This window comes from Seriola dumerili, unplaced genomic scaffold, assembly GCF_002260705.1.
Source record: "Seriola dumerili isolate Sdu_G_001 unplaced genomic scaffold, Sdu_1.0 BDQW01000052.1, whole genome shotgun sequence".
In the NCBI taxonomy this organism is placed as follows: domain Eukaryota; kingdom Metazoa; phylum Chordata; class Actinopteri; order Carangiformes; family Carangidae; genus Seriola; species Seriola dumerili.
In genome coordinates this window covers 20,328,821-20,450,859 of record NW_019174307.1, presented here as the reverse complement: position 1 = coordinate 20,450,859, position 122,039 = coordinate 20,328,821, and the positions used below count along the sequence as shown (strand labels likewise).

At 39.8% G+C, this 122,039-nt stretch overlaps 8 protein-coding genes across 13 annotated transcripts; 6 read left to right on the top strand and 2 right to left on the bottom strand.

The window, feature by feature from the left end:
* Positions 1–28,420: 28,420 nt before the first annotated feature.
* Positions 28,421–39,474, top strand: hao2 (hydroxyacid oxidase 2). 2 transcript variants are annotated; one of them, XM_022740661.1, is made up of 9 exons: positions 28,421–28,492; positions 30,222–30,278; positions 34,355–34,507; positions 36,338–36,489; positions 37,106–37,389; positions 37,828–38,049; positions 38,320–38,478; positions 38,818–38,887; positions 38,983–39,474. In XM_022740661.1, exons 2-9 carry the CDS (start codon positions 30,262–30,264, stop codon positions 39,036–39,038), a joined length of 1,113 nt encoding a protein of 370 aa, XP_022596382.1. In that variant the 5' UTR covers positions 28,421–28,492; positions 30,222–30,261; the 3' UTR covers positions 39,039–39,474. The 2 variants fall into 2 exon arrangements, with proteins under 2 accessions (XP_022596382.1, XP_022596381.1); XM_022740660.1 differs by having other exon boundaries at positions 37,810–38,049.
* Positions 39,475–40,062: 588 nt separating this feature from the next.
* On the top strand, positions 40,063–50,844 carry LOC111218632 (kelch-like protein 9). Its single transcript, XM_022741022.1, has 11 exons — positions 40,063–40,204; positions 41,609–41,662; positions 42,586–42,728; positions 42,895–43,088; positions 43,179–43,311; positions 44,357–44,553; positions 44,774–44,849; positions 45,147–45,704; positions 45,843–46,022; positions 46,414–46,527; positions 48,539–50,844. The coding sequence occupies exons 2-11, from the start codon at positions 41,658–41,660 to the stop codon at positions 49,033–49,035; spliced, it is 2,097 nt and encodes a 698-aa protein (XP_022596743.1). The 5' UTR covers positions 40,063–40,204; positions 41,609–41,657; the 3' UTR covers positions 49,036–50,844.
* Positions 50,845–53,021: 2,177 nt separating this feature from the next.
* On the top strand, positions 53,022–56,675 carry LOC111218347 (3 beta-hydroxysteroid dehydrogenase/Delta 5-->4-isomerase-like). The gene is made up of 3 exons (XM_022740608.1): positions 53,022–53,448; positions 54,003–54,167; positions 55,157–56,675. The coding sequence occupies exons 1-3, from the start codon at positions 53,298–53,300 to the stop codon at positions 55,963–55,965; spliced, it is 1,125 nt and encodes a 374-aa protein (XP_022596329.1). The 5' UTR covers positions 53,022–53,297; the 3' UTR covers positions 55,966–56,675.
* Positions 56,676–58,075: 1,400 nt separating this feature from the next.
* Positions 58,076–71,564, top strand: pla1a (phospholipase A1 member A). Of its 4 annotated transcripts, none has more exons than XM_022740207.1 (11): positions 58,077–58,575; positions 59,758–59,971; positions 61,651–61,828; positions 62,617–62,725; positions 64,107–64,208; positions 65,961–66,053; positions 66,278–66,460; positions 67,583–67,672; positions 68,023–68,128; positions 69,350–69,505; positions 70,989–71,564. In XM_022740207.1, exons 1-11 carry the CDS (start codon positions 58,515–58,517, stop codon positions 71,077–71,079), a joined length of 1,383 nt encoding a protein of 460 aa, XP_022595928.1. In that variant the 5' UTR covers positions 58,077–58,514; the 3' UTR covers positions 71,080–71,564. The 4 variants fall into 4 exon arrangements, with proteins under 4 accessions (XP_022595930.1, XP_022595928.1, XP_022595929.1 ...); XM_022740208.1 differs by having other exon boundaries at positions 58,078–58,575; positions 66,296–66,460; XM_022740209.1 differs by lacking the exon at positions 67,583–67,672 and having other exon boundaries at positions 58,076–58,575.
* popdc2 (popeye domain containing 2) lies at positions 71,445–82,439 on the bottom strand. 2 transcript variants are annotated; one of them, XM_022740213.1, is made up of 4 exons: positions 81,556–82,439; positions 78,685–78,793; positions 77,390–77,843; positions 71,445–73,387 (listed from the first exon to the last, which is right to left on the bottom strand). In XM_022740213.1, the coding sequence occupies exons 1-4, from the start codon at positions 82,047–82,049 to the stop codon at positions 73,305–73,307; spliced, it is 1,140 nt and encodes a 379-aa protein (XP_022595934.1). In that variant the 5' UTR covers positions 82,050–82,439; the 3' UTR covers positions 71,445–73,304. The 2 variants fall into 2 exon arrangements, with proteins under 2 accessions (XP_022595934.1, XP_022595933.1); XM_022740212.1 differs by having other exon boundaries at positions 73,306–73,387; positions 77,249–77,843.
* A 1,933-nt stretch (positions 82,440–84,372) lies between these two features.
* LOC111218542 (cytochrome c oxidase copper chaperone) lies at positions 84,373–87,638 on the bottom strand. The gene is made up of 4 exons (XM_022740894.1): positions 87,570–87,638; positions 86,151–86,276; positions 85,951–86,058; positions 84,373–84,579 (listed from the first exon to the last, which is right to left on the bottom strand). The coding sequence occupies exons 2-3, from the start codon at positions 86,267–86,269 to the stop codon at positions 85,974–85,976; spliced, it is 204 nt and encodes a 67-aa protein (XP_022596615.1). The 5' UTR covers positions 86,270–86,276; positions 87,570–87,638; the 3' UTR covers positions 84,373–84,579; positions 85,951–85,973.
* A 3,830-nt stretch (positions 87,639–91,468) lies between these two features.
* On the top strand, positions 91,469–102,965 carry LOC111218654 (potassium/sodium hyperpolarization-activated cyclic nucleotide-gated channel 2-like). The gene is made up of 10 exons (XM_022741058.1): positions 91,469–91,771; positions 92,828–93,014; positions 93,650–93,754; positions 94,012–94,149; positions 95,993–96,154; positions 97,373–97,466; positions 97,585–97,712; positions 98,558–98,704; positions 99,406–99,643; positions 101,629–102,965. The coding sequence occupies exons 1-10, from the start codon at positions 91,587–91,589 to the stop codon at positions 101,799–101,801; spliced, it is 1,557 nt and encodes a 518-aa protein (XP_022596779.1). The 5' UTR covers positions 91,469–91,586; the 3' UTR covers positions 101,802–102,965.
* A 7,541-nt stretch (positions 102,966–110,506) lies between these two features.
* Positions 110,507–116,894, top strand: ska3 (spindle and kinetochore associated complex subunit 3). The gene is made up of 11 exons (XM_022741101.1): positions 110,507–110,624; positions 110,733–110,794; positions 111,834–112,005; positions 112,848–113,298; positions 113,436–113,500; positions 113,816–113,967; positions 114,071–114,277; positions 114,691–114,882; positions 115,115–115,194; positions 115,506–115,633; positions 116,257–116,894. The coding sequence occupies exons 1-11, from the start codon at positions 110,507–110,509 to the stop codon at positions 116,412–116,414; spliced, it is 1,785 nt and encodes a 594-aa protein (XP_022596822.1). The 3' UTR covers positions 116,415–116,894.
* Positions 116,895–122,039: the final 5,145 nt, after the last annotated feature.

The window sequence follows — 122,039 nt, the reverse complement described above, 5'->3', positions numbered from 1 at the left end:
CCACTGTTGGACTCCAGAATAAATTTATATTATTACATCATTGATAGTTAGTTTCTGATCAACACAGATTCTTTCTTTCTTTCTTTCCTTCCTTTTTACAAACTTGATCTTTATTCAACACATGTACAACATAACAGAGGGATTTTTTTCATCACAATACACTGATTGTAACTTTGAAACATATGCAGCGTAGTAAATCATTTTAGGTTTAATATTAATGTCTGAATGGAGAACAGAACTGCCGTTCATCTGGCTAGTTGAAATTATATACAGTAAGTCTCAGGCCAGTGCCTTGTTAAGCCTGTTAAAAGATGTAAAATGGAGTTTTGAGGCTAATTTATACTTTGAATGTGCCAATTTAACATCTGTCCATTGAAATTAGTGCAAAACTGACACAAATCATTTCCCTGAATCACCAAAAGTTTGATAAACTGTGAAATATTACAGTTTTTCTCTTCAAAATACACCTTAATGTTGCAGTATCTTCCTGCTGCTTCTTGTCACGTTGCATCATACCGTTAAAAGCCTCCATATTTCTTGCAGTGTGTGTTACATGTGTGCACGGCTCAGTGTTCAGTGAAACTGATCCTGACTGTCTTCTTCATGCTTGTTAGTGTGTTTGCTGCTCCAGCAGGACTTGACCCAACATCCATCAGGCCGAATCCCCTCGGCCTGGGCTGCAGCTGGGGAGCACACGCAGCGCGACACAACACACACACCACACACACACACACACAAGCAACACGACATATAATGCAGACAGGGGTGTTCTAAGGTTTCTGTAACCACTGGACTCTAGCATTAATGATCATCGATTGAGATATAAATAAAGGCTTCAAAGAAGTTTGAAGTTATTTTATTAGTATTATTTAGCTATTTAATTTTTAAGTAGGCTGGTAGTAGTAGTAGAAATAATAATGAAGGTTGATGCGCTATAGTCGGTGACACTTTATTATAATGAACAAAAGAATAAAATGTCCATAAAATGTATTGTAAAAATAACTAAATGCTGCAAACAATTGGCCTCTTTAAAATAGTAACATACAACCAACCAGAGTGTTCCCCAATAAATTTTACACTTTTTTTTCCTGCATTTCATAATGATGATGATGGAGACCCAACACGTACAAAAGTGGCTGTAGTTTGATGATGATGACAGGAAAATCATATTGAAATTAAGAGAATAAACAGTTTATTGAATGTGTGATGTGATTTAACAAAATGATCTGTATGTGTTCCTTTCTGTATTAATGGAATACATTAAATATCTGTTTTTAGCAGCTTTTAATAAACAATTTTACCAAAACGAACTGTAAACAACAAAGTATTCTTTATTGGCATAAGTAGCAGCATTTTCTGTCCTTTTACAAAATTATTTTTTAATTATGACACTATATTGCTGTGAAATACATAGAAATTGTTGTTAATAAACATGTTCAGAAATTTATAATTGCGGGAAATATATGACTAAAGGAAGAAAAACTTTATCATTTTCCATAACTTTGCACATATAAACGAAAAAACTAAATCACAGTTAAACACAATTTGACTTTTACTTAATGTGCATTTTGTGTTATAAAATCTGGAATTTTGTAAATTACACCTAACCCCTAACCCTAATACTGTTGCTATTGAGTAGAAGAGTCTAGTCTAGCTAAAGCTAACTGTGTAATAAAAGAGGCAAAGAAAAACATTTGGATAGACTTCTGTAGTAAATTAGGACCTGAGACAACCATAAAATTAGGATCTGGAATTTAGTTCACAGAATGACAGGAGCGTTTCAGCAGTCTGCAATCCCTCTCCCTCACCTTAATGCTGTTGAGGCTGTAAATAATAAAGGAAAAGTAAATATGCCAGTAAAAGAATTCCAAAACAGTTCACAGCTCAAACAATGCAAGTGAAGGAAATAGGAGAAGGAGAGGGGAGATATTACATTACCAAGAGAATAAATTACAGATGAATGGGATAATTCTGGTGCTGTAAATGTGTTTTTCACATTGGAGGAATTAAAAAGAACTATAATTAGGACAAAGACACCACTCCAGAATTGGTGCAGATGCTGGAAAAAAAGGGGGTTACTTTGTGCCATATCAGAGCGGTTTTAGGCCGATGTCTCAACAACAGACACTGTCCTTAATCTAGACATTAAATATATATATATATATAATATATATCAAGAAAACTGTAGCACATGCCACATGGAGAGAAAAACAAAGCATGTTTGTTTTCTCAAAGGACTTTCATAGAGGTTTACTTCATATACCGGTTATATACCAGTGTTAACTCTCATTCTTCCTCTCATCCATCATATATATTAATGTCTAGATTAAGGACAGTGTCTGTTGTTGAGACATCGGCCTAAAACCGCTCTGATATGGCACAAAGTAACCCCCTTTTTTTCCAGCATCTGCACCAATCTGGAGTGGTGTCTTTGTCCTAATTTATAGTTCTTTTTAATTCCTCCAATGTGAAAAACACATTTACAGCACCAGAATTATCCCAATTCATCTGTAATTTATTCTCTTGGTAATGTAATATCTCCCCTCTCCTTCTCCTATTTCCTTCACTTGCATTGTTTGAGCTGTGAACTGTTTTGGAATTCTTTTACTGGCATATTTACTTTTCCTTTATTATTTACAGCCTCAACAGCATTAAGGTGAGGGAGAGGGATTGCAGACTGCTGAAACGCTCCTGTCATTCTGTGAACTAAATTCCAGATCCTAATTTTTATGGTTGTCTCAGGTCCTAATTTACTACAGAAGTCTATCCAAATGTTTTTCTTTGCCTCTTTTATTACACAGTTAGCTTTAGCTAGACTAGACTCTTCTACTCAATAGCAACAGTATTAGGGTTAGGGGTTAGGCGTAATTTACAAAATTCCAGATTTTATAACACAAAATGCACATTAAGTAAAAGTCAAATTGTGTTTAACTGTGATTTAGTTTTTTCCGTTTATATGTGCAAAGTTATGGAAAATGATAAAGTTTTTCTTCCTTTAGTCATATATTTCCCGCAATTATAAATTTCTGAACATGTTATTAACACAATTTCTATGTATTTCACAGCAATATAGTGTCATAATTAAAAAATAATTTTTGTAAAAGGACAGAAAATGCTGCTACTTATGCCAATAAAGAATACTTTGTTGTTACAGTTCGTTTTGGTAAAATTGTTATTAAAAGCTGCTAAAAAACAGATATTTAATGTATTCCATTAATACAGAAAGGAACACATACAGATCATTTTGTTAAATCACATCACACATTCAATAAACTGTTTATTCTCTTAATTTCAATATGATTTTCCTGTCATCATCATCAAACTACAGCCACTTTTGTACGTGTTGGGTCTCCATCATCATCATTATGAAATGCAGGAAAAAAAGTGTAAAATTTATTGGGGAACACTACTGGTTGGTTGTATGTTACTATTTTAAAGAGGCCAATTGTTTGCAGCATTTAGTTATTTTTACAATACATTTTATGAGCATTTTATTCTTTGTTCATTATATAAAGTGTCACCGACTATAGCGCATCAACCTTCATTTATATTTCTACTACTACTACCAGCCTACTTAAAAATTAAATAGCTAAATAATACTAATAAAATAACTTCAAACTTCTTTGAAGCCTTTATTTATATCTCAATCATGATCATTAATGCTAGAGTCCAGTGGTTACAGAACCTTAGAACAACCCTGTCTGCATTATATGTCGTGTGCTTGTGTGTGTGTGTGTGTGTGTGTGTGTGTGTCGCGCTGCGTGTGCTCCCCAGCTGCAGCCCAGGCCGAGGGGATCTGGCCCTGATGGATGTTGGGTCAAGTCCTGCTGGAGCAGCAAACACACTAACAAGCATGAAGAAGACAGTCAGGATCAGTTTCACTGAACACTGAGCCGTGCACACATGTAACACACACTGCAAGAAATATGGAGGCTTTTAACGGTATGATGCAACGTGACAAGAAGCAGCAGGAAAGATACTGCAACATTAAGGTGTATTTGAAGAGAAAAACTGTAATATTTCACAGTTTATCAAACTTTTGGTGATTCAGGGAAATGATTTGTGTCAGTTTTGCACTAATTTCAATGGACAGATGTTCAAATTGGCACATTCAAAGTATAAATTAGCCTCAAAACTCCATTTTACATCTTTTAACAGGCTTAACAAGGCACTGGCCTGAGACTTACTGTATATAATTTCAACTAGCCAGATGACAGGCAGTTCTGTTCTCCATTCAGACATTAATATTAAACCTAAAATGATTTACTACGCTGCATATGTTTCAAAGTACAATCAGTGTATTGTGATGAAAAAATCCCTCTGTTATGTTGTACATGTTTTTGAATAAAGATCAAGTTTGTAAAAAGAAAGAAAGAAAGAAAGAAAGAATCTGTGTTGATCAGAAACTAACTATCAATGATGTAATAATATAAATTTATTCTGGAGTCCAACAGTGTGGCATTTTCCCCCCATGGTTCCATCTGGAAACATCCAAAGACATGAAAAGACCTGAGTAATGTCTCTGTGCCATGAGAGGAGACACAAGTGTTTCCCAGCAGACATGTTTATGAGCAGATACATGATTAAGAAGAGATGGTGTGACACAAAGATGCTCCTCATCTGTGAAATTATAAGGTCATGGACCGGGCACTTCTTCTCATTTGTGTCTCTCTTCTCTCCCGAGCGATATTCCCACTACAGACCTTCATGCACAACTCCGGCCTAGTGTCGTACTCTGCTTCGTAACTTTATGCTAACTTCTGCTGAGACATCACCTTTTTCAGGTGATGAAGAATTTCCTGAGTAACAATCCACTCGGCTTCACCTCATTTGGATAAACAGTTTTTAACCTCACACCAACCTAAAGAAAGCAGATGATGATTTGTGCATGTTAGTGTTTTGGTGGCCAGTAACATTTCAAACTACAGCCACTTTTGTACGTGTTGGGTCTCCACTTAATATTATTGATTTTTGGGTAGATTAAGGATTCTCACTTTAAATCCTTAAAATAAAATTTGAACTGTATTTGTATTTTATAATGTATTGATAGCATAGTGTATTATTTTAAAATGATTCCATATTTATTATAAAATGTGCAACAAAACACATAGAAATTAAACAAAAATCTTATTTTTTATTTAATTGCTAGAAAATAATCTCGTTATTATTATTATGTAAGTGTTTATTAATAGTATACTGATATACAATTTAATATATAATGAAAGCCCAGAGGAATTGAATTGTTTGTTGTTACTAAAATAACACACTGGCGTCTTACAGCAACTGTAAATTTAAATAATTTTATATGGATGTTCAGATAGATCTTTCCAGCCTTACGAAGGGTAATCAGTCACCCTGCTGCCTGTTCTCAGCCTCTGCTGGGTTTATTCAGCTGCCTTCACCGGCCTCAGCAACAAGGGACTCGCACCCGCAACCATCCGGGGGCAGACTGACGAGCCTCTGCTTACTGTCCGAACTCACCGGCCTCCCACCCGCCCACATTAATTATAATTACATTTCCAGCTTCCTCCTCCTCCTCCTCTTCTTCTTCTTCAGTTTACATCTGTTCAAAACGGTGCACTGTCACTTCATATATTTGCCTGAATAACGCACCGATCTGTCACTAAAGACGGTGATTTATTCTTGTCAGGGAGCTCCAGGATGAATAATGCGCAGTAACTGCTCATTGTTTTGTTTTAATTGAGTTTTTTGGAAGGGGGGACGGTGGGCAGCCAATTCTCTGCAATGTTTTATTAGTTTTTATCGCCACAAAGACAGGAACGTGTGGAGTGAGAGAAATATGACAGCACAGGTCGAGCCAGGACTCGAACACACGCAGTCAGAGTACATTTTTCCAGGCGAGAGCGGGGGAATGAGACTTGTGCGGTCGAGTTTGGACTGAGTGACTGACCGGGGAGTTCATCACTGGCTCATCAGTGTGTTTTTTGTCAAAGGTTGGCCGATTCCAGCTGCACGGTCGCCAACGATGTGCATTTACTCGTGCACTGGACTGTAAATTTGTATATCTGAAAACTGCAAACACATGTTCATCTTTAAATCTGTCAATGGTCAACATGGTGAGACTGTTCTAAACCCACAGGAGCTTTAGATTTGAATGATGAGGACAAATTATCCTTCATTTTCACTCAACTAATGCTGATTATAGTCATGTCCCTCTATTAGCCTTTTATTATATATTGAATGTTGTCATTGTTGTCTACACCTCATTAAATCACATTAAAGCACATAATCCTAACTCTTTTACCACAATGTTTTAATTGACTCAAAGCTGAAATATTTTTTCACGCATTCATTTAATTATTCATCTTTTAAAACCTGCAAAAACGAATGTTTCCACTACTGTGGGTCAGTGGGAACAAGCTGTGAACGCAACACTGATATATTATCACCTTTTAGGCTGATACTGTGAACTTGTATTTACACACCCAACAGTAATGGGGCAACAGACAAAGAAACCTGAATAAAAAATAATATTTATCTGTTCAAAGCTTGTAGGGGAAAATCTGCATTACAGGACAATTCTGGCTCATATCTGACAAGAAATAAAAAAAAAAAAAAAAATTGAATGATCTGCTTTAGTCAGAAAAAGCTCATTCAGCAATCTCACTGGGACATGTTGGTATAAATTTCACAGGATCATACAGCACATGAACCCTGATTAGAAGACAATTCTGACGGAGCACTTTACAGTTTATATGGTTTTTCTCAAGAGTCGTCAAATTCCAATATATTGTGGACTGCTGCAAAAAACGGCTGTTGGCAAATAAGTTGACACACGATGGAATGATGGCTTTCATAAACCCGTATCAGGCAAATACTGCTTCATAAAATGTTTATGCCCACAGACACACACACACACACACACACACACACACACATGCACGCAGTGTACCTGGCAGCAACACAGCAACAAACCAAACTCAGAAAACACAGACTTTCTGGAAAACGACCAGGTCTTCACATCATCCGACCTCTGTGTGTGTGTGTGTGTGTGTGTGTGTGTGTTTTTTCTTCCCTCCTCCATCTCCCTCACTGCTAGAAATGGAAAGACGCATGAGGCGTGCGGCCTGGAGGGTTGACTCCCGGCCAGAAAGAAGAAGAGGAAGAGGAAGACAGTGAGATTTGGCAGACGCATCCAGATCTCCACAACTGTTGCAACCGGCATCGGCTACTACGGTACTGTACCTTTCCAGTTCAGATGGCAGGGGAAAACATGACAGCTTTGAACCGTTCTCGTGAGGCTGAATGACCTTCAAGCTGTTTTTTTTTTTGTTTTTTTTTTTAAGGGGTTTCAGAGATGCTGTGTCCAGACTCCACAGCTGACTAACCTTTGATAAACAAGCAAGAGATACTTCTGGCAGCTGAAATCCTCACGGGGATCCTCTCCCTGCTACCAGCAATGAAAACTTATCTGTCTGTCGTACATCCTTTGACCTCTTTTGCTCAGTGTGAGATCCTGCTGTCCCTGCAGCATGTATCACCACAGGTTGGCAGTATGTCCATGATCTCTTGAAACAGACTGTTACTGTGATTAAAATGGCTACGCAAGGCAGGCAGAGAGGATGTTCACTTACAAACACCAACTGGTGAACAAGCGGCAGTCGCCCCCCCCATGTAGAGGTCTCCGCCCGCCAGAGAGATCTTGCAGCAAACATCCTCGTCCACCCAGCTGTTCATCTCTGAGCAGAAAAGACAAGGAGAAACAATTAAGGGTCATGAACGAAGCTAACTATCCATAACCGCACTGAGAGAGCTGAGGAGTAATGAGTCCCAAATACTGTACCGCAGTTCACGGGTGAACGAAGGGGAGCGAGCTACGCTAATGGAAACGATGCGCGCTGATCAGTGCATAATGCGCACCCAGCTCGAGGATTGAATATCATAAGGAAACCCATATGGGGTGAGGTGGGAGATGGGAGGTTTATCCTCTCGAGAAGGTGCGTTGGAGTGACACCACATCTGTGCATCAGTAGCGTAACTCTTCCACGAAAGAGATCCAACTTCTTTGGATTCTGCGCTAATCAAGACCCGGGAAAGAAGAAAAAAAAAAAAAAAAAAAAGACGGAGAGGATTCGGATCATTGAAGCAACGATTGTAAAAAAAAAAAAAAACAGAGCAGCGTTGCCTTGGGAACCCGAACACAGCCGATGTAAATAATGTGATCTATTGATGCCATCTGGAAAAGATTGGGTCGAAGTGTGCCTCATTCTTTGCCTCTTCTATTTGCTATATGTGAGGGGATCCATTACCATGTTTATTTGTGCAGCTAAGCCTTGGTCGGCGAATAGGATTATGTAGTGGGGGATTGAGAGTAGATCCTACACAAACAGTACTATTAAAGCTGGCTTTCTGATATATCCTGAACAATAATGGATTTACAAGGCAGGAGTTTTTTCCTCTCTCCTTCTCACAACCTCTTCATTTTCCAGAAATTGAAACCAGACCCGCAGAGAGGAGCGCGGCTCTTCTGCTATGTGTGCAGTGAGAGAGAGAGAGAGAGGGAGAGAGAGGAAGCAGGCCAGATCAGTATTTATTATAGCTTTTAAAACACATATATATTGCAGCGAGTGAAGAAGAGGGAGAGCCTGCACTGTTCACTGTGTGATCGCTCTTAAAAAGCTCCGTGTCACAGCAAGAGAGGGTGAAAGGAAGACATGGGCGCGTCTTTATCAAAGCTTAAAGCTGGTGATTACGTTAGTCTGTTTCTAAATACTTTGACTTTCCGAAACTGTCGGTGGCTCTGAGCCTTAAGCCCATTGATTCCTACTGAAGGCAAAAATCTTTAAAATCTGGTTAGAAATAGTTTCATTTAGAAAAAGAGGCTCAGTGTTAATCAAACTCACCGTCTCTGGTTTGATTCTGCTTCAGCTAACCACTACTCCTATACCGGATTATTACCGGCTCCAGGTTTTCTGCTGTCTGTTTGTTATTATTTTACATTATAAAAACCACTTTAGGTCTAAATATTGACTATATAATAACTCAGGATCAGCTGATATTGTATTTTCTACACACTGCCATACAAAACCTACCTACACACAGCGAGGCTTTTGGGGCCCCTGGAGGTCTGGGGCCAAAGTGGTTGCCTGGTTTGCTCACTTAATAATCCAGCCTGACTGCATATCAGACCTGCTCTCTCTCTTACCGCTTATTTCCTTCCATCTCGCTTCTGTCTACTTTTAAAAGGCAGAAAGACCACAATACTAAATTATTATACTCTCTCTACCGTCTATGAATATGTTCATGTGTGTGTCAGAGAGTGAAAGAGATATACTAGAAGTGTATGGTTTCTCCATTTCAGGCATGACCAAAGTCCTGCTGTAAACTGCACTGTCCAGTCCAGACTCTCTCTCTCTCTCTCTCTCTCTCTGTCTGTCTCAAATCCCCTCATCTCTGTCATCGCCATGTTTACCTTTCTATATCATGTACAGCTGAAGCCAATGTAAGAGACTCCCTTGTGTATAACTCCACTGTTTAGCAGAAAAACAAGGTCAGTGCCCTGCTCGTGTCTGCTCTACAGTACTCTGGGCCAAGTTTATGTTATTGTTAGTTTTAGTTTTAAAACTGGATTTTTTTTAAGAATATCAAACTGAGGATTTATCAAAATTAGTCAAACTACCAGGTGAAAATCAGATATGAAAAATAAAATGCAAGAATCTTGGTATAATATTTGTAGCACAGGCAATCTGTTTTTTCACTTCCATTTAGCAACTCTTTGTGTATTTGTGTTTGTTTAGGCATAATACACACACACACACACACACACACACACACACACACACACACACACACACACACACACACACACGCTAAATAGTTTTCTCAGTTTGATGCTCAGTCAGGATATTTGATTCATTTTCTGAGCCCTAGAGTTTATTTATGTTGAATTGTAAGACTGGACCCACTGTGTGTGTGTGTGTGTGTGTGTGTGTGTGTGTGTGTGTGTGTGTGTGTGTGTGTGTCCATCTATGTGCTTATTTAGGAATCAAGTCTCCAAATCTATCAGTACAGATGGAGGGAGGTATGGAGGCGCTCACTCACCACAGGAAGTTGAATGACAAGGTTGCTGTTGTCGTGATCACAAGTGCCTTTGTATCTGAACGCTGTCATGAGAGTTTCACTGAGCCCCTGAAATGACAGAAATATTTAGTATTGGTTATTGGTATTGGTTATTCCAGATAATAACACCACTATTGGCTGTTACAAAATCTAGATGAAAATCAAGATATAAAAAGAAACAAATCAAAACATTAGGTGCTGTGAGGGGTAAGACACAGCGCTCATTCAACAAACAGAAACTTTGGTAGCATGACCGGTTTTTCTAGTTCCACTACTTAAGTTTAATTTAATTATTCCAACATTGCATTTTATTTTCAGAATAATTTTCAGTTTATGTCCGTTTTTTCTGACTGATTTCGTTCAACTTCCTATTTTACAAATCTATTTCACTTTAACTTCAACAAGGAAAAAAAATACTGGGCATTTTGGGTGAAGAGGTTATTTTACATAAAACCTGGCAGACATTCCCTGTTGAACAAAGCCTATCAGCAGTCGAGCCTCTGCTGAGTGACCACAGCGGCTTTATTAAAGCGAGACACTTCATTCTGATGGCTCACCACTTTTTTCCCCAATTATGCTAGCTGTGGTATTGTTAGCTATCCATGTGGCATCCCCGTCTTTCCCATCTTTAAAAACATGTTAATAATGGCAATTTAGGCTTTTGATTTTCGTACTCTGTGTACTCTTTAATAAATTCAAAATGCTGCCAAATCATAAATTTGGTGGCTTGAGCACTCGATCAAAACGGTGCCCTGTAGCATGTGCTAGATTGCACAGGCTGGGGATATATTGCCATCTAGTGCATTTAATAGCTGCTGTTTGACAAAGAAAGAAAGAATAAAAAAACTTTGTTGTATTTATACTCGTTTTTGATTTCAGTTTAGATTCTGTTTCGAAAACATTTTCCAACCTTGCCTCCAATTTATTTGTGATCTCTATATATCTAACGTCCTGTTTTCTATTTTGTAAAATGTTGCTTCATAGATATGAATATGTCTATTATCAACATGACACCGCTGAGACATGGACGTAAACACCAGTTAATCAGGCCCATGTCTGGCAACACATTTAGCACCATCAGTTAGAAAAGTGAGCGGGTTCTCACCAGGACGTCTTGGATAAAACAGCCTCAAGTATAATGTGACTTGATGGCTTGTGTTGATTTCTGCTCAAGGCTGCAGACCTCAAAGCCGTCATCCCCATGTGTGTGTCAACGCCAGGAAAGACTGGTCATCGAGAGATGGAGACAGGCAAACTGTCAGCATCACACACACACACACACACACACACACACTGAAGACAGGAGATAACAGATAAGAGAAACACAGCACTGTGTGGAGGTGCTGTAGATGTGAGTGAACTGTTGACAGGCAAAGAAAAACTTAACGTTATAATGAGTGTAACGTCCTGATTTGAAGATTACTGTAATACAACTGTGGTTTAAACTTCCGCACTAGAAATGATGTTTATTTTAAATAAATTCAGGAGCTGAAAGTTGATGTGTTTTTTAATCTGGTGTCAGAATGGGGAAACCAGAAGGGAATATCTGATGTATCTGGTGTTTGTTGTGATTTAATGTTGTGGCTGTGCAGTGATGTTTATGCAACTGTGCTGTTACAAACTGTACACAAAAACAAACTGCAGCATCTTAGCTGTGTGGCTATTAAAGTGGATTAAAATGAAAAGAACTGAACTGAGTATGTAGTCACTTACATGGGTAAAAGAACAAAATAAAGTGTGCTTAAAAATGAATTTTAAATTTGTTGAGAACAGGAGTAACTAATAAGATGTTTTCTGTTTACGTGTATAATATCCAAGGCTGGGGGGTCGTGTCTGCTGGCTCACTGGCATGTCCTACAGGAACACCTGACAGGAATGAAGCCACCATGATGTTATTACTAACACCTGTGCTTTCCTGCCAACAAATATAAGAAATGTTAATTGCATTAGGGGTGACACTGTAATATTGATCAGAGGAAGTAGTTTTATGGCACCTTTCAGAGAATTCTTCACAGCAAAATAAATGTCAAATAAGCTTAAAGAAATGCAATTTATAATTTAATGTATAGCCCGAACAAAAATTAGATATGCTGATTTATCTACTGATATTCTGGTATCCACATACTGTATCTGTCAGCCAACAAGTAACTAGAAACTCCAGTGTGGGAATGCCAAAGATACTGCAGACCTCAGAGCCTGATATCACAGCTACCAGTGCAGGTCGGGTTCCAATCACATCAAAATCAATAAAGTAAATAAGAACCATGATATAAAATAATTTAAATCAAGAAAGAAAACTATACTGTTTATCAAAGAGATGAAAACTTGATAAAGGAAAAATGTACTACAATAAAGTTAAAGTTATAAACTCAAGAAATCGAACTGAGCTGAAAGAGCACGATGATTAGAAACGGCTGGGAGACAAGAATAACAAACACTTGAGAAAAGTTTGATTACACCAAAAGAGAAAAAGAAGGAAATGAATGAAAGAAATAACACCAGGGAAAGTGGGAGAGAAAACAAAAACCTGGAAACTGTCTACGACTCCGCAACTCAGTACGGAGGTTCGATCTGTCAGCAGCACCATCAGCCCACGAACCAGAGAGAGCTGCACAAGTCAGAGCTCCTCCATGAACACCAACCCAAACTGTGGAAACCAGCGTAATCAAGACACACACACACACACACACACACACACACACACACACACACACACACACACACACACACACACACACACACACCACACACACACACACACACACACACACACACGCTGATTATCAGGCCTGGTGATTTCTGGTTGGCTCCCCCAGCTCTCCAGTGATCTGTGGTTAGCCATCATCTGGATTATATTTCTGCTCTGTAATCCAGTAGAAGGAGAGCAGGAGCAGGAGGAGGAGGAGGAGGAGGAGGAGGAAGGAGCGGGGCTGAGAAGAGATAGAGAGATAAAGAAGACAAAAAGAGTGAGAGATGAGAGGAGTATGACAGATGAGGCAAGGCTCCGCTCTCTCTTTCTTTCTCCCTAATTTGGCTTCCACTGCCGAGCCAAGAGGAAGTGGAGCTGCCATGTCTCCTTTCCCCCACAATCCCTCACCACGGCTGGCGGCAGACCGCCCGGGGCAGGGCCTCGTCCCCCCGGAGCTCCCTCCGGGTGTGAGGTGCCAGCTTCAATCGCAACGATTTCTCAGGGACCGGGACAAGGGGGCAGATGTTTTTTTCCCTAGCGGGGGAACCAGGATTCTCACAGTGGTTATCCCTCCTTAGCAGTGTAAATGAGTTGGGACCGACCTCCCTCCTGGGTTGCATTATACACCGACTTGTTAATTTGACGCCTCTGTGCTGACAGAGAGAGAGACGATGCGAAAAGACAGTGTTTCTTAACAGTATGTGCAGAAACGAGGGTATTACACTTTCTCTAATGACATACAAATATCAAATGCAGATGTTCTGACCCAGTCGGCCGTTTTTCGGACTCAGACTATCAATAATGCCTTTAATGACTCATTCCCGTCATGATAAAAAAATGAGGCTTTTTAGTTTACAACCCTCACTGAAGTTAGACTATGTATTCAGGAAAAAAATGTTATCCATTACAAAATGCTGGAAGTGATTCTTTGATGTGGCTCACAAGTGAAAACCACATTACACACAGTAAAAGCCACGTTACATAAAACACATAAATATGCTAATTCTGGCTATAGAAATGAGCCAGTGCACAATACATGTACAAATCATTTCCTGTTGAGCATTTAGGAGTTTTTTTTTTAAGTTTGTCGTGTCCAGAAGGGCTTTATATTGATAATCAGGAGGAGACAGAATGATGTGAAGAACGGTCCTGTGTGATTAGGGTGATGTTCTTACTGTAGAGATCTGGTAGTCAGGACTGGTGAATTCTTGACAACTGTTAAAATACTTTTCCTGACTTTAGCACTCATCACCTCTTAACAAAAAGGAGGTGCTGCTGGACTTTCTTGTATTTAGAATCACTAATAGAGTCCATCTATTTTCAGTAGCTTAAACTACCAATCAGAGTGGAAGTGATAACCTCATCCTGTATTTTGAATTCATTTTGAAACGACTCATGCATTAAAAAAACTGTGTGTGAATGATAAAAGATGCAGTTGCACATGAAAAAAGAACTACATTAGCCTCAACTTCTCTAAAGTGATATTCATTTCGATGAGATAAATGTACTCTATGGAGAAAACAGCTGTAATTTTCTGTACATTATGTAAAATTCTATGTTTATGGCAAAAACACTGAAACACAGAATCCAGTCGATAACACATTAACAGGCGCAGGCACTTTTAAGACTAATGATCGTCATTAACACAATCCCTGTTCTCTATTCCTCTCTCTCACACACCAACGCTCACCTAATATCATTCAAACAAATACACACAACACATGCGCACATATTAACACCACCCGATACATCTCACACACATGTGGGGCAGACTTCTAAGGCAGATTGATGTTCCACATGTAGCAGAGTGCCCCGATTCTCAACCTGCTCTACAGATGTATGGATGCTGGGGTGTCTGTGCAGCTAAAATACTGGGTGAGTGAGAAACAGAGAAAAGGAATATTTCAGGACAACAGACTATAGTACAAAAAAAAAAAACAAAAAAAAAACACTAAGATTTCTTTGGCTGTGTTGCAGCATCTGACACTTTTGTGAGGTTTGCTATAAAAACCTCAAACTGAGATACAAAAAACGGATAAAGAGAAGATGTGAGAAAAGATCTGGGCTAACATCAGAAGGCTCACTCATAAACTCGGCTGTGAGCCTGTACAGCAGCGTTATCCCACACAAATTACAGTGATATATGCAACTATGTCGCATTATTTTGAAGTCCATAGCACCACCTGGTTTTCTTTTGTTTCACTTGCCAGACAGAAGATTCTGTAAAGTATTTAAAGGTTTTTTTGTTTTTTTTCAAATCGGACATTCCTTCAGTATCCACGGCTGACAGTTTAAGATCAACATTTTGTGATATACTGTGATGTTTGATGTCTTTCTGATGGTGATATAAGGAGATTGATATCAATATCTCATATCTGTGTGTTGAGTATGGAGCTGTCGTCGGGTTGTGTTTAGCCTAGCCGATCATACAGGAGAGAAACAGGGAGAAATGCTGCAGGTAGCTTGGCTCTGTCCAAAATGTAAAACTATGTCTAAAGTTCACTAATTCACTAATTCACTAATTCACATGCTATAATGTTGTTCGTTTAATCTGCACATGAACAGAGATGTAAAGATGATGATGATTTGTGGTGTCATGGGGAGATACGTGAAGGAACTATTTCTTGGCAAACAACAACTAGATTCTTGAAGTCTTTTCTCATTAAGGTTGCACAGTCTGTGCAATGGTGCCTCTAGAGGAACCAAAATCTGGCAACCTGCTCTACAGCCCGCCCCATCTCCAACCTGCTCTACAGGTAAAATACATCTAATTTCAAGGTTTATTCTTTTTGTTTTTTTACTTTGATCAGAGCTGTTTCTGACCAGTCTGTTTTTTCCCTGCTCCAGTTGTTATGCTAAGCTACGCTAACCACTTCCATCAATCCTCTCATCTCTATTTAGTATACTGCTGTGCTTATGACAAGAGAGTGATGGTCAGCTAATTAAATACACAGCTGGCTAGAAAGCTGACTTCATTTTCAAATTAAATCCACTATAGTTTGATAAAGTATTCTTAACTCAAGGTCAACTTACTACCTTACTTACCAGCTTTTCCAGGCTTTCAAATGCATCTCTTGTCAATGGATGGAGTTTGCTTGGTTGTTAGTTACACTTTTTCAGTGCAATGATCAGTTACCAGTCAGGACACATGGAAACTATGTCTATTAAACCTTCTTCATAGCAGACATTGTGCTCGTCACAGCAGGAAAAGCACAGGTGTGTGTGTTATGAGTCCGTTGGTTTTCAGGGCCCTGATACTTGCTGGTTTACTATCATGGCTTACAGAGATACTTAGTAGAACTGAGCCAGTGTTTCTTAATTTGTTTCTCCTATCAAATCTTCTGCTATGAAAAAGGTCTATTAAATGCTGATGAGACCTTCAAATGAAAAAAAAAAACCCATGTTGGCCGACATCTGTCGTCTGTACTGGTTCTTCTAATGACTGTGAAGACACCAGAACTTCCAAACATTTCCTCTTAGAGGCAGTGCAATAGTTCGGTGGTGATTTCTAGCTCCTTGCTGCTGGAGCAGTAAAATGTGGAACTTGTATGATGGCTACATCTGTAGTTAAAACAGCGTGAAAGCCTCAGTACTTCCCCCCGAAGCCTCCAAGGCTGGACCGGCTCCCAGCGAGGAGGAACCCTGTAGAGTCAGCTCCGTAACTCAGACAACAACTGGCACACAGGCAGCGTTGGTCCTTTGTCTGGTTTCTTTGTGGCATACATATGCAAGATGGATTTCAGCGGTTACAACAATAACAACAACAGCAGCAACACATGGCTGAATCCTTTTCAAAGCTCTGACTCCACATCAAAACACTGTCCGACAGAACGTGACAGTAATGTGAAATACAGGAAGCACATATGACAGACAATTGAAACTGAAATGGCAAAAGGCTACTCCGCTGATCCTTCTGAATAAACATCCACGTCACACCTCTTGCATGTCTGATTATTGGATGAAGTCCTGAGTTTTACAATTTTACAAGGCAGTTCAATGAGAATTTTTAGCCTCTTAATGTTTTAATACAGCCGAGCTTCTTTAGCTCGTTCTCTCTCTCCTCACACACATATGCACATACGTATTGCTTCAGAGGGTTTCCGTATTGTTTGATGGGAAATAAACATAGATAGACATAGATGAGGAGAGGAAGAGGCAAGAGGTCAAGGACATGAGTACATCTCATCTTGGAGAATGCTCTAGAGACGCTCTATCAAAGCCGCTTTTCTTCCGCCCATAAATAGCAGCTCAATGAATAATATAGCCTCCTGCCACCCGGCGGGCATCAAGTCAAAATCACAGATCTGGTCAACACATGAGAGACATAATCACTAAAGAAAAGCTCAACGGCCCCAAACAATATGTATCATACAAACTGTAGTTACAGAGCCTTGTGTTTTACTGCGACAAAGTCGTCTGACAGTTAAGATGACACTGATATTCGACTAGTTCAATTAAAAACCTGCATTAACTGATCTTTTGACCACTTGGGGGCAGTGGAACAATCTGTAAATCAGCCACAACATTAAAACTAGTTACCTGTTTTAATGCTGTGGCTGGTCAGTGTATTATTATTACACCTTTACAAAGTTATTGTGGGCATATTAGGAAACAGTAAAACCAAAGAAAGAGCTGAAAGACACTAAAACAGGCTGTAGAGAGGAACTGCAGAGCTGGTAATATCCTGTTGCTTCACCTTATGACTTCCACATTACAAACTCAAATCATTTCATCGATTGGTAATATAAAAATATTGATTAATGCAGCTTTACAAGGCTTTTCCCTCGATATGTAAATTTAAGTTGTAGCACCACAGCTGTCTTTACAATCATTTGCACACTGTCAGGTCACGGCTGCTGGACCAGGTCAGGGGTCAAGTGCTGTGCTCAGAGGCAGACTGCAGCCAAATTAGTGCGAGAGATTCTTCTTCTTCTGTTTGGGGCAAAATAAAAGGTTTTAAACAATGTGGATCAGGTTGGGATAATGTGCTTGTTGACAAGTGCATTGATTGGAGCTTTTACTGCGGTGAAGTTGTGATGATTTGTGATTTTTTTTTTTTTAAATGGAGAATAAGGAGCTTTTGTGGGTGAGGAGTGGCGACTGGCTGATTTCCAGCAAACTGTTGATTTGGAAGAAAAAAAGTGTAAGAATTACAAAATCTGAATGGAGAGTGCCCAAATGATTCTGCTCCTAGGATTATACTTCGTAGTATTTTGTCCAAAGCGATTTATATAAATCTGTACCGCAGGGCTGCCGACAGATCTGTCATTTCTTTTTATCATTACTGATGTTTGTATGTGGTGTTTCTTTAAAAATCATATATTTCTGTGAGAGTCTTCTCCTAAGCAGTTCCACAAGATCCACCTTGCTCATGGACATCTCCAGTAACTGCTGGCAGCGAAAGGAGGATGAGAAACTCTGCAGTTTTCCTCTCTGTGGGCAGGGAGAAGGGGATTCCTGAAGAGATTTTTACCAGGAAGCCACAAGTCTTAAATAGCCTGTCGGAGGATTACTGCAGGAACTCCTCAGAGCCGGGCTGACAGAGAAATATGGCTTCCAACACATCCATGCTTCTTTTATCAGCCATGGCAAGTAAGAGGGGCATTTTTTCTTTTTATTTTTTCTATCTTCTCTCTCGCTCTTTTTTTTTTTTTTCTTTTTTTGGAAGAAGGGAAGGGAGATGAGGAGAGGCGAAGGGCAATGTTCCTTCTTTCCATCAGAGATGCGGAGCTGAGGACTTCTGCCAGCGAGCAGAGCTTTGAAAGTGAAACGTAAGAATGGCAGATCACAGAGGCCAAAGAAAAATGATATTCTCCTCGTTACGACTCCCCCGGCCAGAACCTTTGTTGTGGGGGCTTCTGCTTTTAACTGGAAACAGGTCCAGGCGCCTCCTGTGTTTCTGCAGTGTCCCACACACACACACACACACACGTATGCACACACGTGTGCAGTACATTCATGTGCTCATACACGCATTCAGACTCTCCATCATTCCCCCATCCCCTAAAGCCTGGTGACAGCTTGTTAAACCCGATGCCACATGCAAAGCCACGCTCTCTGCAGGGTCTTTGTCCTCACCTGTCAGCAGAGACACCAGGTGTCCAGGTGGGGGCGTCCTACCGTAGATGGCAGGTGGAAACAAAGGGCCACGTTGCAGGTAAGATAAGAGAGCGCAGAAGGAGAGGGCTCTACAACATCCCTCCTGCGCATGTACTGTAAATCTGTCAACACCAGCCTGTTCTCACTTTCTATCTCCTGAAAAGTATTTCACAACCTGAAAGCTGAGCGCATCTGATCTGGTCATTGAGGTTTTACTTTTCCAGATTTGTTCAGATATCAGATATTCATCTTATTTAGAAGAGAAGCGTGACAGAAAATGCAAAAGAAGGAGGGTAAAAATTAAAATGACCATCAGCCACCATTATATATCTATAGATTTATATATATCTAACTATTCTATCCTCTGTACCGTTTTGTTTTGAACCCAGTCTGTAATGATAATAAAGATTAGGATCAAAAGATAATTAGACTAAACTTAGAGTAAAATATGGTGCATGTAATGTGTCATGTCTCACTGGAAACAAAGTCTTCTGGAGATGACGTGGCAGCGTGGCCCCTTCCTTCTCCTCTCTGTCTCATTTTGGTCCTTTGAGCTGCTGGTTCCCACAGAGTCGTAGCACTGGCGCTGGAGGAGACTTTTATAGCTGAGACGTGAACCTAAATTCCTGGTTTGGATGTTTCCCCACACTGCAAAAGATGAAAATCATATTAACAAGAGATTTAGTGTTATATTGCAACCATACATTTTATTTTTTATCTCATTATGCCAATGAGGTGAAATAATGCCACTTTTATTTCATCACAGTTAACAGAGAGATTTGATCAGATCCCTCCAGGAGATAATATCTGCAGAAAGGTGCTTTGCATTAGAAATACAATTTGTCTTCAATAAAGTTAAAGTCCAGCTCTCTGTTTTGGATTAAATGACTTCTTCAAATGGATACTGTATGATTTTTTCTGCAGTGTAGACACTGTGTTTAAATGAAACACCCCAGAGCCGACACAAGTACAATACAGCATCTCACTTCATCCTTCAAGGGGTACCACACACACACACACACACACACACACACACACACACACAAGCACCACACACCACACCACCACAACACCACACACACACACACACACACACACACACACACACACACACACAATACACCAACACTCATGCTTTCCATTTGCTATCTGATACGGCTTATTTTTGTGGATTTAATGCTTTGTTGAATCAAACAGAAAATGTGTAAAACTAATGTGGCGCCACTTTTCATTTGGTAAATAAGCCTTTTGTGCCCGTCACCCTGGTTCCTTATTGTGGGCGAATTGGGGGGGCAACAGGCCTCAGAGGCGGTGCCAAGGCCTGTGGCAAGGGGGGCGTAGCTTTAGCATGTGAGCGCTCATCTTTTTGGAATTAAAAGAGGAGGTGATTGACAACTTTTCGTGATGGCCGGAGGGGAGATTCAGAGACCTTATTTTGACACACACACACACACACACACGCACACACACACACACACACACACACACACGTGCACATGCATACCCTTTCCGAGCCAATTGGTCCTGAGAGAAGCCCACAATTTGTCAAGTTTTTCATCAGAGTAGGAAAATGAGAGTTTAGCATACTGTCTGTAATGCATAACAAATCCTTAGTTCCCTCTGCCAAACCATACAATCAAAGGCCCAGATTTGACAAAAACAACTGTAGACTTTTTGTTGTAAAACCCAGTCATTTGTGGATGAAGGATCTTGGGTTCGTACATACAAGAGGCCCAGTAAAACACATTTAACCTTTGACCTCTTTAATGCTAACTTGAAAGTCTGCTCGTCTCTCACAGCTTTCATATTGGCGGTGACACAGTCAGTCAGTAAAGTGATTCCCATGCCTCTCGCCTCTTGCCTCGTTCCACATCTGCTGCATATCATTAAATGGAAAAATCCAGTAAAAATATTTACTTCCCGCTCGGCTCTTTGAGCTAAATATACTTTTCCAGTTGTCTTTGGATTGATTGGGCTCTGAGAAATCGTGATGGCCTTTCTTTATGTGCAGCTGTCACAAATCAGGTGTCTGATTTTCATCAGTTTTGTCCATCCTGTGACAGATTAGTGCTGCACAGCAGTCATTGTGACACATTACATGCCCTTTCAACTCTGTCCTATTCTCAGTGCCTGAAATGTAGGTGTTCATATAACAATCTCACTTTCGGCAGAGAGTAATGCATTGTTTTGTGGCTTTCACTACCTCAAACGATTCTCCTAAATGAGGCATGTCACTCCTCCATCACTTCAGTAATGGAGAGGAAACAAAATGTTTTCTTCTTTCCCCTTAATTAACTTAGCATAATGTGTTTCCAAAGTAGCCTAATGTTGTGTGCCATTCCACAAGGAACAGATTATGCTGAGCGTATCCACAGCTGTAATATTTATTTGGTTTTTGCTTTTACATCAACAGATAATTAGTTACAGCGTTAAAGCGCTCAAGTGTGGGTTTTTAATAGATGTGCATTGCAGTCTGCTGGAACTAACACTCCCCAAAGTGATGGTGGTTGGGAAGGAAAGCGTATTGCTAATAATATAAACATTATTAAAATTAAAATACTAATAATCTACTAAAACTCAAACCGCATACTTTGGTTGAAACAATATCTCGACTTGCCAAAAGCTTTCAGTTAATATTGGCTTTTAAATTAACTAAAGTATCAGATTTTGACAAGCATAATGGAGACTCTTCACTCACTGCCCAAATTACCATTTTACTGATTTGTTGCAATGTTTCCAAGAGTTTTAGTGTCCCACCAGGGTTTATAAAACAGTTTTCCCCCCTTTCAAGAACAAAACTAGGGCAAAACACTTACTTAAGCATCTTTTTTTTAAATTACAAGTACAACATCAGCAAAATATTGGATATTTAGTTTGGTATTATAGTGGAGACCAACTCCATGCTGCTGAATGTGCTTTAGGTTGAAGGTTCAAACTTATTTATAAAGACGTCAACTAGGTGCTGTACGTAATGTTTAGTTATTTATCACCACAATGTATTTGTGATCTAATACTATGTTTTCCAAAGCATCATAGGTCCAATTTTCTATCTAGTACGTTTGAACCTTGGCTTTGAACCACAAAGCCAAACCCAGTGCAGTAACACTTCTGAAACAAACCAGACCTTATATGATAGACAGTTCTGTGACCTTTGCTTTAAGATTACGAAATAAAAATGAAATGGAGGTTTCGCCCGTTAAATCCCAGTCGACTTTGTTCTCCAAGGTGGACAGTAAAAATCCTTTGTATGCTTTTGTATCAAAAGCTAAATCGCTGGCAGCTGCACATTTCAAAATGAAAAACAATGAGTTCAGCCAGAACAACCCACTTATCCAGCCAAGCTCAAGTGTGTAGGTATTATTTGTATGTGTGTACATGTTGCCATGGGTATATGCATGTGCGTGTCCACCCACAAAATGAGCATACCTGCCTGTCCCTATTCAGCATCATCCAGTTTCAGCCAAGAGACGTAGTGAAGGTCAGAGACTCCACACAACGAGCAGATGTAGACAACCAATTTAAATATTGGCAATGCAGACTCTCGCTACATCCCTCAGACATGTACGTCGTACTGACTGTGTCCTCTTCAGCCGCTAAAGCAGGAAACAAAAAAAAAAAAAAAAAAAGCAGAAGGACCGAGTAAGGAGTTTGGTTTGATTCTAATTGGCCAGATTATTGCGTTGTGATTTGCATAATTTGTAAGGAGGGGATGGGGAGGCTCGGAGAGAGCTGATTAGAGAAAATGTCACAGTGGATTCACATTTCAGCAGCAACTGATTGGACATGAAGCTTTCCGAATGAGCCTCGAGGACACATGAAAAGTCTTCAGATGATGAGCTGGAATCAAGAGAAAACGTGGAAGAAATACAAGAAAGCGGTGAAGGGGGCAGACTGGAGAGCATTGTTATCCCGTTCTTATTTCATAGAGAGTTTAAATCAAAGCTTGCTGGATTTTCAATGTTCAGAAAGAATCATTCCAGAGTATTTATTACATATTATTAAGTAGAAGAGCTGCACACCATGAGTTTTATGTGATTTTTATGTGTCTTTTTATTTCCATAAAGTCTTTGTGTCCCCAAAGCAAGTTCAAGTATTCACCCCAGTAAAAGGGTTCACAGAGCCAGGCATGAGGACACAAAGTTTCATTTCAGTTATTAGACACAAGTCGAGCTTGTGCCCCCCAAACTTCAAAGGCTTTCATTTTTTATTATGGAACATTATTTCCTCTTGGAGAAAATAAGTGATTATTTTGCAGAGTGTTTTGCTGAAAGACAAAGAGAAACAGAATCACAACAGCACACATGCAAACAGTCTCTGAAGCTGACAGCTTCGGGGGACATTCAGAGAACATAAGGGGGCGCTGGAAGAAATATTTTTGAGATATTTTGGGCGTTAAGATGTTCCTGGGGGGCGCTTCTTTAAAGGTGAGTTTACTCAAAGATTCACGACAAGTTGAAACTACTTGGATAAGAATGTGATCTGCGGCATGAAAGTTTACACCAATGTGGCTAGACGAGACAGTGTGTTGTTTCCATAGCAATGACTCTTTACTTCAGTTTTTCTGTCAGCTTTCTGTAGGACGTAGAAAGGTACGTACATCAGGGTGTAAAATTTCACAAACACGGTGTTGACTGTGTCTACACGGGAAAATGGACCCTCTCTTCCACGGTATTCCTCATGGAGTTTCTTCCTCTTTAAAAGCATTCATTCACCCCGAGGATAGTTACGTTAACACTGTGTTGTTACCATGGTTACAAAGTTACAGGAGGGATATTCCGCTGTCAGACTTCCGATGAAAGCAACTTAGCGTCTAGCATCCAGACACACAGTATAACACTGTTCAAGTGACTTTGCTGGTATGACTGTATTCATCGTTGCCAAAGATTGTTAATTCAAACTATAATATCATAATAAACATAAACAAACAGTTTTCTCAATATTCTGACACCTGCCACCTGACAACGTCGTCAGCTGGCTTGACAGGGGGGGTTTACTCTGCTGCAGCTTTTCTCTGCAGCATTATAAAATGTTTTTGTCTAGTCGTGAACTTTAAAGTTTATGAATAAAAGGAAATGTGAAATTGTGAAAACAATGCAAAAAAATGCACAGTGAGTGTGTACATTAGACAAAATAGATAATAAATTAACAAAGTAACAAGATTATTTATTCAAGATTTGGTTCAATACAGGTAAAAACTAAATTATAATAATTACCAACCAGGTATTCTTTGAAGAGGATGTTCAGCTCTCCGTGCCCTCAGGACCCAGTTCCTCCTCTCTTCAACAGTTTCACTCTAAAGAGAGAAAAAAAAATACAGAAATACTTCAGGACTGCATTTACACAAATACTACACCTCACATTTCTATAAGCCTATGAAATGAATGACATCTCAACTGCAGATAAACATGTACACAATGATCAATTAGTCATCACATGGACATTTATGGTTACCTTGTCAAACAAGGTTACCACCACTTTATAAATGAAGCAGGGAAGGGAAAGAAAAAACAGTAAAGTATCTTCCTTCTTTGTTAGAGCATTTCTTTCACATCCGAAAACTGAACCTTTCAACCCTAACCTCTGAAAACACTCACTTATGGATAAATCTGAAAACAGAGGCCTGAAGTTTTAGTGTGGATCGGGGGAAACGTTGTTGTGCTGCATCTTGAGAAGCAAACTTTCTGTTGCTCATTCTTTATGAGCAAAAATCAAACCACAATTTTATCTTCAACAGGGTGCATTCTCAGACGTGATTGGTTTCTGACTGTTTACGAATCCCTATACCTGCAAACCAGAGTCAGAAAGGTCATTGAGGTAAGGTAGGTATGTATCTTTACATGAAAATACATTATTAAATACATTATAAATAATGCTAACCTACAAATTCAAAGTCAAACCCAGTTCAGGTATTGTATAAATAAACATATCAACACTGGATGCCAATTTCATCTGTTCATGTTCAAAGATTGGGAGAAAAAAAATTCACATTTGAGCAACTAAAATAAACAAAGTCCAGTTGAGTTAGGTTGAGTTTCCAGTCATGCTTAAACACTTAAAAATAACTTCGAAAAACCTGTCGTTGAGAGATGAAAATGACATAAAAGTTGATTGAAGAAAGTTAAATGTCTCCTCTCATCACACTGATTCCTTCACTCTTAGTTTTCAACAAGTCATTTTACTTCCTGTCTCATGTCATGTCCAACTAACCCTTTCCTTCGAAAACACTGACTTGTAGTCTTGAGTTAGGCATGAAGCAATGCATTTGCATCTGAAGACATGAGGTTCCTTTCACATAATTTCATTGGACAGGACTCCAAACAATCTCTGTACATAGGAATAAAGACAACACTCTGACATTTACCACAAAAAAGCAAGACTTAAACCAACTACAAAAAGAAACAGCAGAGAGGAAATGGTGTTTATGTGCAGTGAAAGTTAACGTCTTAATGCACCCACAGAGGAGTTCAGAGTCGTCACAGTCCAGTTTTCATGGCTTCAAGCACACTTCAGGGAGGAATGAATCCTTCACTTAAATGATGACATGCCCCTCCCCTCTTTTTGGGGGGAAAAAACTGAGCACAAATAATACTTTCATAATACTTTCACACAACTCCACCGCCCCTTGGTAGATGTGAGCAAATCGTCCGCTGCCTGTGTGTATGGATTGAATCATAAGAGTCTGATATGGCGTGACTGCGGACTGTGAGTTATGCTCAGATCTCTCCCAGACATCAAATGCTCTGGACATCCATCACTTAGCCGCTACATGACATTTACAGCCACTGATGTGTTGACTCCTTTGCTTTTGTTTTGGCACTCTGAACAATGCTTTCCACAGACGCACAAGACATACAGCAACTACACACTCCTGAAAATAGAAAGAGCGTTTTATAAGGCCAGCTCCTGTATAAAAAAAGAACTGAAATACTGCGGGATATTTTTTCTGTATGAAACTGAAAACAACTTCCAGAGTTTGAGAGAGAGTCTAACATCCATCTTGTGCTGAGGTCTGTAATTTCACAAAAAATCTAAATAAGAGAAATTTTCAAGAACTCTTTCCTTTATTTATTCTGACTTTAGAATAAAACAAAACCAATAAAACCAGAGGTCTGGAAAAACTTCGCACTGATGCCAACACTAATTAGCTTGTTTTAAGAACATTTTACAAGAAATCTATTTTATACTCATGTTGCATGATATGGACAATAACTTCACAAAGCAAGGAAATCGATAACTAATCCAAATTGTTGAGTAACCTTCTTGTCTAAGTTCAAATGTTTGAGATGTTTTTCTTTGAATATTCTTTAAGTCCCCACACAGACATGTTGAATGTAAGCCCTGATATAATGGATTTATGTGACTCACTCAGTTATTGTAGTGTTGTAGCCACCAACAATTCATTTTGCCTGTCATTATCTGAGGGCTTAAAGGTTTGCATTTTTATAATGAAAATTGTAATCTTTAACAGTTTTTTACCAACCATATCACAGTTCTTGAAAACCTGTGTTTTCACTTTGCCCGTTTTGTTAAACATTGTGTTTTTATTTGTTAACACTGATCAATTTTTATCAAATCAAGTTAGGTCAATTTTATTTATATAGCTCACTTTATCACAAATTTGTCTTAGACAGCTTTACAAAAAGACATTATGACACCATCTATCCTGAGACACTGAAGTCAGATAATTGACAGTCTGAGAACAAAGAGGTCTCATCTTTAGCCCTTTCAAACTGTTACCGCTTGCTGTTCGTCTTAAATCATTTTGCCATTCATTTCTCCTTTTATTGCTGTGCAGCAAAACAACAAAACAAATTCCTCGTATGTGAAAACCTACTTGGCAATAAACCTGATTCTGATTCTGGTAACGTCTTTTTTTTCAACATTCCTTTGCTGTTTTCTCCTGCACCTCCCGCTCTGGCCTGTGTGCAAAAAGTTAAAACCATGATGGACAGCCATCAGGTTAGGCCTTGCTGCATGGATTTGCGGCCCATGTCTGTAAACTTGGCTGTATTTAGTCTGATAATAAACCTGAGAGAGACAGAGGTGGAGGAGCACAGAGCCTCGCCAGGGCACGATAACACCTTGACAATTCAACACACATGTGCTGCGGCGTGCTAGGCCGCAGCCTCGGGGCAGAGCCTCAACCAGCATGTGGAAAAGGTTTTCCACTCAGCTGAACGTCCAGTACCTCCAAAACTACAGCCCCAGAGCCAGATCTAACTCCGTGGTATTAGGCATCGAGGCCAGCTGTGGATTAACACAATTTGCACCTCCTCTCGGTGCAGATAACACCCACACCTCCCCGTGGAGGTCCAGCCCGTCAGATTTAGCCCTTGGCTCCACCTTCACAGCCTTTAGTGTAAAAGTCAAAATAAAACACATAAATTCAGAGACACACACAGAATGACAGACGTGTCTTAAGAAGCCAGGTTTTGTTACCAAAGATATTACATTTACAAAGAGTGAATTCAATTCAAAAGCTGTAATGAAATAAGAGCGAGAGAATCTAATTTAGTATCACTGCACCCCACTGCTGTTTTAAAATGCTTGAACAACTTCTCGGGGCGTTTTGTTTCGTCCGCGGTGAGCTGAGACACTGTGACATTACCATCAATCCATCACTTATGTGTGGGGATCCTAACATAACAAGCTCATGATATCAAAGGTTGGGACATCTGTGTTATATATGTAAAGAGCCTGAAAACACCTGTCAAAGTTCCAGTCTGTTCGACAAGTTTGACATTTTCAGAGAGAGTCGTGGCGCATCGCAAAGTTTTTTTTGCTTTGTTTTTCTAACTTTTGACTCTTATGCATATTTGATCAGAGTTGGATAAAGTCTAGTAATTTCCTTTATATAGTGATCCGTGTGTGACACTTAAAAACAACTAACACCAACTAGTGCTAAAATGCAAGTGCTGGTTTATGCATCAAAAGCTTGAAGGAAAAACAGGTAAACAGTAGCAAAAGTAAAAGCTTGACTTGGCTGTTTTTGTTTCCCTGTGCAGTGAAGATTAAGTATTAACTAGGAAGATTACTTCATTTGCTTTGGACACTGATTCACTCACTTAGACAAACACATAAAGGCCTTCATGAACATTCAAAACACAGGGAAAAAAAGGATTGCAGGAAAGAAAGAAAACAAGGGAGGAAAGAGGAAGGAGGGAAGGAGAGAGTGGCAGGAAGGAACAGGGAAAGAATTTACAGAGGAAAGAGTAAAGGAACAAAAGGAAAGAAGGAGGAAGGATGAGGAGAAGGAGGAAAGGACAGATGAAATAAGGGAGGGAAAGAAGGAGGATGGATCAAGATGGAAGGATGAAAGTTAGGAGGGAAAGAAGGAAGAAAGGACAGAAGGAGAACGGGAGGTGTTTGTTGCTCCGATAAACAATTGACCTGAACAAGCTTTTGGTGGGTTTTGGCACAAAGAGAGGCCGCGGCCCAGAGTGCTGACGAGAGGCTTAGCTGGTGTTGAGCCACTGTGGGAGGAGCATGACACTGTGAGGGGGGAGAGAGGTGGGGGAAGGCAGAATTGGGGGGGCAAGGGTGGGGTGGGGGCTTTGACACGACCCTGTCACATGAAAGGGGAACTAACACGTAGCGTACGCCGGCCAAGCAGCGCAGGTGAAGGTAAGACACTGATTTTATCCACTCCAGTAGCTGTATTTATTCACACTGTGTGAATACTGTGTTGGATTCTGCTTTTCAGTTGTTTACCTTTGACCTAAATGTAAACACCTAGAGTTTTTCCACCAGATACATGAATGATAGCAACAAGGTGTCAGGATGTGTTTATGTGCTGGTGATGTGCAGCACTCCTAGCCACTGAAACATAAGCAAGGCCTGTGTGACATATACAAATAATCTATAACAGAAGCAGGCTAGATCTTAACCTTGTTTAGTATTGCACACTAAATACCAAACACCAGGTATTCTAGAAACTCACCTGGACAATGTGCTATCAGCAGCCATTCAATGGGTCTAAATGACCGACACCTTTCAGAGCCTACACAGGACAGAGGCTCACATTCATCAAACACATCCAGCCACAGGGAAAATAATAAACCTACAGTAGAAACAATTCAATAATATTCATATACTTTTTTTTATAATTACAACTATTTTGTAGAGATTATGAAAGCGTTATTTCTTCAGTAAAACAAAAACAGAGAAGAAAACACAGTAAAACTAAGATGTTCAATATCAACATAAACACATTCTAGTTAAAACTGACAAAGCCTGCAGAGATCAGGAAGTGAGTTTGTGCAGTGTTGTAGAGTGTGTGGTTTAACATCGTGTTTACAAAAGTAACAGGTGTGACATCAGAGGTCAGTTACAGTTTTTTATAGAGGCACTGAGTGTGTAGCGTGCAGTACTGACACAAATGCATTAAATTAAAGTCTCCTTATGTTTACCTGCTTTACAGATGTTGAATGGAGCTTTAAGAATGGACTTTCACTCATTCAGTATTGCACTGCCCTCAAGTGTTCATAGTTGAAAGCTTAGACAACAGGATTTGTGGTGGAAAGATTTTAGTAACAGTAAAACTGTAACCATATATAGTACAGAATCAATTGTTTAATTAAATTAAGAGAAAAAAAAGCACTTCCAGTACAATTTAAATACAGGCATTAAATTAGATCTACAGGCTAAAACTTTGTCTGTCTGTACTAGCTTTGCAACCACAAATAATTCATCCTTTAAAAGACTCTGGATCCTATAACTATTAGTGGTAGTTGTAACTGTAATACTACTAGTAGTAGTTATAGGGCTAATTATAGCAGTACTGTTTGTTTTTTCTATTTAGTCTATCTGACATAATAGACAATCAATAACACAAATATGTCACACAAAATCATACATTTATATCAATAGTGGTTCTTTATATAAAGAGAATAAAGGTGGCAGTAGTAGTAGTAGTAGTAGTAGTAGTAGAGGTTGCAGCAGTGATGGTCATTTTATATTCATGAACTGAAAGTAACAACACAGTAGCAGCAGCTACTGGCAGTACCACTACAAATATTTTTGTAGTAGTATTATCAATATTTTTAACATTAGTAGCAAGTGTTGTAGTAATAGCACAGTATCTGTGGCAATAGTGGCATTGCCATTTGTAATATAGTACTATAATGGTGAGTATTTTTGGTGGTCGAAGTGTAATATTTGAAGCAGAAGTAGTAGTATGGAGCACCATCAGCACTGGTGGTAGTAGCACTATTGGCAGTAGAAGGAGTAGCTGTGGTAGTTGTAGCAACTGTAGTCAAAGTAATAGCAGTAATGGTGGTAGTAGTATTAGTATAAGTAGCAGCAGCAGCGGTAGTCAGCAGCAGTGATGGTAACTCCTCTGCTTCCTTCACAGGGTATGAGTCTTTTGGGAAAAAGGAAGCTCAGCAGAGAGAATGAACATGTGCAATCGGTGAGTAAACTGTGCGCAGGTAAATACAAGAGAAGAAACTGCTCTCTGTCTATTCATCCACTGTCTGTCTGCTCAGAGAGAAAATACTGAAAAACACATGTAAACTGTTAATTTCATTATCTAGAAAAAAATCACTCAACAAAATGTTTAATCATTAATTACAAAAAACAGCTATACTGTCAATTTTAAGATACTATTCTTTAGTTTTCTTTTAATTATTATACACCCTTGTTGCTATGTTTTGATCAATCTCAATTTAGATTTTTTTTATTGCTTAAGTGTTTATTAATTTATCTAAATTTTTTCCAGTGAAAAATCTCTATCAACTAATTTGTTGTCTATTAATTTGTAAAATGAATTCTATCAGTTAAGTGGTGATACGTACAAATGGGCCAGGGCAGTTTTGCTTGAGTTATGAAGAGCATGATTATCATCATCATTTTTGTAATCAATATTAGTTGTAGTAAACACAGAATAACAATTATTACTGGCATGTTAAAGCATTAATACTTAAAAAAAAGAAATAGATCTTAGGCCCTTATTGAACACTAGGCGCATGTGTTATGGGTCTTTATCACTTGATATCTCAATGTTCAACAAACTACTAATTCAGGTTTTACTTACTTATTTCCCTTAAGACCCCTTCAATTCACGAAACAGAAACAAAAGAAGAAAACTTGTACTGTATCTCACTGTCGTGATCCAAATTCCAGGGCCTCACTGCACCATGAACAAGAATGAGGTGCTTCCTCAGCAAATCCTCTGTAGAGTTTACACAAAAACCTCCAGCTGTTTTTATTCTTTAAGGCAGGAATTTAGGTGCAGGTAGGAATAGAGCTATACTTTCCATCCTAAACGTGCTACGCCTGAGCCTGATACCATGCATAGATGCCTCCAGTTTAAATTAGAACAGCAACAAATGATCACTGTTATTATGCAATAATTTGATAATATTACTTTCAATAAATCATTTAAGGTATAACATGTAAAACGAAAATGTCCAGCGGAAGCATAAGGTACATAAAAAGGTAAAATGATAATGAGCAAATCCCACACTTGAGAAGCCAGAGCCAGCATTTTTTTAACTGATAAATAATAACTATTATTTTTTTGACAACTGATTAAATATTACTCCACTGTAGTACATAACTCTATATTCAGGTATATCCAGTTAGTTTGTACTTTTGATATAAACATGGCAAGTACTTTTTGTCTACTTTAAAGACTTGTTTAGAAGGGTCCATCCAAGCTATAACAACACTTGCTGAGTCCCAAACACAACAAAAACAGCCCCAGGAACATTTGAGAAAACAAATACATAAGTTATCTGATCTTAGGACATACATTTTACTTAGTCTTTAATATTTCCACCACTATAGTTTAGCAGTAGCTTTCTGAAATCGCAGGTGCATTGATGTTGGGTGGGCTAAGGCATGTACTGTACCATTTCCTGTTAGTATTAAATAGTAAAGTTCTATAAACCAACATCTTGTGTTCTTCTAACTGTAAGAATAGGGTAGTGGTATATATATTACGTGGATTTGGGCCACAGGCTGCCTTTGAACTGAATTTGTGAAATTTTCTTATGTATACATTTGAGTAACTACACATAACTTATGCTCAGTATTCAAGGCCTGACGTCATGTAACCGTGGTTGTTGGGCTACTGACAATAAAACTGGACGTTACCTACACCGTTAGCTTAAACGTGATTGATTTTGCGTTTCAACATAATTTACAAACTAAAACAGTAGACTAGATTTAAAAAGAAAAAAAAGAAAAAAAAAAGGAACTGATAGTGGGCTCAGACTTCATTATTCTCCCCAAATGTGAAGCTGTAGGCTACATAAAACTGATACCTTACGAACCTAGCTTGATAATTGTGTTGTGATTATGTGTGTATTTTACAGTAAGTAAACAAAACTGAGAAAAATAACTGACAAGAGACGAATTTAAATCAAAATGCTAAACAACTACTAACACTAACAGGCACTAAAAGCTGTGTAACTTACCTAAACTGCAGCAGTTGGCCTCTCAAAAGTCGGTTGGTAGCACGAATCAGGAGTAACATCCACAAGCTAACAGGCTAACTAGCCCTGAATCTACGGTCTGACTGTGTTAAATGAACGAAACGGGCAAGCGGCGAAGCACCTAGCTCAGTCCCTTCGGCATTCTTCGGTGTATTGGCTGCAGTTCGGTTCGATTCGTACCCAACTTAAAAAAATACCACTAGAAAACTACTCGGTCGGCCATTTTGGCCTAGCAGTCGTACCTGTTGCGCAGCTGTATGAAGCCTAGCTAATTAGGTGATGAGGTCAACAAAACCCAAGTCAGTTTACGGTGCGTTTCACGTGCACTCTTCTCTGTAATTACTTCTCACCCTGCGGTTCCCGCCTGCCAGGACGTGGCTTGAATCAGCCCATTGAGAAAACCAGTCACCTGTAACAGGTATGTCTCAAACTTAAGTCAGACTTCCGGTCTGATAAAACCCTAACCCCCACCACTCCTAAAATGTAATAAATCCGGATAAAAGTCTATAAAGTTATATATTAATTCTATATTTTCAACCAGTTAAGTTAATTTAAGAATTTTGTAGGCTCATGCACAATTTCCACTACATGATAGTCTAAAAGCTGAGATTAACTATTGGAATTGTTATATTTGTTTACTTATCGTCTAAATTTTTCTTGCATCTGCTTCCACTAACTAAATTATAAATTATAAAATGTAAAGTGCACCCCAGGTTCCCAAATATTCTCTGTCCTCGATGTCCTCATAGCTTCAGTTGTGGATAGTAATTTAAGGAAATTTGATGATGATGATTTCATTTTATTTTTATATAATTTATAGGAATTTTGTACTTCACTGACTCCAAACCTGTTTTTGACAGATGTAGTAGCTACTTAACTTATAAAATCTGCATATAAAATATGATGCAATTATTCTATTATTTGTAATGTATTTTTACAGTGTGGTATTGCACCATTTACTTTAATAAGGATCTGAATTCTTCCAGGTCTGGGTGTACCACACTATATATCCAGCAATTTCACCATCTGTATAAAACCATCTGTGGTTAATGAGAATTTTTTTTACTATCCCTCAATTAAGACATTACTCCTTATGAAGTCAGCGTTTTCTGAGGGCTTATAAAAAATATACCATTTTAAACAGTTGACAACATGAAGACAACAACAGTGTCCCCTGTGTTAGCATGTAGGATTGTGTGTACACAGCCTGTAAACGTGTATGCCCACATGTACTACTGTATGTACCATCTGGACCGCAGAGCACTGTGTCAGACGCCTCTTGTCCTCACTATAGTTGCAGTCACCATCAGCACATTTCCAGCTTGTGTAAACACAATAAGAGCAGGGGTCGCTCTCAGGTCACATACACTGTCAGTGGCTTTTATAGTGGCTCTATGAAAGTTTGATTCTGACTGATACAAAGGCAACACAGTGGACACAAGGACTGACACAGACACAAGGATTTAAACCTGTTCTAAAAAAGTAAAACAGTCATTTTAGTTGCTCAGATGTTAAGACGCAAAAGCTTGACTGTTCAGTCGCGGACTTTGTGATTACACTACATTTGCTGATAGAGGGGAGTTTCAGTTTGAGCAGTGATGTTGCAACTTCAGTCGTCCATGGAGGCTGTGTCATGTGAGAGTGAGGGACCTTGTTTATGACAGATCAATCATTTGCGGTAAGTCTTGAAGCTGTAACGTCGTGCCTGTACACTGGTTTTTCATTCTGTGCCTCAAGTGCCTGTTTGCTGTCTGTGCCTGCAGCGGTCTGTCTCACATGCAAAGCAACAAATCCTGTTTCCAGATGACACTGAATGAGAGCTGACTGGTTGTAAAGACAGAGAAGAAATAAGGAAATAAAGGGATATTATAGATATCATAAAGAGATATTTTGGACCGTGAAAGTCTATGTTTTCAGCCAGTTATTATGCATATGGTGAAATCCTTCATCTTGAAATATGTTATATTGTTCATTTCATTCCTGTTCTGCGACAAACTAATATTAATAAGCATCAAACTGAGAATTTACGATCTCTGTTTCCCCACAGAGAGGGAGGTCGCTGTGCAGAGATGGCTATGGTATGCCTGACGGATTTTGAGGAGTATGCTAAAGAGCATCTCTCAAAGGCCACCTGGGATTATTATGCAGCTGGAGCGGACGAGTGCTGCACCCGGGACGACAATCTGCTGGCTTACAAAAGGTACAGTGGGGAAAAATAAAGTTTAACCCGGACGTTCAAGGTCATCACAAATACACAATTTCAGTGCAGCAATAGTGCTCTAATACTTGACAATTACATCTTTTTTATTTTTATTTATTGTAACACACATGCCGGTCCATCTACAGACAGCACAGAGAGAGAAAACAGCATTTTTATTGACATACTGACTACAGATGTGCAGTCATTGTTGAGCTTGTGCAGTGTCACAAAACCACCTAAACTAATTTCCACTTTCTGACAAGCCCTTGAGAACTGATTAAATTTTATTTAAACTGTTTTAATATTAAACTGCAGGTCATCCGAGGACACAGCCTGTAAAAAAAGGCAATAAATTATTGTTTTTGTGAACTTTAAACTGCTGTGACTGATTTTTGTATATACATTACATGTGTGGTTGTGATTCCTTATAATGACAAACAGGCAGTTACATTTTAGCCAGTGCTCATGCTGCACTGTTGCTCCGGCCCCTTGTAGTGACTAAGGAATTGTGTTGAAAGTTGCACGAGCAATGGGACAAAGATAAATGATAGAGATAAAGATTTTTTTCATATTGTCATAACTTTTCCTTTGTGTGTCCTCTTGTGCATTCCTCTCAGCTTTGCTAATGTCTTCAGAAAGACTTATAGGCTGTTTTCCTCACTGCAGTGATGTGTACATACATGTTTTTGCTACAACAAGCCTGTTACTAGGGATTTGTTTGCCAGTGCATTTGGTTAGAAATTTGCCCCAGTAGGATTAAAGGTTGGGTTGTGTCCGGAATAGATAATGTTAGGTCGGAGCTTTGGGAAAAGAAAATCACGGTGTCCTGTCTCTGCTTATTCAAAGAAATATGACTTGTCTAGCAAAAACAACATGTTATCGTCTCAAGGCGGCTTTCTCCTGAAACAATGGCTCTATGTGACAATAATGGATACTAAGATTTCACAATGCTTCGTCAGCAGGTTGGATTGGTTCCATAGTTAGCTCAAGATGTTTTTCCCTCCAGAGGAGGAAAATGAAGCAGAATGACAAAAAATTTTAAGAGAATTACATATTTTGATTTAGTGAAATGTTTCTTTGAATTAAATTTAAAGCTCCTGCGTTGGTTGAGACAATATAAACCATTAGAGATGTTGTTATATAATTCTTACCAGGCTAGCTGTCACTTTGATATCTGTATTATACGGTGTATCAGGCCACCAATGTTTCAAAACAAGGAGCCTGACTGGATTTTTATTAAGATATTTTGGATCAGTATGAGAAAGTTGTCTGTTCCAAAGCTTCTCAGTTGATTATATAAATTAATACAGTACATACTGATACTGTGACATAAAAATACATATATCGCAGTAGAGGATTTTAGGCCCATTAGAGCTGCAGTGATTATTCCATAAATCGAATAGTAAATGGACAGAAATTAATCAGCAGCTATTTTGTTAATCCAAGTATCATTTCAGTCATTTTTCTAAAAAAAAAAAGAAAAAAAAAAGACAAAGATTTAGTGGTTTCAGCTGCTCAAATGTGAAAATGTACAGTAAAGTGAATATCTTTGGTTTATGGACGGTTCGTCAAACAAAAACAACACCATCAAGCATTTGACAACATTACCTTGGTCCTAAGGAAACTGTCATGAGAAATTTTTACTGCGTTTGATAAACCTAAAGACTAATCAATCTGGAGATAAATCAATAGCCACAGCAAATCGCCACATCGTCGTTTATTAGCTGTGATTGGACAGATTTATCTGAGTGAACCCCCATCCCCTGCCCCCCTCCCTCCCTGCTACAGTTGATGTTACTGTTTACATGTCGATCTGCACTTCACACTCAGGATCCGTCTGAGGCCTCGCATCCTGCGGGACGTGTCAGTGAGCGACACGCGGACCACGGTGCAGGGCACAGAAATCAGCTTTCCAGTCGGTATCGCACCGACTGCCTTTCACTGCCTGGCCTGGCATGAAGGGGAGATGGCCACTGCTCGGGGTGAGGACTGTGTTTGTGTGGGTCAGTGACACCGTGTCACTTCATTTCAACAGAAATGATACCTGCCTCAAATGCTTTATTACAGAATTGTTCATTTTAATGTTTAAACGTAATTTAAAGGCTCCTGCATTGGTTGAGAAAACAGTGAGCTTTTGGCTTATAAAGCTCATTAAGTCTCATAAACCCTTTATCAAATGGGACTATTCAGAAGAGAAAATTAAGAATATTTCATCACACAAAAAGATGTTTTCAAACTTCCTGAAAATGCTACACAATAATAATGTTAGTATACACAGCCAACACTAGATGGAAGCATACGCCTGAAATAATCTTGTGCTGTCAGAAAGATACTGTGTTGGTCTTTTTTTTCTTTCATCAGCACAAAATTATTCAGTCAATTACTCTTTAAATCTTTCTTAAAGCTAGTTTAATCCTAAACTAATAAACTGGACAACTGAGTTTTCAATAATAAATGAATTATTTGAGTTGATTAATTAAAACACTGGCAGTGCACTTTGGTGGAGCCAGTCTGAAGCACATGGGCACCCAGCTTACTGTGATGTAAATTTGATCTTGAGTGACCAAAGTAATACTTTTTCAACTTCCCGCCACACAGCAACAGAGGCTCTCAACACCTGCTACATCACCAGCACCTACTCCACCTGCTCAGTGGAGGAGATTGTAGCAGCGGCACCAAACGGTTACCGCTGGTTCCAGCTTTATGTGTACCGGGACCGGAAGCTGTCGGAACAGATCGTGCACCGGGTAGAGGCGCTCGGCTACAAGGCCCTGGTCCTCACCGTCGACGTCCCCTACACGGGGAAGCGCCGCAACGACATCCGCAACCAGTTCAAGCTGCCGCCTCACCTCAAGGTCAAGAACTTTGATGGAGTGTTCCAGGTAAGAGCAGATTAAAAAACAAAATAAATCAATAAAAACATGTTTTTGTCTTGTTACATCAAACGTAAAATTCTAGTCTTGTTATTATTTTATCTACATTTCGCCACCATATAATTACATTTCTAATTAAAAAAACTTCACTTCTAAGAACTTTTGCACTAATTTAACTACTTTTTTTTTTTTTTTTACCGCATATTAGCATGTAGCTTGAGACAGTTTAATCATATTTTGTGCATCAGAAATTACTTGTGTGATCTGTGAAATATGGCCAGAAGTCATATATACAAAATATTCAAACTCCATGTACCAGCAGTGTCAGATCTGCCCGGTAACAATAGGAACTATCAGTACCAGTACAAGAAAAAGCAGTAGTCCAGAATACATTTTTATAGAAAGTGGAAACTTAAAGAAGTTGTATTGGTGCCACTACACTGTCAGCAAGAGACGGCGGGCCCAGAAGAGTACGGGATCCCGGCCAACACCTTGGACCCCTCCATCAGCTGGAAAGACGTGTACTGGCTGCAGTCCATCACCCGCCTGCCTATCATCATCAAGGGCATCCTGACCAAGGAGGACGCCGAGCTGGCCGTTGAGCACGGCGTCCAAGGCATCATTGTGTCAAACCATGGGGGGAGACAGCTGGACGGTGGCCCAGCTTCGGTACCACATCACCTCTTACATTATATTTAAGATCTTCTTGTTTATGAAGTCATGTCTGTAGAAGGGATCCAAGTCTTACTTTAATGTCTGATAGCAACAGTAATCATGCAGCTTAGTGATGGTAGTGGTAATGCTAGTAGTTGCAGAAATAGAGTAAGTAGTAGTAGTTGCTCAGCCTGTGTAACATACAGGGTTCTCCACACATACCAGACTGTGCACTGTTTCTATAGTATGACGGCCTTGTTATATCTTCACCTCTGCTGCTGCCAGATCGACGCGCTGTCTGAGATCGTGGACACGGTGCAGGGCAGGATCGAGGTCTATCTGGACGGAGGCATCAGGACAGGAAGTGATGTATTGAAAGCCCTGGCCTTGGGAGCCAAGTGCGTTTTCATTGGCCGTCCAGCAGTGTGGGGCCTTGCATACAAGGTAGGACGGCAGCACTGATATGACTGTATGTGATACTCTGTGTGTGTCTTTTCAGATTGATTACAGCCACATTAGGGTTTTTCTTCTCATTGAAATATTATTACTGACAATTATCTGGTTATATTGACACATTTCCTCTCCTGTTTAGATTCTAATCCACATCTACAAGCTCTACTAACCACTGTCTAAAGTTTATCCTTGAAAGTCACTGACACTGTTGGAGCAAAGGCCTTGGTCTAAGATTTATGTGGTTTAAATTGTTCTTGACTTTGATTTTATAGACATTTACAGATTGTTTTTTGTCTTTTATAGTAATTTGGTTCCTGTGTGATGTTTCAGGGTGAGGAAGGAGTGAGGGAAGTACTGCAAATCTTAAATGACGAGTTCCGTCTATCCATGGCTCTATCAGGTGGGTGATCAGTGTCGCCTTTTGTGCCGAAACAAATACAGCAGTATTCTGCCTCAACTAAAAGAACAATTACTTTTTGTATGCATCTAATTCAGGTTGCAGGAACGTGGCTGAAATCAACAGGAACTTGATCCAGTTCTCCAAACTCTAACTACTCCAGCAGAGGGCAGCACTGAGGAGGACCCACTGAACAGGACTCACTACTGACTCAAACCAAAAGTGTTGAACAAGAGCCTGCATCAGACTGCATCAAGTCAAAGTGAAAGATGTTCACCTCAGAACGCATGTCTTAATCACGTCAAAGGAAACACGATACGTGCAAGCAGCTTCCATGATTTGGAAATGACATCCACTGTGTATTCATGCCAGAGTGTATGGGTGCGAGATTGTCCTGGGGAAGCTGAGGGTCGGCAGCAGATTTAGCAAGTGAATAATGAAAGTGTTTATGCTTTTGGATTAGAGGGGGATGGAGGCACTTAATGATCATGACACCAACAAACCTCCTTTGGTTTTACTGTAACGAATGCAACAGATGATGACATACCAGTGCTTGTGCTTTAATAAACACCTGCTGAGGGTGATGAAGACTTGTTGCACCTTTCTGTATCTGTTAAATAGCATGTGAAAACAGGATGTAGATGTAGCAGAAGTCTGTCTTTTGGTTTTGTTTCATAAATTTATACATACATTTAATCCAGGGAAGAAACATAACACAACATCTTTACAATACACAGGTGTAAGGGGATTATCTGAATGAACAGAACAGGAAAACTAACCTGGTCAGTGCTTGAACCTCGCTACAGCTGGAGGCCAGATTCCCACCAGTTTCTAAAGAACAAGAAGAACTATCAAAAGGTCAAAAGATCATTTTGTCTATTGTTTTTGCATTGGATTTTCAATCAGGAAAAGACATGAAAATACTATAAAACATGTAAGACTGAATGATAAACAGTTTTTGACAAAACATTAATGCATTTGAGATATCATGCTTGTTTTATCTGGACAATCAAAAGGCCTGTTAGTGAGTCCACAAATCTTAAAAACAGCTTGTGAAACTTTCTGCTTATTTCACTAACAGTGACACACGCAGATGCGGAAAAGACACAAGCAATGAGAAAGAGAAGTAACACAGGAAGTGAGTGAGGTCTCGGTTAAGCTAAAGAAACGGCAATACTCACTCAGATGCTTCAGCTCTCCAACCAGCTGGCGCAGCGCAGCAGACACTCTGCTCAGTCTTCCTCTCAGAGTTCTGGTTGGTTAGACGATCAGGCTGGAGGGAGGCCTCAGGTCCAGTCTGCTGAGGAGGATTTCTTCAAGGTAGGTCACCCGAGGATGCGCCTTTTGTACGTGTTTTAGATCTGGCCTCATGTGAGGTAACGGCAGGCACAGTACATGATAATCAAGAACCAAAAATTCATATGTGTGTGTAGAAACATGGTTTGGTTTCAGCTGCACAGGAAGGTAAATTTGGTCTAGAATGCAGCATTTAACTACTCAATTTAAGTTTGCTAAGTGCATTGTATTCATTGCACTGATCCGTTGTGTGTGTTCATTATTACACTTGTCAGTTGAGAAAGATCTTGAGTGGGGCAACTGTATGTCACAATGTTGACAAAATTAACAAACTTCCTTAACCCTAAACTTCTTCTATGTTACGGCACAATGCAAAGACATTGCAGCATTAAATGCTTTTAAATCACATATCATCAAAGTCTTTGATCCATTATGGTGGGACATGAAGATGACTGAGGTCAGAGTTCACTTAAGAGCAGTAAAACAATGGAGAGCTTTCTTTTGTCCATATTCCACTCTTACACATTATCGAAACGACCTCACAATCATCCACACATTTGTCAGTGTATTAATGCGTTGGAGGCGGAACGTGTCACCATTGTTTAAAGGAGACGCCAACATATTCTCTGCTCTCATAGAATACAATACTGAGAATTAAACCTGTCAGATCAGAAGTTCTAATGAATTCAAATGAAGCAGATGGCAAACTGTAATACAACAACAGTAATCACAGGTGGTATCTTTACAGAGTGCACTGCAGACTAACAATAGAAACAGCAAATAAGGATAATAACTAATATAACTAATAACTATCAAATAGATAGTGACATATTGGATTTATTAACAATAAACGTGTGAAGAAAATGTTTAGAATTCATATTAATTCAATATTAAGTACATGTACATGTGGATTACTCCAAGAGATGCCAGATGAGATGCTGGAGCTGAGTACGCTTACAAAATGTCAAACATTAAAAAATAACTACGGAGCCTTTGATGCGGCTCATTTATCGGACGGTAACCTAACTGAAGTTTCAGATTGCAGTACAGAGGACGTGGGAACTGAGTGTTTTAGTGCTCAGCAAACACAGTGCTGTAAATAAAACCACAGATCTGTCACTGACCACGTATTAACATGACGGTTTTACTGGGAAATTTTTTAAAAAGGTTTTGAAAAGTCAAGTTCAGTGAAGCTTCTACTCTCTGTCAACAAATGAGGTCACATGAAACACAGAGTTTATCACGGTAGTTTAATGTGCTGTGAAAAAAAGATAAAATCACCTCACGAAACTTTCTGACTAAACTTTTAAGGTTTCGCATGGATGAGCTGGCTAGACGTTTACTGCTCGCTATATGCTACCAAACAGTCCTGTGTAGCCCCAAAAATATATCTCTGTCCACTAAAACTCTTCTTTTGTCTTCACGTAGGAGGTCTCACCAGCGAAACAACAGTCCTCAGCACCAGGGGGCCAATGATATGGGGTATGGTATTTTTTTGTTTGCTTAGTTTCAACAGTCTTGTATAATGTTATAATAGAAAGTATTTAAAGGTGTCATTGAATTTATTACTTAATGGAGCCGAGTCTTCAGGTTTGAAACAAAATCACAGAAGTGTTTGACTTCCCTGTTTTCAAGTCTGAGCCTTTGCCTACAATCATTTCGTTGCATCTGTTTTGACCCCTCCTGCTGTACAGTTGGCTTAATGCTCTGTGATGTAATGTGATCCTTTTTTTTTCGTTGTTTTTTTGTCAGGTCAGGATGTTTAAATTTTCTGAAAACAGAACACTGAAACATCCTCTTCAGTTTAATGTACTTGTAAAATAATCTTTTAATCTGTTTCTGTCTGAGTATTTTCTTTAACTTTAATTTTACCTACACTAACTTTGTGAGTCAGGAAACAGTTCAAGAGTAGAAGTGGTTTGGCTGAAACCGATTTAGTGGTTCCTCTCTTTCAGATCACAGAGGACGCAGTACAAAACAGATAAGGGACTTTTGTCAGCTTTGTTGAGGAGGCAGGAAACAAGCTCCATTAATTCAATTCCTCACATTAGAATTGGTTAAATCTACGTTATGAGCAATGAGGTCTGCCAGTTCCACTGAAAAAAGTGGTACTTGTACACAACCTAAGAGGAAGTGAAAATAAAAGTCTACCGTTAACATGAAACTGCCAAAACAGTCAACAAGCCTTTCAAAATAAATCTTTGCCCACACTTACTAAGCTTATCGTCCATTATTAAACATAAAAGGTTTATAAACCCAAATCCATGAAGCTGTTTTGGATGCAGACTTGACATTATAATACAAAGCCAGACACCTCTGAACATCATTCATTGTTAATTACTAGGAGAAGCAAAACAACACAGTAACACACAACCTGCTCTTGCACCACGTTTCCTCTTGTGTAGGGGAAGCGGAGACGACAGCGGGCCAGGGAGGCTGAGCCGCAGACTGTCTCGCCTGGGCAGCAGGCATCAGTCCAGGGATCCACCGAGACCTCCGGCTCAGGCAGAGAGACCTGCTGCCCCACCTGACAGACCTGTTCACCAAGGTGTGCAACCGCTGGCTCTCTGTAGCTTTGATTTTATCTTGTAATTATAAATCCCATCTGACACAAGAGATCTGTACCTGAAGTCATTTTGTCTCCAAACCCAGAACAGTGTCATGACATTCTTCATCTTTCAATATCTGTTCTCCTTTTGGGTTTGGTGTTATAGATGACAGTCCTTCTCCATCAGCCCCTGCTTCACTTCCACCTCTTGCTCCAGCTCCAGCACTGGGTCCTGTTCCTCTTTCCCTGCCCAAGGAAACGCCACCGAAACGCCCGGACAAAGCAACAAAGCCCAAACTTCCTCCTCGCCCTCTCTCCAAGGTGTTCAGCAGCACTGATCATGGAGCAGCTGTGTTGCAGGTATATATTTGTGACTTACAAACTAATTTTAAAATATGACACGCCAAGGTATTCATGACAAATATTGTTTTTGGTTTTTCTTCCTCACAGGGCTTTGATACTTTTCGGGCAGATGAGACTCTCTGTGATGTTGTCTTGGTTCCAGGGGACAGCAAGGACACGTTTCCAGTCCACAGAGTCATCATGGCTTCATCCAGTGACTATTTCAAGGCAATGTTCACAGGTGAGCGGTCCTCTCTCACACAGCTGGAGGCAGACAACATAAAAAACTCAAGATATTGTGAAATGCACACAGTGATGAGTGCACTACAAAATAATGCAACCCAACAGAACAGCAACAGACAACAATAGGAACACATTTCAGTATACGCAACTTAATACAGTATCAGTGGAAGTGGTGGCTTTGAGAATGCTACCATCAGCATGCTAATACCCTTACAGTTAAAAAGTATTGGACAAATTTGAATTTTGACCTCATGATAGCACAATATTAAAAGTTAAAGAATCATGAGAGTGATTACAATTCATCTTAAGGAAAACATGAACGTCTCAAACAAATTTCATTGTAATCTATTGTAAAAAAAAAAAAACATTTCTGACATTTGCATCCCTAAGGGCTAAAAACACAAACACAACATCATATTGGAAATGGCAACAAATCTCCAATCAAAAGTCCAAAGAAGTGTCACTGTGAGGCTGCAATACTTTGCAAAACAAAGTGAAAATGAAAAATGTACTGTCAGTCTACTTTTAGATTCTTACCACTAGTGGCCCCAAAATATAGTTTGTCCTGAGGTTGGTGCCAGAGGAAAATAGCCACGTGGAATGGGGTTATTATGTACTGGAAATGTTATTATGTACTGTAATGTTGCCATTTTAGGACATCTCAGACTTAGCTTGTTAGGCTGTTATTAGCATACCACTGTTTTTAATGTACAATATGCCGAGCCACCTTGTTTGTGATTGTACAGCCTATGTAAATGCTAGCTTGTCTTTGCCATCTGATATTGTTTCAATATGTCATTATGGAAGGTGAACATAGAATAGCACGTTGTCAGGGGGGCATTACTCAGAATTTACTTTTAGATAAACTAAAGGAAGAGAAAGTTAGAATTATCTCACTTCTGCATTACTTTCTTTCAGTTCATCATCAGGTTCACTTCATGTGGTTTATGTTTGAGCAGATAGTCTTTACAGCTGTGTCTTTGTATCTTGCTGACTGTGCACTTTGAGTCATTCTTTCACTTTGTCCTTGTCTCTGTGTTCAGGAGGCATGAGGGAGCAGGAGATGAGAGAGATAAAGCTGCATGGGGTCACTAAGTCGGGTTTAAAGAACATCATAGACTTCATTTACACATCCAAAGTCACCCTCGACATGGGTAATCTCCAGGACACGCTGGAGGCTGCTAACTTCTTGCAGGTCATGCCTGTGCTGAGCTTCTGTAATCAGCTTCTGAGCAGTGAGGTGAGAGGTTTTTCTGTTCCTCTAATGTCACACACCGTGCCTCTGCAAAGTTTCATCAATGCATTTATATTACGCCGGCTCATTAAGATGTCCTTCCCATCCACACTTTCTCAGTGTCATATTTGATTGTTAGTTGCAGCTGCAAAATAGTTAATGTGAAACTGTGTATTTTTTATTATATTAATTTAACCCATCTATTTTCTGTATTGTTTGGTGACAGATCACTATTGATAACTGTGTGGAAGTCGAACGCATCGCAACAGACTTGCTCCTGGAGGATGTTCAGCTGAATATAGGTGAGATATGAAACTGACCTGAGAGCACAGTGACAAAAATACAATATTACATCTGTATAAATACATAAACGGGGTGGAAGGTGAGATTAGCATAGAGCTTCTGTATTAGAGTTACAATCTCTTGCAATCTTCAGCAATCCCTAAAACCAATCCGTTATCTTCAGCAATTTGTCCATCACTAAAACATACAGTAAGACCATTAAAGGTTATTGTACCAGGCGTCCTTTTGGTTCAAAAACTAAAATACTGAAAGGTTATCATGATTGTTGTTGATCCTCTCTGTTCTATCAAACCCAGGTGAGTTTGTGGGCCAGAACCTCTCAGCGTTGGTGCAGTGTGGCCGTTACCTCCAGCTCTCTGAGACCAGCATGGCCAACGCTCTGGCCAGCAACTCACTGGAAGGTTTCTCCGAACTGGAGCTCTACCACATCGCCAGAGGATGGCTGGACCACGACCCCTCTACACGTCACTCATCCGTCTACGCCTTAATGCGCCATATTCGCTTCCCACTGATGAGCCCCAATGAGCTGATTCAGATCTCCCAGGATGAAGAAGAAGGAGGCGACTCCCTGATGCGCTCTGACACGGCCTGTGTGAACCTCCTGCTGGAGGCCAGCAACTACCAGATGATGCCTTTCATGCAGCCAGCCCTGCAAACTGAGCGGACGCAAATACGCTCAGACTCCACGCATATTCTGGCACTGGGCGGCGTGATGCGGCAGCAGCTGGTGGTGAGCCGGGAGCTGAGGCTGTATGATGAAAATACCAACCACTGGAGGGCCCTGAAGCCCATGGAGGTACCACGCTATCAGCATGGTGTGGCTCTTCTAGGCGGCTTCCTCTTCATCGTTGGAGGTCAGTGTTTATTTGTATTACTATAACTTACCTCACCTTCAGTTGAAGTCATACATCACATTGTGCATTACCAACATTGACCAAATAATATGAACTTATATTAAAAGATAATATTTCTGGTCCTCATTGACTTCTCAGGCCAGAGCACATACGACACCAAGGGTAAGACGGCCATAGACAGCGCCTACCGCTATGACCCGCGCTTCGACAAGTGGCTTCAGATCGCTTCGCTCAACGAGAAGAGGACCTTCTTCCACCTCAGCGCTCTGAAGGGGAAACTGTTTGCAGTGGGAGGGAGGAATGCCTCTGGGGAGATCGGTGAGCTGCTATTAATTCTTGTTCTACTTCTGCTGTCAGCACTGCTTTTACTACAGTCAGCTGATGAACTGATCATTCATTTTCATCATCAATTAATTTATTAATGCAATCCATAAAGAATTGCAGTTTAAATTAATTAAAGGAGGATTAATTCAGGAGAATATAACTGAAACAAGAAATATAATTGTTCCATTTATAATAATTACTTCTGCTTCTACTCTCACCACTGCTGCTACCATCACTGCTCCTTACTACAGCTGTAGTAGTAAGGAGCTACTAGTGGAGTTTTGTCAATGCACAAAAAACAAACATGTGAATCAGGATGGATTTCATTGCCTTTGGAAAGACAGATTATAAAATTTAACCCAAATGTCTCTGTCACTCCCATCAGAAACGGTGGAGTGCTACAACCTGAAGAAGAATGAGTGGACATTAGTGAGCAGTATGGTGGAGCCTCACTATGGACATGCTGGAACAGTTCATGGGGGCCTCATGTTCATCTCAGGTAAAATAACACTGTTCAACACACTGTCCCCAGGGGTGGAAAGGAACCCTCTTGTGCTCAGAGGGTGTAATATGTCCTCTTGTCTTGTAAACACGATGATGGCTGAAGCTCTTGACAAGCAACCATCACCACCACCTGCTCCCAACAAGAAACCACATTCGGCAGCAGAGAAAACTTACATATAGCCCCTTAATATAATTCTTAATTACAGTATATAAAGCCTTTACAAGTGGTGTTTTTTTAGAATGTGAAAAGCTATGGGATAAAATCCCATAAACAATAAAACATAAAATAGAAAAACATAAAAAGATTTAAAAAGTAAGTTAATTCTGCTTATTTAAAAGACTCAAAACTTTGTACAAGACACAATGGAGGAGGTGTCTTTCTAAACTACCCCTATTACTGTTTAAGAAGTGACTCAAGTAACCGCTCTGTGATGCAAGACCTCTGTGGTTAAGGTCTGGATATGAGAAGTTTACAGAAACTAGGGTAAGAGAAAGATCATGGTCATGTATAGCTTGCATTTGTGGTAAAAAAAGAAACCAAGACTGACTGTACAACGACCCGTGCTTTGTACACCTGATCATCCAACCAGACTTTCTCACCATTTTAGTTTTCTTGCAGCTGCACAACAATGTCTTGCAGTTTTACCATTCCTCCACCAAGAGAGAGCAGTCATTGTTCACCCCATCGGTGGAGGTCAATAAAAAAATCCACACAAAGGTCATTTTAAGTTTCAACAAATGGCCTGTGTACAGTGACTCCTGATGCAAAATACAGTATGATATATGGAGAGCATTTGTGCATTTTGGTGGATACCATCTCTTCTGAAAACACTCCCCAAACTGTCTTAAAACTGTCGATAAAAACAGCAGAAAAGAGCCAAGTGTGGAGGCAGAAAAGCCTCGAGGAGTGCTCTAAGCCTGCAATCCAGAGGGAATTTAAACAGGAATAAAAAGCATAACTCTGGATTTACTTGCTGTGTTAATATCAAGCAGTTGGGTAAAATCCTCCTTTAAATCTCATTAACTCTTAAATGGATGTTGATTTTCTTGACCAATTGTGGTGCTTTTAAAGTGTCCCAAACCCCATGTACCATTATTTACTCTACAGACAGAAGATACAAAATTTGGGCCACCCTGTCATTAATTTTGGGGTCCAACAATCAGAGTCTAGGATGTATTCATTCACATCTAAACCTGTTTAGTTAGATTGTGACAAGCATTGGCTAAAGGTGACAAACGGTTCCACTTTGACAAGATGAATTATCAACAAAGCTTGCTTGGCCCACCTATTTAAAACCACTTCCTTTATAGCTGCAGATTCTCATGAGCTGCTCTTAGCCTGAGCTGTGGCAGGTTTTAAGCAACCTTGGACAGGAAATGGGCTTCTCATGTTGAGAGCAGAACCATAACTTTCACGTGTAGGACTGAGAGGCAGGAAATATAAAAACCTGCGGTTGAAGCAGGCCAAAGTGTTTATCAGCAAAGTTCAACCCCATGACACTATACTGTGGTTGCAACATATACCATCCACCAGAATACAACACATACTTTACTTGGACACAACACTGTTTTAGATCACATACTGTATTCACTGCAATGCTGCTAAGTAAAGGCATTTTCTCACATTTACGTAAGTGTGCATACTGAAAGAAAAACTAAAAAGATTACTTGCAAATGTGCAAAAAGCTATTTTTTTATGTGAAATTACTAGCTGATTAATTGAAGAATAAATTCCTATTTGGATAATTGATCCATTGTGTTAGGAGGTGATCAGACCAAGTAAACAATTTGATGACATTACATTGGTCTTCACATTTATCAACTACATGATTAACTGATTAATTGAAAAAAATCAATAACAACTATAAAACTGATAATTAGCTAGAGCACTAAAATACAGTTATACACTGTGTATTAATAGAACATATTTAGTGTGTCTAAGATCTTCTATGTGGAAATATTTTCAACATGCTGTAATATTTGTTCGATTCTCCTTTGTCACACAGGTGGCATCACACGTGACACATTCCAGAAGGAGCTTTGGTGTTATGATCCTGCTGCCGACACATGGAGTCGGCGTGCCGACATGATTGAGTTGCGTGGCCTGCACTGCATGTGCACCGTCGAAGACAGACTCTATGTCATGGGCGGGAATCACTTCCGAGGCAGCAGCGACTACGATGACGTCCTAGGCTGCGAGTACTACAGCCCCGAGACAGACCAGTGGACGGTGGTGGCTCCCATGCCTCGGGGCCAAAGTGACGTTGGTGTGACTGTGTTTAACGGGCAGATCTATGTGGTGGGAGGGTATTCCTGGAACAGCAGATGCATGGTTGACATTGTGCAGCGGTACGATCCAGAGCAGGACATGTGGGACAGAGTGTTCAACGTGCTGGAGCCTCTGGGGGGGATTCGAGCCTGTACGATGACGGTTCATCTCCCGGAGGGGTCAGTTGACGAGGCTCAGATACAAGAGTGTCCGCTGCCCACAGCAAAGAGTTGAGAGCACACCGCAGACAGGGGATTTCTGATTAACAAAACAAAAATTTACCTACATGCTGTGTCGGAAAGAGGGCAAAACAGGAAATGGTGTGGGTTGCAAACACAAGCTGCAGGTGCTGCAAGTATGGCTAGCTAGCTAACATTAGCATTCTAGAAAAAATTCTACAGCTGTCTATCGAACCCTATCTTTAGCGCTATTTCCCGTCCTTGCATTTACTGCCAGCCATGCAGCGTCTCTCCTGCTCTGCTGCTTGTGTTCTTTCACTCGGCAGCCACAGTATGTAAAAGGAAATCCTCGGTCAAACTTCAGTCAGACTGAACTCTGAAGCAAAATAGGATCAGTTAGGATCAGAGGGCAAATCCAAAGGTATTTTTTGGTGGAAACTCAACTTCATCATGGAAATAATGTGATTGAACAAAAAATCTTACATAATTTTATCTTTTCACTATAATTCTCATAAACTAACCAAAAACATGCCAGATCTTTCATCTATCATGACGCACAAGCTCAGAGGAATACATTGAACTCTGTGTGTCATAATGGAGGATGAAGGAATTTGTTGCACAAAAGCCACAATGTGGTTAATTTGTGAGGGTTTTTAAGTGTCTGGATGATAATGGAGTTCTGTGGCACCGAGTCACAAGATGTAAGCTGGACTGTGGCTACAAAGACAGATTGTCTTTATTATGATTTTGGGAACTTGAATTGGAACTTTTTGTCCCTCTGTGAATGTATCCAGTGACAAACACAGAGGGTTTTCACAATAAAACTTGGGTTTATAGTCCAACAAGAGGCAATCACCTCAACAAAGACTGTGATGTAATTGCCCCAAAGTTTTTCACACCAACAGACACTGTAAAACAATCTATATGAATTCCATAAAACATGAATATAAAGCAAAATAGCCTGTGATTTTTCAGCTCTTTATGCCCCCATAAAGCCTGTGGAGACTGTACTGTAGTTCATTTTCCCATGTCCTCATGTGAAGCTGCCTGAGCCTATATGGTTGAGAAAGAAAGAACCTGAATCATTACCAGCTGTGTCAGCGGGGCTGGTACTGTTTTCACCTTGTGAATCTGTGTGTAAGTGTGTCATCATGGAAAAATATGGTCCTGGAGACAACTACTGTGACCGAAACTAACAGGAAAGCTGTTTTCAGTACTTTGACTTTGGCAACTGTGAAAGATGCAGTCACGAAACTTTACAGGTGTGTAGTTGAGATCAAAATGAAGGTCGTGTAAGATAGGAGTGGTCTGACCCATGAGTACTGACTAGTAGTAATAACTCAGTACTCATGTAATAATGTAGTAATGAATACTGGGTACACATGTAATGTAGTTCATGACTACTGAGCACTCATGTACTATTGAAGTAATAACTCCTGAACACTCATGGAATGTAGTTCATGACTACAGAGTACTCAAGTAATATTGCAGTAATAAGTACTGAGTACTCATGTAATGATGCAGTAATAACTACTTGGTACTCATGTAATGTAGTTCATGACTACTGAGTACTCAAGTAATATTGCAGTAATAACTACTGAGTACTCATGTAATACTGTAGTAATAACTACTGAGTACTCATGTAATGTAGTTCATGACTACTGCGTTCTCATGTAATAATGTAGTAATAACTACTGAGTACTCATGTAATACTGTAGTAATAACTACTGGGTACTCATGTAATAATATAGTAATAACTGCTAAGTACTCATGTAATGTAATTCATTACTACTGAGTACTCATGTAATAATATAGTAATAACTGCTGAGTACTCATGTAATGTAATTCATTACTACTGTGTACTCATGTAATAATATAGTAATAACTGCTGAGTACTCATGTAATGTAGTTCATTACTACTGTGTACTCATGTAATAATATAGTAATAACTGCTGAGTGCTCATGGGTCAGAATGATGATATATAGTTACTGTTTGATAATGATTCATCAAAGTAAATGAGGACAGACGAGAAGCTTCTGGATTTAACTGCTGTATCATGTTGCTATTACACAAGCTCAGTCAATGACTGTCTGTATGTTGTGTTTTGTATATTTATATTAAAATGCAGTGTTTTGAGATTTGTTGATTATGCTCCTCATGTTACACTGAGAATCACATTATTCAATGTGAGCGAAGGCCAAACTCCCATTAGCTATGAAGACAACAAGAAAACGTGAAAGTCCTTCAACAGCTAAAACGATGCACACAAACGCAAGTGCACACAGACACACAGACAGTCACACAGCCACACACACAGACACACACACAGACACACACACAGACACACACACAGACACACACACACACACACAGTGAGTGACGAAGAGACTACCCTTGAAAATTCATCCTTCACCTCCAGATAAGACAACAGACAGTTGTGATATCGACTGCTATGTCAGGGACTACAAATACTGAAAAGCAGACAGTTACTATACTTGAGTATATAATGAACAACATATTGCCAATACAAAATCAGTTATGTTTTTTGGATAAAAAATGCCCAAAGCTATTTTGAATCCACTTTAGCAGATCCACAATAAGACATGAGACATGACCTAATTTGGACTTTTGTGAACTTTATTAAAATAAAGCTAATACCTAAACCTCCATAGAACCTCAAAATAAACTATGTGACTCAGCATCAAGACACTAAATGGCTTCTGCTCCAGAACTGAAGTGTATGGGGGAGGAAAAGGCCAAAGCCAAATATAATTCCAAATATTTATGTACATGTTAATTCTGATTAGAGAGATAAGAGAGAGTGCCTGTAACCAAAAGGTCACACAAGCCCTGCAACAGTCAGAGTTTCCACCACAGCCATTTGACCCAGTGTACCATTTACTGAGCAAACCATGGCCAACTGAAATCCATCACCGTGCACAGGAAAACAAATGTGGCCATCAATGTCAAATCTTGTTTTATTTGTCTGATCCAGCCTTGTAGTTTCCTCAGGGGTGGAAAGTACTAATAGTACAAAGGGTTGTTGTGTGTTGTTGTTGAGCTCTTTGGAGACAAAGGTTTAAAATATACAAAGTGTTGCTAAAAGGGAACCAGTAGTGTTACATAATGCAGAGAAGGAGATTGGTTCATCAGTACTGGTGGAAGAAGTACTCAGATCTTTACTGAAGTTAAACCATTGTGTACCAAAACTGCTACAAGTTAAAGCATTCAAAATGGAGTTAAGTCAAAGTACAGCAGTAATAAAATAAAAGTTGGCTGACTCATAATGCAGAATAGCTCCTTTTAGAGTGTTAAATTATTACATTTTGGATTATTATGTATATGTTGTAGCTTGTCAAGATGGAGTTAATTTCACTACCCAATACACTGTTGGGTAGTTTCATCTTTTAAATGTCTTTTAAATATCTTATTTGTTTATTCTTTTTTTACATGCGAAATCTTAATTAGCAAAATAACTACTCTCAGACAACTGTAGTTGCGTAAAAAGTACAATAGTTACTTGTTACATTTTCAGTCCTACATTTTAAGGTTAAAAATAATCCTCAATTTATAAAATATGTATTGATGTAGATTAAACTACCCAATAGTATATGACGTTAAAACTATCTCTACTTTGGCATTTAAAAAATTACATGTAACAATATAAATATAATACTCTGCACATAGCCATTTCATTGTAGTACTTTTTTACTTTTACTTAAGTAAGATCTTGAATGCATGACTTTAACTTGTAATGGAGTGTTTCTTTTGCAGTATTCTAACTTTTACTTAAGTAAAAAGTAAGATCTCATTACTTTTTCCACCACTGAGTATCAGTTATTGATTTCAAAGGAAGTCATTGACCCTCCACTGAAGTCTTGTTTTTCTGTGTCACATGCCGAGTCTGCCCACCCCATGAAACACAGTGGCATTCTCCCAATTAAACAAAGGGTTATATCTTCCAACCACAACTGTCCTTGGCATATATAAAGTTCCAGCCCGTTTTATCTGGCTCACATTCCTTCATGAATGAGCAGAGCTTATCCCTGTTATTCACACTGTCTTAGGGCAAATAATTTTTTCTCGTAACCTCTTTGGGCTTACAAAAAGAGGAAGGACTGAGGCTGGGAGGGCTAAAGGTGCTGTCACTCTCCCACAGACAGAACCTAAAACATTCACAAACACAAAAGTTGTATCCTTCTTTTTTTCACTTTGAGCTTTTTCTTATGAGAAGGCTCTTCTAGAGGTCTCTGACAGAGGACCATTGGAAAAGAAAGGAGTTTTTTGTCTTCACATTGAGATAGAATTACCTTGCGATGTCTCTGAGGGGTGATGTGTGTGTGGTGACGGGAGCCGGTGGATTCCTGGGAAAGAGACTGGTGAGGCTGCTGCTGGAGGAGGAGAAAGTGGCTGAGATTCGAATGCTGGACAAACATGTGCAGCCACAAATTTTACAGAACCTGGAAGGTAAAACCTGTCTATCCACGCATGACTCTTGAATTTTTCTGATAAGATATAAAACACATTAAAAGTGCAGGAAGAGGTTTGTCTCACATATCTTTTTCATGAAAACATTGATAGTGGAGTATAAATCTGAGTATAGGGGTTTTAAATTTTAGCTTTCACACCTGACAGCATGAGGCTGTGATGATAAGTGGCTATTGTCAAATGCCAAAAAGCTACAGTACATGACAACACTTTGTAATATTTTACTTTTATTTCAACTAATCAGGGATGCCTTAAATCTCTTTTTCAAAATATGTCAAAATATGTAGCAATAACAATTACAGTTACAAACAAATAATGTAAATAAGGATTAATTATTGATTTTCCTGTCTTATCCTCAGTTAAAACAATAGTGATGGGCTGAAATAAATTCTGATACCACCAGGTTTATGTTATTATTTAAAAACCCATTAGATAAACTCAAAAGACACAAGAAAATGCTATAGACATTGTTATTACATAAAATAACCAAGCTGTATGTTGTGTTATTTTATCCTTGATTTACTTTATGTCAGATTGTAGAGGCAACACGAAGCTGAGTGTTTTTGAGGGAGACATCAGGGACAGTGATTACGTGAAGAAAGCCTGTCGAGGTGCATCAATCGTCTTCCACATCGCCTCCATCATTGATATTATTGAAGCAGTGGAGTACAGTGAGATATATGGGGTCAATGTCAAAGGTAAGGCTGTCACTTTAATCCAGTAAAATCTCTACTTGGCAACTTCACACTTTTGTTTCTCTTACAAAATTTAATTTATTAAATTATTTAAATTTCTTTACTTAATTATCAAGATATTATGTACAATATACATATATAGATAAGGTAGATTAAGAGAAAGCAGAACTCTTGATTGCTTGCACTTCAAATAACACTTCAAACTTCACTTCAAGCTGCTTCCACTGCTTACATTTCACCTAATATTTCAATTTAAAACTTCCTTCATGACTTAGTAAGCTCGTTGACACTTCAGTTGCTTTCACTGCAACACTTCTGACAATAATTTCTTCCAGTGCTTACACATCAACTGTCACTAATCCTGCTTTAAACGCACCTTAAATTACATTTCTGTAATTTCTCAACTGTTGTCATGACGTACAATGATCAACACTTCAGTTGCATTTCACTGCTCCCATTTCAGTGTTTACATTTGACCTGACACTTGAACTGACAGTAACATCTGCCTGTGCTTCCACTTTACTTTAACTTTACTGTAACTACCACTTCAACTTCTTGAATTTCAATGCCTCCTTTTGAACTCCCACTATGAATTTTTCATTGCATCCACTTCAGGTACAACATCTAATTATTAAAGGTGTTGTTTTTGTTATCCTCTTGACTTTAAAACAAATTCATTACAATAACCATGGTTTTGAGTTTGCCGAATTATACTGATGAAAGAGAAGACCAGAGGATTGGATTACTTGCATGATGACCAATCTGCCAAGGGTTTTAGATGTTTCCATAGCTTATTTTCTGTCAGTCACTAGCCTGAATGATAAAACGGCCCAATGCAAAGAGTTAGTTTGTCTTATATCTAATCTGTTAACTTTCTTGTTGTTGTGTCACCTCAGGAAAAGGTTTGACCTCCTCTGAGACATGAAAAAGAAAAAATAGTGATGAGGATTTTTTTTTTGGCTTACATGAACTCGAACATTTTTGCTTTGCAGGAACGCAGGTGCTTCTGGAAGCATGTATCCAGGAGAACGTGGTGTCCTTCATCTACACCAGCACCATTGAGGTGATGGGACCAAATTCCAAGGGTGAACCCATAATTAACGGCAATGAAGACACAATTTATGACTGCACTCTAAAGTTTTCCTACAGCAAGACCAAAAAGGAGGCTGAGCAGAGAACCCTGCAGGCCCACGGCGAGGTGCTCCAAAACGGAGGCCGACTGGCTACCTGCGCCCTCAGACCTATGTACATCTTTGGGGAGGGCTGCCGCTTCCTGCTGGGCCACATGGGCGACGGGATACGAAACAAAGATGTTCTGTATCGAATGTCTCTTCCGAAGGCCCTTGTAAATCCTGTCTATGTGGGCAACGTGGCTACGGCTCACCTCCAAGCAGCTCGTAGCCTCAAAGATCCACAAAAAAGAAATGCTATTGGAGGAAAGTTTTACTTCATTTCTGACGACACACCACATGTGAGTTACTCAGACTTCAACCATGTTGTTATGTCGCCTCTTGGCTTCGACATTCAAGAGAAACTCGTGGTGCCGCTAAGCGTCTTCTATGTAGTCTGTTTCATTATGGAGTTCCTGTGCATGATGCTCCGACCTTTCAAACGCATCGTCCCGCCACTGAACCGGCAGCTCCTCACCATGTTGAACACACCGTTCACCTTCTCCTATCAGAGAGCTAAGAGGGACTTGGGATACAGCCCCAGATACAGCTGGGAGGAAGCACGCAAACGCACCATTGAATGGCTCGCCTCAGAGTTGCCAAAAGAGAGGGAACGAATAAGAGCTATATAATCAATGAAAACCTGTTAGCATTATATCAACCCTGTCTCCTAGCATTTATGTTTATAATTAATTTGCAACAGCAAATATGTTTTGAAGGAAACATTATTGTAATCGGATTGCATTTATGTTGTTAACTTACATATTTGGTAAGTCTCAAATATGTTGTAAAATGTTCACAAACAAAGTATTTGTTTCACGCCAAGAGGATTTTTGACCAAAAATAGCAAAATAAAATAAGTATTTTGCTATTATGGTTTATGTCTGTTTGGATAACACCATTTTCCCGCAGTTATAGAAAGCAGTAAAAACATGTTTAGTGAAGGTATATGTGAAGCAATAAACCATCAAAAACATGGAGCTCATCGCCATTAAAAGTTTCTTAAAGGCAATATGTGTGAAACTTTTATGTTGTTATAGCATGTCTCAGATTATTCTAATGAGTTTAGGATATTGTAGGTTTGTTCATACTCCGACAAGGAGTCACCAAAGATTCCTACACGTTTAACTGTAGATCAGCTGCATGTCTTCTTTGTCTCTTCACATCCAGATAATTACTTCAACCTGATTAACTTAACCACATGAGGGAGATGAAAATAGGACTCACAACACACTAAAAGCATAAAAAAAAAATGATGAAAGTTCAGTATCATCTGTTGTACCTGTGCTGTAACGCTTTGTATGTATATGGTATGTATGTACAGTATGCTATTAAAGTTTATGGGGAAAAATAAAATTATTTCTCGTTGTACATTTTTCATCTATATTTTGTTTGGTAAAACTTTATAATAATGGTAGCCTAATATAATTAATGCATGGCTTGTGATGATTTTATGCATAAATAATGCAGGATGTATCCTGAATTTCTGCTGCTCGGGATTAAGAGATTAACAAATCACTATGAGCTTATTGGTTAAAGGGTAACTCAGAGATTTTTTTAACCTCAGTCCTATTATTTGTTTTTGGGTGTAAATGATTGATGTGGACAAAAATCTGTGCAATCAGTCCACAATTGAGAAAGAACGGTAAACCCAGCATCCACTACACGGCTGCTGCAGTGTTAACAACAGGAATATGAAGATGTTTTTATCAGACTAGTAAGGGGAGATGCAAACATGCTGCAGTTTTCTTTCTCAATTCAGTGTACTGTAAACTGTTGACATACAGGCATACTTAGAAATGTCTGTCTCCTGATTTGTCAACTGGCAACTGTATCATTCTCTTCTTAGCTCCATCTCTTTCAGCAACAACAAAAGATATTATATTGAGGGTGCCTCGGTGGCTTACCTGGTAGAGTGCGTACCACACAGGCTTAGTCCTAAGGGCAGCAGCCATGGGTTCAAGTCTGACCCATGGCCCTTTGCTGCATGTCATCTTTCCTGTCTATCTCTCACTTTACTGTCAGAACAGGTAAATATGTCCAAAAATATAGTTTAAAATAACAACATATATCATAATAAAATAGAATTAACCTTATTGCCCCCAAAGAAAAAAATTGCTCCCCTACTTCTTCTTTGAGGTTTGAAGCAAACAAACCTTTGGAATGATAAACTTCCAGTAACTGGCAGTGAGTCCGAATTGGTTTTCCTTTTACTGAGGTTTAAAATATAATTCAGCTCTAAATCTTCATGTAATTAACACTGAGATGAACAAATCACTGCCAACTGTAGAACATATCCATGACTCATTTCCCTTGGGAAGTATTACATTTTTGTGTAATTGCTACCTCACAATGCCTCAACTAGAGACAAGATGTACTCATAACCGTAGCTAACTACACGACTATTTGAAGACCCATACTTATAATTAAGTAAGAGAACAGCAGACAATGATTTAACTACTTAAAGCAATGAAACAAATCAAAAGCTGCACAGACTAATTTCAGCATGTTTACAAAGAGCACTGGTTACGCAAGAGAGCATTGATAGTGGAACAATCAATCAGCTGATTATTGATTTCCATCAGACACAACAGGGTGACCTCTCCTCATTTTCTCTGACTCTGAAACACACACCCACAACAAAACACACACACACACATTCAAACTTACCCACACACAAATCAGTGGGCTGCCAGGCCAGAGTCCAGCCTTTCAAACAAACAGCCATTGAACACCAATGAGGTCATGGATTCATCGCCAGGCAAAGAGCTTGAACCACTTGTCGGCCCAGTACAAACCCAGTCTGGGAAGAAAAAAAAACACCCACTGACAACTGTGATGACTGAGTGAGGACAGGGGAAGGTTTGTTGTGGCTCAAAGTGGAGCTTTACAGGAAAAGACACACAGCAAGTTCTGCCAGGATCACTAGAAACATTTGCTTTTGGACTCCTTTGGACTGTTTTATATGGATTCCTGCTTCGCTTCATGCCTGCTGTTTGCCAGTTAAACACTGAGTGGTCGTTCCAGTGCCACAGCACTGCACAGAGCTGGGATTTTCTCAAGCCAAAGGCTGATCTGCATCCACAAATCTGAAGCTAAGGAGAACAGCTGAGCACCGTTAAGCCCTAACTAAAACTCCCAGGCAGCTCCTCTCCCTATTCACCTCTCTGTTACTACAGAAATGCCTTGGGAACACATAACAATCCTCCTTTTGATGGTCTGCATCACATCCCTGGTGGTGGGTAAGTGGCCTGCTCATGAAGATGGTATTTTCTACTGCATCCCTTTTTTTGGTATTTTTCATGCAATAGTTTCAAACATAAATATGGACATGGTCATCTAGACTAACCAGAATACTGCTGCCAGGGTTTTAAGAGACGACATGTTATTCCCAAACTGACTCCCTGTATCTTAAATGCTTTGCCCCTCTTATATTACAGACTCCATATCTAGGATCTTCCACGAACCCTATGTCCTCCACAGCTGCATTTTTAACTATTCCCAGGGTCGCCACAAAAACCTTGGGGGATGCTACTTTTAACCAGTATGCCTTCAAAAGTAAACTATGCCATTAAATATCAGAGTTGCTGACTTGGTAAACCGTTTCAAATGAAAATTAAAAACATATCTTTTTTAACAGAGCTTATAACAGCTGTCTGTCTTAATTTATCTAAACATTATAATATAAACTGTGTTAATGCTATTTTATATATTCTCTTTTTTAACCTTTGTTTTTATTATTATTTATTGTAATTGTTGTTTTGCATAAAAGGTGATATTGAATTAATGCATGAACTCTATTTATATAGAGTTCATGCATTAATTCAATCATAAATTAAGTCCTTTTTCTTCAATAATGACTCCATAATATTTTACTTGCCGTCTAATTTAGTTTTTTTAATAACAATCAAGTAACTGTATTTGTAGAACTAAATATCAGTACCATAAATTAGAATCAATCTTTCACATCCACCTAATTTCAACTTGAGTATAGTACAGAAGTATTATCAGCTAAATGTACTTGAAGTATCAGCAGTGTAAAAGTAGTGATTCATTTGAGAACTTTCCCCTGTGACTAATATATTTTGTACTGTGCTGGTTGGGATAAATATTAGTCTTTGAGTCATAATTTTTAAAGTAACCAGTAACTCCAGCTGTCAGATAAATGTGGTGGAGTAAAGTGTACAATATTAACTGTATCAATAATTGTAACTTAAATACAGAACTTCATTGCGTTAGTGTAAGTACATTAACTGTTGGAGTGTGTAAATCTGACACAGAGGTTGTTGCAGATTTTTCTTTTAACATAACATTTTGCAATCATCATCATGGTGTCAAATACGCAACACCTGAGCTTTTATTTTATATTTTAACAAAAACAATCAGACCCGGTCGTGGTTATATCTGTCCTTCTATTCAACCAGGTGTAGAGGAAAGGCAGAGAGATGAGTGTGCTGACCTCAACAACACCACATGGATGGAGTACCGGCACCACAGGGTCAAACTGCAGGTGCAGTACCTGCTGCTGACCAGGAGAAACACAGACTGTGCACAAATGTTCAACCAGGAGTCTCTCACCGAGCAGCCCTCCTACTTCAACACCTCCCGCCCGACCAAAGTCATCATCCACGGTTACAGGTGAGTCTTAATATCACCACATCAAACCAGGTCTAAAAATCCACCTACTATTTGTCAAATCCAGTTTCAGATTTGTGAAGCCTTTGTTGTTTGTGAAAACACAAACCAGACCTAAAATGGTCAAATTCAGACTAGATTAATAGGGAGAGAGTAAAGACTGTGCAGTTTCATGTCTATTCTATTAGAGAGAACACACAATTTCATTGCACAAACAAGCAACTGAAGTGAAATCGCCATTGCACCGCCTTTTCACAAACAGAATAAAAGTGTCACAGAAATGAAACTGGATTTAAAAAAAGTTGATGGAGTCTGCTTGTTAATCAAGTCCAGGTTTGACAAGTATAAATATAGGGGTTTCTGATTTAAACTTGGTCTATTGTGCTCTGGTTGGAGAAAATAGCAGTGAAATCGATCTTGATTGTGTGTGTTTTCACATGTAGAATAAGGTCAAGCGATTTTTGATCTAGACCTGGTCTGATGTGGACTAAAATGCAGGAAAAGGAAGTGGAATTGAGTTTCATTAATCAAAAGTGAGGTTTAAACTATATTGATGCCTTAGGTAGGACCTCTACAATTTATGGATAAGTGGTGAAAAAATGGAGTATTGTTCTGTAGGCGATCGTCACTGCCACTAGATGTCGAACTAAACCGCCAGCATCTCGGACCAAAACAAAGGCTTCCTCGCCCCGCCCACACACAACAAGAGGCACAACTGAGTGACGTTCCTGTGAGCACGAGAGCCAACGAAAAACAACCGTTAGAAAAAGGGAGAAAAAAAACAACCGTTAGCCCGTGCTAGCATAGCCGCGATATGCTCCACAGCAACGCTAGCAGTAAGTCAGCTAGCGATAGCAACATTTGACGAGCTAATTCATAATATCCTTAACAAGTATCAAGTTAGCCGAAGTTATCATGCCTACTGTAGCCAGTTACTAATGAAAACGGACATTTAACTTTACACAGAAAGTAACTTACGCATGGAGACGAAAGAAAAGCCAGTTCCGAGTAAAGCTGGAGCCCTTCAGCAGCTAGTAGAGTTCTCGATCTTGGTAAAGCCCGACCAGTATTGGCTCCACGGTCGGACTGGGAAAGACTTATCCTTTGGACCGGGTCGCACATATGGTACTCACGGAGCCAGTAAAGACATTGACCGAGCAGGTAAAAACTCAAAAAAAAAATGTGGATTATTAGATGGTCCACCTGCGGATTTGAGCTGGTACTCCCCATGGCTAGTCCCCTTGAAAAGCTTTGACCTGTACTGTACAGTCTCACCTGTGGGCGGTCCCTGTGCGTGTATAAATGTGGGGAGTCCCAACGGTTTAATAGTAGGGACTCACATGCACCAACGTGTCAATGTACACGCACTAACATGCACGCGCAGTCCTACCAGATACCAATTACACCAACATCCACCAATCAGAATCCCAATCTGGTCGTTTTTTGTTTACTGTATTTGTTGGTTGGTTTAGTTTTTATTGTAGTTTTTCTTTGAGTTACAGTTTATACAGGTAAACAGAAAATGACAGTAGACATGAGTAGAGGAACTCCACAGTCTGAAAAGTGTGAAAGACAAATTAACAGCCAACAAATTCTAACCCTCATTCCTCCCTCTGCTGCCCTTCCTACATCCTACTCTCTCCACTGAACCCACCATCCATGACCCCACCCCACCCACTCAGAGCTCTGGGCAGTAAGCCGTCCTGGGTGAAGGAGCTGGCCCGGGCCTTGCTCAGGGCGCAGGATGTGAACGTGCTGGTGGTGGACTGGGTCTACGGTGCCTCCTTCGCTTACAACCTGGTGGTGGAGAATTACAAGGAGGTGGCTGTGCAAATCTCTGTCCTCATCAACCAGCTGCAGGTGAGAGGAAGGCTAGAGAGGGGTTTAAGGGACTTTGTATTTGCTTTTTCAAATTACTGGAGGATTGAAGAGAAATTTAGCAAACAACCTAATTAGGTCAAGTTGTCTGGAATATTTTCAGGGTAGATTAGAAACTGATTAATGCTATTTTAATGGATTTTTGTTTCATAGCGATATACTAGATATACTGGTATTGCTGTTTCTGCTTCTGTGACTGAATATTTGCAAGCTAGAATTGCAAGTTACTACAGCTACTTCATGCCAAAGTGGGCAATGACTGCAAGGCCCAAGTCAATTTTGTGTCACTTGGTTTGTGATCATTTGATTTATTGCAATTTTTGTGTAAAAAACGTAGTTTGTAAACATCTATGCTGTGTTTAAAAAGATGTATATTCCAAAATAAATGTGTGTGTTTTTTTTGTTTTTTTTTAATTAAAACAAAATAGTTGGGTCCAGAAGGCAATCCAGGGTAGGAGGTCCTGGTGAATCTCTGCCCTATAAACAAAGTATAGTTTTAGATATAATGTATATTTTACTGTTTGACAGATGCATCATTAAAGGCACATTCATACAGTACAGCTCATTTCTTCTTTGCAAGTTAAACAGCCATGCTTTTACTGGTACTGCTGACAGAAATTCTACAGCTATTGCAAACTGTAGAGTCTTAACTTCAATAAAACAAAAGACAAACAAACACAAACCCACATACACAGTAAACTCATAGTTCCACAGAAACAGTTCGAAGTGACTATAAACATGCCTAACATTGTGACTGTCTTGTCCAACAGGAGCATGGATGTAAACTGGAGTCCTTCCACTTCATCGGGGTCAGTCTCGGGGCGCACGTTGCTGGATTTGTGGGGACTCTGTTTGAGGGGAAGATAGGAAGAATCACAGGTGAGTCCAGACCACGTCCATGTGACACACATTAGTACAGTCCTGGTTCACTTGTGCTCCATTACAATTTGAAGAATCGCCTGACTTTAGTAGATAAATAATAAAACCATGAGGGAGAAACTCTAAATTATTGTTGGTGAATCGTACCAGCTGTTGTTATTCTGCTGCTACGTCTAGAGAAAAAAGTGACAACAACATCAGGTCACACCACAAAGGTCTCCACACATCAGAAGTCTCTCTCAGAGCCTGTGAGTGTCTGTCAGTGTGACCTTGGAAGATTAGCGGGGCTCTTCAAAAGACAACAGCACTTTGATAAGAGCCCTGCTGAAGCTGTGTGGAGAAGCTCCCTCTCCGCATCCCCAGAACAGCCAGCACAATACACCACTGTTCACTTGTTTATATTGGGTCTTTTTGTCTGAGTGGGGATACTTGTGCAAGTTTAAATGTGCAATTCAGAGGAACCACAGATGCTGACTGGAAACAGGAACATATGGGTCATCACGGGAACAAATTTTATGAAAACTTTTACAAATAAAATATTTGGCACTAAGAAATATATACTGGTGCGCAAATATATTTTTTTGCTCATCATCTTTGCATATTCTCACGCCAATGTCACGAAGATTAGGCAAATCAAGAGGAAATAGCATAAAAAGTGGAACAATGTGGGTTTTGTCATCAGTTCTTCACACAGCAAAACTTCTCTATGGGGAAAAAACCCACAAAAACTAACATTTACTGTATAGCTACAATGAGAACCATGAAGCCATTGTTTTGTTGGGTTGGGTGGATTTTTGGACTTTGGATCTTCTGACTGAATCTGAAAAAGAAAAAACTAAACTTATTTACTGCGTCTCCATTTTTCCTTGTTTTTTATTATTTCTCTTGCAGCTGCCAGGCATCTCAACCGTTGCTGATTTCTAAAAACAGCAGCTTTTATGCTCACAAAGTGCTGTTCAGCTCTGCAAACTTCACCCCAGTGGTTGTGGTCCATCAGCAAATACTGCCTTAGCTACAGAGGCTTTATTTAGGGTCCAACCTGTAACCATGAAACCAAAACCGAAAACAAGCATCCTGAAATAAAAATGCCGCTGAAGTTCCCACGTTATGGGAAAACGTGGAAACTTCAGCACCACGTGTGGGACTTTGTATGGAAACATACAGCACCGACCTGTGTGAAGCCACTGTCTACTTTAAGGCCACAATTTAAGTTTTTCAAAAGGGAAATAAAAAGTACGCTTCACAAAAGATTCTCAACTACCAGCAGCACTGAAGGAAAATGATCCTTTCCCATGCATGTGGTGAATTCCATACAGTCCTTGTATTCCCAAACATCTGTGTCACCTTTCAAACTGAGTTTCTCTTGTTCTTTGTCGTCCAGGACTCGACCCTGCTGGACCCATGTTCAAAGGAGCTGACACCTTTGACCGCCTGGACCCATCTGATGCTCAGTTTGTTGATGCCATCCACACAGACTCTGACTGTGAGACAGCTTTGACTTCCCATAAAGCCTTAATATGCTCATTTCTTTCCATTACCACCATGCTGCTTGAGGCTGAGGTTTCACAATGTGTACTGTTGTTGTCTACAACAGAAGCATTGGGAAGCATATTTTTACGTCCATGTGAGGAAGGTCAACAGTTCAGCTGGGCCACAGTACAGCGTTCTATTAAATTAATTATGATTTTTTTTACTGGACGTTGTACTGGAAGTTGAAGTAGAAGAGTAATACTCCAGCAGCGGAGTGTAACTACATTTCCTCAAGTACTGTGCTAAAGTGTGCTTTAAATTTTACTTTAAGTGCACTACTAATTTGAGGTACCTGTGCTTTACTTGAGTCTTTCTTTCTACTTCACTACAGTTGTTTACCAGCTTTTGTCACTTTACAAACTCAGCTTTTTGCATACAAAACATCTGGAAAACAACACAACAGTAAATACAAGTACAGCTGAAATTGGCAAATATATTAATCTTTTCTTAAACATTTCATGGTTCCATTTTTTTTTTGCTTTTAATCATATTAATTATTTTAATTCATATTCATTTTTAATAACTTTAAGGTTTGGATCCAGTTAAACCAAGCATTTTTAAGGTGTCACTTTGGCTTCTGGGTAATTGTGACGGCATTTCTTACTATTTTCAGAATTTTTACAAACCAAACGATCAACCGATTAATTGAGAAAATAGTCAATAGATTAATCTATAATGAAGACATCACGATGAATGCAACAGTTAAACAGTTAAAAATGAGTTCCTTCTCAACCAGCTACATCAGTTAAATCCTCCTTTCACATTAACGCATGAGTAATAATGATAATGTATAGCATATAAAAGTATAACACTCAGACCATTGACAGAGTGTTGACAGTGTGGTGTTTGTACTTTTTACTGAAGTAAAGTGAGCAGGTTCACCAGTCGTTACAGGAGATCATGATTTAGGACAGATAAAACCACACTTGTTGCACAAATGAAACGGTGTGTCCGAGGTCAACAAAAACATGGTAAAGAAAGAAAAACACAAACTTCCTCTTTACGATGAAAAGTTGAATTCATGAGCAATAAAACGCACCCTTGCTGTGGTTTTGCTGTTACAGGCGGCCTTTCTTGGTCTGGTGTGACCGTTATCTTATGGAGGCTAATGTTGCCAAACTTGAGAGAGTAACTGCTGCGTAAATGACAGTTTGCTGACTCTATAACACCATTGTTCACAGATACCTTCATTGGATTTTATCACAAAAGTAAAACAAGCAAACATAGCGCACCACAATAACAGATAAGTTTGTTATTTCCTGCATGTGGTCGTGTGTGTGCTCCGTTCACTCAGCCAAGTCTCTGCCAGAGATGATTTAAAGCAACTGACTTGTGAGAATCTGAAGAAATTAAGCAAAAACTCCCTGTGCTTTGAATGCAGCAAAAGTATATTCTCCCTTTAAGCAGCCCATCCAACTAATGTCACATAAATATTCTGGAGAGCTGGTTAAATGTCTTTTGTGTGTATAGAACATGAGTATTGTAGTTGGGGAGGAGGCATGTAATGGTGGGTGAACACACAGCACTAAAAAATAAACTATGAGTTTGAAGACGTCAGTTTTCACGTCTAAATTATTGTGATTTGTTTGTCTAAGGGTGGGTTTTTCCTTTTTAAACCTCGTGTTTTGTGTTTACAGTTTAGAACAATAAGAAGTAAGCAACAGAACTGCAGAAACTAAATGTTAATAGTTTTCTTCTGCATCAGATTTTGGCATCTCCATCCCTGTCGGTCATGTGGACTTCTTTCTGAACGGAGGGAAGGACCAGACTGGATGTGCCCGCTCCAGGTTTGCCTCAAGTAAGTTCAGAGCAGCTGTGTTTGTTGCTTTTAACCTTGGCTGTTCTTTCCTCTTAAGTGTTTCCCAGGCTACTTTCTTTTTCATCTAGAAGTTGTGAATAAAATGCAAGTTCTACATGAATAGATTAAACCCAGTTTTACTGATTGCTTTTTTTAATAACTGTAATTTTGAGAATGATAGTGTCCAGACATCGGGCTCCCTTAGTGTGTCTTTGTGTTGTCAGTTCTCGTCTACTTTCCAGTGTATGGTTATGTGATATGTGACCACATGAGGGCGCTGCACGTCTACATGAGCGCACTGAACGGCTCCTGCCCCTTGAGGGGGATCCCATGCTTCAGCTATGAGGACTTCCTGAAGGGACGCTGTGTGGACTGTGATGTCTTCAAGGGGACTTGTCCAACTATAGGTAATAATACATCAATACTTCTTTACTTAATTGCTTAACATACATTTTAACTTATTTTATGCATTGTTATTGATATTTATCATTATCTGACCCTCTGAAGTGCACTTAGTCAGTCTACACACGTTTGTGTTATCAACATTTGTCATTATGTTTTTATGTGACCTCTTGTCAAACTGGTATTATTATATTATCCCTTAGCCAGTGGCTAAAAGGACCTTCAGGCTTACCCTCTCTCTCTGAAAAAGAATAACATTAAATAAAGATGTGTGGACCATTTATTTTCTGAAAGAGAAAGTTTGATTGCATTATGTTTCGGAAACAACAATTTGATTCAGTAAGGATACAATACATTATGATACATTTTTGTGACAGTGATCTCAAGTCAATGTCCACTTTACTCACTAGCTTTTACAGAACTTAAAGTTTTTATTAAAGTATATATCAAATTTTATATAATGTATATTCATTAGAAATAAAAAAGTCAAATAATAATGATCTGAAACTAGACGAGAAGTTGGAAAATAAACAGTATAAGTACTGTATGTTTGACACATTATTCTAAGAAAAAAGCAAAAAGTAGAGACAAAAAAAGGATATAATAACATACGGTTTCCTCTATTGTTTGTTGCTGAAGTCAGAGTGATTGGTTTCAGTTATTTGATGGATTCAATTAGCAATATCTATAACTGATGCTTCCTTCACGGTCACAGATGAAAGACACAGAAACTGGACAAGAACAGTGGCAGTAATAGAGGTTTCCTCCAGGGCACAGAGGGATGACGAACATCCACCCACAGAAAAGAATAAGAAAATAAACCGAGCAGCCTGTTTCATTCTCTGTTAAGTCTCAGTATCACCAGTAGATACGGCGTCAGGCTGCACTCACGCAGCAGCTCTGGTCTCGTCACACGGCAGCTTCTGGCAGCTTCTTATCATCGTGACCCCTGATACACCAACACACACTGATACAGTGACACAGTTCATGTACATGGAGCCCTTTTTGATTTGTGACGTACATATAGGAGGCCGACAGTACGACTCTCACTCACTCTCTGTGTGTGTGTGTGTGTGTGTGTGTGTGTGTGGTGTGTGGTGTTGTGGTGGTGTGTGTGTGTGTTTCAGGTTTATCAGAAAACAGTGGGATAGCCATGTCTCCAATTCCCGAGGAGCAGAAGCTGTTCCTTCTCACGACTTCTTCGCCACCTTTTTGCAGTGAGTGTGTGTGTGTGTGTGTGTGTGTGTGTGTGTGTGTGTGTGTGTGTGTGTGTGTGTGTGTGTGTGTGTGTGTGTGTGTGTGTGTGAGACAGAGAGAGAGAAACAGTTTTATAGTCTCTCTGAATGGCATTGACAAGACTTGACTGTCTTCGTCACAAGAGGCAAACTTATTAATGGAATCAGACTGTGATCATTTTAGTTTGAAAACAGCTAATTACTTTAATGTTTTTATCATCTTGCCCTACTTTCTTGCCAGCAATCAAAATATACTTTATACATACCGTCTGCTGTAAGTCAGATGGTGTTCGAATCCATGTTTCCCTCTGTGTTGTTGTTCCTCCGCTCAGCTCATCACATCCTGCTGGAGCTGGACGTTTCTCCCCTGGATAAAAGCGCGGAGGTGGAAGTGACGCTCAGGACTGACAAACTGGGAACAGTGCAGAGGATCAGACTGTAGGTCCCACATCTCTAACACCACGTTTCATCTCATTTTTACTTTTTTAGGAAGGTCACTACAGCCCAGGATAACAATTAGGCCCTGATTGATTTGACAGGTTTTGATGAGGTTTATCCAAACCTGTGAGATTACACATTATCAAAGCATCTATCAGTCGATCGACAAACTCAGAAAATATTTAAAAAATCAATTTGAAGTTATTTTTCAAACAAAAATGTCAAACACTCATTATCTTGTGTTGAACTGTTGATCAAACAAAACAAAAACACAATTTGAGCCATTTGTTTGTCATTTTCTGACATTAAGATTAAAATTAGTGAATCGATAAATAATCGTTAGTTACAGCTCTAGAAAATGTATCCTCTGGCACAAAATGTCTGCATATAGTGCATTTACATGCAGTTTACAAAGAGAGAGGACGACTTGAGTTCCTGTTTCCAGAATTTTAAATAAACACAACAAGGATGAAGGATGAGAAGGAAAAAAAACACAAGATGATCAAGGGTGTTATTGCCGAAACTGTCTACGATGTTCCTTTGTTTAGAGATACTGAAAGATTGAACTTAAGATGGTGACTTCATGTTGACGTCATGGAAATCAACGTGTAAAATTGCTTAGAGAACAAAGGTCCAATTAAGGTTTTATTTAATGCACATTATCTTCATTTAGACTTATTACAAATACAGAAAAATGTAAACTCTGAGCAAAATTCAGCAGGGTAGGACTCTTACAGACAGACTCCCTTTGTTCAGCTCTTGTTGACAGACTCTAATACAACAGCTTCATCCCAGAGCTGGTACTGTAAACTTTATTTTTTTTCCCAGAAAAGATGAGGGGGCAGCTTCTATTTTGGGAGGAGAGGAACTGTATGTTCCACTGTAAAGACCCAGCCAGGTGCAAGAGTGTGGATGCTTACATTCTAATAATACAGTGTTAGGTTTAAAAAATAGGGCAAACATCGTAGAGAGATATAAGACACAAAAGAAATAAGGCAACGAGAACTGTATTTATGATCCAGCTTGTTGATTCAACACGAGTGAGGGTAAAACGGCAGGAGATGTAGCAGTCAGTCTGTTGTAGTTATATTTATTCTAAGTAATAAACACAGAAGGCAATAACTGCCCACCGTGATGAATGCTGGTTGTGTGTATTTATCTGGTCTTGTTTGGTTATGAAATTACTTACATGACACGCTGTGTGTAATGTGTGTGTTTCAGTCAGACGTCTACGACGGTGTACAGGACGGTGCTGGCTCATCCCGTCGCTCTGTGCGAGATCGACTCCATCAAGCTGAAGAACACCGGCGCTCGGTTCTACAGACAGTCAGACATCCACTTCAAGTCCATCTGTGTGTCTGAGTTCCCCTCTCTCCGGTACGGACAGGACTGTGTGGACACAACACACACACATTGTACTGTACAAGCTTCCACACCTCCTCCTGCTAGAGTTCATCCCTCTGTTTTTCAAATCATTAGCAGATGCGGGAATCCAAACAGCTTCCAGGCCTGTTTCTGTTTAGCCGCCACATAAGCAGATGATATATACAAACAGTAGAGCAGAAACAGGTTCTGGTTTGGGTTCTTGTCTGCAGCGTGGACATTTAGTTCCATAGTAAAAACAGCAATATCTAAGTGCTGCCTCACCGTAAACCAATGTTTTTAGAATCAAACACTTATCATCTGTAGGGCTGAAAGATGGCACTCAAACGTTTTTCACACCACTTATGATTGGATTTCACCAATAACAAAGTTTTACAATTACAAAAATAAAAAAATTTAAAAAAACAGCAGCCAATTCAAACATTTATACAGTTGTCAAAATATGGAAAAACACAGCTTCTGTCCTTCGTTAGTGCAGTTAGCTGTTAATGTTAAATGGTCCTGAATGGCAAAATGAAGCTAACGTAGTTGCCTCTGTAATAAACAGCTAACCGTGCTAGCAGCAGAAAGAAGCTAAATTGCAGATATATTGATAAAGTGTATGTGTCTGCCAATCAGTAACTAGAAAAGTGCTGAAATGACAGAGATATTGTGCTGCGTGTTTGAGGTAATTTAGGGGTTGACATTACATAAGTTGATCACCCAGAGAGCTGACAGGTTTATTTTTCGACTGTAACTCGTGTCACTCAGAACACGACACAAACTTCCAAACGATTCTTATAAAAATGTTTGTTTATGTTAGAAAATAAATATTTGCCAGAAATATCATCAGAATCTGTGTCAAATATCCAGTTGGGCTCGAGAAGGAAGGCTGCACAATACAGTTCTGTCAGTTCAGTTCAGGTCCTGAAAATGACATTTATACATTATTAAATCATCTGTAATATCTATAATCTTCGGCTGGATTACGTTCAGAGGTCACTGTGATCTTTTTCTGTATTAAACCAGACCAAGATCTTAACCTAACCTTAACCAACTGCTGTGAGAGTCGAAACATGACCATAAAAAAGTTTGACAAACACATTAATTAAAACATTTAATATAAAACATAATCCAGCCAACATTACGTTTCAAGACGTATTTGCTGTTGCACGTTAGTTGTATATAAATGTAATTTCTCAGAGGTTTATTATATGGTGTAAATATCATCAAATGTCAATATTGTATAAAATATTTTGCACAATATTTGTTTTACAGTCAGTTTTCACACTCATCTTCTGAGATGTCAGATGATTACTGTGGATAACGTGCCCACACCATCACTGCGATCTTCATCTTTAAAAGTAGAGTCTCCACCTGAACCACTTTGGTCCAGTATCATTAAGTCGGATGTTGTTTAATCCAATGTTTATTACTTTTTAAAATGTTAAATAAATAAATTACAGTTACAGTAAGCGCGTTTGTGTTTGTGTTTCAGGCGGGACGAGCCGCTGTGTGTGAACAACATCAGTGTCAGACGAGGAACTCCGTGGTCTCATGACTTTGTGCAGGTGTGTGGCATCTTCTGAAGGAAAAAAGATCTGCTCAAAAAGACTGGGGAAAAAAAAAACCCGTCCCGAACATCTACACTGAAGTCCCCCGAGGACACCAACATGAAATCAGTTTCACCACCTTTTTTTTTAATTTCTAATAATAAAACAGTGATCAAATCTCTCTGAATGATCAGAGAGTTAAATCTCAGTGGATGGAGCCAAAGAACCACCTTTTATTCTGGATTCACTTCACTACTAACTGTCTGAATGCAGTCTAATCCTACTGTTGTTTTGTTAATCTGGCTAATTTGGTTAATTATTTACGTTATTATTTCTTATCTTCAGTCTTGTTTTTTGTTATTTATGTTTGCCTCTTAGCTTATCCCTCTATCTGAAAAGTGTTTTTTTTTTCCTGTTATCTGGTTTTGCAACTGGAGTCTAACTTATGAACTCTGCACCATGAGACCAGACTCTGTTGTATATTTAGGGAATTTAGCAATAAACAGAGAAATAACCGGTGACTCTGTTTTGGTGTTCCCTGTCGATATTTAATATATTTATATTTAATCATTTCTCTATGACAAAACATATCATAATATGATATAATGTAATCAAGGATGTGGGTAGGTGATTTCCTCAGTTGCTACTTTTACACAAATCTATTTTAAACAATCCTTGATGATGATGTGCAGTCGATGTGTGTGTTAGCCACAGTAATAAAGGCTCATTAACTGTTGTACCTTGACAAAGCACCGACTGTGCCTTGACCTTTTGGGGTATTACAAAATGATTTTGAGCCTAATCAGGATGATATGAGCTCAGTGTGGGTGAGTGGAAGTACTGAAGACAGTCAGAGACAACACACAACACTTTTCACTGCAAACAAAGAGCTTTATGGAGAAATCTTGGCCCCATGAAAATACCTTTTTAAAAACACTGACTTCTTCATTTTAGTCCCATCTCTCTCTTTTGGCATCAAAACCAGACAAGTAATGCAGTTCACAGTATACATGTGTGTATTAAATACTCAGTTAGTTACAAAAACTAAACTTAAAAAAAAAAACATGGTCTTCCGGCGTCTGATGTATCGTTGTCCTTCAGATGAATTTGGCGTCATGCTCTGAAAATGTTAGACAGCATACATTTCTGACTGAACCAAGTCATGGTGCGTTCAGATCAATAAACTAAACATGCCCCACAAAACATAAAAGTGACATAAAGAAAATCTACAACAAAACAGTTCATACACAGGCCTGGAAAGTCCTTGAGAAGTATGCAAAACTAAATATTTTCCAGATCTTGAAAAGGATGATGCAGATCATCCCCTTTTAAGTTGTACAACATATCGTTTCATACCATGTCATTTTTTTTTTCTTTAATTTCTGACCAAATTCATCTAAATGAGTCAGATCCAGAAAATGTGTAGTTAAACGTGTGCAGTTAAATCAATGCTCTTTGTGATGCTGAGTGTAAGTGATTTGCGAAACAAACATTAAAAGTCAAATTGAACATTAAATCACGTGAAGTCCAAAGTCCAAATCAAACGATCATCATTCCAACATCAAATACGAATGAGATGAAAACCAAATTCATCCGTTTCAGAAACATAAAATCAGCTTTTATAACATGGAACAACATTTCAGACATTTAACGTGCTGGTAAGTGACAAAGTGAAGGTCGTCTCTCCTTCCTGTCTCGGTGCCAGTTCAGATCAAGGTGTCAGGATTTAAATCAGGGTCAGACTGATTATTAACATGTTTATCACATGTTGGATACAGGACCTAAAAGTCAACATGTCCAAGGAGGTACTACTGAAACAGCCTGTACAAACTACTGGCTGCTCTTTGAACATTTTGTGGATTCACTCAGTTGTTAAATTATATTTTTTTCACATAAATTAAATAGATGTGGTTGATCCCTGCTTTTCAAAGCAGCCAACAGATTTTAATGCAGAATTCAGAGCCTTTACATCATGACAAGAATGTGTTTGTAATTTTTGAGCATCAAATTGGCTTCATATAAAATTAATATTGTGATAAATATGAACTCTGCATATTGATTTTTGGCTTTTGAATCACTCAAACTGTAATTTGAAGAGAGAGTGAGAAGAGCACATGATGCTCAGGAGTGAGGATGTGAAGTGAGGTGAGAACAAGGACAGAGAGCGAGGAGGAGGAGGAGACAGCGTCATGACAAGTGACATGTGACACATTCATACTGCTATACTGTAAATAACATGGTGTTTCCAGGAGAGACTGTTCTCACAGTTTGGGAGTGTCGGTGGGAGCCAGCGGCGCTCGGCCCCTCTTGAATCGAGGTGGTAAATCTCCGTCACCATCACCTCCTGCAGAGTCAACAATCCAAGGGTCAGTTAGGTGGTGTTCGGTGGAGGAAGTAAGTGGACAGACAAAAACGAAGTAAGAAATCTTCTGTCAATAGCAAGTGTTACGTCTTAAAACTTTTACATCAAGAAAGAAAAAAAGAATAAACAATAAGGCTGCAAATTCTATTAATGCAAGCAACAATAAGAACAAAAACTGTTTGCTCCAGGTCGGATGTCAGTGACCTCCTACGGGCTCTGTCTGCTAAGCCTCATGCAAGTTCAGCTACACACATATATTATATGTACATATATGTGTATATATATATATATGTATATTTTGTGATTGAAGATTTTATAACATTAAGAGACACTTTGTCTGCTTTGAGCCATTCTGTCTAAGCAGACAAACCAGAGTTGGCTTCTTTTAATCAATGACTGACAATGAGACCTAAGGTTTTGTCATCTGCAGGCATTATTAGTAGAAACTATGTTGGAAACATTTGGTAAATTATTTATATAAATAAGGAAAAGCAGCAGCCCAAGAACCACGCTATAATTGCACTGTGAGAACGACGGCCCGACAGTTCACTAAGACAAATGTAATGTTCCCTCCATACAACTGCTGTGTCAAGAAAACCATATTTCTGCAGTTTACGTAATAAAATGTCATGATTCATTGTGTCAGACGCTTTTAGATCCAGACGTAAAAATAAAAATTCATTGTTTAGTGTTAAATGCTGCTGAGATTTTTGTCTGTCAGCTGAAGCAAAGCCATGGAAGTGGAGCCGTGCTGATGTCTTTAAAGAACAGAGTTTGAATTTGAGTGAATCAGAATCAAATGCTGGAGCTGCCAATAAGACACTTTAAGTTTTTAATGTGCAAATTTGCAGTGAATAAAATTACCGAAAAATAATTGGCACGCACAAACACACACATGCAGACACACACACACACACACACAAACATACAAACACACACATACTGGACCAGGGTTTTTCTAGGAGCTCCTGGTCGCTGCCTGCTTTGACCTGTTGGCAATTCAGCTTCATCCTCACTCACCAATCTCCACTTCACAAAGCTCGGCACAGTGAGAACCCAAACACTAAATATCAACTCTGAACTCCCCGTATCTACATAATAAACCTGTTCCACATGAGTGTGAGTGTTGAACGTTGGTGCAACATGGCGGCTTCCTCTTTAATTCTGTGCGACTGATGCCAGAAACACAGCTGTTCCGTATATGTTAGATGTTTGAAATATTTCCTGCTGACATTTTGCTGGTCACTCACTCACACACGGAACATCACAAATGTGTTTAAGGGTTTTGCAGGATGGAGGAATGTGTTGCCGTCTTGTGCAGACCCACACAGAAATGTAATATGTGTCCCTATATCAAGAGTGATGTTGCCAATATAAGTTAATAACATATATAAAATACCCATAGTAAAATTCGTATATACATATTAAACATATCTATGTGATGAACTTTTACATAGAGAAAAATTATGTGTTAACATATATTTAATTTATTCATGCATGTTTATTAAAACAACATACATGTTAAAAATCTATATGTTTATAGGCTATATGTTTTTCTTGTTAAGTTCTCATTAATTTTAAACAACAACAAGAACAGTGTTCTCACACTTTTGGACCCTCCTGTTTATAATATCAACATACACTTGACAGGCTGTGGGATGGATATATATTTATGTTACATCTGTCTACAATATAATCATACATACAGAAATGTATGTATTTGTATAGGCTAGATATATATGTCAATATACAAAATTGTTCCAATTTCTAATAGGTTTCATATATAATTTTTACATATATGTACATATAAAATAAAAATGTATATTTCATAAAATAAAATTCAACATATGTACATTTATTACATCTAGGTATGGGGATGTACATGTTGTTGCCCCCCCCATGTCTGAGCTGAAGCTGTGTTTGTACGCTCTGTGATAGAGTTGACCTAACTGCCTCACAGCCGCCCAGCAACTCAAACCCAACACTGACCCCACTGTCCAGCTATGAAACGTGATCCTCCATGGGGGGGGGCAGGGGGGGGGGGCAGGTGGTGGTGGTTGAGGCAGGGTGATGAACACACAAGCCGACAGATAGCCAAGTGGTTTGCACAGTGGATTAATAGCATGGTACTGAGTTTTTTTGGACATCCCCTCATATTCTAAGCTCTAATCCTGATCAGATAAGGACACAGCTGCTGCCCGGTCGACCTCACCGCTGCTCTGTCGCCAGTCACAGTGTAGGACCCCCACCCCCACCCCTCCGCCAACTCTCAATTCACCACACACATGCAGAATACATCCACACACACGATTAGCTGTCTGACACCAAGATGAACCCACTCTGCACTCATTTGCTGTTAAACTGTTTTCACTGTGCAGACCTCCGTTATCTGAGTGGACAGATTTATCTCTGCTACTGTACCAAACACGACCGTCAGCTTGTGAGTGGCAGAGCTGAAGCAAACACTAATGCAGAACAGCTGGCGCGGAGGGAATTTTAATCTTAAAGTATCGTTTGGAAAACAGAATAATAATCCAGATCTCCCCAAGGCTGATGAGGCCAGCGGCGAAGAGTTGTCCACACCATGTAATGTCAATCTACAGCAAGAAATAGTTTTCTATAAAACCAATAAATCAAAACTCAAATGAATCAAATGCAAAAGACCAAGCAGCCACAGCATCAGATCCTCACACGATAAATTACACAAGAGCCATAAAACAAAAATAACTATATTAATCTCTCAACATCACAGCAAAGGTTTCCTCCACGACTCAGAGTATCTCATCGGGGCAGGACAATAATTCAGTATTTTTGTATCTTCATAATATCATATAATCATTTTACAAATTATCTGAATGGTTCGTTGCAAATAAACTTCTACAAAATGAGTTGTTGAGGTTTATGTTTTACAGTTTATTACATCAGTTTAAAGAAAACAGTCTCATTACAAGGTCTGTTTAATAGCTGTTATGTAATATAAGTTTATAAGTTTTTGATCATATTTAATGATCCTCATCAGCTGATAGAGTTTGCTCAACTGCCATAGAACATTCAAATTTCCATTTTATAGATTTCCTGATGAAGATCATGCCATATGATCAAAGTTACAGAACAAGTTACTAAATGGACCGTCTGTTGAGACTGTTTTCACAACTACTGTTTCCATGGTGATGATTGAACTTTAAAACCTCATCAGTTTGACTGTTTTATGTGTAATTTGTCCAGTGGTGGAAGAAGTACTAAGTACATTTAATAAAAGTCCTGCATTCAAAATCATACTTAAGTAACAGTAAGAAAATATTATAGTATTTATTATGTAAAAGTGTTATAATATAATTTATTATCATTGGTCTATTAACAAATAAGCAGCATTTTAATGTTGTAGATGTTTGAGGTGGATTTCATTCTAAATACTTCACTATAATTTTTTTGTATTGGGTAGTTAAATCCATAATAATTTATCATATTTGTTTAAGGTGATCATATGTTTTGTATCTAATATCTAAATCTGCAACGTAACTAGTAACTACAGCTGTGAAATAAATGTAAATGTGCAGTAAAAAGTTATTTTAAATTATTTCTCTCAGAAATGGTATTACGTCAAAAATGTACCATATTTGAATAAATGTACCTGATGAACTTCCACCACTGTAACTGCAATATTATCATAAATCTGTAAATCAGTGTTAATAGAAATATTCATATTAATTCTGTGCTGGTTTCAGCCTTATCGTCCAGCCCTGTGTCTCACTACAAAGCCGGGTTAGTAAGAACTGTGCACTGCAAGCAGTCCATGCACAAACTCCGCCCCCACGCCGCTCTCCGCCCAGGTGAGGTACTTACATGTAGCTTAAGTGGTGACCCAGTGTGTTAGCTCCAGCACCCTGCCCCTCTACCTCAAATAATCCCTCTCACTGCCATAATCCATTAAGGAGCCCGCCACATCAGCAAAGTCCTCCAGGACCAGGCTGGTGGAGTCCTCACCAGTGGGCAGCTCCGGGTCTGACGCCCAGGGGTGCTGATAGTGGTCGCGCCGGGGGGCCTGGGGCTCATCCAGGTGGCTCTTCATTGGTCCCTGCAGGTGCGGCTGGAGGGGCTGAGGCTGAGCTGGATCGGACTTCTCGTGGACCAACGCCTGGTCCTCGTCTTGCCGCTCAGTTTGCTGCTCCCTGGCGATGCCGCCGTCACTGAAGCTGCCGCCCTCGCTGCTCTGCGATGAGGGGGCCAGCACGTGGTACAGGCTGGGCAGGCGGATGTCCAGCAGCACGCCGCTCTTAATGTAGAGCTTGTTGTTGAGGTTGTAGAGCTTCTCTGCGATGTCGTAGCCCAGCATGACGGAGAAGAGTCGGGCGATGTAGCGCTCCTTTGATATCAGCATGTAAAGGCGGCGGCGGCGCCATGAGATGTAGCGGGAGTCTTCTTCTGCTGTCAGGGTCACCTGGGGAGTACGAATGAAACACCTTGATTATTATTAGTGTGTTAAACTTGCAATAACAGTCTTTCGCCATTCGGGGGAAGCAGAAAACAGTTGTGGTCACGAAGCTAAAGTCATGTTTGTGTCCACCTGATGAATTTATGTCCAATATTCAGTCTCTTTTAGCTCTGTTTTTGGTCTCTACCAGCTCTTGTCTCTTCAGCTGCTAAATGCTCCTCCATGTTCACCTTTGACCATTTGGATATAAAATGTCGTCACTGCATCATTTTATCCTTGTAGACATTTGAGTTAAATTGTATCTTTATTAGTGTATGAATTTGTGAGTGTTTTGTGAGGTCACCTTGACCTTGACCTTTGACCTTTGACCACCAAATACTAATCAGTTCATCCTTGAGTCCAAATGAATGTTTGTGCCAATTTTGAAGAAGTTCCCTCAAGGACTTATGGAGATATCATGTTCACAAGAATGTGACAGACGGATGGACAACCCAAAAACATAATGTCTGGCTGTCGCCGGTGACAAAAAATAAAGATGAACTGGACACTTTACTGAGCCCTGAAACCCTGTTCAGTCTGGAGACAAACCCTGAATGTCCAACATGACCTTAGGCCCTGTTTCTACTTTAACTGAACGAATCTGAAGCGACAGGATACGTGAAAGACAAGAGGACAACTGCTTTCCTCTGTTTGGCTTATCAGTCAGATGCTGAGTCCGATAGAAGGCAACGAAAGACAACCTGATATCCACGTCTGGTTTCTCCTTCCACCTCCGACTGACTAACTTGTTGAAACAACATCAGCGTCTCCTGAAACTAACTGCACGTCTGGGACCCGTGTACAGTACCTGGAACTTTCCCTCCTCGTTTGGTCGGAGAGACTCCCACTCCGGAGAGTCGAGGAACTGGTGGCGGTGGATGTAATGCAGGAACTGGCCCTCCAAAGACACATTGATCCTGAGAGACAGAGACGCAGGGAGAGGGAGAGATACGAGGTTAAAAAGAGAGACAGGGATTAAGGAAGCGATAATGAGAGCAGGGAGGGAGCTGGAGGTCACTTTGCAGGGTCAGACTAAGACGCTGGAGGTAAATATTAGCATAAATATCCCTACGCTGTGGTTGGACTGAACAGTGTAGAGCTCACAACATTTTCAGATGAACTGATGATACCGAGTTTCCTCTTCTGTCTCATAATTTAAGACCTGAAGACCCTTCCCCCTTCAGAGGGAAGCTTTATTTAAAAGAGCTTCTAGCTTCCGCAGGGTGAGATAATCCAGCACACTCGACATCAAGACCTCGTTGGATTACGTCAAAAGTTTCTGTCAAAGTTTGTTTTATCTTTACTTCAGTGTGCGCCGAATGTAGTCAGATCTGAGCTGCAAACGATCTGCTTCATATCAATCACCTGACATCTACACAAAGAGATGGAGAAGAACTATTCTCCAAACTTTGTCTTATTCCTTCATTACAGCAGACTGCACTTACACAGAGTCAAAAAGTGAAAATTTAATCAAAAATCCAACTGTTGGTCACTGTGAACTGATGTGGAGAATCATGAATAAACAATAAGTCTAAATAAAACTCAGATTCTGTTTTGGCAAACATTCATTTCTGGCAGGTAAATGCTACTTTAGAGTCTATTCTTATGACAGTAGAAACTAGTAGAAGTCTTTATTAGACTCCTCACAACAATAGGTGTTAATTAACAGCTATGTTGTAGTGTACTGTGGTATTTATTACCCTGTGAGGCATTTACACTGCCAAGAATAGGGATTTCCACCAGGGAGTCCCATGCTAAAAATGTCACTGTACTTCGTGGCACAAAGTATGTGGACACCTCAGCCTTTTCGGCCTGGGGTTGTTTTTCTGGTTTAGTTCCATTTATACGGAAATCTTCATGCTATAGCACATTATTATTTTAGAGCATTTATATTATTTTAGATTTTAGATTGAACAGTATCCAACTTTGTGGTGGCAGCACTTTGACTCTTTCCTGCTTCAACAAGATAAGATGAGATACTTTCTCCGTTGGTTAATAAACATGGATCCAGGTCTGTGAAGAAAAGAGCCCAGACTTCAGCCCTGTCCTCAGACAAGTGGGAGCAGTTAAAGCAGAACATTAATGCCCATCGTCTTGGAATGAGGCATCTCAACAATCTCATGTTTGGGTGTCCACATACTTTTGGTCATGTAAAATAACACACTGAAAACGGATGTTGTTTACAAAACACTAATGCTAATCTTTAAATCTGAAAAGTGTTTGTGCAATCTGTTAAATGAGTATAAACTAGAACATAAAATGACAAACACGCTCTCTCTAACTCACACTAACACTCCACCACTTTAGAAAATAATTATCAGCTTTCTGTTCATTTGTCCCACATTTGGCTGTGACACCCGGAGCTGTCGACACTGTGTCCAACATTTACTTCAAGGTAAGAGGAGCAGTCGGCGTCCAGTCTCCTGTCCTAAGTACAAAGATATCATTTAACCAGCTGGCACTCTGCAGGAGGACGGCACACTGGTGAGTCACAGACAAAAATACTCTGTTTACAACATTTCTCTAGTGTAGGCTCCAGGACTGTGAGATCTAATAAAGCTCTACTTTGAGGATGTTTGGATGAAGAGGACACATTTCCTGTAACGGCTGCACGCTGCCAACAGCCTGGAAGACTCAAAAATAGAAATCCAGTTCTGGAGAAGCAAGTTAAACTAGGAGATTTGTTAAAAAATAATGATGGATGTCAGTTTTTCGTATCACAACAAAATGGATTACACCGATAAATAAAACACTATACACCTGTGGTACAAATGAGTGACACTTTCCGTAACACTAAGATCTGCAAAAACAAACTATTAGCCTAGAAATGTCATCTTCACAAAACTGTTCAACTACACAGAAGCTGTGAACAAAAGGACAAAATAACATGGACACCTGTAAAACAATGCAAACCGGTGAAGGCGCAGTGGAAACAAATAGTGATTTCAGAGTTTGTGATGTTTAGTTTTTGTTCAGACTGCTGCGGTGATGTTGACGTGGACTCCAGGATGTGTCGGTACACTGTGACATCACTGGTGGGTGTGGCACTTTAACTTAAGGTAGCTAATATCAATATGTAATGTGAAAAGAGTCTAATGATCCCATGACAAAGCAAAAGATTTCAGCATCTTAATGCTCATCGTTTTGGTTTTTATATCTGTGACTTGACTGTTTTGATTCACTGTCACCTCCACCTGCTCAGCGGCAGGCTAGCAGACACAGTTAGCAACTAGTTGGTGAACATTTAGCAGCTAAAGAGCCAGGTGCAACACCAGAGCTAAAAGAGAGTAAATATCACACCTAGATTCATCGAGTGGCCATAAACATGACTCTAAATGAATGTTATTAACAGCTGGATGTGTAAATAAGTAACAGTTTGCTAACATGTTAGCCATTTCAGTTTGAAAGGTGACGATACTGAACATGAGATGTTGTGTTTACAGCTTGTTTTCACTTCCTCCGTAACATCAGTAATTGCAGATTTAAGTAAAAACCTTAAATGCAGATGTTCTTCTTGTCATAAGTTATTTTTACATCATGATGTCGCTGCTGTTAGTTGAGTGGATTGGGTGTAATCTGTGAAGACATTTAGTCGTGGTGGTTAGCATCATGTTCTACAGGTGTGTAGATGTACACACACACACAAACACACACACACACACACACACACACTCCCCACCTCCCAGACAGCAGGAAGGAGAGCTGGTTGATGGGCGTCTTGCCCTCCACAGCGTACGTCTCTCCTGCCTTCAGCTCCACCACCTTATTCTCAAAAGCACTTGCTATCTCCTTGAACACCTGGACGGGCACGCCCAGCGGCAGGTAGACCGCCTGGTACAGGGAGGTCAGCTCCTCTCTGCGTATGCCCTCCTGGTGCAGCCGGAAAAGGAGGTGGCAGATTTGAACAAAGCAGGCCAGCAGCAGGAGCAGGTTCCAGGTGAAGACGTCCAGGCCGCACATCGTCATCCAGCCCCACAGGGTCAAGCACAGGAAGGCTGGGGTGAGGAAGCCAAAGATGAAGAGGCACCCATAGGCCCCACTGCCTCCCATGTAGCCCAGGAACAGCATGGTGTTGCCCAAATGGTAGATGGCTCCCTCCGTGTTGTTGCTCCAGCCATCGCACAGAGGGGCAAACAGCAAGTTGTCCAGCAGAGTCGAGTTGTCCAAGCTCATGTTTGAGGAGTTCAAGAGGCTTTTGATGCACAAAACAAACAAACAGAACCAAGAAGACTTCTCACCCAGTGAAAGTTGATGCTATTTCTGTCCCATGTGCAGTTTCAATCAAAAATAAGGAGCAAAAAATGTCAGAAGCAAAAGTTTGTTCCCTTGGTGTGCAGCGGAAAATTCTTCAATGTGAAGAAGTTCTCACAGAGATAGTTGTTATAGAAACACAGCTGGAATGGGTTTCTTCTTCTCCTCCTCTCATTATGTGTCCCTTCCTCTCTCCTCTGGCTTTCTCGCCCCGTCTTGTCCCCCCTCTGCGTCTTCCTGTCGTCTCCCTTGCTGTGCTCTTCTGTCTATGTCTCTCACCCACCAGCCTGCACTGTGGAAGCAACAGCTGGAAGAGAGGGGTTAAGGGAGGAGGAGGGGAGGAGGGGAGGGGGGGTGTCGATAGAGCCCTACAAGGATAACCATGTTTGGAATTGAAACCCAAGGAGGAAAGAGTGGTGGACGGAAAGCAGGCCTGCTACTTAACATAACAGAAAGAGAGGGAGGAAACAAGAGGGAGGAGAGGGACTATAACAAATATCTCTAAGAGGTTCACAGAGTGTCTCGCACATTTCTTAAAAAGTTACTCAAGAGCTGCGACACACTTCTTCCTTCATCCAAACTTCATGAGTTCAGTTTACTGCCAGGAGAGTGGCTCTGCTGGTGCATATTTAGAGACACTGAAATGAGTAGGATGACAGCGCAGGTCAGATTTCAGGTATGAACACCCAACAACGCCACCACCGCCTCACATACCCACCCGCCCTCTCAGCCCGGACAACTCCCAGCTCACAGGCACGACCCCATCTCTATTTTTCTTTTTTATTTTATTAGTGCAAGGCCATAAACAGACAATATAATATATAGTGTCAGAATGAAAAATTAAAGAGATAAGACCTGTATACTTCCTGTGACAAGTGGAAGTTGGCAGATTTAAGAAATATTCAAGGGGAAAATATATTGTGTGAGCTGTGAGATGTGTTAGTTCTTCACAATGAAATATTTTAATATGCAGGTGATGAAAAAGTTGAAACTAACTTTGTCTCACAAGCAAAAGAAAGCAAGATTTTGGTTTCTTTTTTAGGTTGCAATCACGTTACTTTATGAATTTTGATGGATGGATATGTAAGTTATGTGAATCCGTGTATGTAAGTTATGTGAATCCGTTTTCTTTACTTTCTTTACTTTGAGATTTTTGTAAAATCATTTGAAAACATGCTGAATTATGGAGCTGATTTAATTTGAACTGCTTTGTAAATTCATGCTGATTAGACAGAAAATATAGGATATAACAAAAGTGTAACTCAATGTTGACAGGAAACAACCTGAAATTATGTGAAATCATGGACAGATTGATAAATAAAAATATTTAAATTTGTACTTAGATTTGTTGAGTGCATACATCCACCAGGGGCTCACATTAGGCCCATTTTGTTAAACCAGGTGACGCCTGGCTGCAGATACACATGAAGTGACAGTGTTAACATTATGAATTGAGCCTTTAAAAGGTGTCTGCACAAAGCTGCATGAAATTCTGCTACAACAGGAAGTAGGCAAAATAATCTACACAATAAAAGTGCATATTAATTACATACTAACAATTTAATGCTACAAAAGTTACTCAGTTGCATGCCTTTAATATTATAAATCCTATAGAGTGAATATGTGTCATCATTTTAGGATCCCACTGACATACTAAAATATTTCTTAAAGGAATCCTCCAATAGTTTGGGAACAGATCTAGCTTGTTAGCTGCTTATTAATCTCAACTCTGAGTGCAAGAGCAAAGATTAATATTCATAATTTTAAGAAAACCATATGAAAGTGATTTTAATTTGCCATTTCTTTAATTTAGAAATAAAAGCTAAAGGAGTGGGTGAGGTGTTTGAAGTTGTGTCTTTAAGGATTTAGACCAGTGTATAAAACTATATATAGCAACCAATAAAATCATGCAACTGTGATGTAATAAAGAACAAACACTCCTGTATCGTAACGTTTTGAGCAGGTTCAGCAGATGAATGTGTGAAACTACATGTCCTCTGCCAGGCACTTCAGTAACAGTGACACACTGTAGAGAAAGAATGCAGATATGACAAGTATTGACTTTGCAGGGGCAGGAGTTATTTTTAAGCCTAAGTGCATACCAGGGACAGCAACTGTGGCAAGCAACAGTTTTCACGGGGAGAAAGGACCTTCACCACAGGACACTATTAATAACTCTTAATATTTAATAACTACAAAAGCATCTAATCCACACCAGAAGTGTTTCACAAACACAGACAACGAGTCTTATTGCATAGAACTTTTATTCAATTTCAGACAGTCAAACTTCTCAAAATTTTGAAGACTTTAAAAAACAATTTTCACAAAGAGATCAAACCCATCAGAGCCCAAGTGCATGATCACCACATTTCCCTTCACATAGAGGTATAAATAAGGGGGAAGGGAGAAGAAAGGAAAATCCAGGTTTGTCCTCCACTCACACAGCAGCACACTGCAGGAAGAGATCAGAACATGCAATTAGTATTTCACATTTCTGCTAGTACACAGTTAATGAAGCCGTATTCAAGAGCTTTAAACAGCTGAGACTTACACTTCAGCTTCCTATTCATTAGTTGCAAAATTGTGATGTCAATTGAAAATTAAAAAGAAACCCAAGATAAGGTCGAAGGCTGAGGCCTGGATTTATTATCATAGAACAGAAACGTGTCCAGTGATTCAGCTGGTGCCACAAATACGACCTACTACACATCAGCACAATGATTCTTCCTCCAGCCGACTGACTAAAGACTTCTCATTTACAAGAGCAAGTGAGCATGAAGGCTGCAACATGAACCGAGCTGCAGGGCTTCGGGCGCGTTTCATGTGTAGTCATGTAACTACTGATGAGACCTGCCCCCACCATCCTGCTCACCACAAACACACCCAGCTCCCGATACATGATGTCCCAGCCTGTTACTGCAGTTAGTGCACAACAATGGCTGAAATCAGCAATAGCCACGAGCCACAACTGACCCAGTGAGAGGGACGGGACGCTGTAAACAGCCTGGTGCATACAGATGCAAATGTCCACAATTCAGTTTAGATCTGAACTGACTTATCAATTAAAACAGATAATCAGCAACTTCAGCAAACTATTATTTATCAATTTAACCAAAATAAAAAATAAAAAAAAGAAAAGGGGGGCTTTACTTGCTTCTCAAAGGCAGATTCGCTCATTTGACATGCACTCAGAGCAATTTATTAGGAACACCATACTCCAGTCTCCTGACCTCTCAAGGTGTTACTGTCTGCAGAACGGCTGCTCACTGGATGCTTTTATTTTTTGCATCAGTCCTTTAGTTAAATTAAGTCGTCATTTACATGGGTTAGAGAGCGAAGGTCTACTCAGACTTCCATTAGCCAAATTTTACCAGCTGAAGGTAGGATTCACATTCAGAGGGCAAAGTGTGGCCTCCAGGAAATCTCTCATTAGTATCACTATATAAAGAAGGTAAGTGAAGGTTAATCAAACCATTCATGCTGTTGCCTCCCCAAAAATTACCACTTCACTCTAACCTATTTGTGAATCAGACTAAGCTTCATACATGAAAGCCAGTTTAAAGACTGACACGTAATCAGTTTAGAAAGGACAGATTAAATATTTCAGTTTTGCTTTACATTGATTAGATTTATTTAGAAGTGTCATTATTCTGGTGGCTCAGCTTGAACCCCAACAACAATGGATGAATCATTAACAGCTGAGGGACACAAGCAACCCAGCATGAGGAAATTATCCAGCTGCAAACAAACCAGATGATGGGACACTAAAAATAAAAATTACCTGCGAGTGTTTGAGCTTGTAACAGTTGAATGTGATACTTACCACACACACACAAAATGGAGTGGTTAAATCTTGAATCCAAGTGCCCTCATGCAATCTTTATGTGCCTCAATTAGTTTTGCACAGTTTTCCTCTCCCTTTTCAATGATGCTGTGGGGCAAAAAACACGAGGCATTAATAAATATTTTAGCCGTTTTCACTCCGAAGAAGTAGTGTTTCAGTCTCTCAGGCTAAATACTTACCAAGCATCTCTGACTTTCTTTGTTTCCGGACAAGCACAGCATGGCTTCAGTGGCTTCTTCTGCTCAGTGCTCTCAGTCACAGGAGCAGACTCCATGCTGGCTGCAGACACAGTCGACATCTTCAGGCTGAAGAGAAACGAGGAGATGCATTCACTGAACCGGCAGACTTGGAATTTAGAGTGGAAAACTTTATCATTAGATGAGTGCATTTACTCTCAGATGTTGTGCATTTTGCAATATTAATGGCCACTTCTTGTTTTGCATCCAACTTTTCAGAGAACAAGCCCTGGTCTATTCACACAGATGTTTCTAATTAACTCAGCTCGTCAGCTCACAGAAGACAATTTGACCTGTAGTAGGACAGGCTCAGGTGCAAACAACAACATTGGATTCCATGTAGTCGTTTTGGGGGATTGGTAATTGGCATACTGGCTCACTGTTAGCTTTCTCAAATAACACTGATGTTATTAGTAACACCCATGCTTTTCCCTAACAGGACATGTCCTGTTTATGTCCAAGTGGAGTTACTTAGTTTTATTGTTGAATCAATTAGTTCAAATTAAAAACAAAGAAAAAAAAAAGTCAATTAATAAAACATTAAAACAAAGGAAACCGACAAATTCTCAACCTCAGAAGTGGGACAAAGGCATATTTAGTATTTGCTTGAAAAATTAAAATCACATTAAAATAATTGATTGTCAATGAGTTGTTTCAAACATTTAAAGCACACACAGGAAAAAAAGCCAAACTTCTCAGTTCCAGCAACTAAATGTAAAGATTTGATGTTTTTATTCTACACATATATTAAACTGATTATTTTGGTTTTGCAATGACTATACCAAGCAGTAGAACAGGCAGTCACTATTCTGTCGTTTTAGACAAGTCGATTAATTGATTAATAATCTAGAGACTGAATTGATAATTAAAATAGTTGTTCGCTGCAGAACCTAGAAATTCTAGGTAAATGAAGGTGAAAGTACTCGACGGATTAGATCATGATAATAAACTTTGTTACTGATCCACTCGCATAATACCCACACAGTGACATTGGAGGAGGCTGAAATGATGTAACGTTAGCTAATATGAAACAATCAACTGGTCGACACACACAACACTGACACTAACGGGACGAGAATTACAGTTTAGAAATATCCCCTTTTTTGTCATGTGAAAGTCGAGGATAAACTCTGAACAGAACTAGATGGGTTTTACCAGCTTTAACTACCGGTTTGGAGACATTGCATAAGGCTCATGAAGTTAGCCGACAGTAGCTAATATGATGCTAACAAACAAGTTCACATAAACGCTCGTTCGCCGTGCCACGGCAGATGACTGACGCGATTGAATTAACAACAAAGCACAGCACAGCACAGTTGAGTATTTAAAACAGTGGATATTAAAACATGTTACGTAACTTACTTGTATGGAGTCCGGCTGGTAGATGCTTCACCTTCAAAATGAACGGTAAGAACGTCCCCACGTGTTCCGATTTTATACAAACTCACGTGCTCAAAAGCGTCAGCGAAGGCTTCTGGGAAATGTAGTACTTTCCAACAATGGCGGGAAGAGAATGGAAATTGCAACGATTTACAAGAAAGGTAACAAAAATAGCTCGATAAATGGCAAGACTAGAGCATATGAATATACTATTAGGACGTTGAATACATATTGTGATATTTCTTGACAATAATCTGCACAAAATGTTGTTTTTGTGTTGAGTGAAAGTTTATTTTTGACCCTGAAAACATTTGTTTGAGAAAAACAATCATGACTGGATTAACCTCCTATAGGGCCAAACTAACAAATACTCATTAAATCATTTCAAGAACTTTCAAACAGAAATGCCACAAATTTTAGTATATCGAGTATATTTGAGATGCTTTTTGACCGTTGGTCAAAAAAAACAAAGCATTTTGAATACGTTAACTCAGGTACCAGGGGAAAAATCTGTCATTTTTCAGTATTTTCTGCCATTTTATTCACTGAAAAATCAATCCCTTATTAAAGAAAATAATTGCCAGACCTTTTGATAATGAAAGTAATTGTTGGTTGCAGTCTTACAGTTCTCCTGTGATGGAGTAATGCTACTTTATCCAAGGTTTTCTGTGTTTACTTGTCAGAAAAACAAAAAGCATCTTCATAAAATGCATCTTCACAACTAATGAAAACAAAATAAGCCAGAGACAGAAACCCTCTTCAAGACCAGGGCCAAAAGATGGAGGATGTCAACATTGTTGATATTGTACTTCAGTGCTGCAATTTCTAACATATCTGCAAATATTCAAATTATGTCGAAATACCTTACTACAAAAGTGAAACTAAACTAGTAAACTAAAAGCAAGTAAGTGAGGTTTGATTTAAAAGAGTATTAAATCTTTTTTTATTATGCTAAAACTCTCTTTTTTGTCAAATTCTTTTCTACATTTTTCATCGTTTGAAATTAGCATAATAGGCACCACAGGCAAATTAAGGCTGTAACTAATGATTTTTCACATTTTAATTGTCAATTAACCTGCTCATTATCTTCTCATTAGTCAGTGAAACAGTGAACAAAGCCTGTAATGAATCCCAGAGTCTAAGGTGACCTCTGTCTTGTTTAGTCTGACCAACAGTTTACAATGATATAAAACACAAGAAGTAGTATTTTGAAGCAGTATCACAGTAATATTGTGTACTTGTATTACATTTCCATTGGGTATTACACAGGACAATAAGGAAATGTTTTACATTTTTATGATAAATGTCTTAAATTATTAATTTATTATCAAAAATCGTTGTGACTTTTTGTTAATTGACCTGTTGTTTCAGCACTACACTGATGTATGTCCCTGTAAAATATCAAAATGTGTAACTGTACAAGTGCTTTTACTGATAATTAGTGATAATTAAAGAATAAAGAACTGTCTGAGTTGAAAATGAGCCACCACACAGAATTACTGTGCCAGCTGCTTTGGCAGATATATTCTGTTCTGTAAAAATATATTGCTGATGGGTACAATATACTTACACTACAGTGGCTTGGGAGTTTTGTAATATAAAAAATCTTCATTTTCTGTCCAACAATAGTGAAGGTATGTGTGTTTTCACATGTCTGCTGGGTATACAGCGCGTCAGCACAGCAAAGCAGTGCGTAAGCAGAAGCACTGAGTCACTTATTCTAGTTTGAGGCCAGCTGTGTGCTAGATAAATGAGCAAGTAAGCATATTGCTCTGTACTCTGTGATAGATATGCACCTTCATTTGAAACATACCCTTCTGCAGTCTTTGCTGTTCTTTTCACAGGATTAGAATCCATATAGTGTGGCACTTCATGAAAACACATGCTGAATATACAAGTGGCATTTAAATACCTTTTTAATTCACTGTAGGTTTTATCTGAAGTTTGTCTTTGTTTTGGTCTTTCCTGTAGAAATCTGCCCCCTGAAGGAGGAGAGGTGTAGGTCCACAGCCGAGGTCCTGATCGTGTGCCACCTCCTCTGCCTGTCTGCAGAAAGCCTCCAGCAACATCTAGAAAAGCAGAAGTGTAAGCAATCTTTGTCTGTCTTCTTTTTATTGGTATTTGCCCCGCAGCAAACAAATGTTCTCCCTGTATATTCTAATAAGCCTTGTCCCGTGTTGGAACAGCACATCACATACCAACACACAAAACAATACAAGGCAGTAATGATGCTGACCCCGTAGAGAGGTCCAGTGTCTGCGAAAGTCACTGAGAAACATTTCACTTGCTCTGAGCAGCTACTGTTTAGGGTACAGAGAAGAGACAGTTTCTACAACAGCACGTTTTCAAATACTTAAATGGGCCATCATTATAATTTCATGTGACCTCTTGTGGTTGTGTGAGTAATGACAGAAGTTAAGACGTAAGTATTGGGACGTTATATCGCCGCAAAACTTCTTAGGGAGGATGATTTGGTTTGCAAAGTGTCTGTATATATAAAAAAAATATTGGTTTCTTTTAACCATGACCATAATCTTTACTTAACTTTAATCAATTAACACTTGTAGTTTCCTGTATTGTACTTAACCAGACTTTAACCGTAGAAAAACAATTTTCTCCGATTTAGTCATTTTTGTCAACCTGTTTAGAGACTGGGTTGGTAGCAAAGTCCTCTTTCACTCAGCCAGATGTTGTTGCCGGAACAAGATTATTATGTTATTTGAAATTTGTAGTTTGGATTTAATGCCTACCAGTTACAAACTACAATAGGTATGACATCTGATGATTTTCTAATCCGCTTTATCTAGTTCAGGGTCACAAGGGGTTGAAGCCTATTTCAGAACACACATCAGACTAGACACAGTGTTCACCTGGACAGGTTGGCAGACTATCACATCACACTGTGTTTTCCAGTCGCATTTCAAAATCTGAACCAAAAGAAAACCCTCTGCCTGTGGAATTTATCCATATATAATCTGGGAAAAGTTGCTGTTTTTCTTTCATATAGTCACTTCTGGTGTTTCCTGTGCCTCTCTACTACTGTCCTAAAAACAATCATCTCAGAAAATGTCGCATTATTAGACATCTCATCCCACGCACTAAGCTGCCAGTAATTCACCCACTGACATGACCCCTCAGTTAATCCCACCATGCTGCTACATCCTGTAATATCATTTTTGTTTTTCAATTCTCAAACTTTGCTTGCAACGAATCCCACCGACCTTCCAAGAAAAAGTGAAAAGATCCAGATTAATAAAACGAAAAGATTCAGATTAATAAAATCCCAATATTCTACTCTGTGTAATCCTCAAAATGAAACATTTCAGCGTGTGTTTTGTTTTGCTGCTGATGTGAGATGTGCAAACAAACAACACAGGAGCTGGCTCGGAGCCGCGAGCATATATACAGCATCAGGTAACACGGTACAGTGTTTAATTACATCCCTGGTAGAGACAGCCCAGACTGAACTTGTCCCTGCACACGCTGCCAGATGTCTAGTTCGCATGACAATAATTGTGATCCCCTCCACACACACGCACACACACACACACACACGCACGCACACACATATGCCATTGTCTTCAGTATTAATGTGAGCTGGACCTTACCCTCTTGACATGACTTGATTCATGTGGGGATGAGACACAGATACTGAATAGTTGATGAGCTGGGAGAAAAAGAAAAGAAGTGGATGGGGTTGGGTGGGACACGAAATAGAGAGAGGCTGACGGAGAGGGAGAGGGAGGGAGAGAGAGGGAGAGAGGGAGGGAGCAGGAAGGCGGGTATCCACTCGCCTCGCTCCACACAGCTTCAATAAGCCCTGAGGTTGGGAGCCTTGATGGAAAATTACCTTGTGACCAAGAGGGGAGGTCAGGACTGGTAGAGTCAGACTCCACTCCTCCTGAGAAGAAGAAGAAGCAGCAGCAGCAGCAGCAGCAGCAGCAGCAGAGGGAGGATGGCCTGTGCGTTCGGCTGATCACAGGGCAGCGAGGTTGGGCCATGGAGAAACTAAAAGGTCCCGCCGAGGGATGCACTATGGCCACCTGTGGATGGAGAGCCCTGCTTCTCCCACAGCTGAACAGACAGTCGCTGTACGTGTACGGCAGCGAAGTGGCCGTGGAGAAGGAATGCATCCGACAGCTGGAGAGCGGAGTCTTTGTCATTCACCCTTTCAGCCTCATGAGGTATTTAATATATCTGATAGATTCAGGCCAGTCCTGTACCGAGACACTACCCACACTGTTAGTGTGACTCTATCTTGTAAAGTTGTGCAGTTTCACTAAGTTTTTGTGGGTAATTATTTGCTTCATTTTTCTCCTGGGATTTATACAGTGTTACCTTATCTCATCTTGTTATTTTCATCCATGTTACAGCTGAAATGATGAGTCCTTCAATTGATTAATCATAAATTAATAGAAAATAGGAACAATTTTGATAATTAATATTTTTTTTAAAAGTGACAAACGTTTTCTAGTTCCAGCTTCTCACTTTCACAGATTTGCTGTTTGTTTATGGGAAAACAAGCAACTTAATTGTAACACCTTTCTGACATATTATAGAATAAACAATTGGTCAATTAATTTAGAAAATAATCAATAATGAAAATAATCATTAGTTGCTGCCCTGCTCCATATTTTTGCATATTGCATTATTAATTAGTATAAAGCATGATAACAATGCAACAATTCATTATGACAATGATTTGTGTTGCACTAAACCTTTTGCAGATGTGAAAACAAATATAGAAACAGATGCAGTGTAACTGCAACATCTAAGAAAAACATGTAAAATAAAAGAGCAACTAAAATTAGAAAATCAATAAATGAAAATTAAAATGATTGTTACTCTCATTACTCTGTGAGGTGAATTTAAGGATAATAGCTGAGGATTAGAAGAGGGGAAAAAACAGATGGATCAAATGGCTGCTTTAAGAACATGCTTTCATAGACGGCTGGTTTTGCATTATCCATGCAGTACTGTTGTTATTAGTGCGTAAGGCGATCAGTTGGAGTGAAAACAAAGAAGGAAAGAAACAATTGGGATCAGAGAGCAGAGCTATTTGAGCCTGGATATTGAACCCTGGCTGAGGATGTGTGCTGTTACAGTATCAGAGAAAATCAGCTTCCCTTACCGGCTGCAGCACGACTGTCTAATGAGTCCTTCTGGCAAACGAACTGAGGGTTACTCAAAAGTCACACATGCCCACACTCGCGTATGTCTGTCTGATGTTTTCCCTGTAGGAGTTACTACATCATGTGCATGATGGCCATCACGTTTCTGAACCTGATTGGGATTCCCATGGAGATAGCTTTTCTGGATGGAAACAGCGGGCTGGCGTGGGAAGGATTTAACGTGTTCTCAGACACGCTGTTCCTGATAGATGTGGCTCTGAATTTTCGGATGGGCATCATAACAGAGGACGGGGAGGTGAGAGTGGCTGTACTCTATTTTCAGACACAATCTGGAAGACTATAATCCCTGCGCAGACAAGCACGTACAATCCATCTCTGCCCCATCTGTAATCTACTCAATACACGAAAGGCTAGATTAACAAACTCCACCCCTCATCTCCTGGACATGGGCGAAATTGGCACTTGTTGTTTGATTTTATAACAGGGATTATTGTATTGGATGAATGAGAAGTATAACGTTTCCAATTAAGTATTATGCAGACTATATCCTGTTTGTTTTCATCTGCTCATGCTTTGTGACTTCTATCTTGCCAATCACAAATTGCCCATCTGTGTTGTTTTCACGTCTGTGGTGTTTACTCTGGACCGCACAAGCATCTGGTTTTGCCAGATTTATCCTCGGTCGGTTTCTGCCCAGTTGAAATATTCATGCATGAGCTTCAGCAACAATCCTACATCGCTGTCAAATTAATTCAGATTTTCTTTGAGGACGCTGCTCATCTCATGCCAGCATCACCGTCTCCCTTCGTTTTGGACAAACTCCCACAATGTTGTTTCTGTTCAAGTGTTAAATTATACATCTGATCGTGGCACGTGCTGCACAGCGTCTTCATCCATCTGCTCAATCTGCCGCTTTGTTCTTTTTCGCAGGAAGCTATTCTGGACATCAAGCGGATCCGAGTCAGTTACCTGAGGACATGGTTCATACCGGATGTTATAGCTGCTTTCCCAATCGGCTACATTCTGCTGTTTGCGGTAATAATGAACAGACTGTTGAAGCAGCAAAAAGCCAACAGTGTGCTGCAGCGTTTGTCACTTCACAAAGCAATCGTGCACTTAATTTTACATAATTTGTTCATGGTTTATTAGCAGTCATAAAAGTTCTTTACAGACAGGAAGTAATGAAGAAAAGGAAATGAAATGATGAGTTTAATAAACTTAAGACTATAATGATATAAATAAGTATAAAAGAAGAATAATAAATACATACATTTTTACTTCTACTATCCCAGGACTTGCAGTACCACAACGATGACAACCCCTCCAAGACCAACAAGATGATGAGGATACTGATGTTTGTGCGGATCCTCAGCTTGATCCGACTCGCTCGAGTGTCCAGACTCGTCAGGTTCTTCAACGAAGTGGAGAAAGTAAGTTCACACGCCCGACCGTCTTCAAAGCTCATCCCTGAAACTCAATCAACCTTTTCTCCCGCCTGCAGATACCTTACCAGGCCGGGCTCCGATGACAAATCTGACTTTGGCCACTTACAATGTCATTTGTAAAACGAGAGCTGGCTCACAGCTCATCGATCAACAATTGTATTATTTTTTATTTTTAGCAGAGTTTGTCTTTTTCTAAACACACGTACCCAAACTTAAGTGCTCAAGCAACCGAGGTCTGAAGAAAAGAAAAAAGGGATAGAAGAGCTCAAATTCACTTTGTTTATGTTCATGGTCACCTCATAATGAAACACAGTATATCTTGGCTCTCTTGATATTGCATAATGCATGTTGTCTGGAAGCCTTTAATCGGCAGCCAGCGCCTAAAATAAATTCTCTTGGTGTATGTTTTGGTGTCGTAGTGGATACTGAAGCCTCTCTCTTTGGAAATTGAAATAATTTACTTAATCCTCTTCGTTCCCGGGGGTGGACAGTGAAGCCACAGTGAGCTCCCTCCAATGCTCCCCATCCTTCCCTCCTTCTGATTTAAGTTCATCTTTGTTAGCTCGTCCAGAACGGCTCTGTGCCAGGTCATTTCTGCTCCGCCAGGTTTTCTTTTGCCTGGAGGAGTCAATCTCAGTGATACGATCTACCTCCATTTCAATCACAGGGTCCAGCCACTGCTGTGGCTTCTGTCACGATGTTCTTACTTTAGATTTTAATGTAGAATTCCAAGCTTGGGATTTTTTCCGGCCAGGAGATGCCACGTAGTTTCCTCAGGCTTCCACTGTGGTTTATTACAACCGGGAACCGTACATTAGTATGGACTTGACGTTGCTGTCATATAATTGGCCTTTTGCTATTTCGGCTGTGTTTCCACAATCTTGCATTGTGTCCTGATAAATAAGTGACGTTTTCAACAAAGTCAAGTGCTTCACCTTTTATTAAAAGTGGTGCTGAAAGTGTTGTATTGATTGTACATCACCAGAACTTTCGCATTGTTGGTGTTGCAACGTGTTTGCTTGGCAAAATATCAAATGTCACGCTTCTCTGTCTTCTCTTGTATGTTAAAGCTGATGGATGCAATAAATATTTTTGGTTACTTTATTTAATTAACTGTAAGATTGGGTTAGACCAGGCACACTGGAAAATGGAACAAAGGGTTAATCCAATCTCTTTTTCAGAGTTCTGGCCATCGCCCCCATTTATGATGGCAGCACTGTGCAATAAAGGGGATTCAGCAACATTTCAACTGCACTCACTTTTGGTTTTACCTGCAAATTAAGTGGTTTAGGTGATCTGGCTAAACTGTTGGCTTGTTTTACAGCCTGTCTGATCGTCTGACTGCTCATGTTTCTTGTCTTGTTGGACTTGGTTGTAGTGATGTTGTCATGTCATCAGCATTTACTTTGGTAAATACCAGGTTCTCATATCCGAAGGAAATAATGAACAAAACTATGAAAATTAGACCCAAGTTGTGATAAAGCAAAATAATCTTTCCTACTCTTTTATGGCAAGTTAAGGTCAAAACAAGGGACCTCAGGTCTGCATAATAAATACAACTCTGTCCATATTCTGCTCAACCTTTGTCTTCATGACTGCCAACATTTTTACATTGTTTTCAAGGTTTTTCTCTTTTCACAGTGGATGTTGAGTTACTGTAACTTAGCCACTGAGAAGACGTATTAACTCACTGTCCTAAACAAAAAAGATATTTTGATATTGTTGCAGGTGTGCCAGTGAGTGAGTGTATTCTGTTTGTACATAGTATAGACTTGGGAGAGGATAACGCCACAACGGTTCATGTTTTCATGTCATCTCTTTGCGGCAGGTGTCCAATGCAAACCTGGAGGTGGTCCGCCTCTTCTTCCGCATCTTGTCTCTGTTCATGATGATTTTCCTGCTGTGTCACTGGAACGGCTGCATCCAGTACTTTGTGCCCATGCTGGAGGAGTTCCCCACTGACTGCTGGGTCCGCAAAGAAAACCTGATGGTAAAACTCATTTCACAAAACGTTCTCTAGCTGAACACGGTGTGAATGATGACGGTTGTTGATGAGGTTTTTGTGAACGACGAGTAGGAGTCGTCAACTATCCACCGCAGGTTTCACCAGAAGTGCGCCTGTTAATAGTGTAAAATTGTTGCACAAAAGAACTTTGTGGTGCTTTAAACATCTACACCACACGCTGTGTTTTAAATTCATGTGAAGATTTGTTGTTGTTGCGAGATTAGAGGGTTATCCAGCTCCTCTTTGGACTTAGGTAACTCAAGTTTTCCCGTATCACGAAGCTGGCTCACTTTTAACCGGGTTATATCACCATGGCAACCCGTGCTGCAGGGCTAACCTGCACCGGAGCAGATTAACCTCAGTGGATCAGATCGAAACCTGTCAACAACCCAACTACTGACCAATCTGAACCAAATAATAAAGAGCAATAGATATCTGATCATGTGATACAGGGTTGATGCTTTCGGAGATGCTACTTACTATGACATTAAGAGACTTTGTGATGATAATTGGAAATAAAAGCTAAACCCTCTGAGGTATTTTATTAGAATAATAATCCCCAAACTGTTAAATATTTCCTGTTGTTATTAATTCAACGTGCCAGTCAGATTAACCTTATCAGACATCAACTACTTTTCTCCTCCTCTCTGCTCTCCTTTCTCTGAAATAGGCTGACGTCTCTTGTAAATTTTTTATGTGCATCAAAAATTATATAATAGTTTTTTTTATCATCAGACAATAAAGCAAAAAATACTCACTTTTCACTAAAGACCCTTTATAATAAATCCTTCGCTTTACGGTATATCCTTAGCTTTACTTTAATATTTGGAAATTATTATTATTAATGTTTCTACAGCTTCTTATTCTGTTCCAGTCATGTGACCATATTGTTTACAGTCACCTGGTGGAATACGACTTTCTGCTGTCACTATAACTGAATTTACCTGCAGGTTAACACTGGTTCAGCTTGTATCATATAAAGCACTTTATTCATGGTTCTCTGTCACATGAATGCAGTTACAGCCAGACAGGAAAACTCAGTTAACTGAACCAGCTGATAACCAGTTCAGTGATACTGGTTATCCAGGACGGTCGATGTAAGTTGGACTCAGTGAAGCCAGATAACCTCAAAAGGGCCAGACTAAGTTGTACAGGGCACAGATTTACAAATTATACCACTAATGATGAAAATATTTCTCCCAGAATGCCACAGTGATCGTGAAGTACTCATGGGGAGTTTTTCGAGCTCTCTCCCAGATGATTGCTCTCTCTTACGGCTCCATGGACGCTCCAACAAGTGAGAACTATTGATTTTCTTTATCCAGCACTAATAGCATTGAAGAACAGATGCATTACATTCTCCTTCAGATATAAATACACTAAATGAGCTGGAGTGTCGGCATCTTGTTCCCCAGACTATGTTGAAATGTGGATCGTCATGGTCAGCATGGTGTCCGGCTGTCTGATGTACACCGTCCTCGTGGCCAACGCTACAGCCATGATCGCCAACGTCGACCCGGCGGCCAAGGAGTACAAGAGCAAGGTCCTCCTGTGTGATAATATCTTAAACAGAAACATGTAATGAATTGACAGGTTGCAATTCAAACCCAAAATTCATTTTCTAATAATAATGATTTGTATTTGTGGTATTTGCTTGGGTTACAAAGGTTACAAAGATAAAAAAGATAAAACCAGTGGTGTAAGACAAAAGATATTATGAAAAGGGAATTAAAAACTGAATAAAAGACGGATAACAGTAAAATAAAAACTCAAATAAAATCAAGGTAACCTCTAAATGAATATGTGCTTTAAGATGTCACTGACTCACCAGAATATTTAACATTTGTTGAATATTGGTTAAACATTTGTTATATAAAATCTCTCAAATAATGAGATATATTATATTATATTATATTATATTACAGAGACCTTCTGATTTAATTATATCGTAGAAAATTTGATATTCACTTAATATTACACAAACTTTTGCAATTCATAGGAGTGAAGAATCAAAATAACAATTTGATTTATTTTATGCCTTTTAATTATTTAATGGTCTAATTATTAAGGTAATTTGGGGATTGAAATTTATATTTTCCATGTGATATTTCTTTATTTTCTTTATTATTAGTTGATATTTTCATTTTTTAATATTTCTTTTTATGAATGTAGTTATTTATCTTAGAGTCGTCAGTAGGAAACAAATGGGTCAAGGCTTGTTTTATTTCATTCATGCACAGTAACTCAGTCAGTGGCTCTCTGAAACTAACAACTAACAGTGATACATTATTATAATTATCATTATTATTATTATGATACATTATTATTATTATAATTATAAATTTGGTAGTGTAACGCTGTGTGTTAAAAGACTGTGACTGTCCACAGATGAGCCGTTTGGAGCACTACATGACCTTCATGAAGCTCCCACCTGAACTGCAGCTTCGCATCAACAACTACTACCAGGCTCGCTACGGAGGGAAGTGGTTTGATGAGAAGGACGTCATAGACACAGTGTCCTCGGCACTGAAAGAGGTACAGATTTGAACTAAAAGCTCATCTCTGGACTGCTGCATCCCATATTGATGCCTTTATAGTATGAAGTGCTGCGGTTCTTCCATGATAAGTGTATCTCAGAGGCAGAGTGGGGGATTCTGGAAACACCTCACCTACATCCCAGGTGCATGGAGAAGGGAAAGAGTCTGAAGAGCCCCTTCTTGATGGAAGCTGAAGTTGCAGAGCTGCATCTAGTTTTTATTTTCATGATGACTAAACCTGCAGTTATCTTATATACTTACAGACTTTTTTTGTTTGAGCAACCGTCATTAAATCCAAAGATATTCTATTAGCAACAATATGAAAAAGATAATGGCAGCAAATTCTCACATTTGAGAAGCTATAAACTGCTAATGTTTTGCACATTTTCTGTCTTTCAACTAAGTTTGTGAAGCTGCAGTGCAGGCAGTCTGAAACAAACTGAATTAAATGAAACCCATTTTAGTTATTTTAACAACCTCAGTATTTATGTGCAGATCACAGATTCTTTGTAACCTCACATTATTGACTCATTCATATACTTAGATATACATTACATATACATCTATATATATGTTATTCATTAAATGTCTTAATGTCATTCTTGCTTTATAGTCATTTAGTTGCTCCTGTTATTCATCTAAATTCTTTCTTTCATGTGAATTAAACATGTTTTATAATTATTTGTATTTATTTTTCAGCAAATCCTGATGGTGATGTGCAGCCGGCTGCTGAGAAAAGTGCCAATATTTCAGAGCAGAGATGAAAACTTCATCAATGCTGTCCTCCCCAAACTGGACTACGAGGTTTTCCAGGAGGGAGACGTCATCGTCCGACAGCACGTCCCGGGCGACCGCATGTTCTTCATCGACCACGGCCAGGTCCTCATGGAGACTGACTCCTACGAGAGGGAACTGTGTGATGGAGACTTTTTTGGAGGTGGGTTGGATTTACTCTTATTTTTGAATATCTGGAACATCGTGGAAAATATTTGTTGACATGAAAAAGCGATTTCCAGACAGCGATAGTCAGTGAATTTGAAGTGGGAGAGAAGGAATTAAAGGAACATCAGGGAATCTCACTTTAGAGACATTAACACCAGAATGTGTTTTACAACTCTGCTAAATGAACTGGAAATCAAACTGAGTACATCACATAATAAGTACAACAATAAGAACACCAGAGCGCTGTTTAAGTGTTACATAATGAACATAATGAACGAACAGAAACAACAAAAAGTGCTACAAGCCGTGTTTACATTTGTGTTTCCACTGTGTGAACACATCCAGGTACATTATGCATGAGGTGCATTAATTAATTTAAAATGACGTTTACAGCGGTTGATTCAGGTTGATATTCTGAGGTCAGTATAAATGTGTGATGACCAGTAGTGTGTGTTCAGTTTATCAAATTAATTGATTAACATCTCACAGTCGTTGAGGCTCAGTTCAGTCAAATCACAGAAGACCGTGCGGTATAATTAGATTAGTTTATGTTTCATTACCCCGACTCTGAGATATCTGTCTCTGAGGTTTCTGCCTCCACACCAATACAATGGACGTGAATGAAATTCCATATAGTGCTTAAAGCATTAAATTAAAACTGTGTCATTGTGACCTTGTGGTTAAGAGACATACTATACACTGATCACAATGTCTCTGCTTCAATGTGATTCCCACTCTCGTCACTCATTTCCTGTCACCTCTCCACACTCCTACTTTTTAATGAAGGTAAAAATGAAATAAAATAAGCAGCAACATGGTTTTCAAGAAACAGTATGTCAGAATGCAAAGAATATATTGTCAGTTTTTAAGGGATTATTTCTTTGGTGGAAAGTAGTTCCGGTAAAATTGTTCAAAAGCCCTGCAACAATAACTGCAACTAAAATAAATAATCCAAATTGTTAAATTGATGTTATTTTGTTGTTTGTTGGAACTTTGTCAGAGATGTGGCTCTCTGGTATCTAAACACTACGTCCAACAGAGGTTGTATATCACAGGGCTGTTAGCTTTGTAAACCACAGTCTCACTGGAGGAGGACATCACGCCAAACTCACTTTTAAAAATCTGTCGATTTTCTGTCTCACGAAAACATATAACAGTTACACTCTGGATAATCCACAGAGCTCGCTGTGAACAGGTTTCACTGGAACTACGTTCTACCAGAGGAACAGCTGACAGCTTGTTCTGTGGATTATCTATAGTAACAGGGATCATGTTTCTAGGAAAAGATGTTGCTCTCGTCATTTTTAGGTGCTGTGAGCTCCACAAACAAAACTACATTCCCCTCCATTGCATTGGGGAAAAAAAAGTCTCTGACAGATATTTCAAAACGTGGACAAATAAAAACAAAACTATCTGCATGTATGTATGCATGTACTATCTGTCTTTTTAAATTAATATATTAGATTATTGTGTATATAAGGGCAGTTTTTACAGGACGCTGGAACAGGTGCACACAGGAAGACATTACGCTTAAGCAGCTGCCATCTGGAGATTTAGTTAATTAGTTCACATCAATATATTTTAATTAACTAATAAATCAAAATTTATTTGGATTTAGATTTTAGTGTGATTTTGAAAGTTTATTCTTCTATTGCTTGTCACATATACATCTGCAAGCTTCTGTTTGTTAACGCAGGTGAGCACAGAGTTTGTTTTTTTCAATCACTGTCACACTAAAGTGAATAAATCTATCTTTTCCAATTTTGGGGGATTTATTTAATTCTCGGGCTTTAAGTGGGAACAGGTCCTAATCTTTTTGGCAGCAAACCTCAGCAGCGTTTAGAGCTAAGCAGGCTTCCCGAAACAACTCAGCTAAGTCTGGTTATTTAATTTAGGATTAATTGTCAGAGCTCATCCCCGTCATTAGGGTTTACTCGCTCATTAACCACGCTCTTGTGGTTCCCTCTGTGTGTACAACAGAGACGTGCGTGCTGACCAAAGGCAAACATCTGGCCACGGTGAAGGCGCTGACCGACTGCCAGTGCTTCTCTCTGTCCTGTAAGGACTTTCGGGATGTGCTGGAGGGCTTCCCAGATGTCAAGAAGGACTTAGAAAAAATGGTTCAGCTCAACTCGGATGGTGAGCTCGTATAAGAGCAAAAACAGTACTTGGACTTCTTTACTTTAGGAAAAGGACAGGAGGTGCGGAAATTTCCTGGACGATTTATGTTGTCATGGGATGGACAGTAAGACTGTGGCTGAGTCCTCATTAGGATATGTGGACACTTATTCATGGATGAGATGGACACTTTTAGTTTTCTGTCTTCTAAACTGTCAGTTATAAGCAATAAACAATAACCTCAACAGTAAAGACGGGTCAAACAGTTGATCTCTGCTTCCTTGTTGATGTTGCTATTTAGCATTGATGTTTGGAAAGTCAATGCATGTCTTAGTGACAAAACAAGACGGACTTAGTAAACACTGAAGGGACATTTTGATCCGCTTGTTTTTCCTTGTTTTGGCCGTAATTCCTATCAACACTGTACTCCTCGAGTTAACTGCTGAGATCTGCAAACATGTCAACGTTGTTGAAACAGAAGTGAGATTGGGAAAGAAACACAAGCGGTCAGACAAACATAGTTTTAAACAAATTACTACCCAACAGTTCAAAAATACTTCACTGTTAAACTGAACTCTGGTTCAACTTTGATCTTCAGTTAATTTAGATAATTTGGCTAAAGTTAAAACAGCAGCTGTCTGACTTCTTGTGTTTCTTCTCCCTCTGGACTTTGTTGTATCTATCAGCATGTTCATGAATGAGCATGAATGTCTGTACAAAATTTGAATCCATCCGTTTTTTTGTTGAGCTACCGTCCGAACGTTACCATCCCTGGACCTCCAATACTGAGTAAAAATACTGTATTGAGTATCAGCGAGTACGCAAGTCTATGCATTGATCCAACACCATGTAATTTATTAATAAACTTGGACAAAGTTACAGTTTTCCCAAAAATCAATTCTTATTAGCTGCCGTGAAACTGTAGCCTACACAGGAAGTTGATGTGTGCAGCCACCGGCAACTACTCCTTAAGAGCAGTGAAGAAGAATTGATTTCCGGTAAACAGCATAGAGTTACTTTTCTAATATTACACTGGAGAGTCCCACCAGTAAAAAGCCAACGTGTACAGTATGAAAGGCTTTAATTTCGAGGGGGCGGCTCTAGTGTTAGGACGACTAGTTATAGGGATTGTTATTCCTAGATTTATTTTTTTTTAATGATTGACAGTCAAATAATAATAAAAGAAATATTCTATGGCATTCATGTATCTGTTCATGTGTTACAGAAGGTTTAACCTGAGCCATGCCAGACAAACATGGACAGCAATCATATCACATCCGTACAGGATTAGTAGTGTACAGCCGCTGTAAGCTGTGAGGAAGGTAAAAAATCATGTTTGTCATTTTTCCTTTTCTCTAAAATGACATTTATTTTGAAGTAATATTACACGAGACAAGTTAATGCCAGTGTGAAAGCAACAAAAATAAAGCGGATACTGTAACATGATTATGAAACATCTGTGTGAGAACAGCAGGTGGTTTCCTCCTCGCCTCCCTTTCATCCAAACACGCACACGGTGCCCGAGGCCAGACGGTGTTTGTACTCGTAGAGGTAGTAGGAGGCTGGGGGGAAGTTGCACTTCATCTCCATCCTGCCCGGCACCACGTGGACGGCCACGCCGGACCCCAGCCCCTCCTGCAGCTTCTTCAGCATGCGTGAGGCCAGGTAGCGCCGCGCCCTGCCCGGGTCCTCCTCGATGGAAGCGTACACCTCAGGGGGCGGGTTGGGGATCTTCCACTCCAGGTCCACGATGAGCTGGTGGATGCGGCTCTTGTCCAGCGAAGTGGGAGTGTCACGGTAGCACGCCATCACATGGGGGATTGGAGCTTCAGACGCCACAGACAGGAAATTGTTGGGCTTCTGTTCTGCCGGGGGAGCTTCCTTTTGTTCCTGCGCCTCCTCGGTCTTCTCCTCCTTCTCCTCCTTCTCCTCCTTCTCGTTCTTCTCGTCCATCTCGCCCTCCTCCAAGGGTCCCACAGTGGGGTGGAGCATCACCGCCCAGCGCAGCCAATCGTAGTTCTTCTCCAGGGTCTTCAGGATGCTCGTGGCTGCGTCTTCAGGGGGTGCGCGGTTCTGCACGGCTTCATGGAGCTGTTGTCGAATGTCCTCTTCCGCCTGCTCCATAAAGTATCCCAGGCAGCGGCCACCCGTGTTCTTCATCTTCCTGTAGAGGGCGCCCATGCGGTCGGACCAGGTCTTCATCAGCAGAGCCTGATCTCTGCCTGTCAGAGAAGCCTGCGTGAAGAGACACAGCAGACCGGTGCCCAGGACAAAGTTTATCTGTTCACAGAGAGAGGAGGAAAAGGAGAAAGAACGCGCTTTCAAACTGTGGTTTAGATAAAATAGTTTTAACATGTTCAGAGTCTAAAGGTTGTGGCTACAGAAATCCTCTAATAGTCCTTTAACGGTCTAATGGAGCCTCAGGAACTGACAGTCCTTTTTTAGAAATTCGCCCTTTTCCTCTTAGCCACAGAAACGGTAAATTAGACCAATAACAGATTAAATAGTGAGGAGATGTTTGTCATTTGCACACACACAGAGCATATGTGCTTTAATACAATTTATAATTTCTGTCATTCTTGCAAGCTGATTGAATGCTGTGTGCAAGTTTGATCAGTCAGTGACCTTCTGTTGCAGTTTCAGCTTTGATAGTTCCTGGGCCATCAGAACGTACTAAAGTTTGCTTTCTTTTCACCGACTCTAACGCCAAACACTTCCAGGAGAGATAACAGCTGACTGCTGCCTCCTCTGCACAGAGCAGTCACTCACTAGGCAGAGGTTTGGATTTCAGGTTCTAGTAGATAGTCATTTCCCATGAGCAGAGAAGCGGCCGTACCCAACACCAGCACATATTTTTAATGCATCATTAGCCTCTTCGTTAGTGAAAATGAGATGTTCTCCTCTGTTGCTGTCAGATTTGCTAATTTTGTCTGGTGTAGTTTACATGAAAGTCAGGCCTAGCACAGTTTTAATGAGCTGTCTATGACGCTGTATTGTCTTTAGCAGTACACCAACCCATCTGGGATTTCTGGCGACGACACTGACCTGAAAAATGTTTCCAGATCTCGTCATTACAGCACAACAGAGGCTGGTTACGACTGTTCTGGCTCATTCTCTCAAGCCGAAGTGACCACTTGGCCCCCGTGAGGCCGTCCACGCTCCTCTCTTTCCTCAAAATAAACCTCGCAGATGTCACAGACTCATTGTAAAGAAAGAGCGCTATGAAACGTTATCCCAGGTTAGAACAGGGAGTCTGTCAGCCTCTGCAGATCTTTTTGTTGACGTCAAAGAGAGTTTCAAGCATGAAAATAAATGGGGGCACGGTTATTTTAGTTTTGAATTACTCATCCGATTTGAAGTGTACTTTATAGTTTGTCTGATTTACAAAAAAAGAAAAGACATCTTCGGAGTTCTTGTGCCACCGGGAGAGAAAAATCCAGCATGACACAAAAACTTATCAACAACAACGTGTTTGTATATGATAAGTTTTACAAGGTTAAAGAAACGTAGCTGTGGTTTCTTTGCTCAACAAGGTCACGTTCTCCGGGTCTGGAGGCGGTGACTTTGATCATTAGAGTCAGTCATAGATGTCGCTGCCCTTTGTCTCAAAGCGCCGTGGATTCCTCGGCTCCTTACAACAGGATCAACTTACGTTCGTTGCATCAAATTGTTTATTGGGTAATTTTCACTGAGATTCACTCCGACCGCAGCGTGAGGGCAAATTTAGCCCAATTCTTTGCGGCTCAGTGAAATCACCGGGCTTTTATCTCACTCAGTGCATTTATGCAAATCAGGTCACAGTGCAAACAAGTCCTTGAAAAGAGCAGTGCACAAACAGATCGCTCCTTCAGCACCAATTTCAAGCTGAAATTGCTTCAGCATTAAGGCTCATCCACTGAGTCTAGCCCTAAAGCCCCTTGATTAGTCGACTATGGACTAATTAGAGTTTCCAGGATGAAAACCCTGTCTTTACAACAGTGAAGAAAAACAGCTGTTTTGAACGTGCCAACACTTTGTATAGTCCTCACACTGCCTTTAAAATGACCTCACATATCGTAAATGCTGGTGCAACGTAAGTCGTGCCGACAGTTTTATCTATAAGATAAATGCAAAATTAATCTTATGTAACAAGCAAGCCTGTGACTGCTGCAATGTCCAAGGTCCATTTCCTCTCGAAGTGGACGCTCATTAGGGAGCAGGCTGGTTCTGTGTGTCTTGCTCGAGGGCACTACAGAATGACAGATGGACTAATGGACACAGTGACTTTTTATTTTTTTAAAAAGTGAGTGGACCATCCTGTCGTCTGTAGTTTTTATGTAAGAAATAGGACAGAGAACTTTGATCATATGCACAAAAAAAAAAGAAAAAAAAGGAAGTGTGTACATGTGTGGTGCTCAAACCTGTGACATTACAGTTACACCACAGTCATGTGATGTTTCAGAGTATTCAGGTTTTAATTTTAACCCTAAAGCCTGCTCAGCCATCGCAGCACTCTGTTGTCCCTCCTTTTAGTGGATGAAAAAACTCCTTTTGTTTTTTTTGTTTTTTTGTTTTTCTACAACAGTGTAGGCGAAAGGAACTTGCCAACTCAGCTCACAAGAAAGACAACAGAAGGTTACAGCTCTCCTACATTAAATATTCAGTTTATTTTCATACCAAGAAGATAGATGCAGCATGCTTCATTCCTCACAGGACCTCGATGTTTTTCTGTCACATTTATCTTTTTGGTCTGGAAACTGAATTTTTAATCCTGTACAGCTGTGCTCCTCAATGCTTTTTTAATTATAAACTTGTCCTCAAAGAGATTGAGTGTATTTGCATTATTTTCATGAAATGCCATCTGAAATAGATTCTTAATTCTTAGATGTGTTGCCATTTAAGAATATAAACAGATGACAGATCAGCAGTTTAAAAAGTTTTCTGTGCAAATGTCCTTTTTCCTCTCCGTCATTTTTATTCCTTCCTACATATGTGTGCACGAGGATGATAGCTGTGTCACCTCAGGCTTCCTCCTGCTGTACTTAAGCCGGGGTGCGTGACTCTGTATAAAGACTTGTAAGATAAGACAAAATGAAACTTTAATGAACCCTGTAGGGAGAAATGAGTTGAACACAGAGACTCCCCGGCCCCTCCACATTATCCCCTGCACCTTCACCAACCTTGACGCAGAACTCCCTCAGCTCCCAGCGTTTGGGCTTGCGGGTCAGTATGAGCTCCTCCAGCAGGGTGGGCTGGTCGGTCAGCGCCGACACTCCCATCAGACGGTTGTAGAGCGCCGTCAGCTGCCTCTCCAGGCGGTAGTCCTTCACGTACTGCAGGAACACCTCCGTCTCCTTCTTGGTGAAGTCTGACTGGGCCCTCACCTGGAACAAGCAGGGATGACAGGTCTCTTTCTCTTTAAGATAAAAGGGTCACTTTTAGGGAAACTTTTAGATGAGTAAGAAATAATATGATTCATGTCTTGTCTTGCATTTCATTTTACATCTCTTTGTGTTTGTTATGCATCTCTTTGTGGTCATCTTTCATCTCCTTGTGGTGTTTGTGGTTATTCTACATTCTTTGTGGTCATTTTGTGTCTCTTTGTGGTTGTTTTTCACGTTTCTTCATGAAGTTTTACTAATATTAACACCTCTCCACTGATGCCCTGCTCGTATTAGCTGGAGGTGGGAGGTGGCAGGAGGCTTTTCAACACTTGCAACCATTGTTAAGGTTTAAAACTTGAGTTCGTTCGGATGCGCTCAGAGGACAGTGGTTGGTTGAATCTGCAGGTTTCCTTCTTAGAACATATCACAATAATGATGATCGTGTTGCCAATAGGTTTGATTCTCCACCATATTTATCTCTTTTTACCTTTGTAGACTTATGTCATTTCATCCTATATCAACCAACAAACCCTCATGGCCTATTAATGAGTCTCACAGGACATCTTCAGTGTTTTTAAAAGGGACTGAAAGTGAAATACAAGTTTATTTTTAGAGCAAGAAGACTTGAAAATGACAAATTCCAAAGCCAGAATTTAATCCTCCACCCTGCTGCCACCCCCTTTTTTTAAATTTCTGCTTGTTGTAGTTGTTCCTTGTTGATGAGGAGCCACATTTTCTTTCATATTCTCACGTCAGTAAAAAAATAAATACGTGAAAGAAAAACATTTTCTATTAACATTTTAGAATGATTACAAAATAAAAGGCATAAGCCTGTTAATACTAAGTCTGGCACAACTAAACAGATGCTTCAATCATACATCTGGTCACATATCTACATTTACATAATACACTTAGCATGATGAGTTCAGTCACAGCCTTGCATCAGTGTAGGGAAACTGGCAGAGTGCTTGCTACTCCTCAAGGTCAGCTCCACCTTACAGGCCTTTTGTAAAAACACGAAATCTTGTGCTTCAGTCAAATGAGCTGTATATACACATTTTCTTCTCTGCAGCACATTGTTCAGCTTTAATTCTTTAATTCTATGACTGACTCCTTTGTTTTCTGTTTGTGTTCTTCATGAGACGAGGTAAGGAAGTTGATCTCAAGGCTGCTCAAGGACAGTTTCACCTCAGACAACAGCTACAGGTCAAACTAGCAGTGAAACATCTGATGCCTGCATCTGTGTGTTTTAAGTTCACATCACTCATCAGGGGAAATAAAGTCCCTGATTTGTTGTTTGTCCTTGAGCAGAACCTTAAATCCCTACCGTTCACAGGAGGGACTGCAAGTTGACAATGTCACGTCTTTTTCCTCTTAAATGCACAGACTAATAAACAGTGGGCTTGGACCTTCCCTCCAGAGACAAGTAGCTGACTGTACTCAGTATAACTGCATGCATCTGATTCAGGGACAGTTTCCTCACAGCTGTGCCCAGTTGGTAGTAGACCACTGCCAGGTCGTCCTCCAGTCCGTGGACTTCCTGGTCATCCAGCAGGCCGTGACCCGTCGCTCCCAGCTCCTGATCGATGTGGTCCAGGTTCTTCTTGGCCAACTCCGTCTCCTCCGCTGTGGCGCTGCCGCCCAGATAGGAGCAGATGCCCTGAACCAGGACCCTGAACAACACACACACACACACACACACACACACACAATCCTGATTTACTTTGAGCGCGTGATATGAGCAGTGACAGGTCGTCATATGGGAAGGAAATGCATTTGGAAAACACATTATTTGCTTTTTAAACAGGAAATTACTCACTATGTGATTTATGATATTTAAAACTCACCTCACAGTTTGCATGTAGCCCACTGGCTCCAAAACTTTCCCAAACATCGCCATGGCTCCAGAGCTTTGTACTGACAAAAGCTAAAGAGAAAGTCGAAGAATTAACTCCACATCCCTAATAACTTATGTAAGAAATGTTTGCCATTTTTTAGAAAATGATTGAAATTGGTGTAAATCTATTCACTCATCTAATAACCCATTTACCAGACCACACCTGAAACCTGTTGAGCTCTCTCTAACTCACCTCAGTTGTTCTGTCTCAGGTCTGTACTGACCTTCACAGTTTGTCCAATATTTATACTCTCTCCTTAACAACCAGCAAATCTGATAAGACATCTACACACCTACTGTTCTGTCCGAACTCCACAGGATGATTGGAGTAAAACAAAATAATGATCCATGATAGGAAATTTATAGTTAGTTAAGAGGTAGAACTCTTCACACGACCGTTTAATCTGTGGGGATTGAAGACAAATAAATGAGGACCTCAGGGGGTCCGTGCATGAAGTGTAATTCTTCTGCAGTTTTTCACGTTGTGTAATGAAAAATGACAGTTTAGATTGTATTGCTTAATGATTATTTTCATTATTTATTGAACTGCTGATTATTTTCTCAATTGAATCAACAGTGATTGTTTAGTTTGTACAACTTCAGAAAAAATGACAAATCACCATCTAATTCAGCCAGAGGTCAAAGTGAGCCAAACTTTTGCAATGTCTTGTCTAACTGCTGGACAAATAGGCCTATAAAATAAAAGGCAGCTAACCATCACATTTGACAAGCTGAAATCGTGAAACTTTTGCCATTTTTGCATGAAAAATTACTCAAATGATTTTGTGTCTCCATTAATTTTGTCTGAGGTGACAAATCATTTCAGCCCTGACTGATCATACTGCTGGATAGATTAATCTATGTTTTATATGTAAAATCTTACTTTGCAACAAATAGTTATAGCTGACAGATATATGTTGTAAAGTACATGTAATAAATATAAAGTTGCATGAAAAGATAACAATCAAGTAAAGTACAAATACCTCAAATTTGTACTTAAGTGCAGTACTTGAGTAAATGTGCTTGGACAATTCATTGTTTTACATTAAGCATAAACAGATTATTATAAATTTATTTATTAACTTATACTTTTACATTTTTGTCTTTCATCAATTATGAGATACAACACAATAAAAAAGGCACATAAATATAATTTAATATATGATATGATTAAAACAACATAAAATAGAAGATAAAAATAAGCTAAAATAAAATTATGTTGAATGAAATTACATGAATTATTTTTTTCACTAATCTTCGTTCAGTTCCAAATGTCAACATAGGGGGCGCGAATGAGACAATTTGGAAGCTGAGCACAAGAAGAAGAAGAAGGAACTTCCGATTGATGCCGGAAAACGCCGAGGCGCCAAAATCGAAAAGTTATTCCTGTCAGAGGAGAGAAGGTAAACAAACGGCTCGTCCGGCCGTGTTAATTGCATGAATTTGTAATTGTTTAGATAATTTAGACTCCTGTCTGAAAATGGACTCGACGACACGGTTCTTCACGAAGCTGAGAAAGCTGGCCGTGACTCTAGAATCGGAAACTGCCAAGCTCCAGCACTCGTTTGAAAACCGCAACAACGACGACGGGGACAGCGGTGAGTGACACACCGGCAAAAGCGAGCATGTTGTCCGGCCTCTTCAAAGTACGGATAAATCATTCAGCTAGCTGCTACATGTCAATACCAGTTCATTTCTTATTTCAGACACCGCTGCCAAAGCGATGCGAGCATACCACGAACTGAACTGTGAGGTCGGGAACCTAAAGGTACGACGACGACGTCATGATGGAAACTTCATTAATCTGATATTTTTTAAGGCAGCGTCGTTTAACGGAATAGCAGCCACTTAGCTCAAATACGCCAAATATTACGCTGCTCAGTACATTAAAGTTAGTCAGTTATAATAGTGGGGGAAGAAGTAATCGGATATTTTGCTTATGTAAAAGTGCGAATATGTAAATGTAAAAATATTCAATTACAAATGGAAATTCATTTTTCAAAATCCTACTCAAGCAAAAGTAAAGTATTATCAGCGAAATGTATTTAAAGTATCTTAAAGTAAAAGTACTGCTTCTACAGTAAAATGATCTTTGTTAATGGTACATTATTATGCGTGACATTATTACATGTAAATGCTGGTGCATCAATCTATAGGCAGTATTGTACTGGTCAAAGTGGAGCTAGTTTTAACTTATTTATATACAGTAAGGTGGTTTAGTCCAGTGATTTCCTGAAGGGGTTGTGAGATGATTAATGAAATAAGAATGAAGAAAAAACTAAATTCCAATACACACAATTCTAAGTTTAAATAGAAATGTCTCCTTACAGACATGAAATGTGACAAGGAATATACCTGTCAGTTGTAGTGGAGTAAAAAGTGCAGTGTTTATCTCTGGAGTAGAAGTATAAAATAGCAGCATCCTCAAATTGACAGATTTGAAATTAAGTTTGGTGCAAGAGTGACAGCTGTATAGATCACACTGCTCTGAAAAGCTGCTGATTAAACATCCTAGACTAATCAATAACAATAAAGTATTCTTGTTGAAAAAGAAAAATTCTGAAATGCCCAATCAATGAATCTGTTGTTATTTGAATGATTGCTTAAGCCATTTGTCCAATAAACTGTCAGATACCATATAATAAAATATTACAAACCAATATTTGAAAATATAAGGAATTTTTATATGTAAAAGTTTTTAAAATGTTTCATTCAGCCTGTTTCTAAAACACCATGTTTATAACAATCTGTGTAACTGTTAACTTTTGAAAGGAGTGTACTAATGGATCCGGTCTGTCCTCATGCAGGGGCAGATCCAGAGTCAGTTGACTCAGCAGAAAGCAAAGGAGAATGAGGTGAGCAGCTTCATTAAGGCCTGCAGAGTGATGGAGCAGAAGGTCACTCAGGACATCCAGGTTCTGAAGGGATGCTGGGAAAAGTATGGGTACGACGCTCCCAAAGACGCCCAGAGACCAAGCAGTAAGTAACAGTTAATAGAAAGTATTAAGTCTGTAGAGATTGGGTTGGAGTTTGATCTGCACTAAGTTCTACAGTATTTCCACACTCATTTCCACATTGTTGTACAACGATATTAAGTTCCACCACTGAATCACATAAAGTTAGAAACCATTCCCCGTTATGTTTTCAGATTTGAAAAAGCGAGAACAAACAAAGTAATATTCTAACTATATTGATATTAGAATATTGATAAATTCTTATATATCAAATGTACATCACACTGTAGCACTTCTGCCCTCTGTGTTTCCTTTTGATCTACTGCAGTATTACACTAAAACTGCTGTGGGAATTGGTGCATACAGCAGGCACTGGACTTGTGGCAGTGCATTAATTAAATGGTTGTTATCTTTGTCAGATAATAAGTTACCCTGTTTTCCCCATCAAAAATTTATTGAGGTAGAAGTGACACTATAATTTTATAACTTTGACACTTTGTTGTAGCCTTTCTTTTAAAAGAGCATACATGGTAAAAGATTTGAAATTCTCTATCTGTCTGTCCTTATACTGAAATTTACCTTAGTAAAACCTTAGTTAAACCAGGTCTGCAACAGGTTTTAGTAAAACCTCAGATACAGTGACCTCTACAGGAGTTTAGGTACTTTCTACAGAACACAACAACCTAGTTCAGGTTACACAGGTGCAGTTCAAACTGCAGCTTCTGACCACAACCTGACCCTAACCTTAAACCACAGCTAAGCTAATGACAGAGCAACAGCTTCATTATGTCTACTGCTCTTAACTATTCACTACAGGAAACAATATGCACTCAAAATGTGTTTTTATTGTGACTTTATCTTGTGCAGAAGACGTGGGTCAGGAGTCAGATGCTGAAGATCAAGTAGCAGAAGAGAATAGAAGTAAGTCAACTGAAGGAGAAGAGGGAAGCGGGGAGGAGGCTGGAGATGATCAATCCTCATCACCTGTAAAAGTGGGGCCGCCGCCCTTTGCTGACGTGCTGCGAACCCCGCAGCTTTCTGACTTTGGTCTGTCTGAGATGCAGCTGAAGAGAGCTCTAGCTGGGGCAGAGTGGTGCTCTGAAGTGCCCCCTATGCCCGAGATGAGCCTCCCTCACCCCTCACTCAACACACCCGCACCACCACCCATGCCCTTAACTCCCAAATGCGCCCTGCGGATGGACGATGACGAGCTGCAGACGCCCCAGATGCATGACTTTGGCATCTCGGAGCACACCATGTGTCTGAACAACGACTTCACCATGGATCTGCTCCGGAAGAACGTTGAAAAGCCCCAAAGGTAAAGCCTGATAACATTTCAAGCAGTATGTGATCTTTATCGACCTCTGCTGGCAACATGCCGGACTTGCAGTAGTTCTCTCAGGAGTCTATAGTTGCTGCTTATTGCTGCTTTATGAGTGTCCTCTGCTTTAACAGACCCTCACAAGACAAACCTGAACCACCAGTGGACTCTTTGAGGGAGAGTTTGCAGACAAAAGGTAGGAAAATGCCTCGACTACTAACTTTACCTCTGTTTCTCCTCAGGAGGGTTTATTATATTTGTTGCACCTCCTCCTCCTCCTCCTCCTTTTTCTTACGTTCAGTATTATTAAGGACCTCGTTCCTGACCAAGCAGCCTCAGGTTTAACCCACTCCTCAGTATTGTTTATAATTTTCCAACACTAGTGTCGCATGAGAATAACAGAAAGCCCTGAAATTAAACATGTTGTGTTATTCCTCCTTTATCACATTCTTCTTAACGCCATCAGCAGAGAACTTGGAGTCCCCGAAACCACCTGTGTTTTGTACCCCGGGGTTCAAAATCAAAAAGACAAACAGTCACTGCTCCCCACCTGCGCAAGTCAGTGGTGACCCAGAATCCCCTGTTTGCCCTGGACACCTGCCTACCACCCCTGAGGTGCCAGCGTTTCAAACCCCATACTTGAACCGACTTGTCAGCAACAAAAAGGTATAAAGGTGTGTGTGTGTGTTTGTGTGTAACATTTATACATTATATGTAACATTTTTAACATTTAATTCTTCATCCTTTGTGCATTCGCATGTGTTCACAGAGTGCGCAGCAGCCCGAGCCGATCACCATGGAGGCAGATGATGACAACCACACCTTTAAACTTGCAACGCCCACTCATAACGGAGCAGCCGGCTCCAAACGCTCCTGGGAGTACAATGTGCCAGAGATGTCTATCATGGGTGTGGAGGACAAGCAGATGCCGGAGATGCCAAACCTGGAGTCTCTTCTGGGAAATTCTCTACAAACTGTAAGACCAAAGGAAAGATTAGTAAAGCAGCAGTGGACCTGTGACTCAAGGCTGGTGATTGCCTAAAGTCTTTCCAATCACAGTCAGAAATTCACAACCCTTTGGTCTGAGGGTTGTGGTGATTCCTCTTCTTGCAGCCTGATAAGTCAGTTGCTCAGTGTGGTTAAATCAACCCTCACCATCCCTGGCTCAAGTGCCCTTTAGCAAGGCACTCAAGCCCTCAACTGTTCCAAGTTTCTTTTATTATTATTAAGTATCTGAAACTTTTTTGGTAAATTTAACAACAGAAATGAGCTGAAATTTCTCAAATTTGCTTTTGACTCCTGTGCAGTGAAACAAGGACTTCATATGAAAAGATCATTTCATTTGTTTGGTTTGTTTAATGTTTTACCTGTCTCATGTTTACTTCCCAGAGAAGTGCAAAAATCCCAAAGAAGACCAGCGGGCATGACAAGGTGACCAAGGAGCCCACTGTCAACCGTCTGGAGCTGGACGGACCCACCCAGGAGTTCAGCTTGGGGACACCTCGCATCAGGATGGCCTACGAGGAGCCCAGCACCCCAGAGATGCCTGACCTCAGCTCTGTTACACAGGACATCTGTAAAGTAAGTTGTTCATTCCCATTAAAAGCGCATCTTACAGCTAAAAAGACCTGTAGTGTTGTCATAGCTGATGAACTGCAGACGCTGTGTATTGCTGGCAGTTTTGATTTCCCTGCCTCCCAAGGAGACTTTGGTTTTATGCCTGTTTTTTGTTGTTGTTGTTGTTGTTGTTCTTGTTCTTGTTCTTGTTCTTGCTCTTGTTCCTTTTTCATTTAAAATGTCTTTTATTTTGTAGCTTGTGTCCCAGGCTCAGTTGAAGAAGACTGACGTGGCGGTTGTGCACCCAAATGTCCGACCAGAAAAACATGAAAACAGGTGAAAAAGAAAACCACTTAACACTCACTTGGGACTGAGGAAATGCTGTAGGTGAGGTGGCAACGCCTTCACTAGGATTTATTTTATAGCCTCTCCTTACTAAAGTTAAAGACCAGATGAAATCAGAAAAGAATATTGGTTGAAGATACTGAAGGATCTAGTATCATTTCATATATATTCAATAGATTTGGGAGTTTTGGGGTGTTTCTTGTTTTTGTTTTGTTTTTTCCCTCCATCTTGTTCTGTCCTGATGTCCTTCAGTCCTGTGGTTTTCAAATCAAGATTTTAATTGTAACGTGTCCTCTTCCCAGCGCTGCGAGTATGCCTGTGGTGTCAGAGAGTGAGTTTCAGAGTTTACCCAGCTACCTGAGGCAGATGACGCTGTACAACCTCAACCAGGTCGTCCACAACATCAACAAGTTCACAGCAAAGTTTCACGGTCAGTGCCGCAGTGCACTCATGAGCAAAGTTAATAAACAATGTTTTATTTGTAAAGAAGCTCTGTGCTAATCTGTTGTATTTATAATCAGTTTATTGTATTTTAGTTACTGTGATATTGATTTTTGATGTCCATGGTGCCAGTAGTTTGGCCAGAACCCCTCTCAGCCAATAACCATGGAGTAGAATACACATTTTCTCATGTAGTTCATCACATCAAAAGGATCAGACGGCAACACATGAGTATTTTATCTTACACTGCATGACTGTATTACATGGTATCTATGATGTCACACTCACCTGTGTAAACTCACAGCAATCAGTGTGACCCCAGTTACAGCAGCAGGCATTAACCACATCAGCTGGATCAATAAACTCCACTGTAACCACTGATAACAGGCCACCTACACCTTCAACCTTTAACCTTGTTTTCACTACCACTATGTGACCATAAAGGCTGGAAATACATAGTGTGATTTAATAGACTGCTTGTAAAGGCTCAAGTAACAAGGTCATTTCACATCAAACAACCACAGTGCAACTCCAGTGGAAATCATATGGTATATATTCAACTGTCATGTAAATTTCATCTAATCAGTTGCTGTTCTGTGGCGCCCCCTGCAGGAGAAAAAACTGAGCTTCAGATGGAGGACCTGAAGAGGATCACCAATCTTGGAACAAAGACCCCAATATACATCCTCTGTCTAGCTGAGCTCAAGAGGCTGGAGCAAGTGGGAGGAGCCAGGGACACCTCTGTTTACAAACTGAGTGCACACACCTGAAGGTTGCTTGGATACATTACACATTGTCCAATTGGGAGCAGAAATCTAGTCTCATCCAGACTCTCAAAAACCTGCTCGTACATCCAGAAAGCAGGCGTGGTAACATTTCTATCTTTTTTTTTGGCCAGATTTTAAATAGCTCTGATGCATGGCTGGTCAATAACTTGAACTTCTATAATTTGATGGATCTGAATATAAGCTGACATGTATATAATAAATCATAACACATTTCTGCACATGATATGGAAATGAGCTCTCCAGAGACTATTAACTGTGTATTACATTTAAAGCTTTAGGATATTTAACTTTAAAGAAACATTTAACTAATGGTGGATAAAAGGTGATATGAGTATTAACTCAGTATAAGCTCATGACTTGAACTCTAGTCTACAGCATTAATGATTGATGCTAAAGAAACACTTCCTAAAACAAATGTGGGCACATACAGTAGCTACTGTAAAAATGTAAAAAAGATAAAAGGCCAAGTGTAAATAAAATATCACATAAACACAATATAAACAGTAATAGTCATTCATGAGTCCCAGTTTTTGAGGTTTAACAGGTGTATAATACCTTGTATATCATTTTTGAAGTAGTAATTTTGCCCACTGTATTTCTCTCTGACCAACCGGCACCTGCCACTGTTTTTCCATATATCCTGTGATTGATCTTAAAATCTATAATTCAATGGAAACTGGGCAAACTCTATTTGTTCAGGAAGATCATATGATACACTTCCAAAGCTCCAGAACAGCTACAATTGGATCCTGTAGTGAATTTGTTTTATCGGCTGCTGTTTCCAAGGTCACAGTCCTTTCGATCTCAATCACTGTATGATGTAGCATCAAGACTTCCCTTCTTTGCATGAGTAAGAGCCTCTGTTTGCAGTGGCTGTTCTTGTTGTAAGTCAATCGAATGACTAGAAAGAGATGCAAAATCATTACACAGACATGCAAAACATCCTCAAGGAGACAGAGATTTAAAAAAAAGTTTCATAGAGACACAAAATGACCACAAAGGGATGCAAAACGATCTCGAACAGGCACAAAAAGGTGATAAAACGACCACAGAAAATGGAAACAAACTAACACAAAAACAACTACTAATGAGATGCAAAAGGCCACAAAGAGATGCAAAACAACAGATGCAAAACTACTAAAAACACAAACAGCTACAGATGCAAAATGATCACACGGACACAAAGAGATGTAAAAAAAAATGTGTTTGTCTCTTTCAATCTGGGGGTCTTGCTCTTGTGTATGAGAGGTTGGGGGGCCTTTTATGACTATCTTTGCCCAGGGGCCCAGAGTTTCATAATCCGTCCATGCTTCTTTGACCCTCTAATTGCATATTTCAGATCATGAATAACCCTAAACCATAAGTGTCCGCATACTTAAGGCCGTGTAGTGTATGTGAAGTCTGGTACGACCACCATGTTATCACTGATGGTACTATGAAGTTTGCTAAAAGCAGGAAGCCAGGGTCATGATTGCTAAAGTCAGTTATACATCAAAGGTAGTCAGTTAACAGCTACGTAGACGCTTTCTCCCGCGGTGACTTATTGTTGTTAATTAATCTTATCCGCCTCCTGAAACCACCAATAGTTGACATTTTGGTTATTTCCACCATATTTAGACCCATTTGCTAACATTGCAGACCGTTGGCGTTGTTGTAGCACCGCGTGAGTAAAGATCTCATTTCAGTGACGTCGCCTGAAAACGATCCAATCAGACCGTTGAATGCAAACGACCGTTAATGACGTTACTACCGTTTTTTCCCTTTTTTTCCCCACCCTCTCGTCGGCCACCATTTTGGGAGTCAAAACACCCAACAAATAGCAGCGCACACCTCCACGCTTCTCCGTGGCCTTACTATGGTTCACACATGTGTGGTGGCAGGCTGTAGGAACAGAAGGACACCAGGCACCACCTTATCTTTCTACCGTTTCCCGCGGGACCCCGAGAGGAAGCAGCGCTGGATAGCTGCTGTGAACCGAGAGGGCTGGGTGCCGAACGACGGCAGTCGGCTGTGTAGTACTCACTTCATCTCAGGTATGGATGCAGCACAACTCCGAAACAGAAAGTAGACCACTGTTTGTTTTGATCCGGGTCAGATTAATGTTGCTGAAATTCCACAGACAGAGAGATTCGAAGTGCGTTTTCTTTCTGAGTTTTGCTACCAGTGGATTAGGGATATTTCTAAAGATTGATGGTTTGATTAAATTCAAATGGGTACAGTGTCATATTTGGTGTAATTTCAGTGGCTAATACGCTTGATTTAGGCTTTAATCTAATTGTTTTCTACACTATCAAATTATGTGCATCATCTATTTTTTATTATCCAGTCGTTCTCTTAAGTTATAGAAACCAATTTGACGTCTTTAAATAGACTTGAAGCTAAAATCAAAAAAAGAAATTAGTTTCAGGTATATTTAATGGCGAACCAAAACTATGTGCAGCTGTGAGGCCATAAATATCAAGATTAATTTGATAATCAAACTTGAATTTGATTTATTGCAAAAGGAATAATACCAAACGAAATACAGTTCATTAACTCACATTTAAATGACTTAAGCCAGTTTTTTCCCCCCAATTAATTAGTACAAGAGACTGGTAAAGCCTGTTTAGTAAATACTTCAAAGTTAACTAGGGCTGCAACTAAGGATTATTTTTGATATCTGCAGATTCATTTCTTGATTAATTGAAATGTCACGGTTTCCCAGAGTCAAAGGTGATGTCTTCAGATATATTGTTTTGTCCAACCTATATTCCAAAATGCAAAGATATTCAGTTAACAACAAAGAAAATCATCAAATCACTACATTTGAGAACCAGCAAATGTTTGGTATTTTTACTTGAAAAAATTAGTGAATGATTGATTATCAAAATAGTTGGCAATTAATTTTCTGGTTATTGACTATTATTTTCAAAAACTGTTAATTCCACATCTCTTCGTTCCATAATTTACTCACTCACTCCAATGACTGGATGTTTCTAATATTGCAGTTTTCCAAGTTGCTGATGTAAAGTTCTTGTTAAAAGAAAAAACCTTCATGGATGCATTAGCTTAGAATGAACATTTTGTTTGTGCAAAATCATACATATGTATAGTAACTTCATACGTGGAGGTATAACTTGCCGTGAGAACATGCGCTAAATTGTCACACCTACAACAAACCCTTCTAAGACAGATCCTAAACCGAACCCTAAAAACTGTCACTCTTTCAGCTTTTGTCAAACAATGTACCAGCTTGGACAGGGAAAAAAACATGGCTGCTTTCCCACCACAATTTGCCCTCAAACTGTACTGACTAAACTAGTCTGTTACCGGGGGAAGTGCCATAAACAGACACTTCCATTTTTCCACATTTTTCTTATTATTCACCACCGCCTCCCCCTTTTCTACATCCTGTCTTTCTACACGCAGGTAAACAGGTGAAGAATCCGCGTTCGCCAGATTATGTTCCTTCTGTGTTCACGACAGCTCCCTTGTCCCCAGAGATGAAGGAGCCAGGTGCCTTAGAGATCCTGGACAAGCAGGAAGCACGCGTGGAGGCGGCCAATGCTTTGTTGTTCCTGCAGGGGCAGGGCAGGTCTGCGGTGGGGGAACGGGGCCAGGAAGAGCATCCCGAGGAGAGAGAGCAGGAGGCCATCGTTGAGGAAAGTGCATCATCTTCCATCAGCACCGATGAAGACGATGAGGATGATGATGAATCTGTGAGTGACAGCAAGAAAGGAAAGTTCGCTCAGACGTCGGATGCACCGGTTAACTTTGATGACATCCTGAAAGCCCTGAAGAAGGAAAACCAGGCCCTCAGGGAGTCTGTGGAGAAAATGTCCCTCTCTGAGAACTCCTTGAGGAATGATGCAGAGAAAGTAAAGTTTTACACTGGTTTACCCAACTACTTTGTGTTAGAGACAGTCATGTGGCTGCTGGCACCTCACATGGACGGGATGAAGAACGTGAAGCTCTCCAAGTTCCAGCAGCTGCTGCTGACACTGATGCGACTTCGTCTGGACCTCCGCAATCAAGACCTGGCCTACCGCTTCGGTGTGAAAGTCGGCAGCGTCACCAGAACAGTGCACCGGATGGTCAACATCATGTCCTCCACTCTGGTGCCGACAGCCGTCTTTTGGCCCTCTAGAGCTGAGCTCCGGAAAAACCTGCCGGCAGCTCTGCACACCTCCCACCCTGACTGCGCTGTTATCATAGACTGTTTCACGGTGCCTTTTGAGGAGCCGGTTTCCCGGGGCAACCAGCAGCAACAGCAGCAGCAGAGGGTGTTGTCAACGTCTCAGGGGATGGGGACAAGTTATAATGTGTTGAAGTATCTGATTGGTGTGGCTCCGCAAGGTGTTGTCACCTTTGTGTCCAGGGGTGTGCTGGGAAACGTCAGTGACAAGAGCCTCGCTGAGGGCTGCGGATTTCTGTGCAAGCTTCTCCCAGGCGACATCGTATTGGCGAGTCGCAATCTCGACATTGCTGATTCTGTGGCTGCCCGCGGAGCCCTGTTTAAAATTGCTGGCAGCTACCAAGGAGAGGCGAACGGGAGCCCGGAGGGCTCACCGCTGGCCGACACTTCCTCTGAGACAGTGAGCGTGCAGAGGCATGTGGAGAGGGTGATCTCCATGGTGAAGCAGAGGTACGCCATGCTCACTGGCCCTGTCGAGAGCCCCTTCACCACAGCCTCCGAGCGCACGTCGAACCTCTCCACCTTTGATAAGATTGTGCAAGTTGCCTGTGCCTTAAACAACCTGTGTATCTCTGCTGCTCCACTAGAGTGATTCATACAGAAATACCTAGTGCTCCTTAATACTGGTCAGGCACTTAAGTTCCCTTTACTGCTTTGGACCTTATTCCATGTTCTTCCACTACATCCCTGTGTCAACACTACATGATCACTACAGAAAATTCATTTATACTTACACATGTTTATTTCTCACTTGATATGTACGTGACTCCCTGTTATCTAGGCCAGTTTATACTTGGAGCACTTCTCCCAAATCCAGAAACCACATTGCTAAGATGTGATGTCATTAAGTTATGCAACTCAACTGACAAAGAATTGCAGTAAAGGGCGTTTTTTTAATTTTTTTTTTTTTTTTTTAGGCTTTGAATGACAGCTGTGTGAGTAAAATGTGTCTTTAAATTCGTCTTCATTAGCCATTTGTAAATACTGAGGTACATAAACTTCAGTTTGGGTGGTGCAGGCAATGTTCCCACTAAGCCAGTCCTGTGCCATGCAAGAGTCTGCAAGTTTTTTTTCATTCCCAGCAAACACCACAGCAGCTGACTTTACTGATTATTTTCTCCCTCGGTTGCAGAAAGAGGAGTTGTCGGTTAAACCAGCTGTTTTGTCGCTTCTCTGTTTATGAATCAAGAACAGTACACACAATACAAAAAGAATAAAACATGTTAAAATAACAAGAATAGCATGCTTAGTAATGCGTCTCTTAGATAAGAGTTTCTCCTGCCTGTTCCTCTTGCAGGGACAGAAACATGTCATGATTAATGAGGGTTTTGATGGATTCCTGGGATTAAACTAACTGTATTTTGGCATTTCCGCACATTTTTGCCAGCCAGCTAGAGTTTTTAACAATAGAATACAATCACCACAGGATGATG

Bases quoted from the DNA above. Each gene is read 5' to 3' on its own strand.
- LOC111218347 (XM_022740608.1), top strand. From the start codon at position 53,298: ATGTCTCTGAGGGGTGATGTGTGTGTGGTGACGGGAGCCGGTGGATTC. The intron at 53,449-54,002 runs GTAAAACCTGTC...ACTTTATGTCAG, and splicing joins AATTTTACAGAACCTGGAAG to ATTGTAGAGGCAACACGAAG. The intron at 54,168-55,156 runs GTAAGGCTGTCA...TTTGCTTTGCAG, and splicing joins ATATGGGGTCAATGTCAAAG to GAACGCAGGTGCTTCTGGAA.
- LOC111218632 (XM_022741022.1), top strand. The intron at 43,089-43,178 runs GTATATATTTGT...TCTTCCTCACAG, and splicing joins ATGGAGCAGCTGTGTTGCAG to GGCTTTGATACTTTTCGGGC. The intron at 44,554-44,773 runs GTGAGAGGTTTT...GTTTGGTGACAG, and splicing joins ATCAGCTTCTGAGCAGTGAG to ATCACTATTGATAACTGTGT.
- hao2 (XM_022740660.1), top strand. The intron at 37,390-37,809 runs GTAAGAGCAGAT...GAAGTTGTATTG, and splicing joins ACTTTGATGGAGTGTTCCAG to GTGCCACTACACTGTCAGCA. The intron at 38,479-38,817 runs GTAGGACGGCAG...GTGATGTTTCAG, and splicing joins TGTGGGGCCTTGCATACAAG to GGTGAGGAAGGAGTGAGGGA.
- popdc2 (XM_022740212.1), bottom strand. From the start codon at position 82,049: ATGAGCTTGGACAACTCGACTCTGCTGGACAACTTGCTGTTTGCCCCT. The intron at 78,794-81,555 runs GTGGGGAGTGTG...TCTGTCTCTCAG, and splicing joins TCCTTCCTGCTGTCTGGGAG to GATCAATGTGTCTTTGGAGG. The intron at 77,844-78,684 runs GTACTGTACACG...CGTACTCCCCAG, and splicing joins ACGAGGAGGGAAAGTTCCAG to GTGACCCTGACAGCAGAAGA.
- ska3 (XM_022741101.1), top strand. From the start codon at position 110,507: ATGGACTCGACGACACGGTTCTTCACGAAGCTGAGAAAGCTGGCCGTG. The intron at 110,625-110,732 runs GTGAGTGACACA...TTCTTATTTCAG, and splicing joins CAACGACGACGGGGACAGCG to ACACCGCTGCCAAAGCGATG. The intron at 114,883-115,114 runs GTAAGTTGTTCA...TTTATTTTGTAG, and splicing joins TTACACAGGACATCTGTAAA to CTTGTGTCCCAGGCTCAGTT.
- LOC111218654 (XM_022741058.1), top strand. From the start codon at position 91,587: ATGGAGAAACTAAAAGGTCCCGCCGAGGGATGCACTATGGCCACCTGT. The intron at 93,015-93,649 runs GTGAGAGTGGCT...TCTTTTTCGCAG, and splicing joins TCATAACAGAGGACGGGGAG to GAAGCTATTCTGGACATCAA. The intron at 98,705-99,405 runs GTACAGATTTGA...TTTATTTTTCAG, and splicing joins TGTCCTCGGCACTGAAAGAG to CAAATCCTGATGGTGATGTG.
- LOC111218542 (XM_022740894.1), bottom strand. From the start codon at position 86,269: ATGTCGACTGTGTCTGCAGCCAGCATGGAGTCTGCTCCTGTGACTGAG. The intron at 86,059-86,150 runs GTAAGTATTTAG...TTTGCCCCACAG, and splicing joins AAGAAAGTCAGAGATGCTTG to CATCATTGAAAAGGGAGAGG.
- pla1a (XM_022740207.1), top strand. From the start codon at position 58,515: ATGCCTTGGGAACACATAACAATCCTCCTTTTGATGGTCTGCATCACA. The intron at 62,726-64,106 runs GTGAGTCCAGAC...TTTGTCGTCCAG, and splicing joins GAAGATAGGAAGAATCACAG to GACTCGACCCTGCTGGACCC. The intron at 68,129-69,349 runs GTAGGTCCCACA...TGTGTGTTTCAG, and splicing joins ACAGTGCAGAGGATCAGACT to TCAGACGTCTACGACGGTGT.